This window comes from Zootoca vivipara, chromosome 9 (genome assembly GCF_963506605.1).
Source record: "Zootoca vivipara chromosome 9, rZooViv1.1, whole genome shotgun sequence".
Classification (NCBI taxonomy): Eukaryota; Metazoa; Chordata; class Lepidosauria; order Squamata; family Lacertidae; genus Zootoca; species Zootoca vivipara.
The window spans coordinates 5957896-6094619 of NC_083284.1; the positions used below are offsets into that span (position 1 = coordinate 5957896).

Genomic DNA, 136724 nt, shown 5'->3' on the forward strand with positions numbered 1-136724 from the left:
AACAAATTACAATTCCCATGGTTCTTTAGGGAAAGTCATGCCCTTTATTTATTTATTTATTTATTAACAAATTATGCAAAATACAGTAAAAAGTAAGGAAAAAGAAAAAAATTACAATCAATCATTCATTTCACTATTCAATACAGATGTGTCAGTTCTATTCAGATTATATACATATTCAAATTCAATTAATAAGCTAAACAAAATTAGAAAGGAATAAAAAGAAAGAGAAAAACAAGAAAAGAAAGGAAAAAAGAAAAGAAACATGAAAGAAAGAAAAAAGTAGAAAGGAAAAAAGAAACATTGCAAAACATTAATTCCTAAAAAAACCAACTATAAGAAATGAATGCTGTGTGGACAGGCGGTGGAAGTTTCTTTTAGGAAAGTCATGTCCTTTAGATATTTTTTAAACCTAAGGTGTGGATCTGCCCCCTAGTAGGTCTTTAGCAAGATGTCCAGTCATTCTGTCACATCACTTGTTCACCACAGTTACTTATTTTTTTAAAGAAAACAAAACTTTTGTGTGCTTTATTTTAGAGCCAAGTTGAAGATTGGGGAGCTGGTTTCCACCTTGAGCCACAAAGATGGTGATAAATGTTTGCCTCCCGCAATTCAAGCCAAGAATTCACTGCAACAAGGTATTTCCCCACACACACACTCACAACCCGCCTTGCTCCAGGTTAAGAAAGCAGAGGGTGTAGACTTGGCGCAGCATCTCAGGGTCAAAGGAGTTAACATTCTAGAGATCAAGGAGTGCTTTGACTCAGCGGCTCGTTGCAGAACTAAATTGACACTGCTTATGCATGGAGGCTTCCTGCAGCTGGCACTGTTGGTCATGCATATCCTTTCTGAGGAAATGTGACTTAATGACACCCAGGGTTGTCAATGTCTTCAGCAAATCATTTTGTGCAGTGTAAGCTGCCTAATCAAGCAGCAGGTGGTTGGGTGCTGTAATCCTGTCACCACACCAGCATCACCCTGCAAACAAAAACTAGATTCTTCCAGCTTGCCACTTTCGGCTTGGACTGGTAGGTCCACCTCGGCCCTATAATCATGATCAGACAGCTGTTCCCCCACCCCTAATAAAATCAGTAGCTCAGCAAAAGCCTGAAGGAGAAATAGACCCAACTATAGCTGGCTCAGATACTGTATTTGTTTCCGGTGGAGCTAAAAAAAGCGCAAATTTGGTTGGACCGCCTCCTGTTGCAAGTCACTGGCCAGGGAAGTGACATCATAATGGAAGATCAGAAACTAGAGTACTAGCAAGACAGGTCAGTGGCCTTGCTACTTTACAGCTTGGTCAGTTGCTCTCTCTTGTAGGCAGATGTTTTAGTACTGGAGAAAAAACCAAAGCTCCCCTGTGGTAGGATCTTCAGGCTTAGAGAGAGTCTTCCTCTGAACACCACCAGAGGTTGAGGGCTACCTGGAGATATTAGCCATTGTGGGGAGAAGGATGAAGGACGTTGGAGCTGAGAGGAGTTTGATCTGATCCGAGAGGGCTCCTTGCACGCTTTCCCTCCTCCAGCTTTTCAAGAGAAGGTTGTACGAGTGTATCTGCTTGGGATATTTAAGCTGAGCATCCCACCAGGTGAGGAGGGGGACTTGCAGATGGGTTTAGAATAAAGGTAGCAGGGTGATGAGAGATTCTTTTGAAACAGATGCCCCCCGCTTTAACTTTTTCTTCTTTTGGCAGTGGGGGTGCAAAGTGTGTCTGTGTAACTTGAGCCAATCAGCCACAATAAAAAGGTGGAGAGATTAGGGACATGCGGTAAAGAAAGTTAAATGTTCCACTTCCAGTTATTTCAATCGGAGAATTTTAAGCATGTGCTTTAACTCTCCTGTTGAAATCCATGGGAGCTTTCATTGAGGGCAAGTCCTTTTTTGTTGTTGCTACAGGATTCCAGTCTCTTTCTGTGTTGTTACGCCGGCATGCAAAGACCGCGGGAAATATTGTCAGTCCTTTTCTTTGTTTACCTGTAGATCTCTGCTGACGGATACGAAGTAGAAAACCTGGTCTCAGAAGACCTTGCCAAACGAAACCGAGGCTTCCGCTGCGAATACTTCATCAAGCCCCCAGTCCACGTGACACTCTCTTTCCCCTTCAACATAGAAATCTTCCGGATTAATATAGACGTCTCCTCCGGCGGCTATCAGAACATCACCGGGCTGGATATTTTCACATCTACCTCACCCAGCAAAGCCTCTTGGAGCAACTCGGACTCTCCCTTCTCAGGTCTGGATGCTCAGCCCCCGTTGGACAAGGAAGCTTTCACGCTGGTGGGCAAAGCGGTGCTGAAGAATCAAAGCAAAGTGACCTTCAGCCACCGAGGCTTCCGTCCGAGGCTTCCATTCCATCAGCAGATGGACACTCTCTTCTCCTTCTCTGGCTCGGCGTCTCTGGACCTGTGGAACAAAGGCCCGAGCTCCCTGAGCTGCGTCTCGCACTTGAAGATCTGCATCACCCATGTGGCTGGTGGCGGTCTCCCTTGCATCAAGAAAGTGGAGGTTTGGGGCCAGCCGGCCAAATCCTGCCCCCACGAGGTGGTGGACGACGTGCTGCGGGTCATGCAAGGCTTTGGAGGACAGGCTGCCGGCCTCCCGTCGCCAATGGAGAGCGACCTGGCGCCCTTTGGCAACCCGGACAGCCAGGAGCAGAAGCTGATGGACGCCATCCCGGACATTCCCGAGGAGTTCCTGGACCCGATCACCCTGGAGGTACTGACTCTCCCCATGCTGCTGCCCTCGGGGAAAGTGATCGATCACAGCACGCTGGAGAAGTGCAACCGGAGCGAGGCGTCCTGGGGGAGAGTGCCCAGTGATCCCTTCACAGGGGTGGCCTTCAGCCAGCACTCGCAGCCCCTGCCCCACCCCTCTCTCAAGGCAAGGATAGACCACTTCCTGCTCCAGCACAGCATTCCCAGCACTCGCCTCCTGGGGAGGGCTCAGGCCACGGGGACGGTGGTTGCTTCATCCATAGCCATGTCTTCCCTCAAAAGGAAAATGGACCTCGTAGAGCAGAAGCCGGGCGACCAACGCAGCAGCAGCACGGAGCCCTTCCGTTTCCCCGCGACAAACTTTGTTGCCACGTCTACCTCTGAGTCCCGTGCTAAAAAAATGAAAACAGAGTGCGATGCCAACTCCTCCCAGATGGACTGCTCAACAGGTACTCCTCTGTCTTCTTAATATGCAGAAGGAGCCCGTTGGCAAACAGCCTGGATTGCTGGCGCTGCTTCTTTCAAATCCTCTTTTTCCCTTTTATTTCCTTTTTGTAAAAAAAAAAAGAGAGAGAGCTTTATTTGACTGTTCGGGTCTATACCGTGACTCTTTGAATGGCAAGTGGATGGGGAGCAGAGGTGTGGGGGTGGGGAAAATGAATTTCCTATGCAAACTATATTATTGGATAGTTTGCATGGATGAATTTTCAGTTTGCATCAGGAAATTTTCTGGCTCCTTAGAGCAGCCTTTGTCAACCTGCTGCTTTCCATATGTTTTAAGTCCCACCTGCTCCTGCCAGCACCAAGATTATTCAAAGGGGCGTTGTTGTCCCCAGTGTTGTGCAGGCCTGGCCAGCTTCAACCAGGGAGTCAGGCATGCAGTTTTGCAGGTCTCATATTGCTGTGCAACATTCTTCCCGTTGAGGTTCAGCCGGCCTCCTTGCCTTTTGAGTTTCAAACATCTCTTGAGGACGTTTTTCTGGCAATGGGCCCGTGCAGCTCTTTAAACTGATTAACCAGTCACTTTAATGGTTATTTGCATCGTTTGGGAGGGTGTTTTAAGTTGTTAACGTTGTACACCATTGTGATAAGGCAGCACAGAAATGCTTTTATAAATAAACATCTGGAGGGCAACCAGGTTGGCAAAGACTGCCCTGGAGAGCGATCTGATTTAGCAGATAACAGTTAAAAACCTTGAAGCTGTCCAGCTTGCCTAATGTTGCATTTGCAATTGGCACCCATAGATTATTAACAAAATGGGAACATTTTCAGCACTGGAAAATTAAGCACTGGTGCAGCAGGAATAAGCTACGCCTTTGTCGCTGCAGCTGTAAGATGGTTAGAGTGGCATCATGTCCAGGCCGATTTCACAAGGAGCTGCCTTCTGTTTTGGATGCATCCTTCCTCTTGGCTCTGCTGCATTCTTTTGCTGGTTAATTTTATGACATCCATTACTGTTGGCCTCTTTTTCTGTTTTGTTTGAGTCAAGTCCTTGGTATTTCCAGGCCTGTTTATTCTGCACATCTCCATTGGGCAATAGGGAATTAAAAGTATCTCAGAACCTCTCTAAAAGAGTCTTTAGACCCCATCGTTTCAAAGATAAGAAACAAAACTGGGCAGTGTCCGCTGAATATTTTAGTATTTTTGTCCCCATAGTGGTCAGGAGGTAAAAATGCCATATTCCGCCTCAGGTTTTCTATTGCCCAGCTTTGGCCATCTCTTTCAGCTTGTGGATTGCCTCCTGCCTTTCTGTTTACCATCCCACGGCATTCCCAGACAACCGTGTTTGTTGAGCATTCATCCCAATTAGTTTGCATGGTGGGGAGACGACCTTGCATCAAAATAAACGTCATCTCACACTTTGCAGTTCCTTTCCCTGTTACTTTCCTTACTGCAAAAGGTCCAATTTTGGGGTGGTTTGTTGCCCAAGAGCACTAATTAGGTACAATTGCACGCCCGAAATTTGCTGGCGTGTGATTGGATCACACTCGGAAAGAACAACAGTCTGGAAGTGCCCTCGTCTTTCCAAAATAATACAGTTTCAGACAGTGCTTTTTTCTAGAAAAAATAGGTGCTGGTACATCAAGTTGTTGCAGTAAGTGCTGCACTATTTAACAACAACAAAAAAGGGTTGCTGGTACTGTGCACCCTTGAATACCCCCTGGGAAAAATGCATTGGTTTCAGAGATGAGGTTACAAAATGTGTATCCTCCTTTTTTTTTAAAAAAAAGGAAAAGAAAAAAGATTAGCTTCATTTTCAGAATTTGTTTTTTAAAACATGCATAAATAACTTTGTGATTTTGCCACTAAGCTCATTACAACTTCATGGTCTTCAGGCTTCTTCTTCCTGTTTAAAAACAACAAGACTTGGGTTTGTGCCCATTGCCACCCTCCAACTCAGCTGCAAGGAGGTGTTGAGAAGCTTTCACTTTTCCTTAATGAAAAATTGCTACATTGTCCAGCAAGTTGTGGTCAAACAAGCCAGCATCTTGAACTTCTGTTTGAGGTTGGTTTGTTTCAAGCTAGCCGTAGTTAAGGTCAAGTTAAGGTTGGGTTTGGATGATACAGCAAGCTGCGGTTACTGCTTTTTATTCAACTTCTGGCCTCACGGAAGAAGTCCACCAACCAAAAGCTCACAGCGGCTTGTTAGCTTCGTGATACGCCACAGCCATAGTTTGTTGTCCCATTCAAACAGTGGCAAATCAGAGATGGTTACTTTCTGCCAGATCTATTTACTTCCCCCTCTTCCCTCCACTGCTTCTTGTTTACAAGTGATTGCTCTTTTTGAGTCCATCTCATTCCCAACCCAACCCCCTTATTGCTAGGCTGTGTACAGCCTCCAGACAGAGGTCAGGTAGATCTGCGATTTTCCTTGAGTGGGTCAAGACAGCCTGTATTGACCTGGGGCAGCTCCACCCAGAGTGATCCAGGGCTGTCAAAAGGGGGGATTGGGTGTTGGTCAACCACGTTTCATTAGGAATTAAAACATTAATTGAACATGTGTTTGGAAGGGTGGAGAGGAGGGGATTCAGATGAGAGTCTCTGCCTTGACTCCTCTGCTGCGCAACTCCTTTTATCAGCCCCCTGTGCTAGCAGACAGAGAACATTGGATCCTCTCTCCCCTGGTAAGGAGAAAGGAAGAAGAGCTCTGGAATCCTCCTGTTTTATTTTTTAAACTTGCTTTTTTAATTTTTTAATTTTTATTGCATCACAGGATGAAAGACTGAATTGCCCATTGTTTTGCTGCCTGCTCCCTTTGTAAATCCAGAGTGACTATTTCCTGGTGATGGTGATGGTGATGATGATGATTTTGCAAATCTCTCCGCAGATCTGCTTTCTCACGAACAGAGGCTTTCGGACAGTTTAGATAGCGCCTTGAACTCGGCGCTCAGCTCCATGCCGCTGTTCACAGCTAGCTTGACGAAAGGCCAGCAGCAACCACACACCGGCGGCAGCTGCCCTGACCCGTGGAACGCAAGCAGTGGACACGGTAAAGAGGCAGCACGACACTGCAGGGTTGCTGTCCTGGGGAACGGCGGTTTTTGCCTTCCTCTTTTGGAAAGGGGGTGGTGGGAGGCAAAGTTTGCAAAACGCTCCTAATGCTTGCTGCATGAGGAAGAGCCCTCGGCTGCCCAGCAGCCTAGCAAGACGTAGATTGCACAAGTGGGCAATCTGCAGCCTCAGGTCTAACTTCAAATTCTGCCTGCAAGTGATCGCTTCATAAGAACACAAGGAGAGCCTCCTGGATCAGGCCAGTGGCACCCCTAGTCCAGCATCTGGTCTTCAAAGTGGCCACGCAATTGTTTGTGGAAAACCGGCAAGCAGGATTTGAGCACAAAAGCAGCCCTCTCTCCTTCTGTAGTTTCTAGCAGCTGATATTCAGAAAGCATGGCTGCCTCCAACCTTGGAGGTAGAGCATAGCCATCCTGGCTAGTAGCCATTGGTAGCCCTTCATGAATTTGTCTAATCATTTAAAGCCATCTAAGTTGGTGGCCATCACCCTTGTGGGTGTGAGTTCATCCACGTGCTGCAGGAAGAAGAACTTCCTTTTGCCTGTCCTGAACCTTCCAACATTCTGCTGCACGGGATGTTCTTGACTTCTAGTATTATGAGAGAAGGAGCGAAACCTCTCAAGATTGTGGCCACACCCACATCTTGTGGCCGTGAATTCCACAGCGTTGTGGCATTTCTCCTGCCAAGAGAAGCTGCATCAGAGAGCCATTAGAGGAAGCCCTGGACCTCATCCATCCAGGATATGTGTGCTCTGCAAAATTAGAATGTCTTACAAGTCAGGAACTCCTTCCAACCTAGCAGTTCGAAAGCACGCAGTGCAAGTAGATAAATAGGGACCGCTCCAGCGGGAAGGTAAATGGCTTTTCTATGCACTGCTCTGGTTCGCCAGAAGCGGCTTAGTCATGCTGGCCACATGACCCGGAAGCTGTGCACTGGCTCTCTTAGCCAATAAAACGAGATGAGCGCCGCAACCCCAGAGTCGTCCGCGACTGGATATAATGGTCAGGGGTCCCTTTACCTTTACCTTTACAAGACAGGAAGCAGATTTGACTTATTCACTTGTGTAGATTTGCTGAGCACTTGCAGTCAAATAGCCAGGACCTTAAGTAATGTTTGTATGTTTGTATGTTTAAAAGAAGGTAACCAGAAAACGGTGACCTCGGAGGTGCTCCTCGGTTCAGGGGGTGGGGAAACAATCAATCCTCTGAGTTGTTTGATTATCTAAATATGCATGTCTCAGGAGAGTCAGGCTATACATAGTGTGTAAATAAATAGTAGATTAGCTCTACGATGCTTTAAGCTTCTTGCTGTGTAAGCTAGAAGATTAGTGTGCATAATACCAACTGGTTTATGTCGCTGAGAGCACTGGAGATGAGGGGAGAATGCCCCTATCCAGAGCTGCGCATAGTTCCGGGGGCTTGCAGGCTCACCCCCCAGGACGTTTTTCCAACAGTGAGTGGGAATTCCCATTATTTGGGCTTGTATCGCTGACCAGGAGACCCCATGGGCACTCACGTGTGCTTCTTCTTCCTCTGTTTTTTTTTTTTTTGCAGAGCACAGTAGGAGTGACTCCACCCAAGGGTGCTCTTCCTGCTCCCGGACCTTCTCCGTGTACTTCAAAACGGAGCCCATTTACCAGCTCCCTTGTGGCCACCTGGTGTGCCGCTCTTGCTTGGCCGAGAAGCAGAAGTCCTTATCGATACTGTGCATGAGTTGCAAGAGGCTAGTTGCCACGCACGACATCCTGAGGGTCCACTTCTGACACCGTTCTCACGGCGCTTTCTCTGGAATTTGGATGATCCAACACAAAAAACAAAAGTGAGCTGTTAGGGGGATGGGGGACGACCAAGGAGGAGAGGAGACCCGTGGCTGTTCCACACGCTCCTCCCCATCTCCTTTGAGTCGCGCCAGGATGGGAGACCTTGCAAAAGGAAACTGCGGGGTTCTGAAGAGGACTTTGCTGCCCTTGGAGAGAATCTCGATGCAGCTACAGTGCTGCGCGTTGTGCCAGAGCTAAAGCGATCAAAGGATAATAAAGCCATATGCTTCTCTAATTTAAAAAGGTCATTTGTATAAGTGGTGTGTCCATGTAACTGTGCTCCCATTATTTTGCTACTTTCCAGGTGGCTCAGGCCTTGGCGGCAGCTTGTTCCTCAGGAAGCGGCTGTGTTGCTCACTTCCCCTGCCTTCTGGTCGATAGAGAGAGCTTTTTGGTTATAGAAAGGAAAGGTGGTTAAGGAAAGCCTACCTGATGTGGCGCCTGCCACTTAATTTGACTTCCAACCTTTGGGGGGGGGGGGGAAGCTTGCAGAAAACGTAGGTTGCCTCTTCCAAAAACCAAGTAATTCTCCATATGAGACGCTTGAACGATGACAGTGGCAATTTCATTAGTTGTGCAATCTGTATAAAAAGTCAGCGTGTTTACACACAAACACAAGCACACACACATCTGTTGTCACTCTTGATTTCTGTTGTGCAACTGGAGAGGGTTGGCTATAGCAGCAGGGGAAAATGATAAGCCTTAATAAAAATGATGGTCAGGAGTTGCTGATCTCCTTTGGACTTTCAAATCTCGTGGTTTTTTTTTTTTTTACACAAGGGAAAGTGTTTATTTTATTGCTAATGCACAAACCACCTTTCAGTGGAATTGCCCTCCCAATACAGTGTGCAAAATAAATATGCATTAAAAAAAATAAATTAAAATCTACATCATTCCCCTTCAGTTGAGCAACAAAACGTCATTAAAGACATAATCATAAGCAGATTGAAATGAGGATGTCTTTAGCGTTCTTTTAAAAGTCACTGGTGATGGGGGACCATACTTTCTGGGAGAGGACCTTTCATACATATAGGGCCAACCACTAAAAAGGCCCTGCTGCTAGAACACACCTCTCCCAATGTAAGTACACACCTTATTTAAATCCCTCTTCCCCGCAAACCTAGTTAGATTTTATTTAATATTCTGTTCCACTTTTCCAACAACAAATGTAGAGCTCAAAGTGGCTCATGATAATCACAAAAGCATTAAGAAACAACAAACTTTACAATCACTATGCTATCAAACGCAATAACATATATGAACGTACGAAGGTGCCTTTCAGCGACAGCTAAGGCCACTGGTTCTTGCCCTGTTGTCCTCTCTTAAGACTGGTAGCTGTTGGACAAGATCTGACGCCTTGGTCTTTTCTGGCCAGCTGACTTGTTTTTAATTGGTGATGAGGATGTTGGTGGAACCTGATACCTTCCATAATCAGAGCAGGTGACTCCCTCTGGAGAGGTACACCCCCTTGTACACCCAGCCATTGTAGCTAAAGCACATTTGGAGGAGTGGGCTTCCTAGAGTGGAATTCTCCCAAGCAATCTTCAATAAGGACATTCGTGTTGCTTTTTCATTGCTGCCCTCCATGGCATCCATTAGTTGCGAACGTTCAGTGGGAGAGAGTTTAATGTTGCAACCCTGCCTGCGAATAGATGCTCCCTGTTGTCCTATAAGTGCTCCGCCATACCTCATTTGAGGACGTTTGCCAAACATAGGCAGGCTTTGCTTGGGCCGAGAGTGCTGCCTGATGTCCACCTTAAAACCCAGCCATTTTTCTGCCTTTTCCGCAATGGTCACTTCACTGCTATAGCAAACAGCAAATCCCATTTGTATGGAAGGCCAGGAGCATAGTTTACAACAGGCATCCCCAAACTTCAGCCCTCCAAATGTTTTGGACTACAATTCCCATCATCCCTGACCACTGGTCCTGTTAGCTAGGGATCATGGGAGTTGTAGGCCAAAACATCTGGAGGGCCGCAGTTTGGGGGTGCCTGGTTTATAACATGCACGTACTGTGATACATTTGCATCTCCAAGCCCGAGCTACTCAACCACTGATTGTGTGAACTCTCCTTGAAAAGCAGTGAGTGGCATTAGGACTGGACGAAAGAAAGATTCCTAAACATTAAGAAAGAAAGAAGATTCCACCTTAAACATTAGGAAGAACTTCCTGACAGTAAGAGCTGTTCGGCAGTGGAATTTGCACCAAGGAGTGTGGTGGAGTCGTCTCCTTTGGAGGTCTTTAAGCAGAGGCTTGACAGCCATATGTCAAGAATGCTTTGATGGTGTTTCCTGCTTGGCAGGGGGTTGGACTGGATGGCCCTTGTGGTCTCTTCCAATTCTATGATTCTATCTGGCTTTCAATATAATGATATATCACCAGCTAACCATCACAATACACCGATATATCATGATGTCTGAAATAGAGATGGGAAGGCCTGGGGAGAACCGGAAAAAATGGGGAAGAAACCCAGTTTTTTTCCTCCCCCCCCCAAAGCCGTTTTTTTTCTGGAAAAAATTGGGGGGGGGGGTTGGAATATTCAAACTATATTAAACTGTGTTTTTTCTTCTTCAGTTTTTCCAGGGGGGGAAATGGTTTTTTTGGGGGGAATACTGTCGTCCCCCTCCCCCAATTTTTCCGGGGTTTTTCCAGGCCTTCCCAGCTCTAGTCTGAAATAAGGATGGAATTATTTAGAGGCACTGGCTGGCTTTCCCCCCACACTGTGATTTTTGCATCATGCACACACATCATGATTCACGATATATTGCCAGGTCAAAAATTATGAAACCGATATCACAATGTGGACTTCAAACCTGTTTTGGATGATATATCGCCCAGCCCTAGGTGATTTCCACAGGCTTCTGCAACAGGACTTCCGGTTTCTCTTGGCCCCCTTCAGCTGCCTCTGTGTCCGCCCTCCCCCCCAATGTCAAGGGCTCCCCCCAACTCACCAGAGCAGATTTTGAGGGTGCCTAGAGGACAACAGGAGGAAGAAGAAGCCCAGTTCAGTGGGCCAACAGCCACACATGCTATGGTAGGTCTCACCTAGTATGTTTGAGCTGAGAGGAGGTAATTGGGGAAAGTTATTATTGTTCTTCCTAAAAATTTGTATGCTGCCCTATACCTGTAGATCTCGACTTCCGGTCTGTCGCGGCGGAGAGAAGGACGCAGGGACCTCGCGCGCCGATGTCCCTGGCTTCGCGGGGGGGGGGGGGAAGTCCGCAGAGCGAGCGGATTCCCCGTAAAAACACCGGGTAGAGAGTCCCGGTGACTCACGTGCCCAGCGGTTGCTCCGTTTTTTGCGGATCCCCCGCTGCCCGAGAGCTCAATAGAGCAATCGAGAGCCGGCGGGGTGGAACTGCGGGAGCCATTTTGGGCTATATCTTACCTCCGAGAAGTGAAGCTCCGAGTCCTGACCCGGCAAGCGGCAGATTTTTCCGAACAAATTTAAACTTCCAAAAAGTAAGTGGAATTTGCGATCACGGACTTTAAATTCGTTAATTGGAAAATAGGAGAGGCTTTAAAGAAACGGAAGTCGGTCTCTTCCTAATGGAAAACTGGGAGGCGCTTTAAATAATCTTAAGCTGAGCGACAAAAGGCATCTGGGACTGTGGACCCGAGAGAAAGAAAGACTTTTTTGAACCCTCTCAACTCCCGAGTCCGGCACCCCTTGAGGTACAGCATTATCAAGGGGGAGAGTGCTTTGACAGCTATCAAAAGCTGTCAAGCTGTCAAAAGACCGGGTGGATTTATTGCAATGTTGAAATCAGTAAAAATTGACTGAAAATGTGGTAGAACTATTCAATATTGGAATTAAGAATGGAGTTGTGATTGAGTTAAAAGACAAAGGAAAAGAACAGCCAAAATGGAGTCGACCGTCTGAGGAAGGAATTTTCCAGCACCTCTTTGTTCTCCACCTCCTGTTTGTCTGCGGTCAGGAGAAATATGAAAACAAAGTACTCTCGAGCCTTCCAGGAGGCTGTGCAAAACTATCTACAAATATGGGAGGATATTTACAAGGAACGGCAACATCCCAATTTACCAGCAGTCGAGGATGAAGTCCAAGTCCAGGACTTAGAGGAAAATTTGATTTTGGAGACTGTGGAGATTGAATCTGGATGTCAGGAGAAACAACTAGATGAAAATTTTAAAGAGGACTTGGACTATAAAAAATATGTTCGGGATGAAGCAAAGCATGGACTTCAAAAGGAAGAAAATCAAGCAGAGCAAGAAAACGAGAAGCAAAAGAATTTGAGGATTAATGGACTGGAAGATCCTGGAGGGGTTGAAATGTGGGGTGATGTCAGGGAGGAATGGGAAAGACAGGGGCAAGGGAGGGCAAGGGTCTAGAGACGGATATGGGAAAGAATGGGTGTGGGGTGAATATTTTAGTTAAAAAAAATTTATTTTTAGTTTCTGAAAGACGGTTTTTGAAATTTTGGCCTGTTAACGGAAATGCTAATCCAATTGGGGGGAAAGACTTAGGGAGAGGAGATGGAGTGTAAAAATGAATGGAAAAAGTTGTGTTTTCTGGAGGGAGTTTTAAGAACGGCTTAGGAAAGAATTTAAGTTAATGTAAATTTTTGTAAGTTAAGTTAGGTTTAGGCAGAAAGCTGCCTACTCTCCTTTCCTTACTCTGAGATACTCAGTGGCAGGGAGTGCTCAGAGGGGGGAGGAGGGGATACAATGGAACCTTGGAAATGCTGTGCCCCCCAGTTCCTCTTGTGGCAGGAGGGGGCCTGTGGGAGGGCAGCATGGAAAAGGAGGAGGGTTGAGTTAATAGTATAAGAAAAGGATTTTAAACTGAAATAGAAAACCCGCCATAAACTTTAGATTTTGTTTAAGGAAAACCAGGAGGAAGACTATCGAGGAAGTCACAAGTATAAGGTTAAGGTAATAAGAATTGGGGAGTTAAAACCCTCCCCTATTATTGTTATGTTTGTATTTGTCTAAATATGCTTATGAATGAGCTGGGGGTAACCAATCCTCAGAGCTCCTCCATTCCTGTCCTTTCAGTGGCAGGGGGGGGGATGAGGGGGGAGGAGGGAGGGGGGAGGCCAAACCCAACTTACAATGGACCCCTTTGATTCTCAAAGCACACGGGTTTCACTGGTGGCAGAGGTGAACCAGTGGGTGGAGGGAAAACGAAGGGACAGTGTTATATTATATGTTTGTGTAGTTTGTTTAGTTTTGTTTGTAAAATTAATAAAAATTATTATAAAAAATATATATATACCTGTAGATCTCAGGACACTTCACAACACAAAATTACGTTAAAAACCCACAAAATGCATAACAAAAATAAGTACTAAGACAATCCAATAATCCCCGATTTCCTCAACACATTTAAAAGGGCATTGGATTGTCAAATCAGCCCAAAGCCTGGTTCAAGAAAGACATTTTCCCCTGGAACCTAAAGTTATATAATGAAGGTGCCAGCTGAACTTCCCTGGACGGGGAGCCACTGCAGAAAAGACCCATTTTCGTGTTGCCACCCTCCGGACCTCTCGAGGAGGCGTCACATGAAGAAGGGCCTCAGAGGATGTTCTCAGGGTCTGGATTGGTTCATAGGGGGAGAGAGACGGTCCTTGAGGTATTGCGGTCCTGAGCCGTTTAAGGCTTAATTGGTCAAAACCAGCACTTTGAATTGTGTCCGGAAACTAATTGGTAGCCAGTGCAGTCAGACCAGGATAAATGTAAGATGCTCAAACCGTCTTGCCCCAGTGAGCAACCTGGATGTCGAATTCTGCACCAGCTGACGCTTCCAAACCGCCTTCAGAGGCAGCCCTGCTTTATAATACGTAAAAAGGGCATCTCCCCCCCCCCCATGAATGTCTCACCATTTGCCAGGGTAATGACTCTGCCATACCCTGTCTTTGTTCTTTGGTGGCGCCTCTCTAAGCCAAGCTCCGGCGGAACCTGGCTTGACTTATTTTTTAAGCCTTGTTAAATCCCTTGCTCAAACCCCACTTTGGTTGGTTTCAGAAGTTATGGGGACAAGCTGGCATCCAGCAATTTTAGGGGACCCTTGCTCCCTGCAAACCCATAACAGTTGTTTTTCACCTTCAGCCTTTGAGTTGATTTCATTAAGTGATTCTAGGCTGTGTGCGAGAGAGTCTTCCTTAACTTGGAAAACATTTTCATTAACCTCCCTTGGCTTGAAAGAGTGTAATTGCATTTTAATCTTTCATTCCTACATTATCATTCTGGAGACGGAGTCATTTAAGGGTGGATAATTCCTGCTAATGTAATTTTAAGATACAGTAATCTGAAGTCTGGTCTGGTCTCGCAGTGTGGTTCATTCAGTCTACAAACCACACTTGGGACAGCGGTCAGCTTTTTAAAATAATAATAATAATAACGGAGTCCTTCCTTTCCGTGTGATAATTCACTGATTCACTTGAAAACTTCTGAGGTGGGTTTCAAAAGTGGCAAAGTTTTGAAGGTGATGGGAGATGATCTATGAAGGCACCACCTTGCTTCAAGCTAAGCAGGTCTGGGATTGGGCAATGCCTGGATTGGGGGGGCACAAAGTAATAAATCTCCAGGGATGCCAATGGACAGTTCACACACACATGTGCACACACACATACACACACACCCCATAAGAATCCTAGCCCTTTGATGATGGTGTGAGAAACTCCATTGCTGTCTTGGAAACTAATCCAGAATGTGGCAACTAGACTTGGCGACTGGGAGCAGCCGCCAAGACCAGGCATCCCCAAACTTGGCCCTCCGGATGTTTTGGGACTACAACTCCCATCATCCCTGGCCGCTGGTCCTCTTAGCTAGGGATCATGGGAGTTGTAGGCCAAAACATCTGGAGGGCCGCAGTTTGGGGATGCCTGGCCAAGACCATATAACACCGCTCTTAAATGATCTACATTGGCTCCCAGTACATTTCCAAGCACAATTCAAAGTGTTGGTACTGACCTTTAAAGCCCTAAATGGCTTTGGCTCTGTATACCTGAAAGAGGTGGGGTGGGGGGAGCACTATTTTGGGGAACCAACTAGAGCTCTTTTTTTCCAGCCAGAGCTCACCAAAGCTCAGCTCAGGTGGGTGGCATTGCTATTTTAAGAGAACAAGGGAGAAGTTCATGGAAAACTCTGGCACCTCTCTTTCTAGAAAAATAGCAGTGGAACAAGCCCACCTTCATGCAGCTTTGGGGGCTACAGGAATCTTTTAACTGGAGATGTCAGGGATTGGACCATTGGAGTGACACCTTCATGTAGAGGTGCATTAAGACATCATCCTGAAAAAAGCAGAGCTTGGAAGTCTGACCGCCTTACAAGATGCTGTAAGCTTAAGCAAGAGAGGCTGGTGGACAAGACTCGGGTCACTATGACACTGATTCTCCTCTGTGAGCCTTTTTTTGCTGCCTCCCCGCCTCCCCCCACCCTGGCCAGATGTTAAATTCTTACATGGGTGAAGACTGTATTATGGCCATTTCAGCAAGAGTGCATGTGGCTATTTTATGAAGATGACTTTTCATCCTTCGGCATAAATTGCTGAGCCGTGATTCAAAAGCGTAATGCCCACTCATTTCCCCGTCTCCCTGTTAAGTGACCCTGACAGCCATTTCTCAGGCACGCCTGTCCTCTGCCCTGACTGCCAAATGGACATACAGATGATATAATTGTGTATAGATTTGGCCGCTGCAGGAAAGTGAAGTGGCACCAATTTAAACATCTCCTGTCTCTGTTTGACATGCCCCCCCCCTCCCCGCTTTCTTACAGTCACCCATTAAGCTTGAGGTTTCCTCCTTGCATGCCTGCAAAAAAGCCAAATGATCTGCAATTATTGCAGGGTTGGAGTTTTTGCACCTTTTATATCACAGCACCTTTCTGAGCGATTTGAGATAAGGGTACCTTGGTTCTCAAATGCCTTGGTACTAACTTGGAACCCAAACACTGCAAAACCAGAAGTAAGTGTTCCAGTTTGTGAACTTTTTTCGGAAGCCGAATGTGCTCCATTTTGAGTGTTACGCTTCCGATTTGAGTGCCACACTTCCGTTTTGAGTGTTATGCTGATATCTGTCTGTTTTTGCTATTTATTTTGTGTTTTTGTTTTTGCGGCTCTTTTTTGTTTTGTTTTTGTGACTGTTTGGAACCCAGTTCAGCTACCGATGGATGCATTGATTGTGTGACTGCAGTAAATTGTTTATTGCTTTCATTTTATGGATCAATGGTCTCATTAGATAGTAAAGTTCATGTTAAATTGCTGCTTTAGGGGTTGTTTTTAAAAGTCTGGAACGGATTAATCCATTTTGCATTACTTTCTATGGGAAAGCGCGCCTTGGTTTTGGAACGCTTTGGTTTTGGAACGGACTTCCAGAATGGATTAAGTTTGAGAACCAAGGTGCCACTGTAGTTTGCTTGGTTTCTAAAGAGATTGCAGCTGCAATCCTGTATCATTATCCGATGTTATAGATTGAATCTATCATAGTGTTATAGTTTGGGAGGAAATGCCCCTCCTGAACCCTAGAAATTAATAAATTGTGAGTTTTTTATTACGTGGCATGTGAAGGGAGAAATATTAGCTGCAGAGGAAATCATGGAATGGCCTATGCAAAATGACCTGATCAAGCTCGAGCCATTAAGAAACAATAGAGGAGAGCCAGTGTGGTGTAGTGGTTAAGAGCGGTAGACTCATAATCTGGGGAACCGGGTCCGCGTCTCCGCTCCTCCACATGCAGCTGCTGGGTGACCTTGGGCTAGTCACACTTCTCTGAAGTCTCTCAGCCTCACTCACCTCACAGAGTGTTTGTTGTGGGGGAGGAAGGGAAAGGAGAATGTTAGCCGCTTTGAGACTCCTTAGGGTAGTGATAAAGCGGGATATCAAATCCAAAATCCTCCTCCTCCTCCATTGGGAGCCATGGGCAATGAGACTGTCCTCCTTCTTTGCCCTGAAATGTGTACAGAGACTGGGCGTTAGGGTGTGAGGTGACAGGGAAAGAGAGTTTTGAGCAAGAGTTGCTGAGGAGAAAAAGAAGGGGAAGAAGAAAGACTGGATCCATCTTGGGCAGGAATCAGGCTGGCTGCAGTCTGGCTAGGAGAGATGCCTTGAACTCCAGAGCTGCACTGCTGTGAACGACAAGCCCCTCTTGAAATGACCATGCTGTGAAATCTGGACTCCCTCCATGCAAACTGAAGGTGAAAATAACCATATTTCTTAAACCTACATCTGCCTCTGCCGTGCCTCAATTCTCCGAAGGGACACACAGACCCTGGGTGAGTGCTGGGAACCCCCTGGGATTTTGCCACCACTCAGCAGAGAGATGGGGAGGCGCCCAGCTTTTCTAACAATATTTACATCCCACCCTTCTTCCAATGAACTCAAGGTCCTCTCTCTCACTGTTTTATCCCTACAACAACCCTGCAAGGTAGGTTAGGCTGAGGGACTGTAAGTGGCCTGATGCTACCTAGTGAACTTCATGCCTCGTGGTCCAAGCACTTTGCCACATTGGCTTTTTTTCCTTTCACACTCTCATCCCCCATTAATAAAAACAGTGTGTGTCGCCACCGCCACCGTGCCCCCACCCCCCCGATGGAACAACAGCTTTACATTCCTAAAGATGTATGAGCACCATACCTTCTCACAACACATCTTCTCCCAAATTTATTTGCCGGAAATAAACCTCCTTCCCTTCTCTGCCTACCTGCTATGTACTTCTTCCCCTCCTTCTGCAGCAAGTTGCACACAGCAGGAATTTCGGATGTGATGTTCTGCTAAGCCGTCATTACCCTCGCCCCCTCTGCTCCTCATTTTCTTCTTAATTAAACAATGAACAGCAACCTTTAATAATTGCTGTTGAAAGATGAGAAGAATCTGCCATGCTGATCTGCCCAGGCAGCCACGGGCCCTCTGAGAGGGGTTCGTTGACGCGTTTGCAATTCACAAGATTCCCCCTTGCATATTAATGCCACGTTCCTAAGGTCATTCCCTGCTGGTGTCAGGTCTAGGAAGCGTCTTCCTGTGGGGACCGCACTGCAGGGGTGGCGTGGGGGGCATCCGAGGAGAAGTTGCTCGGAGTTGGGGGGAGTTGTTTGGGCCCACACAAACCACAAGACTGCAAAACAGAGGGAGGAGGGTTGGTGAGGGTCAACTCACCGATGGGCACTACGTTGGCAGTCCCTGAATCAAAACATGGAGGCAGCATTCACAGTTCCTCTGCTCTGTGGATCCATACACACTAGCTATTGGTATATGCAGCAAGGAAAGAGATTCTGTACCTATTAAATTTTACTGGTTGGCTTCTGTCTGTCTTGCCATACAATGGAGCATGTCTCTGCCTTGTTGTTGTTTAGTCGTTTAGTCGTGTCTGACTCTTCGTGACCCCATGGACCATAGCACGCCAGGCACTCCTGTCTTGCACTGCCTCCCGCAGATTGGTCAAACTCATGTTCGTAGCTTCGAGAACACTGTCCAACCATCTCGTCCTCTGTCGTCCCCTTCTCCTTGTGCCCTCAATCTTTCCCAACATCAGGGTCTTTTCCAAGGATTCTTCTCTTCTCATGAGGTGGCCAAAGTATTGGAGCCTCAGCTTCAGGATCTGTCCTTCCAGTGAGTACTCAGGGCTGATTTCCTTAAGAATGGATAGGTTTGATCTTCTTGCAGTCCATGGGACTCTCAAGAGTCTCCTCCAGCACCATAACTCAAAAGCATCAATTCTTCGGTGATCAGCCTTCTTTGTGGTCCAGCTCTCACTTCCATACATCACTACTGGGAAAACCATAGCTTTAACTATACGGACCTTTGTAGGCAATGTGATGTCTCTGCTTTTTAAGATGCTGTCTAGGTTTGTCATTGCTTTTCTCCCAAGAAGCAGGCGTCTTTTAATTTCGTGACTGCTGTCACCATCTGCAGTGATCATGGAACCCAAGAAAGTAAAATCTCTCACTGCCTCCATTTCTTCCCCTTCTATTTGCCAGGAGGTGATGGGACCAGTGGCCATGATCTTGGTTTTTTTGAATACCAAGGCCATGACAAGGCATTGATCCATGAAGGGGTGTCTCTGCCTTAGCGGCACCGAAATGACCTCCCTCAGATGCAAACCTGGGCAGGGTGGATGGAGGTCCTGGGCTGCCCAGATGTCAAGACCCCCTTGCTGATGTGGTCAAAAGGAAAACAGAGCAATAAATTTGGCACCAGCTTAGCAGCAGGCGTTACTCTTACATGGCTCCTGCTTGTTGATACCAATAATTCACTTTCAAAAGCACTTTCCCTGTTACATGGAATAAAGAGCAGGAGTGGTCTGTTTTGTTGGGAAAACTGGACACGAAGGAAGGGTTTAATTTCCTTCATGAGTGTAAATCACCCCAATAATGAGATAAGCCAACAGGCGCATGGTCAGCCAAGCCAGTTGCTATGGCAACAGCCCAATGCCATCAATGTAAGTGATTCTGGCACATAATCTCATTGTGTCCGGGGTCTTGTGCTGCGTGTTGGGGGTCAGTCCTGTGAAGTGAGGGGGTCTGTCCGGACATATTGATTTGGAGTCTGTGTTATGTCTTCAACTGCTGGAGCAGCAGAGATAACTTTCTACTTGTATGTATATATCTGCAAAAGCTGTATGTACAATCATACCTCGGTTTAAGTATGTTTCGGTTTGAGTACTTTCAGTTTAAGTACTCCGCGGACCCGTCTGGAACGGATTAATCCACTTCCCATTACTTTCCATGGCAAAGTTCTCTTCAGGTTAAGTACGCTTCAGGTTAAGTACAGACTTCTGGAACCAATTGTGTACTTAAACCGAGGTACCACTGTATCAACATCTGAAACTGTTTTACTGAAGCCTTATCTTCTGCAACAGTAACCTATTGGGACCTTAGGCTGCCTCTGTGGGGTGAGTGGAACTGGAAGCAACTTCCACTACGTGGGTATCTTACTTCAGATCACCAATACATCTCCCTTCCAGACTTTCCTCCATGTGCAAGGCAAGTTACTCATCCCCCGGAGTAACGTTGCACAGAGAAGCTAGGGTGGCTGAAAATGAGGCAGAATCAGTCCCATCTCCACCCCCCGCAATTAAGACCCAACAGGGAAGTGTGCCTATGTGGATTCAATGCAGCCTAGTGGTTAATCCCCAGTGGGGCTGGATTATACTCTCTGCACATGCATAGAAATATACCACAGTTATGTACTTGGGGAAGTATGTATCCAAGATGAGGTCCTCGGTGTTTTATCTCCCCCTCCCTGTCATCCCCAGGCATAGCTGCCAAGTTCCGGCCTGAGAAATAAGGGACTGGACCGGAAGTAGCAGACTGGAAGTAGCGCTGCCACCATTTTGGAACTGGGCGGAGCATGCTTAGAAGCTACTTTTTATGCTGCTCTGCCCTGTTCCAAAATGGCTGCCACAACAGAAGTCACGCTGCAGCCATTTTGGAACTGGGCAAAGCAGCATCAAAAGTCGCTTCTGAGCATGCTCCGCCCAGTTCCAAAATGGCCACCGCGCCAGAATAAACTGGGGGAAAACAAAAAAAATCTGTTTTTTCGGCTGGGGACAGCTGGAAAAACGGGGGTTTCCCGGGGAATACGGGAGACTTGGCAGCTATGTTCCCAGGACAATCCCAAAATGTGCTCTAGAGATGCCTCCAATCCTCTGGAGCAGCTTTTGAGGGTGAACTGGGGGCTACAAGTAAAAAGAGCAGGGTATTCTACTCAGCAAGCAGAAGTCTGTTGTGTGAGTGGAACAGCAGCACTGGATATAGAATCACAGAATCATTGTGTTGGAAGGGACCCAAGGGCAGGGCTGGCTCTAGGGGTAGGCTGGGTGGTGGGGGGCGCCAGGGCGCCGGTTGGCAGGGGGGCGCCGCGGTGCGGCGTGCAGCGCCCACCCACCAGGGCGAGGGCGCCGGAGCGATCTCCGCACCACAGCACCAGGGCGCCCAACATACTTGAGATGGCCCTGCCCAAGGGGCCCCCATCCCCCTGCAAGGCAGGAATCTCAATGAAAAAAAGAAAATCATATGCAGTGCCGGATTTACGTATCAGCTAAACAAGCTCTATCTTCAATGGATAACAACTACTGGATCAGAAGACATTCAGTGGAAATTAAAGGCAATGTGCCCATGGCTGAGGACAACAGTTTGAACCCTTCCAATGGATTATGGATGGGGGAGGGGGTGGGAAGGGAAAGGAAAGGAAAAATGGTACGGGAAATTAGAAATTGGAAGGAGATAATATAATGTATGTAAAAATTCTAGTACTTTAAAATATATATATATATATATATATATATATATATATATATATATATATATATATAAAAGCTAAACAAGCTATGGCTTGGGGCCCCACATCCCGCTAATGTTTTGACCTGTTTACAATGATTTTGCATATACATTATAAACATTTCCCATTCTTTTTTTAGATTTATTGTCTTCTTGATTCCCGAGCTTCCCAGTTAATTTCGCCATTTCGGCATAGTCCATCAACTTGATTTGCCATTCTTCTCTGGTATGGGGCTGTCTCTTCCGTCCATCTCTGGGCTAGTAACATGCAGGCGGCCGTTGAATAGTTCCCTCTTTTCCTTTGGGATCTCGGTACCTATAATTCCTAATCAAAAAGCTTCTGGGTTTTTTTTAAACAAAAGTTATTTTGAACATTTTTCCCCATTTCATTATATATTATTTCCCAGAATTTTTAAAAATTACATTACAGTTCCACCACATATGATAAAAGGTACCTTCTTTTTCTTTACATTTCCAGCATATATTGGTGCTTGTTCTATACTTTTTTCTGATTTTACTGGGGTCAAATGCACCACCAGTGCATCATTTTCATATAATTTACTTTCAATCAAGAACATGCCCTAAATTTCAAATCTATTTTCCATAGCTTCTCACAGTCTGTCATTTGTATATGATGTCCCATATCTTTCGCCTGGCTGCACATTTTTCAGTCCTGTGCTGTGGCCACAGCGCAGCACCCCAAAATAGGTCCAAAAGGCTCGAAATCTTACTTCGCGCCCGTGCCTGGCCACTCCTCTCCCTCCTTTGGCCATGACTTTCCAGCTGACGTACTTCCAGAAGCTGACACCGCACTTCCGGAAGTGGTGATGGCTTCCGGAAGTATGGCTGTTTGTGGTGGCTGCAATCGTGGCAGAGCAGGAGGATGAAAAGGGAGAGAGGAAGTTGAGGAGGCGGGGCCTGAGTGAAAGGGGGCGGGGTCTGGGTGAGAAGGGCGGGGCCTCTATCAAGGTCATCTGATTTGCCGCACTCTGGTGTTGGAGGGGTTTAAAAGCACATTCAACTCTTTGGCCAACACAGATGGAGACAACGAAGTTTGCCAAATGCAAAGAGCGAAATCTGCAGTGGGCAAGATCCTGGCACTTCTTGCTGCAGCTTTTAAAGGCAGAGAGAAGCCCACCTTGGCTTCTGTGTGCTGGGGTTAGAAGCTGAGCTCTCGCAGTTCGTTTACCTCCCAAACCACAAGGAGAAACCGCAGAAGTCCTTTTGGAGAAGGCCATCGTGGAAGTCGTTCATCCTCACACAGATGGGGATTTTTGTGGGGGATGAGTTTTGGCTGCATGAACCGGGGCTGGACAGCCGCACTGCCATCAGGATGTGGTGTTTGCGTGGGGATGCCATCTGCAGAGAGACTTCCTCTCCAGGATTCTGCTCGGAGCGAGGCGTGGGCAGGGCCCACAAAAAAGGTCATTGGGAATTTGTCGATGAGGTGCCAAGGGTACCATCCCACTTAGTCCTGGCGACAAAGAAATTTTTCAAACTATATATACACGGTTGGTGCAAGTTAGCTGAGGGACTGGCCACCTGTTCTCACCTGGCTTCCTTCCATAGGGTTGCCATATTTCAAAAAGTGAAAATCCGGACAGAAAAGTTGTTGAGCTTTTTTGGACAGAGAAATTGGCCATTTCTGAGGACAAGAAGCTACAGTTAGAACTGGATATGGAACAACTGAGTGGTTCAAAATTGGGAAAGGAGTACGACAAGGTTGTATATTGTCTCCCTGCTTATTTAACTTATATGCAGAATTCATCATGCAAAAGGCTGGACTAGATGAATCCCAAGCAGGAATTAAGATTGCCGGAAGAAATATCAACAACCTCAGATATGCAGATGACACAACCTTGATGGCAGAAAGTGAGGAGGAATTAAAGAACCTTTTAATGAGGGTGAAAGAGGAGAGCGCAAAATATGGTCTGAAGCTCAACATAAAAAAAACCAAGATCATGGCCACTGGTCCCATCACCTCCTGGCAAATAGAAGGGGAAGAAATGGAGGCAGTGAGAGATTTTACTTTCTTGGGCTCCTTGATCACTGCAGATGGTGACAGCAGTCACGAAATTAAAAGACGCCTGCTTCTTGGGAGAAAAGCAATGACAAACCTAGACAGCATCTTAAAAAGCAGAGACATCACATTGCCTACAAAGGTCCGTATAGTTAAAGCTATGGTTTTCCCAGTAGTGATGTATGGAAGTGAGAGCTGGACCATAAAGAAGGCTGATCGCCGAAGAATTGATGCTTTTGAATTATGGTGCTGGAAGAGACTCTTGAGAGTCCCATGGACTGCAAGAAGATCAAACCTATCCATTCTGAAGGAAATCAGCCCTGAGTGCTCACTGGAAGGACAGATCGTGAAGCTGAGGCTCCAATACTTTGGCCACCTCATGAGAAGAGAAGACTCCCTGGAAAAGACCCAGATGCTGGGAAAGATGGAGGGCACTAGGAGAAGGGGACAACAGAGGACGAGATGGTTGGACAGTGTTTTCGAAGCTACGAACATGAGTTTGACCAAACTGCGGGAGGCAGTGGAAGACAGGAGTGCCTGGCGTGCTATGGTCCATGGGGTCACGAAGAGTCAGACACGACTAAACAACTAAACAACAACATGGCAAAAATAACACTACCAACCAACTTAAGGAAATCAGCCCTGAGTGCTCACTGGAAGGACAGATCGTGAAGCTGAGGCTCCAATACTTTGGCCACCTCATGAGAAGAGAAGAATCCTTGGAAAAGTCCCTGATGATGGGAAAGATGGAGGGCACAAGGAGAAGGGGACGACAGAGGACGAGATGGTTGGACAGTGTTCTCAAAGCTACGAACATGAGTTTGAGCAAACTGCGTGAGGCAGTGGAAGACAGGAGTGCCTGGCATGCTATGGTCCATGTGGTCATGAAGAGTCGGACACGACTAAACGACTAAACAACAACAACAAAGCAATAACACTTTCCCAGACTGCTTGCGGCTGCGATATTCCGAATATGTCCGAGGACTTCCAGATGGGTGGCAACCCTACCTTCCAACTTGAGGCATCTAATTCAGCTCCCAATGAAGTTTTTTGAGAAGGGAGAAATGAGTAGCAGAATGGAGGAGTAAGGGATTTTGAAGCAGGATATAAAACTAAGTCAGAAATGCATGGATTAACATTCGCTAGCGGTGTGAGGTGGGCCAACAGTGCAGGAACATGTCCTCGCAACCCCAAGGAAAGATCCTCCACTCATATTTTTTAAACGCTACTGTATACCTAACTCAAAATGCTGTCACAAATACGCGAGGTAGGTCTTTTCTCCAAGCGTGTGTGGGGAACCGCAACTCCCATCATGCCTGGCCACTGGCCATCTTGCTGAGGCCGATGGGAGTTGTAGTCTAGCAACACCTGGAGGTTCCCCACTAGGGTGATGACTTTTTTACAACCTCATTTTCCTGTATCATAATTTGATGAGCTTTCATTAAAAATTAGATAAAATCTTACTTTCAAAGAGATTGATAAAAAAACTCACACACAAAATGATTTTAAAAAAACTATCTATCAGTTTTTTGACCATTTTTGAAGTTACTGTAAGCAGATATAAAATTGAACCCAAGCTTTAGAGTCACATATATACAACATTATATAGGGTCATCAAACACACAAGGAAGCTTTTTTTTAGCTCCAGTAACAGTATAGACGCCGCTAGAGGACAATGTTTTGCTAACTCTCCTGTAGGTTCTTTTCCCAGCATGTCCGGCAGGGTCTGCTGGCTGAGTTTTGAGGTCCCAAAAAGGGGCTTTTACCTTGCGCAGGTGTAGTTACAGGTGTTGGTCTGAGTCGAAGCAAAATAAAAAAAATTCCTTCAGTAGCACCTTAAAGGCCAACTAAGTTTGGCCTTTCGTGCATACCAAAATAAAAACTTAGTTGGCCTTTAAGGTGCTACTGAAGGAATTTTTTTATTTTGCTTGCGCCGACGTGACATTTGTATACCCTAAGTTGCTAAGAACACTCCCCATTGTGGAATGTGGTGTTGTGTCCAAATCTGATACGAAATATATATAGAATTGTTAATACAATTTTATGAAATGGTAAAACGGCATACAAAAAAATTAAAAACGGTTTGTGCGTAACCTTTTTTAAATATTTCAATGGAATATACCTCGTTTTAGTCATTAATAGGCAAAAGTTCATCCATTTGTGCTACAGGAAATAATTTTTGAGGGGGAAAAATGAAAAAGTCACCACCCTACTCCCCACATCTGAGTTAAAAGGTGATCCGTTGCAAAGGAGGATTGGCCTTCTGCAGACCCTCCAAGTGTCCCTATTTTCCAGGGACATCCCTGAATTCAGGATTTTTAGTTGTTCATTCACTTGTCTTTTAATTCATTAAGCCGTTGCATTTAAATAAATTTGTATATTGCTAACACTCCAGATCTTAAATACACACCCCAACCTCCAGTTCTGCTTGGTGCTTGCAGAAAATTGCCTGGCAGAAAGAAAAACAATTAGGTCACTTGGCTTTTTTATTTACTTTATTGTTTAATAATAATAATAATAATAATAATAATAATAATAATAATATCCTGTCCTTCCTCCCTGAGGAGGCAGGGCAGCATGCAGATATACAACTTACAAACAAAAAAATTTGCATGCAGATATACAACTTACAAACAAAACAGTTTGAAACACTGTAGAAATAATTAGTTGAGAACTTTCTAGTACTGTACAATTAAACTGCAATTAAAAACACAGTTCCGTCCAATGTTCTTGAGGTTGCCAGCGACAGTGTCCCTCAACCACTAAATGCCTGGGTAAGTTCTCAAATTCCTCCTGCAAGTTAATAATGATGGAGACGGGCTCACCTCACTTAGGGAGGGTATTCCACAATGGGGAAGTCACCACTGAAAAGGCCCCATCGTGGGTTAGCATCAAACAAGCAGACCATGGGAGGAGAGAAGATTCACCATGCCAGATATGGCCTATAGTGGGATGGCAGTGAGACTCTTGATGGCTCAAGCAGGACCTGCGTGCATAAGGCAAAGGGCCAGATGGCACCCTCACCAAATCCATGCACAAAATTTGGTAGCAAGATGCTTCTTCAACACTGGAGATGGGATGGTGTCTTCTGGTGCATTTGAGGGAAGGAGGCTCCCTTAGGGAGTGTGGGGCAGGCAGCGTAGAAAACACATAGCCCTATCCATCCCCACCCCCACAGAATCTGCCACCTGAAGCTAAGGATGGGGGAGACTTTTCATTCAGGTGGCAATTAAAGGTGAGCCCTAACTAATCCTCACTTTGCAGAACAATATGCAAACCAAAACACAGCCATCCCTTGAAACTTGCCCTTCTTCAAATTTCGCAATGCAGCTCCGCAGCCAAGCAAAGTGCCCCCAAACTACATGTGTTGGGTGTATAAAATATGAGCGGAAATCGCATGCAAAAACTGCACATTGCTTCGCACAAATGTGCATATTAGGCAAAATTGCATACAGATGAGAAATTCTAAAATTCCAATGAATTTTCATGAGGATTTCTTTAAAAACAACAACACCTGAAACCCAATGTGGACTGGAAACATGAGAAACTCTGAGAAACCAATTTTTTTTTTAAAAAAGAATACTTATTTATTTATTTACCGCTTTATATTTTTAATAAAAATCTCAAAGCGGTTACAGCATATTCAAATTAATCAATAACTAAAACATTAGCCAGGCGACGTTCCTCCGGCCTCCTGAGGAGCCTCTTCAGTGGGGCTGGTGAGTGTGGGCACAGCCCCCTAAACCAGGTGGAAAGGCCCTTGACAGATTTGAGCACCCCCTGTTGAATGCAAAGGGCTCAAGCAGCCAAATTATTCCACAAGCCGCAGGGAAGGGTATAAAAGTGAGTGGAATTATGTAGAAATTGTATCCAGAAACTTGTTTTTGATGTCTTCGACACCTGGAAAAAGAAGTACAGTGGTACCTCTGCTTAAGAACTTAATTCGTTCCGGAGGTCCGTTCTTAACCTGAGGTACCACTTTAGCTAATGGGGCCGCCCACTGCTGCCGCGTCACCAGAGCATGATTTCTGTTCTCATCCTGAAGCAAACTTCTTAACCCGAGGTACTATTTCTGGGTTAGCGGAGTCTGTAACCTGAAGCGTTTGTAACCTGAAGCGTTTGTAACCCGAGGTACCACTGTACTGCACACAGAGAAAATCCACCCACTAGGCCTCTCTCCTATTCTCAGGCACACTCCCTCCCCTGTGTCCTCCAGTGCTGCAATCCATCCTACTCAAATTTATTATGATGCACATATTAATAATATTCTTGCACCACTTAAAAATAAAATAAAATAAACAAGAGACAGACACTTTGGGGACCTGAGCTTGGCTCTGCACTGAATTGGTTCAATTATTATGTGATTTCAAGTCCAGCTTGGAGGGGTGGAGAGGTGTGAGTTGTGCGGAGGAGGGTGGGGGCAGAGAAAATAAACATCCTGGCCATGATGATAGAAGTGTTGCGTCGATGTAAATGGGGAGCTACGAAGGGTATAAAGAGGCAGGTGGTCCAGGAAGGAGGCAGATGCAGGAGGCAGAAGCCAGAAGAGGAAGACAGCCTGCGAGCGAGATTTGCATGCCCACCAAGATGCCTGAGACCTCTCTTCCAGTCTATGTCCTCTGCCTACTCACCTTGTCTTCAGCTTGCTACATCCAGAACTGTCCTCGCGGAGGAAAGAGATCAGTCTCAGACACAGAAATCAGACAGGTAGGAGAGAGAGAGAGAGAGAGAGAGAGAGAGAGAGAGAGAGAGAGAGAGAGAGAGAGAGAGAGAGAGAGAGAGAGAGAGAGAGAATCTCAGTTGTCGTACCTGCAAATCCCAATTGATGCACCCAAAGAACTGCTTTTCTGCTTCTTTGCTGGTTATGGGGAAATTGTTCCAAAGGTGTCTTTGTGTGCTTAATCGCTTTTCTGCTTTGCTCTGCCTCCTGGACCTGTTAGCTGCTCTACAGGGATGAAGCACTGCTCCTTATGGAAGAGAGACAGGTGCTGCAACTACTATAGCGAGAGAGTGAAGGAATGTTCACTCAAGGCTGCAGAGACGACCATACCTTTAAAGGATATTTAAAGTGCGTGCACCCCAAATCCTGGGAATGGCAGTCTACCCCTCACAGAGCTACAATTCTCACGACCCTTAACAAACTACAATTCCCAGGATTATGTAGGTGCTTTAAATGTGTTCTGAACACACGGAGTGTGCGCTGCAATAGATTATATGCCTATGTGAGAGGGAGAGAAGACAGTAAGCATCTTAGGAAAGACTTTAATTTGTGTCTTAGATTGTCAAGAAGATGATGCATCTACATTTATTCTGGCACCATTTCAGAAAGACGCAAAGCCTCTACTAGTAATGGTGCGGGGATCTCGAAGCACAGCTTTAAACCTTCCATGCCGACCCATTTCTATTGCCTGTGTTAAGTGCTGCCCTTCTCTTTACTTCTATTCCCTAGAGAAACTTGCAGCGCTAGCAGAGCCAAGTGTGGTTGCTTGGGGTTCAGATTTGGCCCACAGCTTGCCACTAACCCATAGGTTAGATATGTGTCAGTAACCCTGCTTTATTTCTCTGTGAGCTGGACACTGTGAAACCCTCCCTCGAGGGAACCAACGAGGTCATGCTCTGTGCACAGTTCATGTGCTATAAATGTTGCAGATTAGATTTTAGAGGCATTTTCCATACCAGCACTTGTATTGAAGCATTGACTTCCTTTCAATGCTCTTTTCTAAGCGGCAAAGTGAGTACTCCTTTGCAAAGGCCTCTTTGGTGATGTGCATGTAATTAATGCCTCCATAATTAAATGTGAGTGTGGTGCAAGCCTAGACATGGCTACTCAAAAGTAAGCCTTATTGAGTTCAATAGGATTTGCAACAAGGTAAGTAAGTACAGGATTGCAACCTTGATTGCACAAAGCAAGAGTGGGGAAGCTGAGGTCCTCCGGATGTTGTTGGACTTGAACTCCCAGTATCCTCGGGGGCATTTGGCCATGTTCCTTGGGGCTGATATGAGCTGCAATGCAACACCAACTAGAGAGCTACATGTCCCCCATCCCTGACTTTAAGCTTCTAGCCCTACTGATTTTAACCACTTTCTCTGCACACAGACCAGTGCAGTGTTGCCAACTGATAGGAAGAAAAGGGCCAGGTCTGCTCTTGTGCCTTTAACAGCAACTTAAAGTGAGCAGATGGTTTTCCCAGCATGACCGTCTATTATGGGCTAGCATCTGCACATCAGGCAGATGCTAAAGGGGGAGCTGCAGTTGTCAGTGGAAAAGTTGTCAAACTCACTCCAGAAGGTGCGCATACAAAAATATCCCCCCTGGCTTTTAGATACAAATATCCCCCCTGGCTTTTAGATGCTCCGTGTTCTAAGCGATTCTTCCATTGTAGCACAACTTCACGTTAACCCATTTTCTCCAAACAGCTGTTCTATATTAAGTTGTGGTGCTCTTCTGAAGAGACCTCTTACGAATGAATGAGGGCAATTCAAATAAGTAACCATTTATGACTGAGGTGCATCAAAGGCGTTTCATCCCTGTTAAGCAATAATTGAATGATTCTCTTACCCCAGATGTGCCCAGTCAAGGGCTTCAGTCTGTGGGTCTGGAACTGTTACAACTAACCAGCCCTTTAGTGTGGCAACTTTGGAACTCCCTGTCTATTGACATCAGGCCTTTGCTGTACTGTTTTCAGCACCTACTTAAAACACTGTTCATTTCTTTAGATGGTTTTAATACTTTTTGCAAATAGCTTAAAGGCTTCATTACAATAAAGCGGGATATAAAATAAATACTAATTGGAGTAAAAAGAAAGTTCATTTCTGAACCTTGCTAAAAAGAAATGGATTCAGAGTGAGGCATATCACTCTGCCTGGTAGATGTGGTGAGGAATATTAAATATAAAATAATTACCTACTACAATGCCTGTATGAAATGGGGAGGGGGAAAGCAACATGCACCACACTGAACTCCTTTGAGAAAAGGTAGGATATTAACCCTGTCATAATAATGATAATGTACATTAAGTTCAGTGTGTCTACCCTGAGTAGCATTAAGTGGGATGTCACCCATGGTGTTTACACCTAGGAAAATATGCATAGGGCTGAATTAGAGAACTCAATCCTGGGGGGCAGGTCTATGTTAGCCAGCATGGTTAGATGGAACCTCCAGCTTCAGAGGCAGTATACCTCGGATTCCCCTGCTTGTGTGGTACCTGGCAGCACCCGGCTTGTTGCTGCGGGATAAGGAACGTTGGTCTGGATGGATTTTCGTGAGCTTTGATGGTTCAGACCAAACACCCATCTAATTCAGCATACCTGTAGTCACGTTGCAGTAGCCAAATTCAAACTTAGCACCACCCCTCACTCTCTCTCTCTCTCTCTCTCTCTCTCTCTCAGTGCCTCACCTGTGGTCCTGGAAAGAAAGGAAACTGCTTTGGCCCCAGCATCTGCTGCGGAGAAGAATTTGGCTGCTACATTGGCACCCCGGAAACTCTGCGCTGCCTGGAGGAAAATTACCTGCCTTCGCCCTGCGAGGCTGGCGGCAAGCCCTGCAGTGCAGGAGGGAGATGTGCAGCATTGGGCATATGCTGCAATGATGGTAAGGGTATCTGTGCGGGAGATGAAATTCACCAGGGGGGGCGGCATGCTAAAGAGGAGAAAGAGGGGGAATGCGAGTCAGAAAAGTCAAGCCATAGCATACCAGAATTGTAGAGCTGGGAGGAACCCCCAAGGGTCATTTAGTAATGCAGGAATCTCAACTAGATTATACAAGACAGATGGCCATCCAACTCACCATTAAAAACTTCCACTGCCAAGCAGCTCTGACGCTCAGAAAGTTCTTCCTAATGTTTAGTCAGGATCTCCTGTCTTGTATTTGAATCTATTGCTTTGGGTCCATTGGACAGCCCTTCAGATATTTGAAGACGGCTCATATCACCTCTCGGTCTTCTCTTCCCCAGGGTAAACATACCCAACACTCCTTCAACCATTCCTCATATGGCTTGGTTTCCAGACCCTTGGTCACTCTGTACGCCCTCTTCTGAACACATTCCAGCTTGTCAATATCTTTCTTAAACTGTGGTGACCAGAGTTGGACACAATAATCCAGGCTGAGTCTGAGAAAGGCAGATAATCCAATAATCCCGGTTGGGTCTGTTACTTCCTTTGACCTGGACACTAGACTTCTGTTGATGTAGCCTAGAATTGCATTCCCTTTTTTTGCTGCTGCATCAGGCTGTTCTCTCATGAAGCTTGTGGTCTACTAAGACCCCAAGATCCTTTTCACATGTACTACAGTCAAGCCAGGTGTCACCCATCCTATATTTGTGCATCTGGTTATTCCTGCTTATGTGTCAAACCTTACATTTGTCCCTACGGAAATTCATTTCTAAAAAAAGTTTGCTCCCAGTTCTCCAAACTGTGAAGCTCATCTTCAATCCTGATTCTCTGAGGTCTTAGCTACCCCTCCCAGTTTGGTGTCATCTGCAGATTTGATTCATCCCCTCTATGCCTTCACCCAAGTCATGTTGAAGAACAACAGGCCCAGGACAGAACCCTGCAGCACCCCACTTGTCACTTCCTCCCAGGATTGCAAAGAACCATTGGGGAGTCCTTTTTGGGCTCAGTTAGTCAAACAGCTACAAATCCACCTAACAGTTCACATCCTCTAGCCCACATTTTACCAGCTTCACTGCAAGAATACCAGGGGAGACTTTGTGACCGACCCAAAAGGCTTGCCAGAAGATTAAAGCACAGAAAATTTCACTTTTTCCCCCTCCTTTCTTCCACAGAGAGCTGTACCACAGATGCAGCGTGTGTGGATGAAAACAGTGGCAGGAGTCGATTGCCTTCTGAAAGGAACCTGACTGTGCTGGACAGCTCGGCAGGGGATCTCCTCCTCAAATTGATGCACATGGCAAATGCAAACAGGCAGCAACAGGGGAAGCAGCAGTTTTACTGAAGCCCATGGGGAGGCAGCCCCCAGAACATCGGTTCTCCATCTTATATTTCAAAATGCCCTCAGAAAAAGAAGAAACTGAAGAATACCCTAAATAGAGTAAAGAAGACATAAAAATCGGGAGACCAAAATGTAAATACACAACACATAATAAAAGTCTTTTATTGCATTGTGTTGCATGTTTTGTCCTGTGTCATTTATGCAGGGAAATGCTTGATATTTTCAAATACATGGTGGGGATACTTTGGGCCCCTTAACGGTGGTGTTTTATTGCAGCTGTGTTCTGGACACAAATCCACATTGGTAGTGGATTTAGCCTGCTTTAGTTGGTTAGAATAAGAGCATCATGGAATTGTAGAGTTGGAAGGGACCACGTGGGTCATCTAGTTCAACAACACCTGCAATGCACAGGGTTTTTTTTTTTTTGCCCAGGGTGGGAATTGAACCCATGACCCTGAGATTAAGAGTCTCATGCTCTAACAACTGAGCTATGGTTCTATCTGAACACATTGCTGCTGTCTGGAGGGGCTGCAGCGTAACAAAGGCACAGGAAAAAACTAAACTGGAGCATTTGTGGATGAAAAAGTTATGGGATTTCCACAGGTAGTGGCAGGATATGCCCTGATTGGAAATGCAAGGTGGATCTAGACATGGGGGTGGGGGTGGGAGGTGGGAGAGGAGAACCCACTCTAAATAAGTCAGGAATTAGATTGTTATAGCAAAAGGGGGGGGGAATCTGTAGAAAATAATGTTTTAAATTTCCCTGCTCTCTGGTGCCACCTGATGTTGCATGTTTATAGCATATTCAAATCACTGAATTTTTACTAAGGTAGCTGAGTCCCAACTGTGAGTCCACCCCAAAACCTTTGCAGGCACAAACAGCATTGATTGTGGAATGGAGTGTGACCACCCTGATAACATCATGTGCACAATTCATCATTGATTTGCAACAAAAAGGACGTTTGGAGAGAGCCTTTGAACTCTGTCCCAGCAAAACCTCTGTGTTACTGTCATAAAGTACTATGGCAAGGGAGGCCGGCAATGCACCACTGACGTCTTATTTTGGTCTAAGCTTAACGTAATAGGCTCTGAGTCAGACACCTCCAGGGAACATCCATACTACAGATTGAAAACGGGTTTAACCCTCGGAAATGTGGACTGAGGCCCACTGGCTACCCTCACCTGGTTTAGCCGGCCAGTGGAAACCGTTCCCCAGGTGTGGCCGCTGTCACACAGGGACCAAAGGTGTCGCATACTGACAGTTTCTAGGAGCCACAGGTGGGATCTGAGCGCAAGACTGGGACCAAAGGTTGACAAACTACCCCAGAAGGAGCATGATGTGTCACCCACCAAATGTACTAACCCTCCCCTAACACCCCATGCACCCAACCTGAGTATACAGTGGTACCTCGCAAGACGAATCTAATTCGTTCCGCGAGTCAATTCGTTTTGCGAAAAATTCGTCTTGCGAATCGCGGTTTCCCATAGGAATGTGTTGAAATTTCTTTTTTTGCCCATAGGAACGCATTAATTAAATTTCAACGCATTCCTATGGGAAGCCGCGATTTCCAAGATGAATTTTTCGCAAAACGAATTCATCTTGCGAGTCACCATCAGATCGCAAGACGCATTTGTCTTGCGAAAATTCGTCTTGCAGGGCATTCGTCTTGCGAGGTACCACTGTAAGTGGGTAGTAATAAATTCATTCATTCATTTATACATACATACATATACCGTGTTTCCCCTTTTTTAATACGTAGTCAGAAAGTAAGCCATGGCAGCACTTTTTAGCATTAGTGAAACATAAGACACCCCCCGAAAATAAGGCATACCTCCATGCCGTGTAGAACGAGACCGTCGAGCGCCCCAGCCAGCCAGTGGGACCCAGCCAGCCAGAGGGGCCTGGAACCGGCTGCTGCTGCAGCAGCGAACGCCTGGAGCGCCCGCGCCAGCAGCCTGGCCTCTCTTTTTTTTGCCTGCCCGAGGCAGCCTGCCGCCCCGCCACCGGAACCGGCGGCTGCAGAGCAGAGCGCTCCGCAGCGCCGGGCAGAGCGCAGTGGCTTGGCCTCTTTTTTTTCCTTTTTTGCCTGCCGCCCCGCCACCGAAACCGGCAGCTGCAGAGCGGAGCGCTCCGCAGCGCCGAGCGCTCGGAACGCCCTGCAGCGCCAGGCGGAGCGCAGCGGCCTGGCCTCTTTAATCTTTTTTTTTGCCGGCCGCCCCGCCACCGGAACCGGCGGCTGCAGAGCGAAGCGCTCCGCAGCGCCGAGCACTTGGAGCACCCTGCAGCGCTGGAGGGAGCGGAGCGGCCTGGCCTCTTCTTCTTCCTTTTTTTTGCCTGCCACCTCGCCACCGGAACCGGCCTGCTGCCTTGGTGCTTGGAACCGGCTGCTGCAGCAGCACCGCACAGAGTGCCCAGCAGCACCCCGAGCCAGCTGCCTGGCCCCTCCGAGGAGGCCTTAAGGTACAAGACATCCCCTGAAAATAAGACACCGTGGGGTTTTTTGAGTAAAAAAAAGAATAAGACGGTGTCTTAAAAAGGGGGAAACACGGTATACATACATACCCCGCCCATCTGGCTTGGTTTCCCCAACCACTTGGGGCAGCTCCCAGTAGAAGATAAAAAACATGATAAATAACAGATAACTGGACGCTGCCCTTGTTCTCAGAGTCCCGTACATAGCAGCGACACACATCCAAAAGATATGTGCACATGTCACGAGAGTCAGCAAAATCAAGATTGTGCAGGAAATGTAGCATCAAGCATTTTCTTTACAACAAAGAAAACAAAACAAAAGAATCATGGCACCCCGTGAGAGCGCCTTCTCACACAGCTTCTCTGTCTGGAGAGAGAGAATAAAGAGCAGAAGTTGTCGACTTGACTCCACCCACATACACACAGTGGTAAGAAACGTAAACATTGGATCATGTGACCCTTTGCAATAGTTGGTAGTGAAAATACTGACAATGAATACATCAAACATTAAAAACTTCCCTAAACAGGGCTGCCTTTAGATGTCTTCTCAAAGTTGAATAGTTGTTTATTTCCTTCACATATGATGGGAAGGCGGGCGTTCCACAGAATCTGCCATGGTGATCTGCATGGGCAGCAATGGGCCCTCTGAGAGGGGTTCATTGACGCTTTTGCAATTCACAAGATTCCCCCTTGCATATTAATGCCATGTTCCTAAGGTCATTCCCTGCTGGTGTCAGGTATAGGAAGCGTCTTCCTGTGGGGACCGCACTGCAGGGGTGGCGTGGGGGGGCATCTGAGAAGTTGCTCAGAGTTGGGGGGAGCTGTTTGGGCCCCAAACCCTGCAAAACAGAGGGAGGAGGGTTGGTGAGGGTCCACTCACCAATGGGCACTATGTTGGTAGCCCCTGAATTAAAACAGGGAGGTAGCAAACAGCCTTCACACCCAACAGTCTCATGTTAATATCTCCAATGCAGCTGCTGGACATTTTGCAACAGGATGAGAGTTAAGCATCCTCTGCCACTCCTTGCAACTGGGGAGCTAGGCACTGGATCTCCCAAGGGGGTCAGTTGTCAGTCATTCCTCTCTTTTGTGTGTGGCAGGGGATATCCAGGCACGGGTATGTCCCGCTGTCAGGTGCACCTCTTCTTTTCTGCTCTGTAGAACCATACAAATCTGATACGGCAAGCAATTGCTATATGCAGCAAGGAAAGAGATTCTGTACCTGTTAAATTGTACAGGTTCTGCTCTGTGGAACCATACAAATCTGATCTGGACAAGCAATTGCTCTATGCAGCAAGGAAAGAGATTCTGTACCTATTAAATTGTACTGGTTCTGCTCTGTGGAACCACACCAATCTGATCTGGACAAGCAATTGCTCTATGCAACAAGGAAAGAGATTCTGTACCTATTAAATTGTACTGGTTCTGCTCTGTGGAAAAGCTGATACAGACAAGCAATTGCTCTATGCAGCAAGGAAAGAGATTCTGTACCTGTTTAATTTTCCTGGTTCTGCTCTGTGGAACCATACAAATGTGATACGGAGAAGCAATTGCTATATACAGCAAGGAAAGAGATTCTGTACCTATTAAATTTTATTGGTTGGCATCTGCTGTCTTGCGAGACAATGGAGTGTGCCTCTTCCTTAGCAGCACCGAAATTACCTTCCTGGGGTGCAAACCCTGCCCAGATGACAAGACCTCCTCTCAGCCTTCCTGATGTGGTCCAAAGGAAAGCAGAGCAAGGCGTTTGGCACCAGCTTTGCTGCAGGGGTTATTTTTACATGACTGCCTGCTTGTTGATACCAATACATTGGTACCTTGGTTCTCAAACTTCATCTGTTCCGGAGGTCCGTTCCAGATGGCGCGCTTTCCCATAGAAACTAATGCAAAATGGATTAATTAGTTCCAGGCACTTTTAAAAACAACCCCTAAAGCAGCAATTTAAGATGCATTTTACAATTTAACATGAATTTTACGTTCGGCTTCCAAAAAAGATTCCCAAACCAGAACATTTACTTCTGGGTTTGCAGTGTTTGGGTTCCAAGTTGTTTGCGTACCAAGGCGTTTGAGAACCAAGGTAACCACTGTAATTCGTTTTCAAAAGCACTTTCGCTGTTACATGCCAGCAGGAATAAAGAGCAGAGCTGATCAGTTTTGTTGGCAACACTGGGCATGGAGGAAGGGTTTAATTTCCTCCATGAGTGTACACCACCCCAAGAATGAGATAAGCCAACAGGGGCATGGTCAGCCAAGCCAGTTGCTATGGCAACAGCCCAATGCCATCAATATACAGTAAGTGATTCTGGCACATCAGCTCATTGTATCTGGGGTCTTGTGCTGCGTGTTGGGGTCAGTCTTGTGAAGTGAGGGAGTCTTTCCGGAAGCATTGATTTGGAGTCTGTGTTACGTCTTCTGTCAGTGTTTGAAAAAAAGCAAAGGTCGTGATTTCCTTTGTCTCCTCAGCCTGGTCCTCGGACCCTTGTCGGCATAAAAGAGTCCACCAGGAGAGTGTCCTTGCAGAGAATTTTCTGCTTTTATTCTTAAAAGTCTTTATCTGGAACCGACTGACCAACTGTACACACATCAACACTACCGGCTTTCACCAACCAACCCAACCACCACAAACACCCAAACAGATCATTCTATATATACATAAGCATATTGGGGTGAATGGTTGCAGGAGTCATGCAGGCTTTGCCAATTCATTGTAGGCTGTAGACTTAGTTCCTTTTTGAACTTAAGAAACAGCGGCTAATTTTTAAGCCGGAACACCCCTTCTGTTTCTTAGTTACAAAAACCCTCAACAGAGGGACTGGATTATGCTCTCTGCACATGCACAGAAGTATACCACAGGTATGTACTTGGGGAAGCATGTATCCAAGATGAGGTCCTCGGTGTTGTATCTTCCCCTCCCTGTCGTCTCCAGGACAATTGCAAAATGTGCTCTAGGGAGGCCTCCAATCCTCTGGAGCAGATTTTGAGGGTGTGTTGGGGGCTACAGGCAACAAACGCAGGGAAATCCACCAGGGAAGACGACGTCTGTTGTGTGAGTGGAACAGCAGCACTGGAAATAGAATCACAGAATTGTTGAGTTCGAAGGGACCCAAGGGGCCCCCATCCTCTTGCAATGCAGGAATCTCAATGAAAGAAAGATAATCATATGCAGTGACGCATTTACGTATAAGCTAAACAAGCTATAGCTTAGGGCCCCACTCTCTTGGGGGCCCCAAAAAAATTTAAAGGAAAAAAAACTGGATATACATTTCCAAAATATAAGATAAAAAAAACAAATAAAATAAAACCTACATACAGCAGTAGTGTTTTGTGTTGTGTAGGCTCCTATGATGCTAGCCTGCTCCCTAAAATATCACTGGTTTGCTCATTTCTATATATAGGGTGCCTACCTTCTGCACGGACTGGTTGCATTGCAACATGTGCAAGTGGCTTTAGATACCTATTAGATCCATAAATGACCATATAGCATATATTCAACACAAAAAGCAGGGACAATTTGTTGTTGACAAAGGAAAGCTAGACATATAAAGGGCCCCATTACCTTTAGTAGCTGTGGGCTTCATCAAACCTAAATCCGGCCTTGATCAAATGACTCTCGGTTTCCCACCTGCAAGATTAGCCAAAAGAAGAAAACCCCACAACTGTTGGAGCCAGTCCACGGTTCTAATACAAGGGACGTACATGTGGAATATTACCTGAACCAAGGGGTCAAAGCCCATACTGTAAAACTGTCCCATTTGAAGCAGGACATCCCAGATTTACTGAAGCTGCTCCAGCTTCTGATATCAATCCCAGATGCCCCGTTTTGGCTCCTATGTTCTGGCTGCACATTTTCCTTTCCCCCCCAAAATCTATTTAATTGCTTTTCAAAGATATAAGCATACAACATAAAACAGTACAAAAATCCAAATATTGAGATTACTTTGAATCTCCTGACTCCCCCCCCATCCCTTCCATGGGTCCTTTTAAATTCCATTTTCAGCCACATATCAGAACTTCTCCAATTTTTCATCTTCCTAAGTTACTAAGTACGTTCTATTACATTACAAGTGTATTTAAAATCCTGCTAATGTTTTGACCTGTTTACAATGATTTTGTATATACATTATAAACATGTCCCATTCTTCTTTTTAAAATTTATTGTCTTCTTGATTCCTGAGCTTCCGGAAGTATGTCTGTTTTGTGGTGGCTGCAATCATGGCAGAGGAGGAGGACACAAAGAGAGGGAGGGAGTTGAGGGGGCGGGGCCAGAGTGAGAGGGGTGTGGCTCTAGAGAGAGGGCAGGGCCTCCATCGAGGTCATGATGATAGAAATGTTGCATCAATGCAAAGGGGAGCTATGAAGGGTATAAAGAGGCAGGTGGTCCAAGAAGGAGGCAGAAGCCAGGAGAGGAAGACAGCCTGCGAGCGAGATTTGCATGCCCACCAAGATGCCTGAGACCTCTCTTCCAGTCTATGTCCTCTGCCTACTCACCTTGTCTTCAGCTTCCTATGTCCAGAACTGGCAAAGGGAAGGAAAGAGACCTGCCCCAGACATAGAAATCAGACAGGTAGGAGAGAGAGGGAGGGAGAGGAGAAAGAATCTCAGTTTTGCACCTGCAAATCTCAATTGATGCACCTATCTCCGAAAGAAAGTGCTTTTCTCCTCCTTTGCTGGTTATGGGGAAATTGTTCCAAAGGTGTCTTTGTGTGCTTTATGCTTTGCTATGCCTCTTGGACCTGTTAGCTGCTCTACAGGGATGGAGCACTGCTCCTTATGGAAGAGAGACAGGTGCTGCAACCGGGGTGGCCAACTCCGAAGAGACTGCGATCTACTCACAGAGTTAAAAACTGGCAGTGTTCAGGTCAAAGTTGTTAAGCTTTTTTTTAGGGAGGAGGAAAGCCCCGTTTTTTTAGGGGTTCAGGTCAAAGTTATTGAGATTTTTTAGGAAGGAGGAAGCCCCATTTTTTAGGGGTTCAGGTAAGAGTTGTTGAGCTTTTCTGAGGCAGGAAAGCCCTGGGTTTTTTTGGGGGGGGGTGAAGGGCTAAAACGTTGAGCATTTTTTAGGGGAGCCAAAGTTATTGAGCTTCTTTGGGGGGAGCCAGTGATCTACCAGTGATCTACCAGTGATCTACCACAGACATCCAGTGATCTACCAGTAGATCACAGTCTACCTGTTGGCCGTGCCTGTACTATAGCAAAAAAGTGAAGGAATGTTCACTCAAGGCTGCAGAGAGATGACCATACCTTTAAAGGATATTTAAAGTGTGCGCACCCCAAATCCTGGGAATGGCAGTCTACCCCTCACAGAGCTACAATTCTCAGGACCCTTAACAAACTACAATTCCCAATATTATTTAAAATGTGTTCTGAACACATGGTGTGTGTGCTGCCATATAATCTGAGAGGGAGATAAGACAGTAAACATCATCTGAAGAAGTGTGCATGCACACGAAAGCTCATACCAAAATAAAAACTTAGTTGGTCTTTAAGGTGCTACTGAAGGAATTTTTTTTATCTTAGGAAAGACTTTAATTTGTGTCTTAGATTGTCAAGAAGATGATGCATCTACATTTATTCTGGCACAATCTCAGAAAGAGGCAAAGCCTCTACTAGTAATGGTGCGGAGATCTCGAAGCACAGCTTTAAACCTTCCATGCTGAGCCATTTCTATTGCCTGTGTTAAGTGCTGCCCTTCTCTTTACTTCTATTCCCTAGAGAAACTTGCAGCGCTAGCAGAGCCAAGTGTGGTTGCTTGGGGTTCAGATTTGGCCCACAGCTTGCCACTAACCCATAGGTTAGATATGTGTCAGTCGCCCTGCTTTATTTGTCTGTGAGATGGACACTGTGAAACCCTCCCTCGAGGGAACCAACGAGGTCATGCTCTGTGCACAGTTCATGTGCTATAAATGTTGCAGATTAGATTTTAGAGGCATTTTTCATCCCAGCACTTGTACTGAAGCATTTACTTCTTTTCAATGCTCTTTTCCAAGCAGCATAATAAGTACTCTGCCTTCCTGCAAGACCATTCCTTTGCAAAGGCCTCTTTGGTGATGCGCATGCAATTAATGCCTCCATAATTAAATGTGAGTGTGGTGCAAGCCTAGACATGGCTACTCAAAAGTAAGCCTTATTGAGTTCAATAGGACTTGCAACCAGGTAAGTACAGGATTGCCACCTTGATAGCACAAAGCAAGAGTGGGGAAGCTGAGGTCCTCCGGATGCTGTTGGACTTGAACTCCCAGTATCCTCGGGGGCATTTGGCCATGTTCCTTGGGGCTGATGTGAGCTGCAATGCAACACCAACTAGAGAGTCACATGTCCCTGTAACGATGCTGGAGCTTCCTCACGAGTAATCCGCTCCAAACTCTGTAGCTGGTTTTTACAGAGTTTTATTTATATACATATGTACAAGACAGAGCAACAAAAAGCATGATTGTTCTATCCCGAATCAGAATCTGGAAGCACCGCCCTTCGTGACTTCCTCCAACAGAACGCGCTGGGCGTTTGGAATCTCCTCCTCTCTGCACGCCTCTTTTCACCCCTCCGTTGTTGGGGTGATGGGGCTGGTGGAGAACCCTCCCCACTGGAACTGCCCAGCTGGGGGACTGGTACTGTCTCCTCTGGCACCTCCCCTTCCTGGGTGCTCTGGTCTGACCCTCCAAAGCTTCCCTCTGGGAACCTTTCCCGCTCAGCATCCTCGAGGGTCTGCAACACTGTCTGAGGGTCAGTACCACCTTCTGCAGACAGTTCTGAAGCGCTGCCATCCTGGGCTCCTTCTGCATCAGGGAGCCCCTGTTCGCACTTCCTGTACTCTCCGCTGACCCCTGGTTGTCCCCTGACAGTCCCCCATCCCTGACTTTAAGCTTCTAGCCCTACTGCTTTTAACCACCATCTCTGCACACAGACCAGTGCAGTGTTGCCAACAGTTAAGAAGAAAAGGGCCTGGTCTGCTCTTGTGCCTTTAACAGCAACTTAAAGTGAGCAGATGGTTTTCCCAGCATGACCGTCTATTATGGGCTAGCATCTGCACATCAGGCAGATGCTAAAGGGGGAGCTGCAGTTGTCTGTGGAAAAGTTGTCAAACTCACTCCAGAAGGTGCGCATACAAAAAAAGGAATATTCCCCCTGGCTTTTAGATGCTCCGTGTTCAAAGTGATTCTTCCATTGTAGCACAACTTCACGTTAACCCATTTTCTCCAAACAGCTGTTCTATATTAAGTTGTGGTGCTCTTCTGAAGAGACCTCTTACGAATGAATGAGGGCAATTCAAAAGAAGTAACCGTTTATGACTGAGGCGCATCAAAGGCATTTCATCCGTGTTAAGCAATAATTGACCCCAGATGTGCCCAGTCAACGACTTCAATCTGTGGGACTGGCACTGTTACAAGCAATCAGCCTTTTGAAATCAGGCAGTTCCCTTTGCTTCATTACAATCAAGCGGGATATAAAATTTATTAAAGAAGTACATATTAATTGGTGAGGATCAGTTTGTTGAGTTAAACGTCCACATTTGCACTCAGTTCAAATTAAGATTCCTGGTATAATTGGAGTAAAAAGAAAGTCCATTTCTAAACCTTGCTTTTAAAAAAACGGATTCAGAGAGAGGCATATCACTTTGCCTGGTAGGTGGTGAGGGATAATAAATATGAAATGATTAACTAATACAATGCCTGTATGAAATGGAGAGGGGGGGAGCAACATTCACCACCCTGAACTCCTTTGAGAAAAGGTAGGATATAAACCCTGTCATAATAATGATAATGTGCATTAAATTCAGTGTGTCTACCCTGAGTAACATTCAGTGTGTCTACCCTGAGTAACATTAAGTGGGATGTCACCTAGGGAAATATGCATAGGACTGAATTAAAGAACTCAATCCTGGGGGACAGGTCTATGTTAGCCAGCATGGTTAGATGGAACCTCCAGCTTCAGGGGCAGTATACCTCGGAATACCGGTAGCCAAGGCAGGGACAGGGATTCCCCTGCTTGTGGGGTACCTGGCAGCACCCGGCTTGCTGCTGTGGGACAGGGAACGTTGGTCTGGATGGATTTTCGTGAGATTTGCTTGATCAGACCAAACACCCATCTAGTTCAGCATACCTGTAGTCACCTTGCTGTAGCCAAACTCAAACTCGGCACCACCTCTCTCTCTCTCTCTCTCTCTCTCTCTCTCTCTCTCTCTCTCTCACTCTCAGTGCCTCACCTGTGGTCCTGAAAAGAGAGGACGCTGCTTTGCCCCCAAAATCTGCTGCGGGGAGGAATTTGGCTGCCACTATGGCACCCCGGGAACTAAGAGCTGCCAGGAGGAGAATGAGCTGCCTGACCCCTGCATGTCCGGCTGGAAGTGGTGCGGTAAAGAAGGGAGATGTGCACTCTCGGGCATGTGCTGCGATATCGGTAAGGGTATCCGTGTGCGGGAGATGAAGTTCACCAAGATGGGGTGCTGGAGAGAGGAGGAGGGGGGATGCGAGTCAGAAAAGTCAAGTGGAAAACCACCCCCAAGGCCATCAATCACCTCCTGGCCATCAATCACCTCAGGAGGCGCTGCCAGAAAAGCGTAGCTATCTCGCCATAAGCTTCCCATAACCTTTTGTAGTATGTTTGTGGGTCATAAATCCTTTGACCCACGGAGTCTGCTGCCCGGCACTGTAATTAGCTCAATTTACGATCTGGTCCGATGTTTATGGCTACCCTGCATGCTTCCTCAGCGGCTCAGCCACACTTCTCTCTTGTCGGACGTTGCAGAGTTCAAAACGCAGCAAGAAATGGCTGCTGTCTGTGTCTTAGTAGTGTCTCAAATAAGCAGCTCGACACCAGTGCTTCTTAATCTAACAGAAGTCTTTATTTCTTTAGCATAAATGAACAGAAAATCCTACAGAATCAAGCTGCATGGCTGCAGTGCTTTTCTCTGTCCCTCTCTCACCAAAACTGAAACCAATTAACACAGAACAAAGGAGAAATGCCTGGATAATCTGGGCAGGCACCCAGTGAATAAGAACGCCTCCTGGAGTGTTAACTCTATACTGTCCAGAATCCCAACACCCCCTCTCGTTCCCATTGACCTGGGTGTGAATCCAACATACAGTTTTAACCCACGTTTAACCCTTCACGGAACTCTTTATGTTTTCCAAAGCTCAAGGGCTTTGTAAAACCGTCAGCAAGGTTTTCTTGGCTAGGACTTAGTTTGATCACATTTGTCCTAACACTCTCACACACGTTTTTGAACCGTATGTCCAAATGCTTGGTCTGTGTTTAAATTGGCCTGATTCTGCCAATTTCATGCAGGTTTGATTGTCCATCCACACTGTTATGGGAAGGCAACAATCTTCACATATCTCCTGGACCAGACATGTTTTAAAATTCCAGCTCTCTGCATACTCCTAAAAGAGCACTGAATTCTGCCTCAGTCAACGACAGAGCAATGAGGCTTTGTTTTTTGGAACACCTGCCAATTACAGATCCTCCTAACATTACAATCATTCCGGAGATTGATTTTCTGTCTGAGGTGTTGGCCCAATCTGTGTCAGCCCAGCATTGAAGCTGTGCATCGACCTGAGCTGACAATTTGAGGCTAAACTCCTTGGTCTCTTGCAAATTCCTAAGGACCCTTTTTACGCCATTCCAGGCCATCATGCTGGGTTTTGCAGCCTCTCGGCTCAGGAGATTGACAGCAAACGCTATGTTGGGTCTGCTCCATTGAGATAGATATAGCAGACTCCCCAGAGCAGATTGAAACACCTCCAGGTTCTCGAACTCTGGCTTTACCTCAGACTGGGTGTCTTTAAGAAAACACTTCTCCATCGGTGTTCTGACACCTTTGCAACCTGCCATTTTAAACTTTTGCAGCAATTGCTCTATCTTTGCTCTCTGATTTAGCAAAAAACTGCCATCTTCTTCTCTGTGAATCTGAACCCCCAGGTACATACTCACAGGACCCAATTCTTTGAGTTTGAAGTGCTGCTTCAGCTTCCTTGCAAACTCCAGCACCTGTTTGCTTGTTCTGGCAACTAATACAATGTCATCAATGAAAACAAGAGCTAGTTCCTCGGCTGGCCTGCCCCCTTCAGGTCCAGGCAGCCAGACTCTTCTGAAACCCTAGCTTGTTCAGAGTTTCGCCAAGACATAAATTCCAGTTTCTGGCTGATTGTTTCAAGCCATAAATGGAATGGTACCGTCTCCATACCAGTCCTGGCCTATCGCCCTCAAACCCTGGTGGAGGTAACATGTAAATCTCCTCCTGCAGCGGTGAGTTTAAATAGGAAACATCGATGTCAAAATGAGCAACCTCATACCCTCTTTGCGCTGCTACCGCTAAAAGCAATCTCATGGTCTCATTTCTGGCTGTGGGCGCGTACACCTGAGAGTAGTGTAGCCCCGGTCGCTGGCTGAAACCTCCTGCCACCAATCTGGCTTTATATTGTGGCTCTCCACTTGTGGTGGGTTTTAACCTGTACACCCAGTGGCAACTCACTGCCTGCTGACCAGCTGGCAGAGTTGTGAGCATGAAGACTCCTAGAGACTTCATGGCACTAAGCTCCTTTTCCATGGCTTGCTGCCACTTGCTGGATTCTGCCTGAGGTAGCTTCTGCACCTCAGCAAAGCTTTCTGGCTCGCACTGAGCAAACCCGGCACACACATTTGCCACTGTGAAATGGTCAGGAGGTTTTGCCTTTGTGGTGCGCTTAGACCGTCTTGTTCGCCCTCTTCTGAACACATTCCAGCTTGTCAATATCTTTCTTAAACTGTGGTGACCAGAGTTGGACACAATAATCCAGACTGAGTCTGAGCAAGGCAGATAATCCAATAACCCCAGTTGGATCTGTTACTTCCTTTGACCTGGACACTAGACTTCTGTTGATGCAGCCTAGAATAGCATTCACTTTTTTTGCAGCTGCATCACGCTGTTCTCTCATGAAGCTTGTGGTCTACTAAGACCCCAAGATCCTTTTCACATGTACTACAGTCAAGCAAGGTGTCACCCCATCCTATATTTGTGCATCTGGTTATTCCTGCTTATGTGTCAAACCTTACATTTGTACCTACGGAAATTCATTTTTAAAAAAGGTCTGGGCCCAGTACTCTAATCTGTGAAGCTCATCTTCAATCCTGATTCTCTGAGGTCTTAGCTACCCCTCCCAGTTTGGTGTCATCTGCAGATTTGACGATCATCCCCTCTATGCCTTCACCCAAGTCATGTTGAAGAACTACGGGCCCAGGACAGAACCCTGCAGCACCCCACTTGTCACTTTCTCCCAGGATTGCGAAGAACCATTGGGGAGTCCTTTAGAGGCTCAGTTAGTCAACCAGCTACAAATCCACCTAACAGTTCACATCCTCTAGCCCACATTTTACCAGCTTCACTGCAATAATATCAGGTCAGACTTTGTAACCAACCCAAAAGGCTTCCCAGAAGATTAAAGCACATAAAATTTCATTTCTTACTCCTTTCCTCCACAGAGAGCTGCGTCACAGATCCGGAGTGCTTGCTTGACTGAAGCCCCCATAACATCGGTTCTATAATTTATATTTAAGAATGCCCTCAGAAAAAGAAGAAACTGAAGAATATCCCAAATAGCATAAAGAAGACATAAAAATCGGGAGACCAAAATGTAAAAACACATGCAGAGAAATGCTTGATGTTTTCAAATACATGGTGGGGATACTTTGGGCCCCTTAACACTGGTGTTTTATTGCAGCTGTGTTCTGGACACAAATCCACATTGGTAGTGGATTTAGCCTGCTTTAGTTGGCTAGAATAATAGAATCATGGAATTGTAGAGTTGGAAGGGACCACGTGGGTCATCTAGTTCAACAACACATGCAATGCAGAGTTTTTTGGCCCAGGGTGGGGATCGAACCCATGACCCTGAGATTAAGAGTCTCATGCTCTAACAACTGAACTATGGTTCTATCTGAACACATTGCTGCTGTCCAGAGGGGCTGCAGCGTAACAACAGCACATTAAAAAAATAAACCGGAGCATTTGTGGATGAAAAAGTTATGGGATATCCACTGGTAGTGGCAGGATATGCCCTGATTGGAAATGCAAGGGTGTATCTAGACACGGGGGTGGGGGTGGGAGGTGGGAGAGGAGAACCCGATATAAATAAGTCAGGAATTAGATTGTTATAGCAAAAGCGGGGAAAGAGCTGTAGAAAATAATGTTTTAAATTTCCCTGCTCTCTGGCGCCATTGATGTTGCATGTTTATAGCACATTCAAATCACTGATTTTTTTACTAAGGTAGCTGAGTCCCAACTGTGAGTCCACCCCAAAACCTTTGCAGGCACAAACAGCATTGATAGTGGAATGGAGTGTGACCACCCTGATAACATCATGTGCACAATTCATCATACATGTGCAATAAAACCAAGCTTTGAACTCTGTCCCAGCAAAACCTCTGTGTTACTGTCATAAAGTACTATGGCAAGGGAGGCCGGCAATGCACCACTGGCATCTTATTTTGGTCTGAGCTTAACGTAATAGGCTCTGAGTCAGACACCTCCAGGGAACATCCATACTACAGATTGAAAACGGGTTTAACCCTGGAGCATGTGGGTTGAGGCCCATTGGCTACCCTCACCTGGTTTAGCCGGCCAGTGGAAACCGTACCCTGGGTGTGGCCGCTGTCGCATACTGACAGTTTCTAGGAGCCACAGGTGGGAGCTGAGCGCAGGATGGGGACCAAAGGTGGACAAGCTACCCCAGAAGGAGCAGGATGTGTCACCCACCAGATGAACTAACCCTCCCCTAACACACCATGCACCCAACCTGAGTATAAGTGGGTATTAATAATAATATTTTTTTCATTCATTCATTCATTCATTCATTCTTTTCTTCTTCTTTTAAGTTTTATTGTAATATTCATAGTACACGCTTATATACATCATATACATTTTGGTATACGTATACAATATTCCATTTCAAACATTGAAAAATAAATATTATTACAAACTCAAAAATTCATCTTGTTATTGTTATTGGGGTTTTTTTAATTCCAAATAAATTGCTATGTTTCAAATCTTTATACTGCATTAAGGTTAAAAAGGGGGGGGAATATACGAAAAAAGGAAAAAAAATAAAAGAGCAGAAAAAATTGTATATGTATAAAAATAAGAGTAAAAACAAATAAAATAAAATGAAATAAAAAATAAAGATTGACTTCCCGTCTGGACTTGAAGTGCATCATATTGGCATTGACGATATACCTGCTTTTCTCATCGTATTCTTACTTTCATTTTTGTACATCCATATCAGGTCATACCTTCATTTTCCTACGTACTTTATGTTACATTATACATGAGTCATTCTAACGCTTCCATGGAAATCACATCATTATTATTATTTCCTTGTAGGTACCTCTTAACCATTCATTCATTCATTCATTCATTCATTCCCCCCCCCCAAATCTGGCTGGGTTTCCCCAACCACTTTGGGCAGCTCCCAGTAGAAGATAAAAAACATGATAAATAACAGATCACTGGACGCTGCCCTTGTTCTCAGAGTCCCCTACATAGCAGCGACACACATCCGAAAGATATGTGCACACGTTAGGAGAGTCAGAAAAATCAAGATTGTGCAGGAAATGTAGCATCAAGCATTTTATTTACAACAAAGAAAACAAAACAAAAGAATCATGGCATGATGGGAGAGCGCCTTCTCACACAGCCTCTCTGCCTGGAGAGAGAGAATAAAGAGCTGAAGTTGTCGACTTGACTCCACCCACATACACACAGTGGTAAGAAACGTAAACATTGGATCCTGTGACCCTTTGCAATAGTTGGCAGTGAAAATACATCAAACATTAAAAACTTCCCTAAACGGGGCTGCCTTTAGATGTCTTCTCAAAGTTGGATAGTTGTTTATTTCCTTGACATCTGACGGGAAGGCGTTCCACAGAATTTGCCATGCTGATCTGCCCAGGCAGCAATGGGCCCTCTGAGAGGGGTTCATTGACGCTTTTGCAATTCACAAGATTCCCCCTTGCATATTAATGCCATGTTCCTAAGGTCATTCCCTGCTGGTGTCAGATCTGGGAAGCATCTTCCTTTGGGAACTGCACTGCAGGGGTGGCGTGGGGGGCATCCGAGGAAAAGTTGCTTGGAGTTGGGGGGAGTTGTTTGGGCCCAAACAAACCACAACACTGCAAAACAGAGGGAGGGGGGTTGGTGAGGGTCCACTCACCAATGGGCACTATGTTGGTAGCCCCTGAATTAAAACATGGAGGTAGCAAACAGCCTTCACACCCAAGAGGCTCGTGTTAACGTCTCCAATGCAGCTCTTGGACATTTTGCAACAGGATGAGAGTTAAGCATCCCCCTTCATGGATCAATGCCTTGTCGTGGCGAAGGGGCTTGAATAACTCAGAGAAGCTATGAGCTATGCCATGCAGGGCCACCCAAGATGGACAGGTCATAGTGGAGAGTTTTGACTAAACGTGATCCACCTGGAGAAGGAACTGGCAAGCCACTCCAGTATCCCTGCCAAGAAAACTCCATGGACAAAGACAACAGGCATATAAAAGTTATGACGCTGGAAGATGAGCCCCTCAGGTCGGAAGGCGTCCAACATGCTACTGAGGAAGAGCGGAGGACAAGTACAAGTAGATTCAGAGCTGATGAAGCGGCTGGGCCAAAGCCGAAAGGACGCTCAGTTGCGGATATGCCTGGAAGCGAAAGGAAAGTCCGATGCTGTAAAGAAAAATATTGCATAGGAACCTGGAATGTAAGATCCATGAATGGAGGTAAGCTGGATGTGGTCAAAAATGAGATGACAAGAATAAATATCGACATCCTGGGCATCAGTGAACTAAAATGGAAGGGAATGGGCGAATTCAGTTCGGGTGACTATCATATCTACTACTGTGGGCATGAATCCCGTAGAAGAAATGGAGTGGCCCTCTGTGACAAATTGAAGCACTTTTAAAATGTTTATTCCTGCCCGGCTGGCAAAGAGTTAACCCACCTCCAGCCTGACTGGCATAGAACTCTGATGGGGGCGGGACTGTGCCCGGTTTTAAAAAAGGAGGGAGAGTCGGTTTGGTCAGTTAGGAGGGAGAGGGAGGAAGGTGTGGTGTGATGTTATGTGGTGGCTTGTATGAAGACAGTTAAGAGGCTAGGAAAACTTAAAGTTAAATGTTTGACTGAGTTTATTTTGTACAACTGGAACAAAGCTAATTAATAAATGACAAGTTAAAGAATCACTTATGTTTTTAACACAATAAAACTTCATCTCTGTTTTTGCCAACAAGAGGTCCGTTTGTATTTTTCCAGCGAGGTACCAGGACTCACAGCCGTGGTGACTCAAGAGAGGGCCAAACTCACCTCAGGCAGGGAGGTGGTGGTTTGTGTCCTGAAGTTACACGGAGGAGGCTTAGAAGGGTAACCTGAGGTGCCAAGAAGTTGCCAGAGTGCCTAGGGCAAACTTCTACAGTGGGGGAATCCAACTGAGGGAGACCCTTTACAGGAGGCAAGAGGTTATTCCTGGGGGACAGCCTAGAGTTTCTTAAGGTACCAGGCCACGTAGGCTGGAAGGCTCTCCTTACTTAGAAACCCATTAGGAAAAGGGGTTTATTTTTGAGGCGGCAGGAGAAGAGGGTGGGTGTTTTCCCCTCTGGATTCCTGTGTCGCAGTGATAGTAAGGTAGAGTGGGACCCGGGTCGTCACATTTTTGGTGGCAGCGTCATGATCGAAATTAAAAGCTCACGCGCCTAGTTTGGTTTGAGTCTGTCAGGATTTTCCTGTGAGGAAAATGACTCACGTAAGAAAACCCAGAGAGGCAAAAGGAGATGAAAGAACGGAAGGGGCTGAGGGAAGCCCAGGTTCTGAGGTAGAACTGATGAAACTACGAATTGAGATGGCCCGAATTGAAGCTGAGAGGGAAAAGATAGCAGCTGAAAGTGAGAGGGAAAAAGCCAGAATTGAAAGTGAGAGAGAAAAAGCCAGAATTGAAGCTGAGAGGGAAAAGATAGCATCTGAAAGTGAGAGGGAAAAAGCTAGAATTGATAGTGAGAGGGAAAAAGCTAGAATTGAAGCTGAGGAGAGAATGCAGTCCGAGAGGTTAAGGGTTCAATTAGAACAGGACAGAATGAAGCTTGAAGAGATACGTTTGCGATCAGAATTAACTAGTAGCCCAGTTAATAATGATAGTATCGCAATTAATTTAAAAAGGTTCCCCAAATTTGGAAAAGACGATAATGTCGAATCGTTTCTATTTACCTTCGAACGCGTTTGTGTGGAATTTCAAATACCTGAGGAGAACTGGATGCTTTATTTAAGACCTCAAATTTGTGGGATACTAAGTGAAATTTATGCTGACCTGAGGGAAGAAGAGCTGTCAAGTTACCAAGTATTTAAGCAAAGGGTCAGGGTTCGATGTGGACTCACGGCTGAACAAAGCAGAAAGGCTTTTCGTGAGGCAAAAAAGGAACATAAAGAGACTTATGCCCAACTAGCTAGCCGCTTAGATAAATTACTTGACAGATGGATTCAAGGGAGTGGAGTGAAGAACTTTGATGAGTTAAAACAATTAATTTGTTTAGAACAATTTTTTAAGCAAATCCCTAGCAATTTACGTTGGTTCTTGAGGGATAAAAAACTGAAAACTGTGGCAGGGGTTGCTGAGGTCTTAGACGAACTACAAGGAGATTTCAATGAAATAGCATTCCCAAAACACTCACAGAAGGGTAATCCATGGAGAAACAGAGAAAATAAAGACAGGCAAGAAAATTTTCCTGTCAGGGAATCAGTTACTGACAAGACAGGGTCTAAGAAAATCACTTGTTTTTTCTGTAATCGTGAGGGCCATGTACGTGCCAGGTGCCCCCTGCTGGTTAAGTCGCAAACTACACCTACTGCAGCTAAACAAGTAAAACTGGTAATGCAGTCACAGGAAAATAGCTCGCCTCAGACAGAAGGCTCAGAGAAAACAGACAGTCCAGCTGAGACTACTTCTAAGGTCTTACAGGTCTGGAGGGCTGAGCAGGAGTGCAACCAAGATTACATGGAGCCAATTGAATTAAATGGTCAGTCTTGTTTAGGTTTGAGGGACACAGGAGCAGAAGTCTCACTTGTCAAATCACAATTTGTTCCAAAGGAGCAGTACCTCAAGGGTCAGTCCTATAGTTTAAAAGGCATATGGGGCCCACATTTTGAAGTACCATTAGCTGAAGTTGATATTACCTACAAAGGATTTTGTGGCAAGTGGAGAGTAGGAATCCTAAATGAATTGGAGGTACCCTTTTTAATAGGGAATGACCTAGCTAGTCAGAAGCACCGTATTCAAGTGATAACTAGGTCACAGTCTCAAGTCACTGAGAGTAATCCTCCTGCAGTTATAGAGACACCCATAGAACCTGGTGAGGATGAAGGGCTGATTAGCGTGCCAGTGGTCCAGGAGCACGGTGCCCAATTCTTGAGTGATCAAAAAGAGGATGAAACTATAAAAGAGCTGTGGGGTAAAGCACAAAGTCCTAATGCCGAAGTAACTGTGGAGAACCCCTGCTTATTTACCACCATTGAGGGAAGACTGTATAGAATTTCTAGGAGGAGGAAAACTGCTGCTGTTTGGGAAAGGAAGAAACAGTTAGTGTTGCCAAGAGCTTACCGGTTGCAAGTGCTACAAATGGCACACGACGCACCCTCAGCAGCGCATCTAGGCATTAGAAAGACTAGTGATAGAATCCAAGCAAGATTTTACTGGCCTGGGATGGGCAAGGACATCAAAGAGTATTGCAAGTCCTGTGTGATCTGCCAAAAAGCAGGCAAAAGAGCGGACAAAACGCGAGGCTTGTTACAGTCTATTCCCGTAATTACTGAGCCCTTTTCCAGAGTAGGAGTGGACATCCTCGGGCCTATCTCCAGAGTTACAAAAAGGGGGAATAAGTTTATTTTATGCCTAGTGGATTATGCTACGCGCTATCCAGAAGCAATACCTCTGAAGGACATTGACTCAAAGACTGTAGCAAAAGCCCTCATGTCGGTGTTCTTAAGGCTTGGATTCCCCAAAGAAATTATAACAGATTTAGGGACATCCTTCACATCCAAGACCATGGAAGAGCTTTTAACTCTTTGTGGAATTAAGCATGTTAAAACTACGGCTTATCATCCACAGTCGAATGGCTTGACGGAGAAATTTAATTCGACCCTGAGCCGGATGCTAAAAACCTATTCCATCAATCATCCTAACGACTGGGATGAGAGGCTGCAACACTTCCTATTTGGTTATCGCGAAGTGCCGCAGGAGAGCACAGGGTTCAGTCCTTTTGAACTCCTATTTGGACGACAGCCACGAGGACCCCTAGACTTGATGAAAGCAGCGTGGTCAGGGGAGGAGCAGATCGACAGCCCTGATGTTGTGACGTATCTACAGGAGCTGCAGAGCGACCTTCAAGAGCTACGGGAGCAAGCTGCTCACAACTTGCAACAGGCACAGCGTCGACAGAAGCAGTGGTATGATGCACACGCAAGAGACAGAACTTTCCAGCCTGGTGACAGTGTGCTCGTGTTAAGAACAAGACGTCGAAAGAAGTTGGAGATGTCGTGGGACGGTCCCTTCAAAGTGGTCGAGAGGATATCAGCGGTGAACTATTTGGTAGAGTTAGATGGGGAAGGGAACCGATGTAAAAACTTTCATGTAAATTTACTTAAGCCTTATTTTGACAGAAATAAGTTGGTGTTGCAAGTGAAGGGGAAGGTGACCCAAGGAATTCATTTAACTGGGTGGGGAGAGCTGAGTAAGGGCACAACTCTAGCAGAGGTGTCATTCGATGAAAGTCTGACCCCAGAGCAAAAGGAGCAGTTAAAATTAGTCCTTGCTCAGTTTGCTCAGATCTTCTCAAACATCCCAGGGAGGACCAACCTAGCAACTCATAAAATAGATACGGGGGAAGCAAGACCCATAGCTACCCCCCCTTACAGGGTGACGGGAGAGCACGCCGACTTGGTCTCTACAGAGATCAGGGAGATGCTTGCACTGGGATTGATTGAGCCCTCTTACAGCCCCTGGTCATCGCCCCTGCTCTTGGTCAGGAAGCCAGACAAGACCTTTCGTCCCTGTGTAGACTTCAGAAAGTTGAACCAGGTGACCGTGCCGGACGTTTACCCCATGCCACGGGTGGACGACTTGGTTGAGACCATAGGAAAAGCGAATTATATATCTACACTTGACTTAACAAAAGGGTACTGGCAAGTGGAAATGGATCCCTTAGATAAGCCCAAAACCGCTTTCATCACTAGAGATGGGTTGTTTGAATTTAAAGTGTTGCCTTTTGGGTTAAAGAACGCGGCAGCCACGTTCCAGCGACTCATCGATAGGATGCTAAGGGGTCTGAAAACGTTCGCCCTTGCTTACATTGACGACATAGCGGTGTTTAGCCCATCGTGGAGAGATCACTTACAACACCTAAGTGTGGTTTTCCAGAGGATAAAAGCGGCAGGTTTAACTGTAAAAGCGGCTAAGTGTCAGATGGGGAAAAGACAGGTTAAATACTTAGGCCATGTTCTCGGAGGGGGAGTGATCAGGCCAGATACTAACAAAGTGGAAGCCATCAGAAGCTGGCCGGCTCCCAAAACTAAGAAGCAGGTGCGTGCCTTTATAGGAGCTATAGGTTATTATAGGCGTTTTATCCCCCAGTTCAGCACTCACGCGGCTGTGTTGAGTGACTGCACGAAGAAAAGCCGCCCGGACAAGATTATCTGGACATCACAGTGTCAACAAGCTTTTGAACTTTTAAAGGCTGCTCTGATGACAGAGCCCATTTTAAAAGCACCTGATTTCTTTTGCCCTTTTAATTTAATGACGGACGCATCAGGTGTTGGTTTAGGTGCAGTACTGGCACAGGAGGGAGAAGGAGGTTTTTTACACCCGGTGTTATATATCAGCCGGAAGCTATTGGAGAGGGAAAAGCACCTCTCTACCATAGAACTCGAATGCCTAGCGATTTTGTGGTCCGTAGGTAAACTGAAGCCTTACCTGTGGGGCCGAAAGTTTACCCTATATACCGATCACTCACCGCTGAAATGGCTAAACCAAATGAAGGGTAACAACAGCAAGTTAATCAGGTGGAGCATGCAGTTACAGGATTACACATTTGATGTCAAGCACATAAGTGGGAAGGAAAACATCATAGCGGACGCTTTATCCAGGTATTTTTGAGAGGTATAGAATGGTGCGAATTATTATATGAAATGGTGGGAACCCTAGCAAGACATTTGTGCTAAGGAGTTATAATCTAACACATGCCAAACATGATTTATCTGTGTACAAGTTTATGAGATGTGAATTTAGTTGACTTTGTAGTATGAATGTTATAGAATGCATTGATGTATTTTTAACCCCAAGCCCATTGCTTTGGCATTGCTCTAGTTAATTAAGAGCAAGCCGACGCAATGTCTTTGTGGTGGGGGTAGATATGTGACAAATTGAAGCACTTTTAAAATCTTTATTCCTGCCCGGCTGGCAAAGAGTTAACCCACCTCCAGCCTGACTGGCATAGAACTCTGATGGGGGCGGGACTGTGCCCGGTTTTAAAAAAGGAGGGAGAGTCGGTTTGGTCAGTTAGGAGGGAGAGGGAGGAAGGTGTGGTGTGATGTTATGTGGTGGCTTGTATGAAGACAGTTAAGAGGCTAGGAAAACTTAAAGTTAAATGTTTGACTGAGTTTATTTTGTACAACTGGAACAAAGCTAATTAATAAATGACAAGTTAAAGAATCACTTATGTTTTTAACACAATAAAACTTCATCTCTGTTTTTGCCAACAAGAGGTCCGTTTGTATTTTTCCAGCGAGGTACCAGGACTCACGGCCGTGGTGACTCAAGAGAGGGCCAAACTCACCTCAGGCAGGGAGGTGGTGGTTTGTGTCCTGAAGTTACACGGAGGAGGCTTAGAAGGGTAACCTGAGGTGCCAAGAAGTTGCCAGAGTGCCTAGGGCAAACTTCTACAGTGGGGGAATCCAACTGAGGGAGACCCTTTACAGGAGGCAAGAGGTTATTCCTGGGGGACAGCCTAGAGTTTCTTAAGGTACCAGGCCACGTAGGCTGGAAGGCTCTCCTTACTTAGAAACCCATTAGGAAAAGGGGTTTATTTTTGAGGCGGCAGGAGAAGAGGGTGGGTGTTTTCCCCTCTGGATTCCTGTGTCGCAGTGATAGTAAGGTAGAGTGGGACCCGGGTCGTCACACCCTCATAGTCAACAAAAGAGTGGCAAAAGCTGTAATGGGATGCAATCTCAAAAATGACAGAATGATCTCGATACGAATCCAAGGCAGACCTTTTAACATCACGGTAATCCAAGTTTATGCACCAACTACCGGTGCTGAAGAAAGTGAAATTGACCGATTCTATGAAGACCTACAACACCTTCTAGAAATGACACCAAAGAAGGATGTTCTTCTCATTACAGGGGATTGGAATGCTAAAGTAGGGAATCAAGAGATAAAAGGAACAACTGGCAAGTTTGGCCTTGGAGTTCAAAATGAAGCAGGGCAAAGGCTAATAGAGTTCTGTCAAGAGAACAAGCTGGTCATCACAAACACTCTCTTCCAACAACACAAGAGACGACTCTACACATGGATATCACCAAATGGGCAGCATCGAAATCAGATTGATTATATTCTCTGCAGCCAAAGATGGAGAAGCTCTATACAGTCAGCGAAAACAAGACCTGGAGCTGACTGTAACTCAGATCATCAGCTTCTTATAGCAAAATTCCAGCTTAAACTGAAGAAAGTAGGAGAAACCACTGGGCCAGTAAGATACAATCTGAATCAAATCCCTTATGAATACACAGTGGAAGTGAGGAACAGGTTTAAGGATTTAGATTTGGTGGACAGAGTGCCTGAAGAACTATGGATGGAGGCTCGTAACATTATACAGGAGGCAGCAACGAAAACCATCCCAAGGAAAAGGAAATGCAAGAAAGCAAAATGGCTGTCCAACGAGGCCTTACAAATAGCGGAGGAGAGGAGGCAAGCAAAATGCAAGGGAGATAGGGAAAGATACAGGAAACTGAATGCAGATTTCCAAAAAACAGCAAGGAGAGACAAGAGGGTCTTCTTAAATGAACAATGCAAAGAAATAGAGGAAAACAATAGAATGGGGAAAACCAGAGATCTGTTCAAGAAAATTGGAGATATGAAAGGAACATTTCATACAAAGATTACCATAATCAAGGACAAAAGTGGTAAGGACCTAACAGAAGCAGAAGACATCAAGAAGAGGTGGCAAGAATACACAGAGGAATTATACCAGAAAGATATGGAGATCTCGTACACCCCAGGTAGTGTGGCTGCTGACCTTGAGCCAGACATCTTGGAGAGTGAAGTCAAATGGGCCTTAGAAAGCACTGCTAATAACAAGGCCAGTGGAAGTGATGATATTCCAGCTGAACTATTTAAAATTTTAAAAGATGATGCTGTTAAGGTGCTACACCCAATATGCCAGCAAGTTTGGAAAACTCAGCAATGGCCAGAGGATTGGAGAATATCAGTCTACATCCCAATTCCAAAGAAGGGCAGTGCCAAAGAATGCTCCAACTACCGCACAATGGCGCTCATTTCACACGCTAGCAAGGTTATGCTTAAAATTCTACAAGGCAGGCTTAGGCAGTATGTGGACCGAGAACTCCCAGAAGTGCAAGCTTGATTTCGAAAGGGCAGAGGAACCAGAGACCAAATAGCAAACATGCGCTGGATTATGGAGAAAGCTAGAGAGTTCCAGAAAAACGTCTACTTCTGCTTCATTGACTATGCAAAAGCCTTTGACTGTGTCGACCACAGCAAACTATGGCAAGTTCTTAAAGAAATGGGAGTGCCTGGTCACCTCATCTGTCTCCTGAGAAATCTCTATGTGGGACAAGAAGCTACAGTTAGAACTGGATATGAACAACTGATTGGTTCAAAATTGGGAAAGGAGTACGACAAGGTTGTATATTGTCTCCCTGCTTATTTAACTTATATGCAGAATTCATCATGCGAAAGGCTGGACTAGATTAATCCCAAGCAGGAATTAAGATTGCCGGAAGAAATATCAACAACCTCAGATATGCAGATGACACAACCTTGATGGCAGAAAGCGAGGAGGAATTAAAGAACCTTTTAATGAGGGTGAAAGAGGAGAGCGCAAAATATGGTCTGAAGCTCAACATCAAAAAAACCAAGATCATGGCCACTGGTCCCATCACCTCCTGGCAAATAGAAGAGGAAGAAATGGAAGCAGTGAGAGATTTTACTTTCTTGGGCTCCTTGATCACTGCAGATGGTGACAGCAGTCACGAAATTAAAAGACGCCTGCTTCTTGGGAGAAAAGCAATGACAAACCTAGACAGCATCTTAAAAAGCAGAGACATCACCTTGCCGACAAAGGTCCGTATAGTTAAAGCTATGGTTTTCCCAGTAGAGATGTATGGAAGTGAGAGCTGGACCATAAAGAAGGCTGATCGCTGAAGAATGGATGCTTTTGAATTATGGTGCTGGAGGAGACTCTTGAGAGTCCCATGGACTGCAAGAAGATCAAACCTATCCATTCTTAAGGAAATCAGCCCTGAGTGCTCACTGGAAGGACAGATCGTGAAGCTGAGGCTCCAATACTTTGGCCACCTCATGAGAAGAGAAGAATCCTTGGAAAAGACCCTGATGTTGGGAAAGATTGAGGGCACTAGGAGAAGGGGACGACAGAGGACGAGATGGTTGGACAGTGTTCTCGAAGCTACGAACATGAGTTTGACCAAACTGCGGGAGGCAGTGCAAGACAGGAGTGCCTGGCGTGCTATGGTCCATGGGGTCACGAAGAGTCGGACATGACTAAACGACTAAACAACAACAACAACAGCAAACAGCCTTCACACCCAACAGTCTCATGTTAATGTCTCCAACGCTGCTGTTGGACATTTTGCAACAGGATGAGAGTTAAGCATCCTCTGCCACTACCTTGCAACTGGGGAGCTAGGCACTGGAACTCCCAAGGGGGTCAGTTGTCAGTCATCCCTCTCTTTTGTGTGTGGCAGGAAGGCCACAGGGGATATCCAGGCACAGGTATGTTCCACTGTGAGGTACACCTCCTCTTTTCTGCTCTGTGGAACCATACAAATCTGATACAGACAAGCAATTGCTATATGCAGCAAGGAAAGAGATTCTGTACCTGTTAAATTGTACTGGTTCTGCTCTGTGGAACCGTACAAATCTGATCTGGACAAGCAATTGCTATATGCAACAAGGAAAGAGATTCTGTACCTATTAAATTTTACTGCTCTGTGGAACCGTACAAATCTGATCTGGACAAGCAATTGCTATATGCAGCAAGAAAAGAGATTCTGTACCTATTAAATTTTATTAGTTGGCATCTGCTGTCTTGCGAGGCAATGGAGTGTGCCTCTTCCTTAGCAGCACCGAAATTACCTTCCTGGGGTGCAAACCCTTCCCAGATGACAAAACCCCCTCTCAGCCTTGCTGATATGGTCCAGAGGAAAGCAGAGCAAGGCATTTGACACCAGCTTTGCTGCAGGGGTTATTTTTACATAACTGCCTGCTTGTTGATACCAATACATTGGTGCCTTGGTTCTCAAATTTAATCCGTTCTGGAAGTCCGTTCCAGATGGTGTGCTTTCCCATAGAAACTAATGCAAAATGGATTAATTCGTTCCAGGCATTTTTAAAAACAACCCTAAAACAGCTATTTAACATGAATTTTATTATCTAATGAGACCATTGATCCATAAAATAAAAGCAGTAAACAATTTACTGCAGTCACACAATCAATCAATCAATCAATCAATCAATCAGTAGCTGAACTGGGTTCCACACAGGCACAAAAACAAAACAAAAAAGAGCCGCAAAAGCAAAAACGCAAAATAAATAGCAAAAACAGGCATATATCAGTGTACACTCAAAATGGAATTGTGGCACTCAAATCAGAAGCATAACACTCAAAACGGAGCACGTTCGGCTTCCAAAAAAGATTTGCAAACTAGAACATTTACTTCTGGGTTTGCAGTGTTTGGGTTCCAAGTTGTTTGCGTATCAAGGCGTTTGAGAACCAAGGTACCACTGTAATTCATTTTCAAAAGCATTTTCCCTGTTACATGCCAGCAGGAATAAAGAGCAGAGCTGGTCTGTTTTTGTTCGAAAAACTAAGCACGGAGGAAGGGTTTAATTTCCTCCATGAGTGTACATCACCCCAAGAATGAGATAAGCCAATGGGCGCATGGTCAGCCAAGCCAGTTGCTATGGCAACAGCCCAATGCCATCAATATACAGTAAGTGATTCTGGCTCATGAGCTCATTGTGTCTGGGGTCTTGTGCTGCGTGTTGGGGTCAGTCTTGTGAAGCGAGGGAGTCTGTCCGGAAGCATTGATTTGGAGTCTGTGTTACGTCTTCTGTCAGTGTTTGAAAAAAAGCAAAGGTTGTGACTTCCTTAGTCTCCTCAGCCTGGTCCTCGGACCCTTGTCGGCATAAAAGAGTCCACCAGGAGAGTGTCCTTGCAGAGTATTTTCTGCTTTTATTCTTAAAAGTCTTTATCTGGAAACGACCAACCTGTACACAACCAACTGTACACACATCAACACTCACTACCGGCTTTCACCAACCAACCCAACCACCACAAACACCCAAACTGATCATTCTATATATACATAAGCATATTTGGGTGAATGGTTGCAGGAGTCATGCAGGCTTTGCCAATTCATTGTAGGCAGTAGACTTAGTTCCTTTTTGAACTTAAGAAACAGCGGCTAATTTTTAAGCCGGAACACCCCTTCTGTTTCTTAGTTACAAAAACCCTCAACAGAGGGACTGGATTATGCTCTCTGCACATGCATAGAAGTATACCACAGGTATGTACTTGGGGAAGCATGTATCCAAAATGAGGTCCTGTTGTCCCCAGGACAATCCTTATGAGGAACGATGCCTTATGAGGAACGGCTTAGGGAGCTGGGTATGTTTAGCCTGGAGAAGAGAAGGTTAAGGGGTGATATATAAAAGGATGTCATATAGAGGAGGGAGAAAGGTTGTTTTCTGCTGCTCCAGAGAAGCGGACACGGGGCAATGGATTCAAGCTACAAGAAAGAAGATTCCACCTAAACATTAGGAAGAACTTCCTGACAGTAAGAGCTGTTCGGCAGTGGAATTTGCTACCAAGGAGTGTGGTGGAGTCTCCTTCTTTGGAGGTCTTTAAGCAGAGGCTTGACGGGCATATGTCAAGAATGCTTTGATGGTGTTTCCTGCTTGGCAGGGGGTTGGACTGGATGGCTCTTGTGGTCTCTTCCAACTCTATGATTCTATGAATCCCAAAATGTACTCTAGAGAAGCCTCCAATCCTCTGGAGCAGATTTTGAGGGTGAACTGGGGGTTACAAGTAAAAAGAGCAGGGAATTCTACCCGCAAGCAGAAGTCTGTTGTGTGAGTGGAACAGCAGCATTGGCTATAGAATCACAGAATCATTGAGTTGGAAGGGACCCAAGGGGCCCCCATCCTCCTGCAAGGCAGGAATCTCAATAAAAGAAAGATAATTATATGCAGTGATGGATTTATGTATAAGCTAGCCCTTATTTTAAAGGGGAAAAAACTGGATGTACATTTCCAAAATATAAGATAAAACACAAACAAAAAAACAAAACAAAACATACAGCAACAGTGTTTTGTGTTGTGTAGGCTCCTATGATGCTAGCCTGCTCCCTAAAATATCACTGGTTTGCTCATTTCTATATATAGGGTGCCTACCTTCTGCACGGAGTGGTTGCATGGCAACATGTGCAAGTGGCTTTAGATACCTATTAGGTCCATAAATTGCCATATAGCATATATTCAACACGAAAAACGGGGACAATTTGTTGTTGACAAAGGACAGCTGGACATATAAAGGGCCCCATTACCTTCAGTAGCTGTGGGTCTCATCAAACCTAAATCCGGCCTTGATCAAATGATTCTCGGTTTCCCACCTGCAAGATTAGCCAAAAGAAGAAAACCCCACAACTGTTGGAGCCAGTCCACAGTTCTAATACAAGGGACGTACATGTGGAATATTACCTGAACCAAGGGGTCAAAGCCCATACTGTACAACTGTCCCATGTGAAGCGGGACACCCAGATTTACTGAAGCTGCTCTGGCTTCTGATACCAATCCCAGATGCCCTGTTTTGGCTCCTATGTTCTGGCTGCACATTTTCCTTTATTTCTTTCCTTTAAAAAAAATTTTCATTGATTTTCGAAGATATAAACATACAACATAAAACAGTACAAAATCCAAATATCAAGATTACTCTGAATCTCCTGACTCCCCCCCCCCCGATCCCTTTTAAATTCAATTTTCAGCCACATATCAGAACTTATCCAATTTTTCATCTTCCTAAGTTATCTATACGTTCACAAGTGTATTTAAAATCCTGCTAATGTTTTGACCTGCTTACAATGAATTTGTATATACATTATAAATATTTCCCCTTTAAAAAAAAAATTGTCTTCTTGATTCCTGAGCTTCTGGAAGTATGTCTGTTTTGTAGTGGCTGCAATAGTGGCAGAGGAGGAGGACGCAAAGGGAGGGAGGGAGTTGAGGGGGCGGGGCCAGAGTGAGAGGGCGGGGTCTCCATCGAGGTCATGATGATAGACGTGTTGTGTCAATGCAAAGGGGAGCTACAAAGGGTATAAAGAGGCAGGTGGTCCAGGAAGGAGGCAGATGCAGGAGGCAGAAGCCAGGAGGGGAAGACAGCCTGCGAGCGAGATTTGCATGCCCACCAAGATGCCTGAGACCTCTCTTCCAGTCTATATCCTCTGCCTACTCACCTTGTCTTCAGCTTCCTACGTCCAGAACTGGTATTCAGAAGGAAAGAGACCTGACCCAGACAAAGAAATCAGACAGGTGTGTGTGTATGAGCGAGAGAGAGAGAGAGAGAGAGAGAATCTCAGTTGATGCACCTGCAAATCTCAATTGATCTCTGAAAGAAACTGCTTTTCTGCTCCTTTGCTGGTTATGGGGAAATTGTTCCAAAGGAAATTGTTCTACAGGGATGGAGCCCTGCTCCTTATGGAAGAGAGACAGGTGCTGCAACTACTATAGCGAAAGAGTGAAGGAATGTTCACTCAAGGCTGCAGAGATGACCATACCTTTAAAGCAGACATCCCCAAACTTCGGCCCTCCAGATGTTTTGGACTACAATCCCCATAGTCCCTGACCACTGGTCCTGTTAGCTAGGGATCGTGGGAGTTGTAGGCCAAAACATCTGGAGGGCTGCTGCCTGCTTTAAAGGATATTTAAAGTGTGCGCACCCCAAATCCTGGGAATGGCAGTCTACCCCTCACAGAGCTACAATTCTCAGGACCCTTAACAAACTACAATTCCCAGGATTATTTAGGTGCTTTAAAATGTGTTCTGAACACACGGGGTGTGCGCTGCCATAGATTATATGTCTATATGAGAGGGAGATAAGACAGTAAGCATCTTAGGAAAGACTTTAATTTGTGTCTTAGATTGTCAAGAAGATGATGCATCTACATTTATTCGGGCACAATCTCAGAAAGAGGCAAAGCCTCTACTAGTAATGGTGCGGGGATCTCGAAGCACAGCTTTAAACCTTCCATATTCTATATTAAGTTGTGGTGCTCTTCGGAAGAGACCTCCTACGAATGAATGAGGGCAATTCAAAAGAAGTAACCGTTTATGACTGAGGTGCATCAAAGGCATTTCATCCGTGTTAAGCAATAATTGACCCCAAATGTGCCCAGTCAACGACTTCAATCTGTGGGACTGGCACTGTTACAAGCAATCAGCCTTTTAGTGTGGCAACACACAAACTTGGGAACTCCCTGCCTATTGAAATCAGGCAGTTCCCTTTGCTTCATTACAATCAAGCGGGATATAAAATTTGTCAAAGAAGTAAATATTAATTGGTGAGGATCAGCTTGTTGAGCTAAACGTCCACATTTGCACTTGGTTCAAATTAAGATTCCTAGTATAATTGGAGTAAACAGAAAGTCCATTTCTGAACCTTGCTAAAAAAAAAAACGATTCAGAGAGAGGCATATCACTGTGCCTGGTAGATGTGGTGAGGGATATTAAAAAATAAAATGATTAACCAATACAATGTCTGTATGAAATGGGGAGGGGGAGAGCAACATGCACCACCCTGAACTCCTTTGAGAAAAGGTAGGATATAAACCCTGTCATAATAATGATAATGTGCACTAAATTCAGTGTGTCCACCCTGAGTAACATTAAGTGGGATGTCACCCATGGTGTTTACACTTAGGAAAATATGCATAGGACTGTAGCCTCAAATGGTTTTGAAAGGGGAATCAGAGAACTCAATCCTGGGGGACAGGTCTATGTTAGCCAGCATGGTTAGATGGAACCTCCAGCTTCAGAAGCAGTATACCTCTGATACGCAAGGCAGGGACAGGGATTCCCCTGCTTGTGGGATACCTGGCAGCACCTGGCTTGTTGCTAGAGAATGTTGGTCTGGATGGATTTCCGTGAGCTCTGCTGGATCAGACCAAACACCCACCTAGTTCAGCATACCTGTAGTCACCTTGTCGTAGCCAAACTCAAACTCGGCACCACCTCTCTCTCTCTCTCTCTCTCTCTCTCTCTCTCTCTCTCTCTCTCTCTCTCTCTCTCAGTGCCTCGCCTGTGGTCCTGAAAAGAGTGGACACTGCTTTGCTCCCAATATCTGCTGCGGGGAGGAATTTGGCTGCCACTTTGGCACCTCGGCAACCCAGAGCTGCCAGGAGGAGGATAAGCTGCCTGACCCCTGCATGTCCGGCTGGAAGTGGTGCGGTGAAGAAGGGAGATGTGCACTCTCGCGCATGTGCTGCGGTATCGGTAAGGGTATCTGTGTGCGGGAGATGAAGTTCACCAAGATGGGGTGCTGGAGAGAGGAGGAGGGGGGATGCGAGTCAGAAAAGTCAAGTGGAAAACCACCCCCAAGGCCATCAATCACCTCCTGGCCATCAATCACCTCAGGACGCGCTGCCAGAAAAGCATAGCTATCTCGCCATAAGCTTCCCATAACCTGTTGTAGTATGTTTGTGGGTCATAAATCCTTTGACCCACAGAGTCTGCCGCCCTTCACGCTTCCTCAGCGGCTCAGCCACACTTCTCTCTTGTCGGACGTTGCAGAGTTCAAAACGCAGCAAGAAATGGCAGCTGTCTGTGTCTTAGTGGTGTCTCAAATAAACAGCTCGACACCAGTGCTTCTTAATCTAACAGAAGTCTTTATTTCTTTAGCATAAATGAACAGAAAATCCTACAGAATCAAGCTGCATGGCTGCAGTGCTTTTCTCTGTCTCTCTCTCAAAAAAACCAAAACCAACTAACACAGAACAAAGGAGAAATGCCCGGATAATCTGGGCAGGCACCCAGTGAATAAGAACGCCTCCTGGAGTGTTAACTCTATACTGTCCAGAATCCCAACACCCCCTCTCGTTCCCATTGACCTGGGTGTGAATCCAACATACAGTTTTATTTTTTTATATAATAATTTTTTATTAATTTTTGTAAAGACAAAACATACGAAACATACAAAATAAGCTCAGTCCCTTCATTTTCCCTCCACCCACAAGACCACTTCTGCCACCAGTGATACCCATGGGCATTGGGAAACAAAGGGATCCATTTTAAGCTGGGTTTGACTTCCCCCCTCCCTCCTCCCCCCTCATCCCCCCCCCTGCCACTGAGAGGACAGGGGCGGAGGATCTCTGAGGTTTGGTTTATCCCCCAGCTAATTCTTCAATGTATCACTTTAATTAACAACAAAACAACAGATAGAAAAAAAAGAAAAAACAAGAAAAAAGGAAAAGGAAAAGGAAAAAATATAAATTCCGTATCTTATTCTCATAACAGTTTGTTTGCGGCTTCCCCGGTTCTCTTCCTCCTGGATTTCCTAACTTCTTCAATTGATTATGGCGGGTTTTCTATTCTAATTCAAAATCTTATTCTTATCATATTAACTTAATCCTCCTCCTTCTTCATGCTGCCCCCCTCCGAGTCCCCTCCTGCCACTAGGGTAACCCGAGGGGTTCAGCAGTCAAAAGGTTCCATTTTTATGTCTGGGTTTCCTTCCACCCCTCCCTCTCCCCTCAAAACACCCCCTGCCACTGGGTGCAAAGAGTAAAGAGAGGGAGCCAGGCAGTTCTCTACCCAAACATCTGTCTGGTCACCAAAAATATTAAACACAAACTCTAACATATTTCCTCAGCCATTCTTCTGCTCCCTCCAGAAAACTCTTAACCCTAAACTTTTAAAATTCTCTCCTTCCCCCCCTCCCAATGTCCCTTCCCCCAATTGGATCAGCATATCCTTTAACAGGCCAAGATCAGAAACCGTCATTCATCCACCAGAAAAGTAACCTTAAACTAAAGTTTTCACCCCACACCAGTTCTTTCCCACTTCCACTTCCAGGCCTTTGCTCCCCCCTCTTCCTGCCTATCCCCCCCCTCACTAACTCCACTCCACATTTCAATCCCTCCAGGATTTTCATTTCCATCAATCTTCTCTTCACTTTGCTTCTCCTTGTCGGCCTCGTCTCCTTGTTCAAATCTTTGTTTTTCATCATCCAACACATATTTTTTTTGGTCCCAATCAGTCTCCAAATTATCAAATTGTTGCTCCTCACACACAGTCTCAGTCTCAAAATTGTCCTCTAAATCTTGATCTTGCACCTCATTCTCCATTGCTGTTGGATTCAAACATTGCCGTTCCTTGTAAATATCTTCCCATATTTGTAGATAGTTCAGCACAGCCTCCTGGAAGGCTCAAGAAAACTTTATTTTCATACTTCACTTAACCACAGGCAGACCAGAGATAAGGGCCAAAGGGTACTGGAAAGTTCCTCTCTACCACGTTGTCGGCTCCATCTTGGCTGATCTTCTCCTTTGTCTTTAGCTTCATCACAGTTCAAATTTAAATTCCCATTAAATTACTTCTGAATCCTCTTCAATCAGTTTTTATAATCCACAACAATAAAATCGATTTTCTTACTCCTTTTAGCAATTTGACAGCTTTTGACAGCTGTCAAAACGTCTTCCCCCTTGTTACTGCTGAACCTCAAGGGGTATCAACACCGGGGGCTGGGAAGGTTTTGAAAAGTCTTTCTTTCTCTCGGGTCCACAATCTAGAAAAAACTTTTCTCCCTTCGGCTTGAGGATATTTAATGCGCCTCCCGATTGACCATTTGGAAGAGATCGGCTTCCGTTGTTTTGAAATCTCTTCCTATCTTCAAAATTGAAAATTTTAAAATCCAAATAAAGATTTGACTTACTTTGTAAAAGTCTTTTATTTTCTTGGAAGAATCCGCCGCTTGCAGGCTGAGGACTCGGAGCTTCACTTCAAGGAGGTAAGATGAGACCCAAAAATGGCTCCCGCGACTCCACTCCGCTGGCTCTCGATCGCTCTACGGAGCTCTCGGGCAGCAGAGGAATCGCGTCTGGAGCAGGCAGCTGGGTGCTATGTCACCGGGACTCTCTACCCGGTGTTTTTTCGGGGAGTCCGCTTGCTCTGCGGACTCCCCCCCCCCTCCACGAAGCCAGGGACTTCGGAGCGCGAAGTCCCTGCGTCGTACTTCACCAGCGTGACGGACCGGAAGCCCCAACATACAGTTTTAACCCATGTTTAACCCTTCCACAGAACTCTTTGTTTTCCAAAGCTCAAGGGCTTTGTAAAACCGTCAGCAAGGTTTTCTTGGCTAGGACTTAGTTTGATCACATTTGTCCTAACACTCTCACACATGTTTTTGAACCGTATGTCCAAATGCTTGGTCTGTGTTTAAATTGGCCTGATTTTGCCAATTTCAGGCAGGTTTGATTGCCCTCCCACACTGTTATGGGTAGGCAACAATCTTCACATATCTCCTGGACCAGACATGTTTAAAATTCCAGCTCTCTGCATACTCCTGAAAGAGCGCTGAATTCTGCCTCAGTCGACGACGGAGCAATGAGGCTTTGTTTTTTGGAACGCCAGCCAATTACAGAACCTCCAAACATTACAATCATTCCGGGGATTGATTTTCTGTCTGAGGTGTTGGCCCAATCTGCGTCAGCCCAGCATTGAAGCTGTGCATCACCCTGAGCTGACAATTTGAGGCTAAACTCCTTGGTCTCTTGCAGATTCCTAAGGACCCTTTTTACGCCATTCCAGGCCATCATGCTGGGTTTTGCAGCCTCTCGGCTCAGGAGATTGACAGAAAATGCTATGTTGGGCCTGCTCCATTGAGATAGATATAGCAGACTCCCCAGAGCAGATTGAAACACCTCCAGGTTCTCGAACTCTGGCTTTGCCTCGGACTGGGTGTCTTTAAGAAAACACGTCTCCATCGGTGTTTTGACACCTTTGCAATCTGCCATTTTAAACTTTTGCAGCAAGTGCTCTATCTTTGCTCTCTGATTTAGCAAAAAACTGCCATCTTCTTCTCTGTGAATCTGAACCCCCAGGTACATACTCACAGGACCCAATTCTTTGAGTTTGAAGTGCTGCTTCAGCTTCCTTGCAAACTCCAGCACCTGTTTGCTTGTCCTGGCAACTAATACAATGTCATCAATGAAAACAAGAGCTAGTTCCTCGGCTGGCCTGCCCCCTTCAGGTACAGGCAGCCAGACTCTTCTGAAACCCTAGCTTGTTCAGAGTTTCGTCGAGACATGAATTCCAGTTTCTGGCTGATTGTTTCAAGCCATAAATGGAACGGTACCGTCTCCATACCAGTCCTGGCCTATCGCCCTAAAACCCTGGTGGAGGTAACATGTAAATCTCCTCCTGCAGCGGTGAGTTTAAATAGGCAACATCAATGTCAAAATGAGCGACCTCATAACCTCTTTGCGCTGCTACCGCTAAAAGCAATCTCATGGTCTCATTTCTGGCTGTGGGCGTGTACACCTGAGAGTAGTGTAGCCCCAGTCACTGGCTGAAACCTCTTGCCATTATTCTGGCTTTATATTGTGGCTCTCCACTTGTGGTGGGTTTTAACCTGTACACCCAGCGGCAACTCACTGCCTGCTGGCCAGCTGGCAGAGTTGTGAGCATGAAGACTCCTAGAGACTTCATGGCACTAAGCTCCTTTTCCATGGCTTGCTGCCACTTGCTGGATTCTGCCTGAGGTAGTTTCTGCACCTCAGCAAAGCTTTCTGGTTCACACTGAACAAACCCAGCGCACACATTTGCCACTGTGAAACGGTCAGGAGGTTTTGCCTTTGTGGTGCGCTTAGACCGTCTTGTTCGCCCTCTTCTGAACACATTCCAGCTTGTCAATATCTTTCTTAAACTGTGGTGACCAGAGTTGGACACAATTATCCAGGCTGGGTCTGAGCAAGGCAGATAATCCAATAACCCCAGTTGGATCTGTTACTTCCTTTGACCTGGACACTAGACTTCTGTTGATGTAGTCTAGATTGGCATTCACTTTTTTTGCTGCTGCATCAGGCTGTTCTCTCATGGAGCTTGTGGTCTACTAAGACACCAAGATCCTTTTCACATGTACTACAGTCAAGCCAGGTGTCACCCATCCTATATTTGTGCACCTGGTTATTCCTTCTTATGTGTCAAACCTTACATTTGTACCGGAAGATTAAAGCACAGAAGATTAAGCTTGCCAGAAGATTAAAGCACAAAAAAATTCATTTCCCCTCTCCTTTCTTCCACAGAGGGCTGCACCGATGATGCGGAGTGCAAGCGTCCACCGAAGCCCACAGAAAAATAAGAGTCCGAAGAATACCCTAAATAGTGTAAAGAAGACATAAAAATTGGGAGACCAAAATGTAAACACACAACACATAATAAAAGTATTTTATTGCATTGTGTTGCATGTTTTGTCCTGTGTCATTTATGCAGAGAAACACTTGATATTTTCAAATACATGGTGGGGATACTCTGGGCCCCTTAACACTGGTGTTTTATTGCAGCTGTGTTCTGGACACAAATCCACATTGGTAGTGGGTTTCACCTGCTTTAGTTGCTTAGAATAATAGAATCATGGAATTGTAGAGTTGGAAGGGACCACGTGGGTCATCTAGTTCAACAACCCCCTGCATTGCTCATAGTTCAACAACCCCCTGCATTGCAGAGGTTTTTTTGCCCAGGGTGGGAATCTAACCCATGACCCTGAGATTAAGAGTCTCTAGCTCTAACAGCTGACCAATGGTTCTATCTGAACACATTGCTGCTGTCTAGAGGGGCTGCAGCGTAACAACAGCACTGTAAAAAAATAAACCGGAGCATTTGTGGATGAAAAAGTTATGGGATATCCACAGGTAGTAGTGGCAGGACATGCCCTGATTGGAAATGCAAGGGTGGATCTAGACACAGGGGTGGGGGTGGGAGAGGAGAACCCCCCACTCTAAATAAGTCAGGAATTAGATTGTTATAGCAAAAGGGGGGGAATCTGTAGAAATCTGCTCTCTGGCGCCATCTGATGCTGCATGTTTATAGCACATTCAAATCACTGATGTTTAACTAAGGTAGCTGAGTCCCAACTGTGAGTCCACCCCAAAACATTTGCAGGCACAAACAGCATTGATAGTGGAATGGAGTGTGACCACCCTGATAACATCATGTGCACAATTCATCATACATGTGCAATAAAACCAACCTTTGAACTCTGTCTCAGCAAAACCTCTGTGTTACTGTCATAAAGTACTATGGCAAGGGAGGCCGGCAATGCACCACTAGCGTCTTATTTTGGCCTGAGCTTAACGTAATAGGCTCTGAGTCGGACCCCTCCAAGGAACATCCGTACTACAGATTGAAAACGGGTTTAACCCTGGAGCATGTGGGTTGAGGCCCATTGGCTACCCTCACCTGGTTTAGCCGGCCAGTGGAAACCGTACCCTGGGTGTGGCCGCTGTCGCATACTGACAGTTTCTAGGAGCCACAGGTGGGAGCTGAGCGCAGGATGGGGACCAAAGGTGGACAAGCTACCCCAGAAGGAGCATGATGTGTCACCCACCAGATGAACTAACCCTCCCCTAACACACCATGCACCCAACCTGAGTATAAGTGGGTATTAATAATAATATTTTTTTCATTCATTCATTCATTCTTTTCTTCTTTTTTAAGTTTTATTGTAATATTCATAGTACACTCTTATATACATCATATACATTTTGGTATACGTATACAATATTCCATTTCAAACATTGAAAAATAAATATTATTACAAACTCAAAAATTCATCTTGTTATTGTTATTGGTTTTTTTAAATTCCAAATAATTTGCTATGTTTCAAATCTTTATAGTGCATTAAGCTTAAAAAAGGGGGGGAAATATACGGGGGGGGGGAGAAAAAAAATGAAAGAACAGAAAAATTTGTATATGTATAAAAATAAGAGTAAAAAATAAGAGTAAAAATAAATAAAAAATAAAAAATAAAATGAAATAAAAAATAAAGATTGACTTCCCGTCTGGACTTTAAGTGCATCATATTGGCCTTGACGATATACCTGCTTTTCTCATTGTATTCTTACTTTCATTTTTGTACATCCATATCAGGTCATACCTTCATTTTCCTACGTACTTTATGTTACATTATACATGAGTCATTCTAGCGATTCCATGGAAATCACATCATTATTATTATTTCCTTGTACCACTTTGGGCAGCTCCCAGTAGAAGATAAAAAACATGATAAATAACAGATCACTGGACGCTGCCCTTGTTCTCGGAGTCCCGTACATAGCAGCGACACACATCCGAAAGATATGTGCACACGTTAGCAGAGTCAGAAAAATCAAGATTGTGCAGGAAATGTAGCATCAAGCATTTTATTTACAACAAAGAAAACAAAACAAAAGAATCATGGCATGATGGGAGAGCGCCTTCTCACACAGCCTCTCTGTCTGGGGAGAGCGAATAAAGAGCAGAAGTTGTCGACTTGACTCCACCCACATACACACAGTGGTAAGAAACGTAAACATTGGATCATGTGACCCTTTGCAATAGTTGGCAGTGAAAATACATCAAACATTAAAAACTTCCCTAAACGGGGCTGCCTTCAGATGTCTTCTCAAAGTTGGATAGTTGTTTATTTCCTTGACATCTGACGGGAAGGCATTCCACAGAATCTGCCATGCTGATCTGCCCAGGCAGCAATGGGCCCTCTGAGAGGGGTTCATTGACGCTTTTGCAATTCACATGTTCCTAAAGTCATTCCCTGCTGGTGTCAGGTCTAGGAAGCGTCTTCCTGTGGGGATCGCACTGCAGGGGTGGCGTGGGGGGGGCATCTGAGAAGTTGCTCGGAGTTGGGGGGAGTTGTTTGGGCCCCAAACCCCCAAACACTGCAAAACAGTGGGAGGAGGTTTGGTGAGGGTCCACTCACCAATGGGCACTACGTTGGTAGCCCCTGAATTAAAACATGGAGGTAGCAAACAGCCTTCACACCCAAGAGGCTCGTGTTAACGTCTCCAATGCAGCTCTTGGACATTTTGCAACAGGATGAGAGTGAAGCATCCTCTGCCACTCCTTGCAACTGGGGAGCTAGGCACTGCATCTCCCAAGGGGGTCAATTGTCAGTCATTCCTCTCTTTTGTGTGTGGCAGGAAGGCCACAGGGGATATCCAGGCACGGGTATGTCCCGCTGTCAGGTACACCTCTTCTTTTCTGCTCTGTGGAACCATACAAATCCGATACAGACAAGCAATTGCTATATGCAGCAAGGAAAGAGATTCTGTACCTATTAAATTTTACTGGTTCTGCTCTGTGGAACCACACCAATCTGATATGGACAAGCAATTGCTATATGCAGCAAGGAAAGAGATTCTGTACCTATTAAATTTTACTGGTTCTGCTCTGTGGAACCATACAAATCTGATATGGAGAAGCAATTGCTATATGCAGCAAGAAAAGAGATTCTGTACCTATTAAATTTTATTGGTTGGCATCTGCTGTCTTGCGAGACAATGGAGTGTGCCTCTTCCTTAGCAGCACCGAAATTACCTCCCTGGGGTGCAAACCCTGCCCAGATGACAAGACCCCCTCTCAGTCTTCCTGATGTGGTCCAAAGGAAAGCAGAGCAAGGCGTTTGGCACTAACATTGCTGCATGACTGCCTGCTTGTTGGTACCAATACATTGGTACCTTGGTTCTCAAACTTCATCTGTTGCGGAGGTCCGTTCCAGATGGCGCGCTTTCCCATAGAAACTAATGCAAAATGGATTAATTTGTTCCAGGCACTTTTAAAAACAACCCCCAAAACAGCAACTTAAGATGAATTTTACAATTTAACATGAATTTTACGTTCGGCTTCCAAAAAATATTCCCAAACCAGAACATTTACTTCTGGGTTTGCAGTGTTTGGGTTCCAAGTTGTTTGCGTACCAAGGCGTTTGAGAACCAAGGTACCACTGTAATTCGTTTTCAAAAGCACTTTCGCTGTTACATGCCAGCAGGAATAAAGAGCAGAGCTGGTCTGTTTTTGTTGGAAAAACTGGGCCCGGAGGAAGGGTTTAATTTCCTTCATGAGTGTACATCACCCCAAGAATGAGATAAGCCAACAGGCGCATGGTCAGCTAAGCCAGTTGCTATGGTAACAGCCCAATGCCATCAATATACAGTAAGTGATTCTGGCTCATCAGCTCATTGTGTCTGGGGTCTTGTGCTGCGTGTTGGGGTCAGTCTTGTGAAGTGAGGGAGTCTGTCCGGAAGCATTGATTTGGAGTCTGTGTTACGTCTTCTGTCAGTGTTTGAAAAAAAACAAAGGTCGTGACTTCCTTTGTCTCCTCAGCCTGGTCCTCGGACCCTTGTTGGCATAAAAGAGTCCACCAGGAGAGTGTCCTTGCAGAGTATTTTCTGCTTTTATTCTTAAAAGTCTTTATCTGGAACCGACCGACCAACTGTACACACATCAACACTACCGGCTTTCACCAACCAACCCAACCACCACAAACACCCAAACTGATCATTCTATATATACATAAGCATATTTGGGTGAATGGTTGCAGGAGTCATGCAGGCTTTGCCAATTCATTGTAGGCTGTTGACTTAGTTCCTTTTTGAATAAAAGAAACAGCAGCTAATTTTTAAGCCGTGACACCCCTTCTGTTTCTTAATTACAAAAACCCTCAATAGACAGACTGGATTATGCTCTCTGCACATGCACAGAACAGGCATCCCCAAACATGCATAGAACAGGCATCCCCTCCAGATGTTTTGGCCTACAACTCCCATGATCCCAACTAAGAGGGCCAGTGGTCAGGGATGATGGGAATTGTAGTCCAAAACATCTGGAAGGCCAAAGTTTGGGGATGCCTGGCATAGAGGTATACCACAGGTATGTACTTGGGGAAGCATGTATCCAAGATGAGGTCCTCGGTGTTGATCTCCCCCTCCCTATCGTCCCCAGGACAATCCCAAAATGTGCTCTAGAGAGGCCTCCAATCCTCTGGAGCATGTTTTGAGGGTGTGCTGGGGGCTAAAAATAAGAAGAGCAGAGAATTCCACAGGCAAGAAGAAGTCTGTTGTGTGAGTGAAACAGCAGCATTGGCTATAGAATCGCAGAATCATTGAGTTGGAAGGGACCCAAGGGGCCCCCATCCTCCTGCAAGGCAGGAATCTCAATAAAAGAAAGATAATCATATGCAGTGCCAGATTTACGTATAAGCTAAACAAGCTATAGCTTAGGGCCCCACTCTCTTGGGGGCCTCAAAAAAATTGAAAGGGGAAAAAACTGGATGAAAATTTTGTTTCAACCAGGTAAGTAAGGGTGGGGAAGGTGAAGTCCTCCAGATGTTGTTGGACTTGAACTCCCAGTATCCTCCGGGGCATATGGCCATGTTCCTTGGGGCTGATGTGAGCTGCAATGCAGCACCAGCTAGAGAGCCGCATGTCCCCCATCTCTGACTTCTAGCCATACTGCTTTTAACCACTTTCTCTGCACACAGACCAGTACAGCGTTGCCAACTGATAAGAAGAAAAGGACCTGGTCTGCTCTTGTGCTCTTAACAGCAACTTAAATTGAGCAGGTGGTTTTCCCAGCATGACCGTCTATTATGGGCTAGCATCTGCACATCACGCAGATGCTAAAGGGGGAACTGCACTTGTCAGTGGAAAAGTTGTCAAACTCACTCCAGAAGGTGTGCGTACAAAAATGGAATCTTCCCCCCTGGCTTTTAGATGCTCCGTGTTCAAAGCGATTCTTCCATTGTAGCACAACTTCAAGATAACCCATTTTCTCCAGTTACAGGTAGGTAGCCGTGTTGGTCTGAGTCGAAGCAAAATAAAAAAATTCCTTCAGTAGCACCTTAAAGACCAACTAAGTTTATATTTTGGTATGAGCTTTCATGTGCATGCACACTTCTTCAGGTATATGACGTAATTTGTCTTCAAGAGACACACATAAACAAAAAACACCTGAGGGTATTAAAAAATGAAAAACTAGGAATGGAATTCGTTACGGCAGATGCAAAAAAGAAAAGGGGCGTGGTATTGTATGTTAAAAAGAAATGGGAACCAGAATTATTATGGACAGATAATGAAGGCAGAATAGTAATGATAAAAACGACTATTGAGGGCGAGCAATGGATCTGGGTGGGCATTTATGCCCCAAATGGGAGTAAAACAGCCTTCCTAGAAAAATTAGAATCCCAGGTAATGAAGTATGCTCAAAATAAGATCATATTAATGGGGGACACAAATGGAATAATTGACCCAGAATTTGACAAAAGTGTCACCCATCCTATATTTGTGCATCTGGTTGTTCCTGCTTATGTGTCAAACCTTACATTTGTCCCTACGGAAATTCATTTTTTAAAAAACGTTTGCTTCCAGTTCTTCAATCTGTGAAGCTCATCTTCAATCCTGATTCTCTGAGGTCTTAGCTACCCCTCCCAGTTTGGTGTCATCTGCCGATTTGATGATCATCCCCTCTATGCCTTCACCCAAGTCATGTTGAAGAACAACGGGCCCAGGACAGAACCCTGCAGCACCCCACTTGTCACTTTCTCCCAGGATTGTGAAGAACCATTGGGGAGTCCTTTAGAGGCTCAGTTAGTCAACCAGCTACAAATCCACCTAACAGTTCACATCTTTAGCCCACATTTTTCAGTGGTGCCTCGCAACACGAATTTAATTCATTCCAGGAGTCAATTCGTTTTGCAAAAAAATCGTCTTGTGAATCACGGTTTCCCATAGGAATGCATTGAAATTTCTTTTTTTGCCCACGAGAACGCATTAATTAAATTTCAATGCATTCCTATGTGAAACCGCAATTTCGTCTTGCGAGTCACCATCAAATCGCAAGATGCATTCGTCTTGTGAAAAATTCGTCTTGCCTGACATTCGTCTTGCGAGGTACCACTGTACCAGCTTCCCTGCAAGAATACCAGGGGAGACTTTGTGACCAACCCAAAAGGCTTGCCAGAAGATTAAAGCACAGAAAATTTCATTTTTTCCCTCCTTTCTTCCACAGAGAGCTGCATCGAAGATGCGGAGTGTGTGCGTCCCTGAAGCCCACGGGTAGGCAGCCCCCAGAACATCAGCTCTCCAACTTTTATTTCAGAACACCCTCAGAAAAAGAAGAATCCAAAGAACAGGGGTCCGCAAGGTTTACCTTGCCTGGACCGGTTCACTCCAACAGAGGTCTCTCCTTGGGCCAGTTCTTGGGCACGCGTTATGGCGCCCTCAGAAAAAAGGAGAAGAGTCTGAAGAATATCCTAAATAGCGTAAAGAAGGCATAAAAATTGGGAGACCAAATGTAAATACACAGCAAATAATAAAAGTCTTTTATTGCGTTGTGTTGCATGTTTTGTCCTGTGTCATTTCTGCAGAGAAATGCTTGATATTTTCAAATACATGGTGGGGATACTTTGGGCCCCTTAACGCTGGTGTTTTATTGCAGCTGTGTTCTGGACACAAATCCACATTGGTAGTGGATTTAGCCTGCTTTAGTTGCTTAGAATAATAGAATCATGGAATTGTAGAGTTGGAAGGGACCACTTGGATCATTAAGCAAACGGTCTGTGAGCACCTAGAAAGAAACGCTGTGATCACTAAAAGTCAGCATGGGTTTCTGAAAAATAAGTCATGTCAGACTAATCTGATCTCATTTTTTGACAGAATTACAAGCTTGGTAGATGAAGGGAATGCTGTGGTGCCCCAGGATATTCTTGTAAAGAAGCTGGTAAAATGCAGGCTAGACAATGCTACCATTCAGTGGATTTCTAACTGGATGATTGACCGAACCCAAAGGGTGCTCATCAATGGCTCCTCCTCATCCTGGAGAGTAGTGACTAGTGGGGTGCCACAGGGTTCTGTCTTGGGCCCAGTCTTATTCAACATCTTTATCAATGACTTGGATGAGGTGCTTGAGGGCATCCTGAGCAAGTTTGCAGGTGACACCAAATTGGGAGGGGTGGCTAATACCCCAGAGGATAGGATCACACTTCAAAATGACCTTAACAGATTAGACCAGGCATCCCCAAACTTCGGCCCTCCAGATGTTTTGGCCTACAACTCCCATGATCCCTAGCTAACAGGACCAGTGGTTGGGGAAGATGGGAATTGTAGTCCAAAACATCTGGAAGGCCAAAGTTTGGGGATGCCTGGATTAGACAACTGGGCCAAAGCAAACAAGATGAATTTTAACAAGGAGAAATGTAAAGTACTACACTTGGGCAAAAAAAATGAAAGGCACAAATACAGGATAGGAGACACCTGGCTTGAGAGCAGTACATGTGAAAAGGATCTAGGAGTCTTGGTAGACCACAAACTTGACATGAGTCAACAGTGTGATGCAAAAATCATGTTTTAATTTTCCCTGCTCTCTCGCGCCATCTGGTGTCAGTATTTTCATCCTTCCCATTGCAAGGATCACATGATCCTATTGTTTACTTTCCATACCGTGGGAATGGTAGAGACGGAAGCCAATCTGTCAGACTCCTGTTACTGTTACTTTTGTATCTCTTTGTTCTGTCTTGCGACAAGACAGGATGTCTGTATGAGAGCTGCTCCTTTCGTACATGTTTGTTATGTTCTTTTATTTGGCTAATTAGTAGAAATAAATTAGGTGTACTACAAAACCTCCACAGCTTCGCTTCTGTTTGACTCTGCTGAGTTTGGGTGCTCACATGGGCAGCTGTGAGTCCATAGCACCAAGACCCGCTCCTCAGGAATGCTGTGCTGGTGTTCCCGTTACCAGAGGAGTCTTCTGAGGGTCGGAGGAGTTGCTGCTATTGACCAGCTCAGAGAGAGGGTGCCAACATCTGGTGTTGCATGTTTATAGCACATTCAAATCACTGTTTTTTTTACTAATGTAGCTGAGTCCCAAAGTGGAGCTTTTTAAACTGAATTCCATAGACTTTGCAGCTGTGGGACAGCAAAGGTTGGTTAAATACTTGGTCTACATGCTCTTGCCACCTTTGCATACCTGAAATCTTGACCATGCACAATCTCTCATTCTGAGGCAGTACAGATGTCTAATGATTCTAGGGACACTTTCCCTTGCTTTCAGACTATTTCCGTCTCCAATTAATCTTTGGATCATGCAAACTTTGAAGAACTACTATCTTGGGACAGGTCAGTAGGCATGTTCCTGATCAGTATCTGAAACTGGCTTTAGCTGCTGGCTAAAAGTGAAAGAGGTTTATCAGTTCCCATATTCTGCACATATTTTATGATTGATTGCCTTTAAATATTCTTGCAAGCTGCCTTGGTAGAAAAGTAGGCTAGGCATTTGTGGTGTGTGTGCATTACTCATAGGCACCCCAAAACAGAGGTGTGGGGCAGCTCTCTCCCAACCCAGGGGAGGATGTCTTCATCCTTGTTGTTGTTGTTTAGTCATTTAGTCGTGTCCGACTCTTCGTGACCCCATGGACCATAGCACGCCAGGCACTCCTGTCTTGCACTGCCTCCCGCAGTTTGGTCAAACTCATGTTCGTAGCTTCAAGAACACTGTCCAACCATCTCGTCCTCTGTCGTCCCCTTCTCCTAGTGCCCTCCATCTTTCCCAACATCAGGGTCTTTCCCAAGGATTCTTCTCTTCTCATGAGGTGGCCGAAGTATTGGAGCCTCAGCTTCAGGATCTGTCCTTCCAGTGAGCACTCAGGGCTGATTTCCTTCAGAATGGATAGGTTTGATCTTCTTGCAGTCCATGGGACTCTCAAGAGTCTCCTCCAGCACCATAATTCAAAAGCATCAATTCTTCGGCGATCAGCCTTCTTTATGGTCCAGCTCTCACTTCCATACATCACTACTGGGAAAACCATAGCTTTAACTATACGGACCTTTGTAGGCAAGGTGATGTCTCTGCTTTTTAAGATGCTGTCTAGGTTTGTCATTGCTTTTCTCCCAAGAAGCAGGCGTCTTTTAATTTTGTGACTGCTGTCACCATCTGCAGTGATCAAGGAGCCCAAGAAAGTAAAATCTCTCACTGCCTCCATTTCTTCCCCTTCTATTTGCCATGAGATGATGGGACCAGTGGCCATGATCTTGGTTTTTTTGATGTTGAGCTTCAGACAATATTTTGCGCTCTCCTCTTTCACCCTCATTAAAAGGTTCTTTAATTCCTCCTCACTTTCTGCCATCAAGGTTGTGTCATCTGCATATCTGAGGTTGTTGATATTTCTTCCGGCAATCTTAATTCCTGCTTGGGATTCATCTAGTCCAGCCTTTCGCATGACGAATTTTGCATATAAGTTAAATAAGCAGGGAGACAATATACAACCTTGTCGTACTCCTTTCCCAATTTTGAACCAATCAGTTGTTCCATATCCAGTTCTAACTGTAGCTTCTTGTCCCACATAGAGATTTCTCAGGAGACAGATCAGGCACTCCCATTTCGGTGGTCGACACAGTCAAAGGCTTTTGCATAGTCAATGAAGCAGAAGTAGACGTTTTTCTGGAACTCTCTAGCTTTCTCCATAATCCAGCGCATGTTTGCTATTTGGTCTCTGGTTCCTCTGCCCCTTCGAAATCCAGCTTGCACTTCTGGGAGTTCTCAGTCCACATACTGCCTAAGCCTGCCTTGTAGAATTTTAAGCATAACCTTGCTAGCGTGTGAAATGAGCGCAATTGTGCAGTAGTTGGAGCATTCTTTGGCACCGCACTTCTTTGGAATTGGGATGTAGACTGATCTTCTCCAATCCTCTGGCCATTGCTGAGTTTTCCAAACTTGCTGGCATATTGGGTGTAGCACCTTAACAGCATCATCTTTTAAAATTTTAAATAGTTCAGCTGGAATATCATGACTTCCACTGGCCTTGTTATTAGCAATGCTTTCTAAGGCCCATTTGACTTCACTCTCCAAGATGTCTGGCTCAAGGTCAGCAACCACACTACCTGGGGTGTACGAGACCTCCATATCTTTCTGGTATAATTCCTCTGTGTATTCTTGCCACCTCTTCTTGATGTCTTCTGCTTCTGTTAGGTCCTTTCCACTTTTGTCCTTTATTATGGTAATCTTTGTACGAAATGTTCCTTTCATATCTCCAATTTTCTTGAACAGATCTCTGGTTTTCCCCATTCTATTGTTTTCCTCTATTTCTTTGCATTGCTCATTTAAGAAGACCCTCTTGTCTCTCCTTGCTATTTTTTGGTCATCTGCATTCAGTTTCCTGTATCTTTCCCTATCTCCCTTGCATTTTGCTTGCCTCCTCTCCTCCGCTATTTGTAAGGCCTCGTTGGACAGCCATTTTGCTTTCTTGCACTTCCTTTTCCTTGGGATGGTTTTCGTTGCTGCCTCCTGTATGATGTTACGAGCCTCCATCCATAGTTCTTCAGGCACTCTGTCCACCAAATCTAAATCCTTAAACCTGTTCCTCACTTCCACTGTGTATTCATAAGGGATTTGATTTAGATTGTATCTTACTGGCCCAGTGGTTTTTCCTACTTTCTTCAGTTTAAGCTGGAATTTTGCTATAAGAAGCTGATGGTCTGAGTTACAGTCAGCTCCAGGTCTTGTTTTTGCTGACTGTATAGAGCTTCTCCATCTTTGGCTGCAGAGAATATAATCAATCTGATTTCGATGCTGCCCATTTGGTGATATCCATGTGTAGAGTCGTCTCTTGTGTTGTTGGAAAAGAGTGTTTGTGATGACCAGCTTGTTCTCTTGACAGAACTCTATTAGCCTTTGCCCTGCTTCATTTTGAACTCCAAGGCCAAACTTGCCAGTTGTTCCTTTTATCTCTTGATTCCCTACTTTAGCATTCCAGTCCCCTGTAATGAGAAGAACATCCTTCTTTGGTGTCATTTCTAGAAGGTGTTGTAAGTCTTCATAGAATTGGTCAATTTCACTTTCTTCAGCACCGGTAGTTGGTGCGTAAACTTGGATTACTGTGATGTTAAAAGGTCTGCCTTGAATTCGTATCGAGATCATTCTGTCATTTTTGAGATTGCATCCCATTACAGCTTTTGCCACTCTTTTGTTGACTATGAGGGCCACTCCATTTCTTCTACGGGATTCTTGCCCACAGTAGTAGATATGATAGTCATCCGAACTGAATTCGCCCATTCCCTTCCATTTTAGTTCACTGATGCCCAGGATGTCGATATTTATTCTTGTCATCTCCTTTTTGACCAAATCCAGCTTACCTCCATCCATGGTTCTTACATTCCAGGTTCCTATGCAATATTCTTCTTTGCAGCATCGGACTTTCCTTTCTCTTCCAGGCATATCCGCAACTGAACGACCTTTCGGCTTTGGCCCAGCCACTTCATCAGCTCTGAATCTACTTGTACTTGTCCTCCGCTCTTCCTCAGTAGCATGTTGGACGCCTTCCGACCTGAGGGGCTCATCTTCCAGCGTCATAACTTTTATATGCCTGTTGTCTTTGTCCATGGAGTTTTCTTGGCAGGGATACTGGAGTGGCTTGCCAGTTCCTTCTCCAGGTGGATCACGTTTAGTCAAAACTCTCCACTCTGACCTGTCCATCTTGGGTGTCCCTGCATGGCATAGCTCATAGCTTCTCTGAGTTATTCAAGCCCCTTTGCCACGACAAGGCATTGATCCATGAAGGGGGTCTTCATCCTTAACAGCTGCATAATCAAGAGGCCGGAAATTAGACACTCCTTTCTTGGAGGTTTTTAAACAGAGGTTGGATGGCCATCTGTCATGGAAGCTTTGGCTGAGATTAGATGACCCTTGGGCAGTGGCGAACGGTGCCGCTTGACTGCCCGGGACGGCACCCCCTGGGGCAGGGTGTCACTCCACAGCGCGCATGCGTCCTGACGCATGCGTCCTGACGTCACAACGCGCACGCCAGGACGGACTGCGCTTGTCCGCACAGGCACAGTCTGTCCGGGTTGGCACTGCTGCTCTGCTCAGGTGGCGGCCCTTGGGCAGCGGCGCTTGGCCGGTGCTCTGCTTCTTCCTGCTCGAATGGAGGAGGCCAGGGGCAGGCCAGGGGCCGGGGCTCTGCCTCCGCACGCTGCCCCAGGCAGAGTGGAGCTAGGGGCGGCCTGCCCCCTTCACCCCTCCCTTGCTACGTGCCTGCCCTTGGGGTCCCTTCCAACTCTACGATTCTATGAGAGGCTGCATTCAGCAAGCCCTGATTCCTCCAGACATCCACTTTCTCTCAAGCAGAGTGATGACAAACTAGTGCAAATATTCTTAATTTTTGTGGTCTCATTGTGTCATCTACTTAAGCATATCTGAACTAATGTGAATACAGTGGTACCTCGGGTTACGAACTTAATTCGTTCCGGAGGACCGTTCTTAACCCGAAACCATTCTTAACCTGTGGCGCACCTTCGCTAATGGGGCCTCCTGCTGACACCTTGCCATTGGCACATGATTTCCGTTCTCATCCTGGGGCAAACTTCGTAACCTGAGGTACTACTTCTGGGTTAGCGGAGTTTGTAACCAGAAGCGTCGTAACCTGATGTGTTATTAACCCGAGGTACCACTGTACAGTGATACCTCGGTTTTCGAACATAATCCATTCCGGAAGACCGTATGAGTTCCGAAACGTTTGAAAACTGAAAACTCAATACGGAAGCCACATGGCATATTTGACTTCCGAGGCATGTTTGAAAACCAAAGCATTTACTTCTGGGTTTATGGTGTTTGAAAACCGAAATGTTCGTCAAGTGAGACATTAGAATACTGAGGCATCACTGTATATGTTTACCCAACTAAGGTAGAAGTGGAATCAAAGTACACACCATTAATCATTCAGCTTTTCTCCCTGTTTAGTGAACTTTAACTCTGGAAAAAGCTATCCCCCATCTCCAGCCTTTAAGCTAGACAGGAGCAGACAAGGGAAGGAGAAGGAGAAGGAGAAGGAGAAGGAGAAGGAGAAGGAGAAGGAGAAGGAGAAGGAGAAGGAGAAGGGAGGCATAGGACAACATGGTGCAAATGAGCCAAGAGATCCTGTGCAAATGAGCCAATGCCCTCCTAATGTGATTAATCTGATTGAGATTTTGCTCCCCTAGGAGAGATCATTACAGCCTGTGAGGTTGCTGCCCCAACCACTGCCTTGGTAACACTAATATCTCTCAATATATTCTTATTCTCATCATAACTGATTTATTAATCACCTACTAAGCTGCTGCCTCCGAAGATAATTAAAAACAGTTAACGACACAAAGATCGTGAAGCTGAGGCTCCAATACTTTGGCCACCTCATGAGAAGAGAAGACTCCCAGGAAAAGACCCTGATGTTGGGAAAGATTGAGGGCACAAGGAGAAGGGGACGACAGAGGATGAGATGGTTGGACAGTGTTCTCGAAGCTACGAACATGAGTCTGACCAAACTGCGGGAGGCAGTGCAAGACAGGAGTGCCTGGCGTGCTCTGGTCCATGGGGTCACGAAGAGTCGGACACGACTAAACGACTAAACAACAACAACAAAGATGCAAAGAAGCAACTAATGCATTTGAAACAAGGCTGAAACCCCAACAAGTTGACACTCTTGGTAAAAATCCATTTACCCAGCCAGGAAAGCCTGTTTCCAGAGAGGGCAGGTGGTAGCTGTCTGTCCTATCATGACAGGACTGCTATTCTGCAGAACAGGGGCAGCCACAGTACAAGCCCTGATCTGAGTTACTCGGGAGAGGGGCTCTGAGATCTTGGGAACTTGCAGGAGAAACTGCCCTGTGGACCACAGCCTTCTGCTGGGTGTTCAAGGGATAAGCCTGTATATACATATGTTTAAGACAATAAACAGCAGCAGCAACAGCAGCAGCGTCAAATTTAGTGGTGGGTTGCATGCGATCATTGCTAGGCACCAAATTCACCCGGCAACTCTGAAGGCAAGTGATTGTATTGCAGGCCTTTGGGGAGGAGGAACAGAGAATGTATCGTGGACAGATTTCATACCCTCCAACATTTCCCCAATGAAAATAGGGGCATCAATAATAATAATAATAATAAAATAATAATAATAATAATAATAATAATAATAATAATAAATGTTATTATTTATACCCTGCCCATCTGACTGGGCTTCCCCAGCCACTCTGGGTGGCTTCCAACATATATAAAAACATAATAAAACATTAAACAATTTTTAAAATCTTCCCTATCCAGGGCTGCCGTCAGATGCCTTCTAAAGGTTGAAGAGTTACTTATCTCCTTGGCTTGGGGGGGGGGGTCACATAACTCCATACCTCCAATATTTCTCCGATGAAAATGGGAACGTCCTAAGGAAAAGTGGGACATTCTGGGATCAAATCAGAAACTGGGAAGGCTTCTATAAATCCAGGACTGTTCCTAGAAAACAGGGGTACTTGGAGGATCTGAGCTTTTGCCCCTACCAAAACGAGATCTCCAAATGAAGCATAATTTTGTATCCCATGCTCTGTTAAATCTGTTCTGGGCTTCCTCCAACCGTCCAGGGTAGGTCTGGGGTAAGTGCAGGGGGTGGGCAGAGGTGGAGAAAGGGGGGTGGCATTTCTATTGTGCACAGAACAAGGGCACTAAACATTTCTCATTGGTCCTAAGTATAGGGCAATGACAGGACTACTGCATCTTTAATAATGCTAAATATTAAGGTGCCAAGCCCCGCCTTCTTTTGCAGCTGACTACTCTGTCCGAATGGCCGATTAATCTGGATGAAGAGCAGGTCTGAAAAGCAGAGTGTGGTCCAATCTGCAGGCCAGCTTGTCTTTTTTTAACAACATTCCACCAGCTCTGCTTTCCCTTAAGTTGATTTTCTTCTTCAAGCCCAGCAAGAGGGAAACACTAATTTGGTATGTTGTTCTGGTCGTAACAACCTGGGCTTAAAGGCAGCTGTTAGGTAAGGAAGAAGATCGATTTTCCAGACTGCATTAGGGCAATTACTGAAAAAGCAGGTGCATTAGAGAGAGCGGCAATCATGCAAGACCTTTTATTCCTGACTCAGAAGAGAATAAAGGAGACGTTGGTCAGAATGGCTGGTGCTTGGAGGTTGTCTCCATGCTATAGCCCTTTTGTGGTGTTTTTCTACAGTCATCTGAAAGTGGAATTCAAGTTGACTTTCTGTACAACACTATATAGAATGCTATATTATCAGGCATTGCCCATTCCCAAAGCCAACCTCATTCTATTACATTTACTGTACTCAGAAGGAATTCTGTTCAGCAGCGTTCCCCTGCAATCTGAATTAGAAGTTTCCTTCTTGTGACTTCTGCTTCTAATTGCTTCCTAATTGCAGGCTTCTGCTTCCAATGTGCCTCTAATTTTATCTTAATTGCATAGGGCAGCTGAAGGATTACATACAAATTGAGCCATACCTCTTCCCTGAAAGTGGGAGTAACTTTTCATTACTGGCTTCCTCTCATCATGTTTTTTTCTTCTTCCCTCTACAGCAAAATAATTGCACTGCAAGAACAGGAATGAATTAGTTATGAGGCAATTGGCCAATACCAGGTCACTCTTAACAGAAAGCACTTAGAGGCAGGGGAAACTAACTATTTCTTCCGGAGGAGGAAGCTTCTAATTAAGGTCACAGTAGTCCTTGCAAGCCTGAATACCGGACAGAGCAGTCCTGTAATTGTGTTTCAACTGGGCAAAATCTCTGCACCTTCTGCTTCATGCCTCTCCTGGTTCTCCTGCTGGGGAATTTTATCTTTTGAAAAGGGGTCCAAGGCAGGAGTTGGTGATGGGCCCTGCAGGCACCCTGGCAGCTGCCCATGGATGCCATCATAATGTCACACCTAGAGCAGGGCAATCTTCATCTCCCTAGGTGAGAGATGGGGACATGACTGAGAGAGGAGACCTAGGTGTGACTGGGAGGGAGGGAGGGAAAGCCGCCGCAGGTGAGAGGTGTGATTACCACTTTTGAAGTTGACCCAGAAACTACAATTAATCTGGGAGTGGCCGCTGAGACCATATAAAATTGGTCCTGAAAGACCTACATTGGCTTCTAGTACGTTTCCGAGCACAATTCAAAGTGTTGGTGCTGACCTTTAAAGCCCTAAACTGCCTCAGCCCAGTATACCTGAAGGAGAGTCTCCACCCCCATCGTCCAGCTCTGAGGGCCTTCTGGCATTTCCCTCACTGCGAGATGCAAGGTTACAGGGAACCAGTCAGAGGGCCTTCTTGGTAGTGGCACCCACCCTGTAGAATGCCCTCCCATCAGATGTCAAGGAAATAAACAACTATCCAACTTTTAGAAGACATCTGAAGGCAGCCCTGTTTAGGGGAGTTTTTAATGTTTGATGTATTCATCACATTTTAAATATTCTATTGGGAGCTGCCCAGAGTGGCTGGGAAAACCCAGCCAGATTGGGGTGTGTGTGTGTGGATGAATGAATGAATGAATGAAAAAATATTATTATTAATACCCACTTATACTCAGGTTGGGTGCATGGGGTGTTAGGGGAGGGTTAGTACACCTGGTGGGTGACACATCATGCTCCTTCTGGGGTAGCTTGTCCACCTCTGGTCCCCATCCTGCGCTCAGCTCCCACCTGTGGCTCCTAGAAACTGTCAGTATGCGACAGCGGCCACAACCAGGGTACGGTTTCCACTGGCCGGCTAAACCAGGTGAGGGTAGCCAATGGGCCTCAACCCACATGTTCCAGGGTTAAACCCGTTTTCAATCTGTAGTATGGATGTTCCCTGGAGGTGTCTGACTCAGAGCCTATTACATTAAGCTCAGACCAAAATAAGACGTCAGTGGTGCATTGCCGGCCTCCCTTGCCATAGTACTTTATGACAGTAACACAGAGGTTTTGCTGGGACAGAGTTCAAAGGCTCTCTCCAAACGTTCATTTTATTGCACATGTATGATGAATTGTGCACATGATGTTATCAGGGTGGTCACACTCCATTCCACTATCAATGCTGTTTGTGCCTGCAAGAGGTTTGGGGGGGGGGGACACGCAGTTGGGACTCAGATACATTACACGCAACATCAGATAGCGCCAGAGAGCAGGAAAATTTAAAACATTATTTTCTACAGATTTCCCCCCCTTTTTGCTATAACGATCTAATTCCTGACTTATTTATAGCGGGTTCTCCTCTCCCACCCCCCACCCCCACCACCGTGTCTAGATCCACCCTTGCATTTCCAATCAGGGCATATCCTGCCACTACCTGCGGATTTCCCATAACTTTTTCATCCATAAAAAGTGGGTGTTATGGTGCAGCCCCTTCAGACAGCAGCAATGTATTCAGATAGAACCATTGGTCAGTTGTTAGAGCTAGAGACTCTTAATCTCAGGGTCATGGGTTCGATTCCCACCCTGGGCAAAAAAACTCTGCATTGCAAAAGGTTCTTGAAATAGATGACCCACATGGTCCCTTCCAACTCTACAATTCCATGATGCTCTTATTCTAACCAACTAAAGCAGGCTAAATCCACTACCAATGTGGATTTGTGTCCAGAACACAGCTGCAATAAAACACCACCGTTAAGGGGCCCAAAGTATCCCCACCATGTATTTGAAAATATCAAGCGTTTCTCTGCATAAATGACACAGGACAAAACATGCAACACAACGCAATAAAAGACTTTTATTATGTGCTGTGTGTTTACATTTTGGTCTCCCAATTTTTATGTCTTCTTTACGCTATTTAGGCTATTCTTTAGTTTCTTCTTTTTCTGAGGGCGCCAGAACGCGTGCTCAAGAACTGGCCGGAGAAGAGAACAATATTAATTTTTCTGCTTTTTCTGCTTTTTCTTCACGGCTGGAGCAATTTGCATCATCGGTGCAGCTCTCTGTGGAAGAAAGGAGGGGGGAAAGGAAATTTTCTGTGCTTTAATCTTCTGGCAAGCCTTTTGGGTCGGTCACAAAGTCTCCCCTGATATTCTTGCAGGGAAGCTGGTAAAATGTGGGCTAGAGGATGTGAACTGTTAGGTGGATTTGTAGCTGTTTGAATAACTGAGCCCCAAAAGGACTCCCCAATGGTTCTTCGCAATCCTGGGAGAAAGTGACAAGTGGGGTGCTGCAGAGGTTCTGTCCTGGGCCCGTTGATCTTCAACATGACTTTGGTGAAGGCATAGAGGGGATGATCATCAAATCTGCAGATGACACTAAACTGGGAGGGGTAGCTAAGACCTCAGAGAATCAGGATTGAAAAAGAGCTTCACAGATTGGAGAACTGGGAGCAAACTTTTTTAAAAAATGAATTTCTGTAGGGACAAATGTAAGGTTTGACACATAAGCAGGAATAACCAGATGCACAAATATAGGATGGGTGACACCTGGCTTGACTGTAGTACATGTGAAAAGGATCTTGGGGTCTTAGTAGACCACAAGCTTCATGAGAGAACAGCCTGATGCAGCAGAAAAAAAAGGGAATGCTATTCTAGGCTACATCAACAGAAGTCTAGTGTCCAGGTCAAAGGAAGTAACAGACCCAACCGGGATTATTGGATTATCTGCCTTGCTCAGACCCAGCCTGGATCATTGTGTCCAACTCTGGTCACCACATCTGAAGAGGTGTGCATGCTCACGAAAGCTTATACCAATGACAAACTTAGTGCTACTGGAAGGAATTTTTTTATTTTGTTTCTGGTTACCACAGTTTAAGAAAGATCTTGAGAAGCTGGAATGTGTTTAGAAGAGGGCGAACAGAGTGACCAAGGGTCTGGAAACCAAGCCTTATGAGGAACGGTTGAAGGAGTGTTGGGTATGTTTACCCTGGGGAAGAGAAGATTGAGAGGTGATATGATCCACCTTCTAATATCTGAAGGGCTGCCCAATGGATCCAAAACAATAGATTCAAATACAAGACAGGAGATCCTGACTAAACATTAGGAAGAACTTTCTGAGCGTCAGAGGAGCTAGGCACTGGAACTTTTTAATGGTAAATCGGATGGCCATCTGTCTTGTATGATCTAGTTGAGATTCCTGCATTACTAAATGACCCTTGGGGGTTCTTCCCAGCTCTACAGTTCTGTTATGCTATGGTCATGACTTGTGTCTTTGCCTTGGGGGTGGTTTTCCACTTGACTTTCCTGACTCGCATCCCCCCCCTCTTCCTCTCACCAACACCCCCTCTGGGTGAACTTCATCTCCCACACACAGATACCCTTACCGAGACCGCAGCATTTGCCTAGGACTGCACAACTCCTTTCTTCACCGCACAACTTCCAGCCAGAGAGGCAGGGGTCAGGGAGGTCATTTTCCTCCAGGCAGCGTGCGGTTTCTGGGGTGTCAATGAGGCAGCCAAATTCTTCTCCACAGCAGATTCTGGGGCCAAAGCAGTTTCCTTTCATTTCAGGACCGCAGGTGATGCACTGAGAGAGAGAGAGACAGAGACAGAGACAGAGAGTGAGGGGTGGTGCCGAGTTTGAGTTTGGCTACGGCAAGGTGAGTACAGGTATGCTGAACTAGATGGCTGTTTGGTCTGAACCAGCAAATCTCACGAAAATCCATCCAGACCAACGTTCCCTGTCCCACAGCAACAAGCCGGGTGCTGCCAGGTAGCCCACAAGCAGGGGAAACCCTGTGCCTGCCTTGGCTGCTGGTATTCCGAGGTATACTGCCCCTGAAGCTGGAGGTTTCATCCAACCATGCTGGCTAACACAGTCCTCTCCCCCAGGATTGATTTCTCTAATTGCCCTTTCAAAACTATTTGAGGCTACAATCCTATGCATATTTTCCTATGTATAAACACCATGGGTGACATCCCACTTAATCTTACTCAGGGTAGACACACTGAACTTAATGCACATTATTATTCCATAAGGAGCAGTGCTCCTCCCTGTAGAGCAGCTAACAGGTCCGAGAGGCAGAAAAGGGATTAAGCACACAAAGACACCGTTGGAACAATTTCCCCATAACCAGCAAAGAAGCAGAAAACCAGTTTCTTTTGGAGAAAGGTGCATCAATTGAGATCCTCTTTCTATGTCTCTCTGTCTCTTACGTCTCTGACTTCTTCGCCTGAGACGGGATGACAGTTGTGCAAGTAGCAAGCTGAAGACAAGGTGAGTAGGCAGAGGAAAAAGACTGGAAGAGAGGTCCCAGGCATCTTGGTGGGCATGCAAATCTCGCTCGCAGGCTGTCTTCCTCTTCTGGCTTCTGGCTTCTGGCTTCTGCCTCCTGCATCTACCTCCTTCTTGGACCAACTGCCTCCTTATACCCTTCGTAGCTCCCCATTTCCATCAACACAACACTTCTATCATCATGACCTCAATGGAGGCCCCGCCCTCTCACTCTTTCCTCGCCCCTCTCACTCTGGCCCCGCCCCCTCAACTCCCTCCCTCCCTTTGCGTCCTCCTCCTCCTCTGCCACTATTGCAGCCACCACAAAACAGACATACTTCTGGAAGCTCAGGAATCAAGAAGACAAGAAATTTAAAAAAGAAGGGGAAATGTTTATAATATATATACCAGGCACCCCCCAACTCAACCCTCCAGATGTTTTGGGACTACAATTCCCATCATCCCTGAATGCTGGTCCTATTAGCTAGGGATGATGGGAGTTGTAGTCCCAAAACATCTGGAGGGCAGAGTTTGGGGGTGCCTGGTATATACAAAATCGGTGTTTCCCGTTTGCCTGCAAAGGGAAATGGCGGTGAGGAGTGGATCGTCTGACTAACAGACAACCGCTGCCGGGCTTTCTGAGTGTGGGGGTGCTTGCCAGGGTTAGGCAACCCCCCCAATCCTCACGGAACAGTGGGGAGTCAAGGGGATCAGCCGGGTAAGGAAGAGACTTGCTGCGCTCACGAAGCCTCATCGCTGCATCGACAGCGAGTTGGGGGGGGCGAGAGAAGCGGCTTGAGTCTCCCCTTGGCCCTAGCGCAGCACAGAATAGCTGAAACCATGATCCACCACCTGAAGCAGCAGACTTTCTAAACAAAGTATTTATTGCCAAGCTTGGTGGATTTTAAAGTTAAAGATTTTGGATGAAATTTAATTGGGCAAAGATGGAAACTAAAAAGGAAGCCAACTTCCATCTTCTGAAGGATAGATTCTACAGTACAGACTTGTGAATGAGATTAGAGACATTTGGAAACACATTGGTCCTTTTGTTGCTTTGAAAGCTGCACTTAACTACTAATTAACAATCCATCTCTTTGTTGGAAAAAGAAAGAAATTGTTGTTCATTGAACTTCTAAAGGGGAACATCAGAAGGAATTGTAGTAACCTCAGTTTTTTTATGAATGGTGAAGCTGTCTTTATGAATGAAAGTATCTAAAGGATTGAAAAAAAAATTAAATAAAATTGAAAGGACCCTGGATCTTGGAAAATCCTACTAAAGCTCAACAGGGGAACACTTCTCCATAACTTTTAAATACATTGGCTTTTAATACCGGTAGTCTGGATTGCAAATATAAAGTACATTGGATTTTAATATTTTGGACTATAAAATATAAAGTAGAATACATTGGACTTTAACACTTTGAACTACGGTACAAGATACAGTGTGGATTCCACTATCAATGCTGTTTGTGCCTGCAAGAGGTTTGGGGGGGGGGGGACACGCAGTTGGGACTCAGATACATAGCACGCAACATCAGATAGCGCCAGAGAACAGGAAAATTTAAAACATTATTTTCTACAGATTTCCCCCCCCTTTTTGCTATAACGATCTAATTCCTGACTTATTTATAGCGGGTTCTCTTCTCCCACCCCCCACCCCCACCACCGTGTCTAGATCCACCCTTGCATTTCCAATCAGGGCATATCCTGCCACTACCTGCGGATTTCCCATAACTTTTTCATCCATAAAAAGTGGGTGTTATGGTGCAGCCCCTTCAGACAGCAGCAATGTATTCAGATAGAACCATTGGTCAGTTGTTAGAGCTAGAGACTCTTAATCTCAGGGTCATGGGTTCGATTCCCACCCTGGGCAAAAAAACTCTGCATTGCAAAAGGTTCTTGAAATAGATGACCCACATGGTCCCTTCCAACTCTACAATTCCATGATGCTCTTATTCTAACCAACTAAAGCAGGCTAAATCCACTACCAATGTGGATTTGTGTCCAGAACACAGCTGCAATAAAACACCACCGTTAAGGGGCCCAAAGTATCCCCACCATGTATTTGAAAATATCAAGCGTTTCTCTGCATAAATGACACAGGACAAAACATGCAACACAACGCAATAAAAGACTTTTATTATGTGCTGTGTGTTTACATTTTGGTCTCCCAATTTTTATGTCTTCTTTACGCTATTTAGGCTATTCTTTAGTTTCTTCTTTTTCTGAGGGCGCCAGAACGCGTGCTCAAGAACTGGCCGGAGAAGAGAACAATATTAATTTTTCTGCTTTTTCTGCTTTTTCTTCACGGCTGGAGCAATTTGCATCATCGGTGCAGTTCTCTGTGGAAGAAAGGAGGGGGGAAAGGAAATTTTCTGTGCTTTAATCTTCTGGCAAGCCTTTTGGGTCGGTCACAAAGTCTCCCCTGATATTCTTGCAGGGAAGCTGGTAAAATGTGGGCTAGAGGATGTGAACTGTTAGGTGGATTTGTAGCTGTTTGAATAACTGAGCCCCAAAAGGACTCCCCAATGGTTCTTCGCAATCCTGGGAGAAAGTGACAAGTGGGGTGCTGCAGAGGTTCTGTCCTGGGCCCGTTGATCTTCAACATGACTTTGGTGAAGGCATAGAGGGGATGATCATCAAATCTGCAGATGACACTAAACTGGGAGGGGTAGCTAAGACCTCAGAGAATCAGGATTGAAAAAGAGCTTCACAGATTGGAGAACTGGGAGCAAACTTTTTTTAGAAATGAATTTCCGTAGGGACAAATGTAAGGTTTGACACATAAGCAGGAATAACCAGATGCACAAATATAGGATGGGTGACACCTGGCTTGACTGTAGTACATGTGAAAAGGATCTTGGGGTCTTAGTAGACCACAAGCTTCATGAGAGAACAGCCTGATGCAGCAGCAAAAAAAGGGAATGCTATTCTAGGCTACATCAACAGAAGTCTAGTGTCCAGGTCAAAGGAAGTAACAGACCCAACCGGGATTATTGGATTATCTGCCTTGCTCAGACCCAGCCTGGATCATTGTGTCCAACTCTGGTCACCACATCTGAAGAGGTGTGCATGCTCACGAAAGCTTATACCAATGACAAACTTAGTGCTACTGGAAGGAATTTTTTTATTTTGTTTCTGGTTACCACAGTTTAAGAAAGATATTGACAAGCTGGAATGTGTTTAGAAGAGGGCGAACAGAGTGACCAAGGGTCTGGAAACCAAGCCTTATGAGGAACGGTTGAAGGAGTGTTGGGTATGTTTACCCTGGGGAAGAGAAGATTGAGAGGTGATATGATCCACCTTCTAATATCTGAAGGGCTGCCCAATGGATCCAAAACAATAGATTCAAATACAAGACAGGAGATCCTGACTAAACATTAGGAAGAACTTTCTGAGCGTCAGAGTAGCTAGGCACTGGAACTTTTTAATGGTAAATCGGATGGCCATCTGTCTTGTATGATCTAGTTGAGATTCCTGCATTACTAAATGACCCTTGGGGGTTCTTCCCAGCTCTACAGTTCTGTTATGCTATGGTCATGACTTGTGTCTTTGCCTTGGGGGTGGTTTTCCACTTGACTTTCCTGACTCGCATTCCCCCCCTCTTCCTCTCACCAACACCCCCTCTGGGTGAACTTCATCTCCCACACACAGATACCCTTACCGAGACCGCAGCATTTGTCTAGGACTGCACAACTCCTTTCTTCACCGCACAACTTCCAGCCAGAGAGGCAGGGGTCAGGGAGGTCATTTTCCTCCAGGCAGCGTGCGGTTTCTGGGGTGTCAATGAGGCAGCCAAATTCTTCTCCACAGCAGATTCTGGGGCCAAAGCAGTTTCCTTTCATTTCAGGACCGCAGGTGATGCACTGAGAGAGAGAGAGACAGAGACAGAGACAGAGAGTGAGGGGTGGTGCCGAGTTTGAGTTTGGCTACGGCAAGGTGAGTACAGGTATGCTGAACTAGATGGCTGTTTGGTCTGAACCAGCAAATCTCACGAAAATCCATCCAGACCAACGTTCCCTGTCCCACAGCAACAAGCCGGGTGCTGCCAGGTAGCCCACAAGCAGGGGAAACCCTGTGCCTGCCTTGGCTGCTGGTATTCCGAGGTATACTGCCCCTGAAGCTGGAGGTTTCATCCAACCATGCTGGCTAACACAGTCCTCTCCCCCAGGATTGATTTCTCTAATTGCCCTTTCAAAACTATTTGAGGCTACAATCCTATGCATATTTTCCTATGTATAAACACCATGGGTGACATCCCACTTAATCTTACTCAGGGTAGACACACTGAACTTAATGCACATTATTATTCCATAAGGAGCAGTGCTCCTCCCTGTAGAGCAGCTAACAGGTCCGAGAGGCAGAAAAGGGATTAAGCACACAAAGACACCGTTGGAACAATTTCCCCATAACCAGCAAAGAAGCAGAAAACCAGTTTCTTTTGGAGAAAGGTGCATCAATTGAGATCCTCTTTCTATGTCTCTCTGTCTCTTACGTCTCTGACTTCTTCGCCTGAGACGGGATGACAGTTGTGCAAGTAGCAAGCTGAAGACAAGGTGAGTAGGCAGAGGAAAAAGACTGGAAGAGAGGTCCCAGGCATCTTGGTGGGCATGCAAATCTCGCTCGCAGGCTGTCTTCCTCTTCTGGCTTCTGGCTTCTGGCTTCTGCCTCCTGCATCTACCTCCTTCTTGGACCAACTGCCTCCTTATACCCTTCGTAGCTCCCCATTTCCATCAACACAACACTTCTATCATCATGACCTCAATGGAGGCCCCGCCCTCTCACTCTTTCCTCGCCCCTCTCACTCTGGCCCCGCCCCCTCAACTCCCTCCCTCCCTTTGCGTCCTCCTCCTCTGCCACTATTGCAGCCACCACAAAACAGACATACTTCTGGAAGCTCAGGAATCAAGAAGACAAGAAATTTAAAAAAGAAGGGGAAATGTTTATAATATATATACCAGGCACCCCCCAACTCAACCCTCCAGATGTTTTGGGACTACAATTCCCATCATCCCTGAATGCTGGTCCTATTAGCTAGGGATGATGGGAGTTGTAGTCCCAAAACATCTGGAGGGCAGAGTTTGGGGGTGCCTGGTATATACAAAATCGGTGTTTCCCGTTTGCCTGCAAAGGGAAATGGCGGTGAGGAGTGGATCGTCTGACTAACAGACAACCGCTGCCGGGCTTTCTGAGTGTGGGGGTGCTTGCCAGGGTTAGGCAACCCCCCCAATCCTCACGGAACAGTGGGGAGTCAAGGGGATCAGCCGGGTAAGGAAGAGACTCGCTGCGCTCACGAAGCCTCATCGCTGCATCGACAGCGAGTTGGGGGGCGAGAGAAGCGGCTTGAGTCTCCCCTTGGCCCTAGCGCAGCACAGAATAGCTGAAACCATGATCCACCACCTGAAGCAGCAGACTTTCTAAACAAGGTTTTTTTGCCAAGCTTGGTGGACATAAAGTTAAAGATTTTGGATGAAATTTAATTAGGCAAAGATGGAAACTAAAAAGGAAGCCAACTTCCATCTTCTGAAGGATAGATTCTACAGTACAGACTTGTGAATGAGATTAGAGACATTTGGAAACACATTGGTCCTTTTGTTGCTTTGAAAGCTGCACTTAACTACTAATTAACAATCCATCTCTTTGTTGGAAAAAGAAATTGTTGTTCATTGAGCTTCTAAAGGGGAACATCTGAAGGAATTGTAGTAACCTCAGTTTTTTATGAATGGTGAAGCTGTCTTTATGAATGAAAGTATCTAAAGGATTGAAAAATAAATAAATAAAATTGAAAGGACCCTGGATCTTGGAAAATCCTACTAAAGCTCAAAAGGGGAACACTTCTCCATAACTGGGAGCAATCTCAGGGAGGGGAAATGCCTGGGAGAGTGGGAGTAGGAAAGAAAAAAAGAATTTTGAGAGAGCAGGGCCATGCATTGGAATAAAAACTGAGGAGCATATTACATACTGGATTAGAAATCGCATCTGGATTACAAATACCATTGGATTTTTTTAAAAAATACATTGACTTTTAATAGTCTGGATTACAAATATAAAGTACATTGGATTTTAATATTTTGGACTATAAAATATGAAGTAGAATACATTGGACTTTAACACTTTGAACTACAGTACAAGATACAGTGTGGATTATAAGAAGCGACTAGAGACTCTGAAACTACCAAACTACCACCAAGGGGACACTGGCTCCCTCGGCCTATAGAACGAGATGAGCGCCGCAACCCCAGAGCCGGACATGACTGCACCTGATAGTCAGGGGCCCCTTTACCTTTACCACAAAGGGAACAACGTAACACTATTTGTGGACTGTGAAAATAACCAGGTTGCTTTTTTGTTAAATTGTATATATATGTGTGGTCTTTTTCCCCTCCATTTTGGATTGCTGAGATACATTAGTATAAAGTTGTGCTGTGATAGGATTGGTGGGGGAATACTTCAAGGGTGAGAAAGAGATAAAGAGGCTTAACACAAAAAGTCCGTGGCTCAAGTTCCTCTGTCACTGCTTTCCCTTACTTTCAGAAGAAGGGAGCCACCTCCGTAAATTAAGCTCCCAATCCATAGCCAAATTAATCCAAATCTTCAAACCAATTCAAATACTCAATTATTCACGGATTTCTTTGATCAATATTAACTGTTTTACGCAGAATTGACCACTAGCACCATCTGGACAATGAAGCTTTGCGCTCTTGAAAGAAGCATTGAACCGATGCATCACGGCTCCAAACCTCTCGCTCACTGGGCTCAAAACAGAGCTTACCGGGGAGACAGGAGCTCACTCAAGATGAATGCCAGGTCGCCAAGTCCCCAAAAAGCTCTATTTGGGGTTTCTTGAGGGATCCGCAGCGCTTTTGCGGTTTCCCCCCACCTTCAATGCGCTAAGGTTTCCTCAGCCAAGGGAACCTCCGTCCAAGATGACCGGCGATCAACCGGAAGTCTCCCAGGGAGGTGATTTTGGTGCTGCTAAGGCAGAGGCACACTCCATTGTCTCACAAGACAGACAGATGCCAACCAATAAAATTTAATAGGTACAGAATCTCTTTCCTTGCTGCATATAGCAATTGCTTGTGCGTGTCAGATTTCCCACAGAACAGAGCCAGTAAAATTTAATAGGTACAGAATCTCTTTCCTTGCTGCATATAGCAATTGCTTGTCCGTATCAGATTGGTATGGTTCCACAGAGCAGAACTAGTACATTTTATAAGGTACATATTCTCTTTCCTTCCTGCATATAGCAATTGCTTGTCCATATCAGATTGGTGTGGTTCCACAGAGCAGAACTAGTAGAATTTAATAGGTACAGAATCTCTTTCCTTGCTGCATATAGCAATTGCTTGTCTGTATCGGATTTGTATGGTTCCACAGAGCAGAAAAGAAGAGGTGTACCTGACAGCAGGACATACCCATTCCTGGATATCCCCTGTGGCCTTCCTGCCACACACAAAAGAGAGGAATGACTGACAATTGACCCCCTTAGGAGATGCAGTGCCTAGCTCCCCAGTTGCAAGGTAGTGGCAGAGGATGCTTAACTCTCATCCTGTTGCAAAATGTCCAAGAGCTGCATTGGAGACGTTAACACGAGCCTCTTGGGTGTGAAGGCTGTTTGCTACCTCCATGTTTTAATTCAGGGGCTTCCAAGTGCACATTGGTGAGTGGACCCTCACCAACCCTCCTCCCTCTGTTTTGCAGTGTTGTGGTTTGTTTGGGCCCAAACAACTCCCCCCAACTCCAAACAACTTTTCCTCGGATGCCCCCCACGCCACCCCTGCAGTGCAGTTCCCAAAGGAAGATGCTTCCCAGATCTGACACCAGTAGGGAATGACCTTAGGAACATGGCATTAATATGCAAGGGGGAATCTTGTGAATTGCAAAAGCGTCAATGAACCCCTCTCAGAGGGCCCATTGCTGCCTGGGCAGATCAGCATGGCAGATTCTGTGGAACGCCTTCCCATCAGATGTCAAGGAAATAAACAACTATCCAACTTTGAGAAGACATCTGAAGGCAGCCCTGTTTAGGGAAGTTTTTAATGTTTGGTGTGTTTATCGTGTTTTTAATATTCTATTGGGAGCTGCCCAGAGTGGCTGGGGAAACCCAGCCAAATGGGTGGGGTATAAATAAATAAATAAATAAATAAACAATGTGAAGACAAAATGGCCAGACTCCGAAAACATGGGAAGAAGCGTATATCACATTAATTCCCAAACAAGGAACAGATTTAATGAATGCAAAGATTGATTTTAAATCAGGCTTTCTTCCTGGTTGCCAATTGAAAGACAATATGAGAAACATAGTTGATGATTTTCTACAGATTCCCCCCCCCCTTTGCTATAATGATCTAATTCCTGACTTATTTATATCGGGTTCTCCCCCCACCCCCATGTCTAGATCCACCCTTGCATTTCCAATCAGGGCATATCCTGCCACTGCCAGCGGAAATCCCATAACTATTCATCCACAAATGCTCCGGTTTATTTTTTTTACTGTGCCTTTGTTACACTGCAGCCCCTCCGGACAGCAGCAATGTGTTCAGATAGAACCATTGGTCAGTTGTTAGAGCTAGAGACTCTTAATCTCAGGGTCATGGGTTCGATTCCCACCCTGGGCAAAAAAAAACTCTGCATTGCAAAAGGTTCTTGAACTAGATGACCCACATGGTCCCTTCCAACTCTACAATTCCATGATGCTATTATTCTAACCAACTAAAGCAGGCTAAATCCACTACTAATGTGGATTTGTGTCCAGGACAAAACATGCAACACAACGCAATAAAAGACTTGTATTATGTGCTGTGTTTTTACATTTTGGTCTCCCAATTTTTATTTCTTCTTTACACTATTTAGGATATTCTTCAGTTTCTTCTTTTTCTGAGGGCGCCAGAAATCGTGGGCATGCGCGCTCATGAACCGGCCCAAGGAGAGACCTCTGCTGGATTGAACCGGTGCAGGCAAGGTAAACCTTGCCAACCCCTGTTCTTCGGATTCTTCTTTTTCTGAGGGCGTTCTGAAATAAAAGTTGGAAAACCGATGTTCTGGGGGCTGCCTACTCATGGGTTTCAGGGCGGAAGCAAATTGCAGCATCGGTGCAGTTCTCTGTGGAAGAAAGGAGGGGGGAAATGAAATTTTCTGTGCTTTAATCTTCTGGGAAGCCTTTTGGGTCGGTCACAAAGTCTCCCCTGAAATTCTTGCAGGGAAGCTGGTAAAATGTGGGCTAGAGGATGTGTACTGTTAGGTGGATTTGTAGCTGTTTGACTAACTCAGCCCAAAAAGGACTCCCCAATGGTTCTTTGCAATCCTGGGAGAAAGTGACAAGTGGGGTGCTGCAGGGTTGTGTCCTGGGCCCGTTGTTCTTCAACATGACTTGGGTGAAGGCATAGAGGGAATGATCATCAAATCTGCAGATGACACTAAACTGGGAGGGGTAGCTAAGACCTCAGAGAATCAGGATTGAAGAAGAGCTTCACAGATTGGAGAACTGGGAGCAAACTTTTTTGAAAAAATGAATTTCCGTAGGGACAAATGTAAGGTTTGACACATAAGAAGGAATAACCAGATGCACAAATATAGGATGGGTGACACCTGGCTTGACTGTAGTACATGTGAAAAGGATCTTGGGGTCTTAGTAGACCACAAGCTTCATGAGAGAACAGCCTGATGCAGCAGCAAAAAAAGGGAATGCTATTCTAGGCTACATCAACAGAAGTCTAGTGTCCAGGTCAAAGGAAGTAACAGACCCAACCGGGATTATTGGATTATCTGCCTTGCTCAGACCCAGCCTGGATTATTGTGTCCAACTCTGGTCACCACATCTGAAGAAGTGTGCATGCTCATGAAAACTTATACCAATGACAAACTTAGGGCTACTGGAAGGAATTTTTTTATTTTCTGGTCACCACAGTTTAAGAAAGATATTGACAAGCTGGAATGTGTTTAGAAGAGGGCGAACAGAGTGACCAAGGGTCTGGAAACCAAGCCTTATGAGGAATGGTTGAAGGAGTGTTGGGTATGTTTAGCCTGGGGAAGAGAAGACTGAGAGGTGATATGAGCCACCTTCTAATATCTGAAGGGCTGTCCCATGGACCCAAAACAATAGATTCAAATACAAGACAGGAGATCCTGACTAAACATTAGGAAGAACTTTCTGAGCGTCAGAGCTGCTTGGCAGTGGAACTTTTTAATGGTAAGTTGGATGGCCATCTGTTGAGATTGCTGCATTACTAAATGACCCTTGGGGGTTCCTCCCAGCTCTACAGTTCTGTTATGCTATGATCATGACGTGTGTCTTTGCCTTGGGGGTGGTTTTCCACTTGACTTTTCTGACTCGCATTCCCCCTCATCCTCTCACTAGAACCCCCTCTGGGTGAACTTCATCTCCCACACACGGATACCCTTACCGAGACCGCAGCATTTGCCTTGAATTGCACAACTCCCATCTCCGCACCACACCGGGCCGCCCACGCAGGGGTCAGGCAGGTCATTTTCCTCCAGGCAGCGTGCGGTTTCTGGGGTGTCAATGAGGCAGCCAAATTCTTCTCCGCAGCAGATGCTGGGGCCAAAGCAACGTCCTTTCATTTCAGGACCGCAGGTGATGCACTGAGAGAGAGAGAGACAGAGACAGAGAGTGAGGGGTGGTGCCGAGTTTGAGTTTGGCTACGGCAAGGTGACTACAGGTATGCTGAACTAGATGGCTGTTTGGTCTGAACCAGCAAATCTCACGAAAATCCATCCAGACCAACGTTCCCTGTCCCACAGCAACAAGCCGGGTGCTGCCAGGTAGCCCACAAGCAGGGGAAACCCTGTGCCTGCCTTGGCTGCTGGTATTCCGAGGTATACTGCCCCTGAAGCTGGAGGTTTCATCCAACCATGCTGGCTAACACAGTCCTCTCCCCCAGGATTGATTTCTCTAATTCCCCTTTCAAAACTATTTGAGGCTACAGTCCTATGCATATTTTCCTAGGTATAAACACCATGGGTGACATCCCACTTAATGTTACTCAGGGTAGACACACTGAACTTAATGCACATTATTATTCCATAAGGAGCAGTGCTCCTCCCTGTAGAGCAGCTAACAGGTCCGAGAGGCAGAAAAGGGATTAAGCACACAAAGACACCGTTGGAACAATTTCCCCATAACCAGCAAAGAAGCAGAAAACCAGTTTCTTTTGGAGAAAGGTGCATCAATTGAGATCCTCTCTCTGTGTCTCTCTGTCTCTTACGTCTCTGACTTCTATGCCTGCGCCTGGAATCTTTCCTCCCCAATCACATTTCAGGAAGTAGCAAGCTGAAGACAAGGTGAGTAGGCAGAGGACAAAGACTGGAAGAGAGGTCCCAGGCATCTTGGTGGGCACGTCTTCCTCTTCTGGCTTCTGTCCCCTGCATCTGCCTCCTTCTTGGACCACCTGCCTCTTTATACCCTTCATAGCTCCCCATTTCCATCAACGCAACACTTCTAACATCATGACCTCAATGGAGGCCCCGCCCTCTCACTCTTTCCCCGCCCCTCTCACTCTGGCCCCGCCCCCTCAACTCCCTCCCTCCCTTTGCGTCCTCCTCCTCCTCTGCCACTATTGCAGCCACCACAAAACAGACATACTTCTGGAAGTTCAGGAATCAAGAAGACAAGAAATTTAAAAAAGAAGGGTAAATGTTTATAATGTATATACCAGGCACCCCCCAACTCAACCCTCCAGATGTTTTGGGACTACAATTCCCATCATCCCTGAACGCTGGTCCTGTTAGCTAGGGATGATGGGAGTTGTAGTCCCAAAACATCTGGAGGGCAGAGTTTGGGGGTGCCTGGTATATACAAAATCGGTGTTTCCCGTTTGCCTGCAAAGGGAAATGGCGGTGAGGAGTGGATCGTCTGACTAACAGAGGACCGCTGCTGGGCTTTCTGAGTGTGGGGGTGCTTGCCAGGGTTAGGCACCCCCCCCAATCCTCACGGAACAGTGGGGAGTCAAGGGGATCAGCCGGGTAAGGAAGAGACTCGCTGCGCTCACGAAGCCTCATCGCTGCATCGACAGTGAGTTGGGGGGCGAGAGAAGCGGCTTGAGTCTCCCCTTGGCCCTAGCGCAGCACAGAATAGCTGAAACCATGATCCACCACCTGAAGCAGCAGACTTTCTAAACAAGGTATTTATTGCCAAGCTTGGTGGACTTTAAAATTAAAGATTTTGGATGAAATTTAATTGGGCAAAGATGGAAACTAAAAAGGAAGCCAACTTCCATCTTCTGAAGGATAGATTCTACAGTACAGACTTGTGAATGAGATTAGAGACATTTGGAAACACATTGGTCCTTTTCTTGCTTTGAAAGCTGCACTTAACTACTAATTAACAATCCATCTCTTTGTTGGAAAAAGAAAGAAATTGTTGTTCATTGAACTTCTACAGGGGAACATCTGAAGGAATTGTAGTAACCTCAGTTTTTTATAAATGGTGAAGCTGTCTTTATGAATGAAAGTATCTAAAGGATTGAAAAAAAATAAAATAAAATTGAAAGGACCCTGGATCTTGGAAAATCCTACTAAAGCTCAACAGGGGAACACTTCTCCATAACTTTTAAATACATTGGCTTTTAATAGTCTGGATTACAAATATAAAGTACATTGGATTTTAATATTTTGGACTATAAAATATAAAGTAGAATACATTGGACTTTAACACTTTGAACTACGGTACAAGATACAGTGTGGATTATAAGAAGTGACTAGAGACTCTGAAACTACCAAACTACCACCAAGGGGACACTGGCTCCCTCGGACCATAGAGCGAGATGAGCGCCGCAACCCCAGAGTCGGACACGACTGCACCTGATAGTCAGGGGGCCCTTTACCCTTACCACCAAGGGGACAACGTAACACTATTTGTGGACTGTGAAAATAACCAGGTTGCTTGTTTGTTAAATTGTGTATATATGTGTGGTCTTTTTTCCCTCCATTTTGGATTGCTGAGATACATTAGTATAAAGTTGTGGTGTGATAGGATCGGCGGGGGAATACTTCAAGGGTGAGAAAGAGATAAAGAGGCTTAACACAAAATGTCTGTGGCTGCAGTTCCTCCATCACTGCTTTCCCTTACTTCCAAAAGAAGGGAGCGACCTCCGTAAATCAAGGTCCAATCCATAGCCAAATTAATCCAAATCTTAAACCAATTCAAATACTCAATTATTCACAGATTTCTTTGATCAATCTTAAATGTTTTACATAGAATTGACCACTATCACCATCCGGACAGTGAAGCTTTGTGCTCTTGAAAGAAGCATTAGAACCGATGCACCACGGCTCCAACCCTCTCGCTCACTGGGTTCAAAACAGAGCTTACCGGGGAGACAGGAGCTCCCTCAAGGTGAATGCCAGGTCGCCAAGTCCCCAAAAAGCTCTATTTGGGGTTTCTTCAGGGATCCGCAGCGCTTTTGCGGTTTCCCCCTACCTTCAATGCGCTAAGGTTTCCTCAGCCAAGGGAACCCCCGTCCAAGATGACCGGCGATCATCCAGTCTCCCAGGGAGGTGATTTTGGTGCTGCTAAGGCAGAGGCACACTCCATTGTCTCACAAGACAGACAGATGCCAACCAATAAAATTTAATAGGTATAGAATCTCTTTCCTTGCTGCATATAGCAATTGCTTGTGCGTATCAGATTTTCCACAGAGCAGAACTAGTACATTTTAATAGGTACAGAATCTCTTTCCTTGCTGCATATAGCAATTGCTTGTCCATATCAGATTGGTGTGGTTCCACAGAACAGAACCAGTAAAATTTAATAGGTACAGAATCTCTTTCCTCGCTGCATATAGCAATTGCTTGTCCATATCAGATTGGTGTGGTTCCACAGAGCAGAACCAGTAGAATTTAATAGGTACAGAATCTCTTTCCTTGCTGCATATAGAAATTGCTTGTCTGTATCGGATTTGTATGGTTCCACAGAGCAGAAAAGAAGAGGTGTACCTGACAGCGGGACATACCCGTGCCTGGATATCCCCTGTGGCCTTCCTGCCACACACAAAAGAGAGGAATGACTGACAACTGACCCTCTTGGGAGATCCAGTGCCTAGCTCCCCAGTTGCAAGGTAGTGGCAGAGGATGCTTAACTCTCATCCTGTTGCAAAATGTCCAAGAGCTGCATTGGAGACGTTAACACGAGCCTCTTGGGTGTGAAGGCTGTTTCCTACCTCCATGTTTTAATTCAGGGGCTACCAACATAGTGCCCATTGGTGAGTGGACCCTCACCAACCCCCCCTCCCTCTGTTTTGCAGTGTTGTGGTTTGTTTGGGCCCAAACAACTCCCCCCAACTCCAAGCAACTTTTCCTCGGATGCCCCCCACGCCACCCCTGCAGTGCAGTTCCCAAAGGAAGATGCTTCCCAGATCTGACACCAGCAGGGAATGACCTTAGGAACATGGCATTAATATGCAAGGGGGAATCTTGTGAATTGCAAAAGCGTCAATGAACCCCTCTCAGAGGGCCCATTGCTGCCTGGGCAGAGCAGCATGGCAGATTCTGTGGAACGCCTTCCCATCAGATGTCAAGGAAATAAACAACTATCCAACTTTGAGAAGACATCTGAAGGCAGCCCTGTTTAGGGAAGTTTTTAAAGTTTGGTGTGTTTATCGTGTTTTTAATATTCTATTGGGAGCTGCCCAGAGTGGCTGGGGAAACCCAGCCAAATGGGTGGGGTATAAATAAATAAATAATGCAAAGACAAAATGGCCAGACTCCGAAAACATGGGAAGAAGCGTATATCACATTAATTCCCAAACAAGGAACAGATTTAATGAATGCAAAGAATTATACACCTTCGTTGTTAAATAATGATTATAAACTTTTTGCCAATATTCTAGCAAATAGATTTAAGTTGATTTTAAATCAGGGCTTTCTTCCTGGTTGCCAATTGAAAGACAATATGAGAAACATAGTTGATGTAATCTAAGATTTGGAGACGAGGAATGACAAGCAATCCGCATTGATTTTCATAGACACAAAAAAGGCATTTGACAATGCCTTGGTACTTTATGAAGAAAAATTGGGAACTGATGGGTTTCGGGAGTGGGTTTTTGATAGGGATAGAAGCAACTTATTCAGAACAAAAAGCGATGCTAATCTTATTAATATATAAATGTAGGCATTGCGCGCACAGATGTAACAGCCTTTCACCGTAACCGTTGAACCGAATTGCATCAAATTAGAGCAAAGCATACCTTTGCCTACCAAGGAGGGATCTGGCGTAAAAATTATTTCAACAAACCACACCTTTCACACCTAAAATAATAATTAAGCATTCAAAAAAGTGGCGCCCAAATTAGACATCACCAGCAGAAGGTGTGAAGACTCCAGCAGCATCCAATAGAAAGGCAGATCGCGCGCTGTCACCAGCAGAATCTCTGAAGGGCGGCGCCAAATAATGACATCATCAACCGAGCAACTGAAACCATCAAGGCGGCCATTACCAGACAACCCACAGAGTCAGGCCAGGGCCAAGGAATGGAGATACAGGGTGGAGGCCTCGGCTCACATTTAAATACTACCCCAAGCCAAGGCCGACATACTCGGCCTCGCCTCCCGGCGGCTGCATTAATAAATGCCTGGCAGCATTAGGCAGTCATTAATCATTTCACCTAACACACACTTGGGGGCACAGCGAGGGGTTTTTGTTTTTTAAATTAGTGGGCATTGTCTCACATGCGAGGCTCCGGTGGCCATTTTAAGTCATAGCTGCCAAGTTTTCCCTTTTCTCACGAGGAAGCCTATTCAGCATGAGGGAAAATCCCTTTAAAAAAGGGATAACTTGGCAGCTATGTTTTAAGTAAGGGCAGTTGTGCCCCTTTTAACCTAGGCTTTATACTATGACTGATTGCCAGCCTCTGCATCTTTAAAACAACAACAACCATGCACTTTCTCTCCCCAGTTTAAGTCCTCGGATATTTGCAGTGGCCAACCCCCCCCTCGATTTAAATGACAACCCCAACTAGAGAAATAAAACATCGCAAACAGCACAATAAAAAAAAAACCAACACCACATCCTACATTCAAAACACCTACTCCAAAATTAGAAAATTCAAATAAGAAAAAAACCATCACCAACGCCCAAATCATACAATACCCACCAAAATAAATGACAACCCCAAAAATAAAATTAAACAATAATAACTTCTGCTGCTCATGTTCTTATTTCAAAAAAAAATTAATCCAAATATATAAAACTGTTCACGATGCGTGCGCAGGGGCCAATGTATGGAGATACAGGGGGGAGGGAGCAACAATCCACGGGGACAACAGAGGGCTTAGACAAAAGTGCATGCTGGGAAACAGAACCCAGAAGCTGACAGTTCCTTCTCCAAGGGTGGGGGCCAATGTAGGAAGATACTGGGGGAGGGGCCAACACTCCCCAGGGACAACAGAGGGCTCAGACAAAAGTGCAGGCTGGGAAGAAGCTGACAGTTCCTTTTCCAAGGGTGGGGACCAAGGTATGGAGATACATGGGGAGCCAACACTCCCTGGGGACTGTAACGGATTAGCCCCAGGATGGAAGATTTATTACACCCTGGATTAGAAAGAGTTAATCCACCTCCAGCTTAACTGACAGTGCATCTTTAGGAGGCAGTATCGTGCCCGGTTTAAAAAGGAGGGAATAACCATTTTGGCAGTTGGAAGAGGGGGAGTGTGGTGACGAAGAGGGAAGAAGAATGGTGTGGGGCCAGGATAGTGGTGGTTTAGGTTAGGCTTAGGATAACTTGAAGTTAAAGTCAGACAGAGTAAATGTATAACTGTAACTAAGCTTGTAAACTTATGCATCGTTAAGAAAAGACAAACCTATGTTCTCAAGTAAATAAAATTCATCTTCTTTTTGTGCCAAAGAGTAACGTCTCGGTTATTCCAGCAGCGTATTAAAACACACAGAGGTGGAGACTCAGAAAAGGGCAAAACTTACCTAAGGAAAAGGGGATAGTTTGTGTCTTGGAGTCACACAGGAAGGGCAGTATGGTGAAAACCTAGAGTGCCACAAGTTTGCCAGGGTGATATGGCAGACTGATACAGTTGGGATCTGAGTTGAGGGAGTCCCTGTTCTGTAGGCAAGAGGTTGTTCATTCAAATAGCCCTGAGTGTTTGTGAGATCAGGCCACGAAAGCTGGAATTAGACTCTCTTTACTGAGAAGCCCAGAACTGAGGGATTTATTTTAAGGCATACGGAATTGAGTGGGGATTGCTTTACCCCTGTACCCTTTCGTCTCATGATCTATTGGCAGCGTCAGCGAGGAGGGTTCGTTGCAGGGACAAGAGAGGGAAGGGTATCCTACCGAAACACAGGGATGAGCTGAGGGGAACACTGTCCAACCATCTCATCCTCTGTCGTCCCCTTCTCCTAGTGCCCTCCATCTTTCCCAACATGAGGGTCTTGTCCAGGGAGTCTTCTCTTCTCATGCGGTGGCCATTGGAGCCTCAGCTTCAGGATCTGTCCTTCCAGTGAGCACTCGGGGCTGATTTCTTTTTTTTTTTTAATTATATTTTATTGATTTTATACAAAACAAAAACAAAAACGAAAGATACTACATTACATGTTTACCACTGGCTTCCACCCACCCTCCCAGGGCCCTCTTCTCCCACCAGAGGGACCCCCGAAAGGCAGGCAGCCGGCAGTGTTTCCTTTTATGGCTGGGTTTCTCCCCCACCCCTCCCTCCCCCCCCAGAATCCCCCCTGCCACCGGGAGACTCCAAGAGAGGGAACGAAGAGGAGGGCATCCGTCCAGCCAATTTCCAAACAGAAAAAAGAAAAACAAAAGAAAGAAGAAAAAAAAGGAAAAATGAAAGAAAAATGACTTCCCCAACCTCCCCCCTATCCCGATTTCCGTTTTCAATTCTTATTTAACAGTATTCTTATTCTTATTCCCATTCTATTTCTACAAAAAAAAAACTAACCTTATATTATAAAAAACTGTCCCACTTTTTAAATCCTCTTTAATCAAACTAGCTTGATCTTTCTAAATCTTTTTCATAAACAAATCTGCTCATTACTTTTATTTTTGACCTGCCTATTTTTTATCCTCCAAAGCTCCTCTTTATTATTCTTATTTGCACAGATTAAAAATCATAATTTTCCCCCTCCCCGCCCCGATCACGGCCTTTCCCTTCCAGTCCAGTAAGTTCCAAAGTCGTCAGTCCAGTTGTCAGTCCTTTTTATCTGTCCTCAATAATTAATATTCAGTCTTCCTTCAACCCACCCCCTTCCTAACCTGTTTCAAAAACCAACCCCCTCTGTCTCCCCCTCCCCAGTCTTCTTTTCTTCTTTGCTGGCCATTTTCCTCATGGGTGTTCTGTCTCTCCTGTAGCTCTTGCATTATTGACTCCTGTGATCCATCTTTGTTCTTTAAATTTTCCTTTTTCCCATCGCTCAGTTCATACAGCCACTCGTCGTCTTGTGCCTTTTTTTCGGTTGAAACCTTTTCCTGTAATTCTTGTGTTCCTTCTTTAACCAAGTCCTCTTTTTGCAAATCTTGCTCCTTTTCCTCTGGTAAGTCCCGTTCTCTGAGCTCCTGTAGATCTTGATTTATTTCCAACAATTGTTGCTGAGTCTTGTACGTTTCTATTCTAAATTCCCATAAGAGTTTTATCACTTTGTCCTTGAACGCAGATGTGCAGTCTTTTGTTGCCATTGTTCCAGCTTGCTGAGGATGGCTTGAGGCTTGAGAGCCAGGGGGTGTTTACAAAAGAGATATATTATTGCAAATCCAAACTGGAAACTGTATATTGTCCGTAGTATCTAACTTCAACTTTAAATTTGTTTCAAACATTCAATCAAAAAGTTTTTAAGTATCAAATCCTTATTGACATCCATCTTCACAGTCAGCTTACCGTCCTCTCCGGGCTGCCGATTTCAGGGCAGGGAGAAGCTCTCCCTTTCCTAAGGTGCAGGGGATATCAGCTTTAAAATAAGTCTCTCTCCTTCACCCTGCCACCGGAGGTAATTCTTTACATTTAGTCTCTGAAGGAGTTCATATAATAAGCTGCTTTTCGCTGAGACTGGTCATCATTTCAATTGCACTGCTTCTTGCATCAGTCAGTGGGAGAAGGTGACTTCCGTTCTTTTCCCCTTACTCCCGTTACCGAATTACAGTCCAATATTATATATTCAAACTTTACTCACGGGTTTTTCCAAATCCAAAATTTAGAAGAATCTGCCGCTCACCACCACCGGACTCGAAGCTTCACTTCGCTGAGGTAACGCTGTTCTCCAAAATGGCCCCCGCGACTGCAACCCTTTCTCTCCGGGACTCTTATTAGAGCTCACCAGAGGATCGGGGAATCGCTAAAAAATGGGGCACCGCCGGAGCTTTGTTTCCAGAACTCTCGATCTGGAACTCTTTTGGGGCGCTGCGGCGCTTTCGCAGCCTTCCCCCCCCCCTCAGCGAAGCCGGGCTGTCTCGGAGCTCGAGACAAACCCCGCCGGCCAGATCGGGCGACAAACCGGAAGCGGGCTGATTTCCTTAAGAATGAATAGGTTTGATCTTCTTGCAGTCCATGGGACTCTCAAGAATCTTCTCTAGCACCATGATTCAAAAGCATCAATTCTTCGGAGATCAGCCTTCTTTATGTTCCAGCTCTCATTTCCATACATCACTACTGGGAAAACCATAGCTTTAACTATACGGACCTTTGTTGGCAAGGTGATGTCTCTGCTTTTTAAGATGCTGTCTAGGTTTGTCATTGCTTTTCTCCCAAGAAGCAGGCGTCTTTTAATTTTGTGACTGCTGTCACCATCTGCAGTGACCCAAGAAAGTAAAATCTCTCACTGCCTCCATTTCTTCCCCTTCTATTTGCCAGGAGGTGATGGAACCAGTGGCCATGATCTTGGTTTTTTTGATGTTGAGCTTCAGACCATATTTTGCGCTCTCCTCTTTCACCCTCATTAAAAGGTTATTTAATTCCTCCTCACTTTCTGCCATCAAGGTTGTTTCATCAGCATATCTGAGGTTGTTGATATTTATTCTGGCGATCTTAATTCCAGCTTGGGATTCATCTAGTCCAGCCTTTTGCATGATGAATTCTGCATATAAGTTAAATAAGCAGGGAGACAATATACAGCCTTGTCGTACTCCTTTCCCAATTTTGAACCAATCAGTTATTCTATATCCACTTCTAACTGTAGCTTCTTGTCCCACATAGAGATTTCTCAGGAGACAGATGAGGTGATCAGGCACTCCCATTTCTTTAAGAGCTTGCCATAGTTTGCTGTGGTCAACACAGTCAAATGCTTGCGTGCCAAGACCCTCAGAAAATTCCCCACCAATAACTCAGACAGACACATTAATTTTGGTTTTGGTTTTGGCATAATTTTGGCCACAACTTTATTTAAAATTACAAATTTATTTGAGTGTTGGCCTTAGGCTTTGGTTAATCTTCTGCCCCACAGTGGGACAGGACCAGCTCTGACTTCCTACAGTAGGAAAGTCAAGTAAACACCCCATGGTGGAGGAGATAGCTGCGTCCAGGCAGTCTCCCCCACCAGAAATGTTCCCCAAGGCTCGTGCTCTGTATTGGCCCCAGCCCCGCACCATTGCGGGGGTGTAAGGACTAGAGCCCCGGAGCCCCGGGATTCCTTTAACGGAATACCTCTATAAGAGCAACACTGAGGGGCATGCACCTCCATGCGATGCCCCTCCCAAACTCATCAACCGCCTAACCCGCCACAGAAGCCACAGGCTCCCGCCAACACTCATAGGCCTAATCAACTTTTTAAACCCCAAGCCACAGCCCCCAACCACAAATCACTCCCAGCGGGGGACAGGTGGACACCATCTTCACGATATAGGGAGGTGGCGTTAGATTTAATTTCAGAGTGCACGATTAGCGACCCCCCAATTCTACAATCTTTTTAGAAACTGTGCTGTTGATACGCTTCCTCATGCGTTCAAATGCGGCGTGACTAGCAGGGCCAGTGCTGCCACGCCAGACTCTGCGCTGCAGCAGTTGTGACCAGAAGAGATGCACCTCAGGCAACCAATTCTGCAATTCAATCAAATCATTTTGAATGGCCAAGCGGAGTGAAAGGCAATCCCATTCATGAAAATCATTTTCTCCCAACTGAATGACCAACACGTGAGGGGGGCCCTCCCGAAGAACCCTGTTTCGCAACAAAGGGAGTAGTTCTCCCCAACGCATCCCGTGCTGGCCCATCCAGGAAACCTGCACATGCTGGGGGAGACCAAGATGACGCCCGAAGTCGGTTTCATCGGCCCTGATGCCGGCCCAGTAAACAATAGAGTGGCCCGCCAGCCAGATGCGCACAGGTGCAGGTCCTGGATAAAAAACAGTAAGACAAAACAAAAGAATTAGCGGCGCTGGCGCACATATAACTTATAAGCCTCAGATTTCCAGCGACCCAAGTCTTTTATCCGGTCAGCAGATAGGCCCCAATGAGCGGCGGTAGTAGCCGCCCCAATCCTGAAGGAGTGAGGAGCGTAATCAACAGCCTTACAACTGCAAGCCGCTATTACCTTCCTCATCACCCTGGCAAATTGCTGCCTAGTCAAAGGCGACCCATCATGATGCTTCAAGAATGGGCCATCCCCCGGGGGCCTGCCTGCTAAATACTTATTAACATCCTTGAAGGGACAGGGGCCCTTCTCCCCGGTGGCCGGGAGGCGCATGACAGCGCCCCAACCCGACTGATCTGTCTTGGAACTCCTAATTGTAAGTTGCAATTCGGATGACGAGATACGCACATCCTGCAAAAGTAGACCTCTAGAAGTCCCAGCTCGTGATTCCTCAAAAACCACCTCTCCAATCCGCAGGGCCCCGAAAAAGGCCACCGCGAAAGCCGCGGAGAAAAGCCTTGCCTCATATTTTGACCAGCACACAACCCGCAACTGCCGGCGCATGCTGCTCAAACAGCATCACTGCTGCTGTGAGTACTGGAAGGACTGCTCCCCCTGAAGCCCACTTCCACCTTGGGCTTGGGGCGGGTCCCCCACTCCACCACAGCTTTTGAGGCTCCTGGGAGGCCTGGAACATCAGTGCTGCTGTGAGTACTGGAAGGACTGCTCCCCCTGAGGCCCACTTCCACCTTGGGCTTGGGGCGGGTCCCCCACTCCACCACAGCTTTTAAGGCTCCTGGGAGGCCTGGAACATTGCTGCTGCTGCTCTGCCAGGGAGTGTTTGGGAGGACTGCTCCCCCTGAAGCCCACTTCCACCTGGGGCTTGGGGCAGGTCCCCCACTCCACCACAGCTTTTGAGGCTCCTGGGAGGCCTGGAACATCACTGCTGCTGTGAGTACTGGAAGGACTGCTCCCCCTGAAGCCCACTTCCACCTTGGGCCCGGGGGCGGGACCCATACTCTACCACAGCTTTAAGGCTCCTAGGAGGCCTGAAACAGTGCCGCCGCTGCTTTTCTTGTAATTCTGATGTGTTTGTAACTTTTATTGTTTTTGGTTTTTGTTTATCGTTTAGTCTGTTAGTTTGTTTTCTGTATTGGTTTTAAATTCGATTTTAAGGGGAGGGGTTAATTTTAGTTTGTAATTTTGTCTTTGTTTGTATTGTTTTATTGTATTAGTTTGTTTTCTGTATTGGTTTTAAATTTGATTTTAAGGGGAGGGGTCAATTTTAGTTTGTAATTTTCTGTCTTTGTATTGTTTTACTGTATTTTTTTATTTACATAGGTTTTAGGGAGGGATTTTTAGTCGGGTGTGGGAATCTGTTAAATTTTAGTGTATTTGTAATTTTTATTGTTTTTGGTTTTATTGTGTTTTTTGTGTTTTTCTTTTGTTCTGTTCTTTGCTGTTTTTTACAGAGGTTTTATTTTGTTTTTGTTTTTTTTATAATAATTTTTATTGATTTTATACAAACAAAACAAACAAAACAAACATACAATATAAAACTGTCCCTTTGTTTTCCCTCCACCCACCGGTCCACCTCTGCCACCAGTGGTACCCGTGAGCTTTAAGAATCAAAGGGGTCCTTTGTAAGGTTTTATTTTGTTTTTAAGGGGAGGGATCAGGGCTGCCCGGGAGGGGGTCCCAGCAAGCAAAATGGCTGGGGCAGATTCCACAGGGGGTGATGCACTGGGACAACCGATCTCAGTGGTCACGGGTAGGAGGAGGAGTTACGCTAAGACCAGACCATGTCATTACCGAGGAGGCAGACTTAGTCGTTGTCTGAGGACTATCCCTGCCTCCGGGTCTGGTCCTGACCGGACGGATATTGGAATCAGCAAGGGGTACCCACATGACCTGAAGGTGCTGCTGTGCAATGCCAGGTCGATGATGAATAAGACCACTGCCATTCACGACCTGATTGTGGATGGAGGATTTGACCTGGCATGTGTGACAGAGACCTGGTTGGATGAAGCCGATGGGCCCGTTCTTGGCGCTGCTTGTCCACCAGGTTTCTCTTATGCACAGCAACCCAGGCCATCTGGGCGGGGAGGGGGGGTTGCAGTGATTTTTAGGAAGTCATTAGTTTGCACCAGGCGTCCTATTGGTAAGACGGAGTTTTCTGAGTGCATGTTCTGGAAGTTGGGCAATAGGGGCAGTACAGGATTCCTTTTGGTGTACCGACCTCCCCGCTGCACCAAGGATTCCCTGCCCGAGCTGCTTCAGGTCGTGTCGGATGTGCTCCTGGAGACACCTAGCTTGGTTGTCTTAGGGGATTTTAACATCCATGCCGACACGACCTTACAAGGAGCCGCTCGGGACTTCGTGGAAAGCATGGCCACCATGGGGCTGTCCCTGAATAAGTCTGGCCCAACTCATAGCCGCGGACATGCCTTGGACTTGGTGTTTACCTCTATGGATGTTGGTGATCTGACATTAAGTAAAAGCGAAACAAAAGAAGTGCCATGGTCAGATCACTTTCTGGTGCAACTGGACTTCTCCGCAACCCTTCCCCTCTGCAGGGAGGTGGGACCGATTCGGATGGTCCGCCCCCACTACTTAATGGATCCAATTGGCTTCCAGAGAGTGGTAGGGGATGTTTTATCCCATGTCGATGGCCTTTCAACTGATTCCCTGGTGGCCCGCTGGAATGCAGAGTTAACCAGCGCTATTGACTGTCTGGCTCCGAAGCGCCCTCTCAGATTGCATGGAGCCCGGACAGCCCCGTGGTTTTCCCAGGCGCTGAGGGCGATGAAACAGTCGTTGAGACGGCTAGAGCGCCGGTGGCGGAAAACTCATTTTGAATCAGACCGGACACGGGCTAGAGCTCAACTTCGAGCCTACCAAGTGGCAATGGCGACGGCGAAGAGGACCTTCTTCGCCGTCTCCATCGCATCTGCAGAAAACAGCAGCAGGAGACTCTTCCAGGTGGTTCACAATTTAGCGGAACCACCTGCTCCATCCGGGCCCAGTACGGGCCACATGATCTCCTGCAATGATTTTGCAAAGTTTTTTGCAGATAAAGTCGCTCAGATTCGGGAAGAGGTAGACTCCACCGTGGGAGCAGGGCCGGGGCGGGGGAGTGCTAGAGTCCTGTCTAGTCAAGTTTTGTGGGATCAATTTCAATCTGTTACCTCCGAGGATGTGGACAGGCTGCTTGGACGAGTGAAACCAACCACCTGTCTCCTTGATCCTTGCCCATCCTGGCTTATAAAAGCTAGCCAGGAAGGGCTGGGCGATGGGCTTCGCGGGTTGGTAAATGCTTCTCTCCATGAAGGAGCCTTCCCAGACCCGCTGAAAGAGGCGGTTATTAAACCGCTTCTTAAAAAACCATCTTTAGATCCGGCCAATATGGCCAACTATCGCCCAGTCTCAAATCTTCCATTCTTGGGCAAGGTGATTGAGCGAGTGGTTGCTGAACAACTCCAGGCACGCCTGGAAGAAGCGGACCATTTGGATCCCTTCCAGTCAGGATTCAGGCCTCATCATGGGACTGAAACTGCCTTGGTCGCACTGGTCGATGATCTCCGGCGGGCTAGGGACAAAGGTGAGAGCTGTTTCCTTGTTCTGCTGGATCTCTCAGCGGCTTTTGACACCATCGACCATAACATCCTTCTGGACCGTCTAGAGGGCTTGGGAGCTGGGGGCACTGTCATGCAGTGGTTCCGCTCCTTCCTCCTGGGCCGTGTTCAGAAAGTGGTGGTGGGGGATGAGTGTTCAGACCCCTGGGCTCTCACTTGTGGGGTGCCTCAGGGTTCTGTCCTCTCCCCCATGCTTTTTAACATCTATATGCAGCCGCTGGGAGAGATCATCAGGGGGTTTGGGCTGGGTGTCCATCAGTATGCTGATGATACCCAGCTCTACCTCTCTTTTAAATCAGAACCAGTGAAGGCGGTGAAGGTCCTGTGTGAGTGCTTGGAGGCGGTTGGAGGATGGATGGCGGCTAACAGATTGAGATTGAATCCTGACAAGACAGAAGTACTGTTTGTGGGGGACAGGAGGCGGGCGGGTGTGGAGGACTCCCTGGTCCTGAATGGGGTAACTGTGCCCCTGAAAGACCAGGTGCACAGCCTGGGAGTCATCTTAGACTCACAGCTGTCCATGGAGGCACAGGTCAACTCTGTGTCCAAGACAGCTGTTTATCAGCTCCATCTGGTACGCAGGCTGAGTCCCTACCTGCCCACTGACTGTCTCTCCAGAGTGGTGCATGCTCTAGTTATCTCTCGCTTGGACTACTGCAATGCGCTCTACGTGGGGCTACCTTTGAAGGTGACCCGGAAACTACAACTAATCCAGAATGCGGCCGCTAGACTGGTGACTGGGAGCGGCCGCCGAGACCACATAACACCGGTCATGAAAGACCTACATTGGCTCCCAGTACGTTTCCGAGCACAATTCAAAGTGTTGGTGTTGACCTTTAAAGCCCTAAACGGCCTCGGTCCGGTATACCTGAAGGAGCGTCTCCACCCCCATCGTTCTGCCCGGACACTGAGGTCCAGCTCCGAGGGCCTTCTGGCGGTTCCCGAGACCGGGCTGCAAAAAAGGGGGCTATAATAACCTCTCCAATTAATGGGAAATAGGGGGGGGATGGAGAAGGAAAGGGAGGGAGGGAGGCAGGGGAGAGCAAGAGGAACAAACAATTAAAGGGGATAACTAAGCGAATATCAACAATTGAACAACTGGGTAAACAAGTGAGAAAGCCCCCAGGAAATCATACGAACGTAAGAAGTTCCAGCAGAGAAAGAACAGCGAAAAGCAGTTGCCTTGCCGATTCAAATCACTAGCCGGAATGAGGCTAAAACAAACACGCTGAGTATTTATGCACTCCCCCTGTCAATCAAAGCATAGATACATGCTATTTACCCCAGCAACACTCAGCCCTCCAATTATCTTCCAACTTAAGGCTTAGACCCACCCCCTAACACACACACACAGTCTTTTCTTTGGATCTGGTCGCAACCCCCGTTAGTCCCTATGGGTTAATGGGCTTTTTGCATAGTCAATGAAGCAGAAGCAGATGTTTTTCTGGAACTCTCTAGCTTTCTCCATAATCCAGTGCATGTTTGCAATTTGGTCTCTAGTTCCTCTGCCCTTTCGAAATCCAGCTTGCACTTCTGGGAGTTCTCGGTCCACATACTGCCTAAGCCTGCCTTGTAGAATTTTAAGCATAACCTTGCTAGCGTGTGAAATGAGCGCAATTGTGCGGTAGTTGGAGCATTCTTTGGCACGCCCTTCTTTGGGATTGGGACGAAGACTGATCTTCTCCAGTCCTCTGGCCACTGCTGAGTTTTCCAAATGCTATATTACCAGGCATTGCCCATTCCCAAAGCCAACCTCATTCTATTACATTTACTGTACTCAGAAGGAATTCTGTTCAGCAGCGTTCCCCTGCAATCTGAATTAGAAGTTTCCTTCTTGTGACTTCTGCTTCTAATTGCTTCCTAATTGCAGGCTTCTGCTTCCAATGTGCCTCTAATTTTATCTTAATTGCATAGGGCAGCTGAAGCATTACATACAAATTATCTCAGAATTGAGCCATACCTCTTCCCTGAAAGGGGGAGTAACTTTTAATTACTGGCTTCCTCTCATCATGGTTTTTTTTTTCTTCCCTCTACAGCAAAATAATTGCACTGCAAGAACAGGAATGAATTAATTATGAGGCAATTGGCCAATAATACCAGGTCACTCTTAGGGGTAGCTTGTCCACCTTTGGTCCCCATCCTGCGCTCAGATCCCACCTGTGGCTCCTAGAAACTGTCAATGTGTGGCCGTCTAAACCAGGTGAGGGCAGCCAGTGGGCCTCAGTCCACATTTCCGAGGGTTAAACCCGTTTTCAATCTGTAGTATGGATGTTCCCTGGAGGGGTCCGACTCAGAGCCTATTACGTTAAGCTCAGACCAAAATAAGACGCCAGTGGTGCATTGCCGGCCTCCCTTGCCATAGTACTTTAAGACAGTAACACAGAGGTTTTGCTGGGACAGAGTTCAAAGGTTGGTTTTATTGCACATGTATGATGAATTGTGCACATGAGGTTGTGGAGCCAGGATAGTGGTGGTTTAGGTTAGGCTTAGGACTGTGAGCTGAGAGGGTTAATGGCTCAGCAGTCATCCTGTATCACGTGGGGACTGTTCTCATGTAAACAGGAAGTATTGGTGATGTGGCATGTAAACAGGAAACAGGAACTGTGTGTAATCCCTGTTACTGTTGGTTTCTGTTATATGAGAACGTTATGTGTACTGTTTGTCAGTCTGCCGTTTGCAGTCTGGTCTGTTGTTTTGCTGTTCGTTGCAGCTGCAGCATCATGGAGCTGACTTCTCCTGGTTGAAGCTGTCCTAACTTAATAAATATTCTCTGTTTTAATGAACAAGGGAGTGAAAGTGATTTATTTTTCTCAGGGGAAGAAATGGAGGCAGTGAGAGATTTTACTTTCTTGGGCTCCTTGATCACTGCAGATGGTGACAGCAGTCACGAAATTAAAAGACGCCTGCTTCTTGGGAGAAAAGCAATGACAAACCTAGACAGCATCTTAAAAAGCAGAGACATCACCTTGCCGACAAAGGTCCGTATAGTTAAAGCTATGGTTTTCCCAGTAGTGATGTATGGAAGTGAGAGCTGGACCATAAAGAAGGCTGATCGCCAAAGAATTGATGCTTTTGAATTATGGTGCTGGAGGAGACTCTTGAGAGTCCCATGGACTGCTAGAAGATCAAACCTATCCATTCTTAAGGAAATCAGCCCTGAGTGCTCCCTGGAAGGACAGATCGTGAAGCTGAGGCTCCAATACTTTGGCCACCTCATGAGAAGAGAAGAATCCTTGGAAAAGACCCTGATGTTGGGAAAGATTGAGGGCACTAGGAGAAGGGGACGACAGAGGACAAGATGGTTGGACAGTGTTCTCGAAGCTACGAACATGAGTTTGACCAAACTACGGGAGGCAGTGCAAGACAGGAGTGCCTGGCGTGCTATGGTCCATGGGGTCACGAAGAGTCGGACACGACTAAACGACTAAACAACAACAACAACAACATGATGAATTGTGCACATGATGTTATCAGGGTGGTCACACTCCATTCCGCTATCAATGCTGTTTGTGCCTGCAAAAGTTTTGTGGTGGACACGCGGTTGGGACTCAGATACATTACACGCAACACCAGATAGCGCCAGAGAGCAGGAAAATGTAAAACATGATTTTCTGCAGATTTTTTCCCCTTTTGCTATTATGATCTAATTCCTGACTTATTTATATCGGGTTCTCCCCCCACCCCCATGTCTAGATCCACCAGGGCATATCCTGCCACTACCTGCGGAAATCTCATAACCATTCATCCACAAATGCTCCGGTTTATTTTTTTTACTGTGCCTTTGTTACACTGCAGCCCCTCTGGACAGCAGCAATGTGTTCAGATAGAACCATAGCTCAGTTGTTAGAGCATGAGACTCTTAATCTCAGGGTCATGGGTTCGATTCCCACCCTGGGCAAAAAAACTCTGCATTGCAAAAGGTTCTTGAACTAGATGACCCACATGGTCCCTTCCAACTTGATGCTATTATTCTAACCAACTAAAGCAGGCTAAATCCACTACCAATGTAGATTTGTGTCCAGAACACAGCTGCAATAAAACACCAGCGTTAAGGGGCCCAAAGTATCCCCACCATGTATTTGAAAATATCAAGCATTTCTCTGCATAAATGACACAGGACAAAACATGCAACACAACGCAATAAAAGAGTTGTATTATGTGCTGTGTTTTTACATTTTGGTCTCCCAATTTTTATGTCTGCTTTATGCTATTTAGGGTATTATTCAGACTCTTCTTTTTCTGAGGGCGCCAGAAATCGTGGGCACGCGCGCTCACGAACTGGCCCAAGGAGAGATCTCTGCTGGAGTGAACCGGTCCAGGCAAGGTAAACCTTGCCAACCCCTGTTGCGACGAAAGTCCCTCTCACTTTCAGTCTTATAACTCTGACCTCTCAATTATTAAAAGCACTAATAGGGATTTCTGAGGTAAATCAAACCTCCCACTTTACCCCTCTAGCCTTTCTTTAAACTCTCTGCACTTGTGGGTTTTCAAAAATAAAAGAGAGTCCTCTTCCAGCCTAAACGTGACCAGGTACCTATATAGACTTGGGGCTATAAATAAGACTGTTCCTATGTGCACTCAGATAAGGGTTTCCCTTCACTAGAACCCCCCTTCCTTGGTGCACTCTCAGCCACAAACTCACCTATCTCCTCTAAGAGGCAGTTTTGACAGTTTAAAAGAGTTCCCCACCACCTGGCTTCCTGGATACCTTAGCTGGAAAATGAAATAGACGATTACTAATGTGACACTTTAAAGATGGATATTTATTGGCTTGAATCTTAATGGTTGCTTTTTGGTAACATTGGTACAAACTTAATTTCACAGGTAACGTTCTTGGTAATCAAATAACAGAATACCTATCCACTACTTCATCAGTTTCAAATTCGCCACACCTGTTCTTCGGATTCTTCTTTTTCTGAGGGCGTTCTGAAATAAAAGTTGGAAAGCCGATGTTCTGGGGGCTGCCTACGCATGGGCTTCAGGGAAGCAAGCACTCTGCATCATCGGTGCAGCTCTCTGTGGAAGAAAGGAGGGCGAAAATGAAATTTTCTGTGCTTTAATCTTCTGGCAAGCCTTTTGGGTCGGTCACAAAGTCTCCCCTGATATTCTTGCAGGGAAGCTGGTAAAATGTGGGCTAGAGGAATAACCAGATTCACAAACATAGGATGGGTGACACCTGGCTTGACTGTAGTACATGTGAAAAGGATCTTGGCGTCTTAGTAGACCACAAGCTTCATGAGAGAACAGCCTGATGCAGCAGCAAAAAAAGGGAATGCTATTCTAGGCTGCATCAACAGAAGTCTCGTATCCAAGTTAAAGGAAGTAACAGACCCAACCGGGATTATTGGATTATCTGCCTTCCTCAGACCCAACCTGGATTATTGTGTCCAACTCTGGTCACCACATCTGAAGAAGTGTGCATGCTCACAAAAGCTTATACCAATGACAAACTTTGTGCTTCTGGAAGGGATTTTTTTTTATTCTGTTTCTGGTCACCACAGTTTAAGAAAGATATTGACAAGATGGAATGTGTTTAGAAGAGGGCAAACAGAGTGACCCAGAGGGTCTGGAAACCAAGCCTTATGAGGAACGGTTGAACGAGTGTTGGGTATGTTTACCCTGGGGAAGAGAAGATTGAGATGTGATATGAGCCAAGATTGAGGGCACTAGGAGAAGGGGACGACAGAGGACAAGATGGTTGGACAGTGTTCTCGAAGCTACGAACATGAGTTTGACCAAACTGCGGGAGGCAGTGCAAGACAGGAGTGCCTGGCGTGCTATGGTCCATGGGGTCACGAAGAGTCGGACACGACTAAACGACTAAACAACAACAAATGAGCCACCTTCTAATATCTGAAGGGCTTTCCCATGGACCCAAAGCAATAGATTCAAATACAAGACAGGAGAACCTGACTAAACATTAGGAAGAACTTTCTGAGCATCAGAGCTGCTTGGCAGTGGAACATTTTAATGGTAAGTTGGATGGCCATCTGTCGAGATTGCTGCATTACTAAATGACCCTTGGGGGTTCCTCCCAGCTCTACAATTCTGTTATGCTATGGTTACGACTTGTGTCTTTTCCTTGGGGGTGGTTTTCCAATTGACTTTCCTGACTCGCATTCCCCCCCCCTCTTCCTCTCACCAGCACCCCCTCTGGGTGAACTTCATCTCCCACACACGGATACCCTTACCGACACCGCAGCATGTGCCTTGGACTGCACATCTTCCTTCATCTCCGCACCACTTCCAGCCGGACGCGCAGGGGTCAGGCAGGTCATTTTCCTCCAGGCAGCGTGCTGTTTCTGGGGTGTCAAAGAGGCAGCCAAATTCTTCTCCGCAGCAGATGCTGGGGCCAAAGCAGCGTCCTGTCATTTCAGGACCGCAGGTGATGCACTGAGAGAGAGAGACAGAGACAGAGAGTGAGGGGTGGTGCTGAGTTTGAGTTTGGCTACGGCAAGGTGACTACAGGTATGCTGAATTAGATGGGTGTTTGGTCTGAACCAGCAAAACTCACAAAAATCCATCTAGACGAACGTTCCATGTCCCACAGCAACAAGCCGGGTGCTGCCAGGTAGCCCACAAGCAGTGCTGAAAACTGAGGTATACAGCCTCTGAAGCTGGAGGTTTCATCAAACCATGCTGGCTAACATAGACCTGTCCCCCAGGATTGATTTCTCTAATTCCCCTTTCAAAACTATTTGAGGCTACATTCATATGCATATTTTCCGAGGTGTAAACACCATGGGTGACATCCCATTTAATGTTACTCAGGGTAGACACACTGAACTTAATGCACATTACAGAGGTGCCTCGCAAGACAAATTTAATTCATTGCAGGACTCAATTCGTCCTACGAAAAATCCGTCTTGCGAGTCGCGGTTTCCCAGAGGAATGCATTGAAACTTAATCAATGCATTCCTATGGGCTCCGGGAGACTGGTGGTGGCAGCGGCGTTTGATCTCTTGGCTTGGGGAAGGCAGGCAGGCAGTTCCTATCGGCTCCGGGGCTGTTCCCGCCTGCCTGCCTGCCTTCCTCGAGCCAAGAGAGCAAGCGCCGCTGCCGCCGCCAGTCCGCCAGAGCCCATAGGAACGCATTAATTAAGTTTCAATGCATTCCTATTGGAAACCCCGTCCAATGTCTGCTGTGTGCGAGGCAGGGGGGGGGGAGAAGCGGAGAATAAGGATCCTTATTCTCCACTTCCCCCGCCGCGGACACCTGGCTCCGGGCGCTGCTTGCCGGGAATGCCGCCGCCTGGCTTCCCCGAGGGGAAGACAGGCCGTGGCAGCCCCCGCACCGCCGTGCTTCAGCTCCATCCCCTGGGGACAGAGCCAAAGCGTGGCAGGCACCACTTGCCGGGGCTACCACCACCTGGCTTCCCCGAGGGGAAGACAGGCCATGGCAGCCCCCGAAGCGCGGTGGCCACTGCTCGCCGGGGCTGCTGCCACCAGCTGTAGCACGGGAAGAAGGCAAAGGAAGATCAATTGAGATTCTCTCTCTCTCTGTGTGTGTGTGTCTCTCTCTCTCTCCTACCTGTCTGATTTCTATGTCAGAGACTGATCTCTTTCCTCCCCGAGGACAGTTCTTGAAGTAGCAAGCTGAAGACATGGTGACTAGGCAGAGGATATAGACTGGAAGAGAGGTCTTAGGCATCTTGGTGGGCATGCAAATCTCGCTCGCAGGCTGTCTGCCTCTTCTGGCTTCTGTCTCCTGCATCTGCCTCCTTCTTGGACCACCTGCCTCTTTATACCCTTCGTAGCTCCCCATTTGCATCAACGCAACACTTCTATCATAATGACCTCAATGGAGGCCCCACCCTCTCACTCTTACCCTACCCATCTCACTCTGGCCCCGCCCCCTCAACTCCTTCCCTCACTTTGCATCCTCCTCCTTTGCCAGTATTGCAGCCACCACAAAACAGACATACTTCCGGAAGTTCAGGAATCAAGAAGACAATAATTTTCAAAAAGGGGAAATGTTTATAATCTATATACAAAATCAGTGTTTCTGGTTTGCCTGCAAAGGGAAATGGCAGTGAGGAGTGGATCGGCAGTGAGGAGTAACAGACGACCGCTGCCGGGCTTTCTGAGCGTTGGGGTGCTTGCCAGGGTTAGGCAACCCCCCCCCCCAAGAATCCTCATGGAACAGTAGGGAGTCGAGGGGAACCAGCCAGGCAAGGGAGAGACTCGCTGCGCTCACGAAGCCTCATCTCTGCATTGACAGCAAGTTGGGGCGCAAGAAAAGCGGCTTGAGTCTGCCCGTGGTGTAGCGCAGCTCAGAATAGCTGAAACCACAATCCACCACCTGAAGCAGCAGACTTTCTAAACAAGGTTTTTTTGCCAAGCTTGGTGGACTTTAAAGTTAAAGATTTTGGATGAAATTTAATTAGGCAAAGATGGAAACTAAAAAGGAAGCCGACTTCCATCTTCTGAAGGATAGATTTTGCAGTACAGACTTGTGAATGAGATTAGAGACATTTCGAAACATATCAGTCCTTTTGTTACTTAACTAAACTACTTAACTACTAATTAACAATCCATAAGAGATAAAGAGGCTTAACACAAAAAGTCTATAGCTGTACTTCCTCTGTCACTGTTTCCCTTACTTCCAGAAGAAGGGAGCGACCTCCGTAAATTAAGCTCCCAATCCATAGCCTAATTAATCCAAATCTTCAAACCAATTCAAATACTCAATTACTCGTGGATTTCTTTGATCAATCTTAACTGTTTTACGCAGAATTGACCACTAGCACCACCCGGACAATGAAGCTTTACGCTCTTGAAGGAAGCATTAGAACCGATGCACCGCAGCTCCAACCCTCTCGCTCACTGGACTCAAAACAGAGATTACCAGGGAGAGGGGAGCTCGTTCAAGGTGACTGCCAGGTCGCCAAGTCCCCAAAAACCTCTATTTGGGGTTTCTTCAGGGGTCCGCAGTGCTTTTGCGGTTTCACCCCACCTTCACTGTGCTGAGGTTTCCTCAGCCAAGGGAACCTCTGTCCAAGATGACCGGCGGTCAACCGGAAGTCTCCCAGGGAGGTGATTTTGGTTTTGCTAAGGCAGAGGCACACTCCATTGTCTCACAAGACAGACAGATGCCAACCAATAAAATTTATTAGGTACAGAATCTCTTTCCTTGCTGCATATAGCAATTGCTTGTCCTTATCACATTTGTATGGTTCCATAGAGCAGAACCAGGAAAATTTAACGGTACATAATCTCTTTCCTTGTTGCATATAGCAATTGCTTGTCCGTATCAGATTTGTACGGTTCCAGAGCAGTAAAATTTAATAGGTACAGAATCTCTTTCCTTGCTGCATATAGCAATTGCTGATCCGTATCAGATTGGTATGGTTCCACAGAGCAGAACTAGTACATTTTAATAGGTACAGAATCTCTTTCCTTGTTGTATATAGCAATTGCTTGTCCGAATCAGATTGGTATGGTTCCACAGAGCAGAAAAGAAGAGGTGTACCTCACAGTGGAACATACCCGTGCCTGGATATCCCCTGTGGCCTTCCTGCCACACACAAAAGAGAGGAATGACTGACAACTGACCCCCTTGGGAGATCCAGTGCCTAGCTCCCCAGTTACAAGGTAGTGGCAGAGGATGCTTAAATCTCATCCTGTTGCAAAATGTCCAACAGCTGCATTGGAGACGTTAACACGAGCCACTTGGGTGTGAAGGCTGTTTAGTACCTCCATGTTTTAATTCAGGGGCTACCAACATAGTGCCCATTGGTGAGTGGACCCTCACCAACCCTCCTCCCTCTGTTTTGCAGTGTTGTGGTTTGTTTGGGCCCAAACAACTCCCCCCAACTCTGAGCAACTTCTCCTCAGATGCCCCCCACGCCACCCCTGCAGTGCAGTCCCCAAAGGAAGATGCTTCCCAGATCCGACACCAGTAGGGAATGACCTTAGGAACATGGCATTAATATGCAAGGGGGAATCTTGTGAATTGCAAAAGCGTCAATTAACACCTCTCAGAGGGCCCATTGCTGCCTGGGCACATCAGCATGGCAGATTCTGTAGAACGCCTTCCCATCAGATGTCAAGGAAATAAACAACTATCCAACTTTGAGAAGACATCTGAAGGCAGCACTGTTTAGGGAAGTTTTTAATGTTTTGTGTGTTTATCGTGTTTTTAATATTCTATTGGGAGCCGCCCAGAGTGGCTGGGGAAACCCAGCCAAATGGGTGGGGTATTAATAAATAAATAAATAAATAATGCAAAGACAAAATGGCCAGACTCCGAAAACATGGGAAGAAGCGTATATCACATTAATTCCCAAACAAGGAACAGATTCAATGAATGCAAAGAATTATACACTAATTTCGTTGTTAAATAATGAATCTAAACTTTTTGCCAATATTCTAGCAAATAGATTTATGTTGATTTTAAATCAGGGCTTTCTTCCTGGTTGCTAATTGAAAGAAAATATGAGAAACATAGTTGATGTAATCTAAGATTTGGAGACGAGGAATGACAAGCAATCCGCATTGATTTTCATAGACACAAAAAAGGCATTTGACAATGCCTTGGTACTTTATGAAGAAAAATTGGGAACTGGTGGGTTTCGGGAGTGGGTTTTTGATAGGGATAGAAGCAACTTATTCAGAACAAAAAGCGATGCTAATCTTATTAATATATAAATGTAGGCATTGCACGCACAGATGTAACAGCCTTTCTCCATAACCGCTGAACCGAATTGCATCAAATCAGGGCAAAGCGTACCTTGCCTACCAGGGAGGGATTTGGCGTAAAAATTATTTCAACAAACCACACCTTTCACACCTAAAATAATGATTAAACATTCAAAAAAGTGGCGCCCAAATTAGACATCACCAGCAGAAGGTGTGAAGACTCCAGCAGCATCCAATAGAAAGGCAGATCGCGCGCTGTCACCAGCAGAATCTCTGAAGGGCGGCGCCAAATAATGACATCATCAACCGAGCAACTGAAACCATCAAGGCGGCCATTACCAGACAACCCACAGAGTCAGGCCAGGGCCAAGGAATGGAGATACAGGGTGGAGGCCTCGGCTCACATTTAAATACTAGCCCAAGCCAAGGCCGACAGACTCGGCCTCGCCTCCCGGCGGCTGCATTAATAAATGCCTGGCAGCATTAGGCAGTTGTTAATCATTTCCCCTAACACGCACTTGGGGGCATGGCGAAGGGTTTTTGCTTTTTAAATTAGTGGGCATTGTGTCACATGCAAGGCTCTGGCGGCCATTTTAAGTAAGGGCAGTCGTGCCCCTTTTAACCTAGGCTTTATACTATGACTGATTGCCAGCCTCTGCATCTTTAAAACAACAACAACCATGCACTTTCTCTCCCCAGTTTAAGTCATCGGATATTTGCAGTGGCCAATCCCCCCCCCCCCGATTTAAATGACAACCCCAACTAGAGAAATAAAATAAAACTACCACCAACGCCCAAATCATACAATACCCACCAAAATAAATGACAACCCAAAAAATAAAATTAAACAATAATAACTTCTGCTGCTCATGTTCTTATTTCAAATTTCTTTAATCCAAATATATAAAAATGTTCACGATGCGTGCGCAGGGGCCAATGTATGGAGATACAGGGGGAGGGAGCAACAATCCACGGGGACAACAGAGGGCTTAGACAAAAGTGCACGCTGGGAAACAGAACCCAGAAGCTGACAGTTCCTTCTCCAAGGGTGAGGGCCAATGTAGGAAGATACTGGGGGAGGGGCCAACACTCCCCAGGGACAACAGAGGGCTCAGACAAAAGTGAATGCTGGGAAGAAGCTGACAGTTTCTTTTCCAAGGGTGGGGGCCAAGGTATGGAGATACATGGGGAGCCAACACTCCCTGGGGACTGTAACGGATTAGCCCCAGGATGGAAGATTTATTACACCCTGGATTAGAAAAAGTTAATCCACCTCCACCTTAACTGACAGCGCATCTTTAGGAGGCAGGATGGTGCCCGGTTTAAAAAGGAGGGAATAACCGTTTTGGCAGTTGGAAGAGGGGGAGTGTGGTGACGAAGAGGAAAGAAGAAGGTTGTGGAGCCAGGATAGTGGTGGTTTAGGTTAGGCTTAGGACTGTGAGCTGAGAGGGTTAATGGCTCAGCAGTCATCCTGTATCACGTGGGGACTGTTCTCATGTAAACAGGAAGTATTGGTGATGTGGCATGTAAACAGGAAACAGGAACTGTGTGTAATCCCTGTTACTGTTGGTTTCTGTTATATGAGAACGTTATGTGTACTGTTTGTCAGTCTGCCGTTTGCAGTCTGGTCTGTTGTTTTGCTGTTCGTTGCAGCTGCAGCATCATGGAGCTGACTTCTCCTGGTTGAAGCTGTCCTAACTTAATAAATATTCTCTGTTTTAATGAACAAGGGAGTGAAAGTGATTTATTTTTCTCAGGCACACAAGGGCACCGAAAGCTGGATAAGACTTTCACTGCTACAGACTGTTATCTGAACTTCAGAGGAAAATTCCTGGACAGTTTTGAAACGAGGCTTGACTTTTGGAAGGAAGCGTGCTAGGCAAGGAGTCTTTGCTACGCTTCTACAACACAGCTAATAGTTGTGTTTATAGTTGTTTACCAGTTGGCATAACTGGACAACAAACATTTTCACAAGGACAGGCATCCCCAAACTGTGGCCCTCCAGACGTTTTGGCCTACAACTCCCATGATCCCTAGCTAAGAGGACCAGTGGTCAGGGATGATGGGAATTGTAGTCCAAAACATCTGGAGGGCCAAAGTTTGGGGATGCCTGGCTTCGGATAACTTGAAGTTAAAGTCAGACAGAGTTAATGTATAACTGTAACTAAGCTTGTAAACTTATGCATCGTTAAGAAAAGACAAACCTATGTTCTCAAGTAAATAAAATTCATCTTCTTTTTGTGCCAAAGAGTATCGTCTCGGTTATTCCAGCAGTGTATTAAAACACACAGAGGTGGAGACTCAGAAAAGGGCAAAATTTACATAAGGAAAAGGGGATAGTTTGTGTCTTGGATTCACACAGGAAGGGTAGTATGGTGAAAACCTAGAGTGCCACAAGTTTGCCAGGGTGATATGGCAGACTGATACAGTTGGGATCTGAGTTGAAGGAGTCCCTGTTCTGTAGGCAAGAGGTTGTTCATTCATATAGCCCTGAGTGTTTGTGAGATGAGGCCACGAAAGCTGGAATTAGACTCTCTTTACTGAGAAGCCCAGAACTGAGGGATTTATTTTAAGGCGTACGGAATTGAGTGGGGATTGCTTTACCCCTGTACCCTTTCGTCTCATGATCTATTGGCAGCGTCAGCGAGGAGGGTTCGTTGCAGGGACAAGAGAGGGAAGGGTGTTTTTTTCGATTTAAAAATACCTTTATTTCAAATAAAAATTTAAAAATTATTTACATCAGGTCTTTACAAATGTAAACAAATAAAATAAATAACAAAATACATCAAACCAAATTCTCCAAACCGAAATTATACATATCAAAATCATGTCTCGAGATGTATTCCATTTCCACAAATAAACAAAGCTTCCAACCCTTCTCCATCATATCTGGTTTCTTTTCTTTTCTTTTTTTATTGTTGTTTCCCACAGGTTAGTTTGTGTCGGCTTTACGCTAGAATTTTTCCTTTCTATTCTTGATTTCATTTTTTATATTTTACAGATATCGTTCAAGTTCTGCCAGTAGAATGCTGTTGTTGTTATATGTTTTTAGATACTCTCTGAAAATTTTCCATTCTTTGATACCTTTTGATATTCTACGTCCTGCACCCAGCCCGTTAATCTTGCTACTGTAAATATTCAATCAGCAGAGCTTGCCACTCTGTTATGGTAGGGGGCAGTTTGTCTTTCAATTTCCTTGCAATCAGGATTCTAGCGGCTGTCAGGCTGTACATCATAAGCGTTCTGTCTTCCCTTTTAAAGTTATCGGGTAAAATGCCTAGGAGGAATATTACGGGTTGTTTCTTAAAGGTTGTCTTGAATAGTTTTTTGATTTCATTATAGATTTTATCCCAATAATCTTTAATTAGATCGCATGTCCACCACATGTGGAAGTACGATCCAGATTCTTTCCCGCACCTCCAACATTCAGGACTCCTCCCTTTATACATCTTTGCTAACTTCTGTGGGGAGAGGTGCCACCTATATAGCATTTTCATGCTATGTTCTCTCAATGAATAGCACGCCGTGAATTTCAGATCTTTGGTCCACAGCCGTTCCCATTGCTCCGTTGTTATATTATGTCCACAGTCCTGCGCCCATTTAATCATGACCGTTTTGGTCAATTCCTCTTTAGTCTCCCACTCTAATAGGAGATCATATATCCCTGAAATATTTTTCTTTCTCTTTATTAATAGTTCTTTTTCAAATCTCAATGTTTCTTTAGCCAATCCATTTCTAATGTCTACAGCTAATTTTTGGCACAGCTGAAAGTACTGGAGCCAGTCCGTCATCTTTCCTTTAATGTCCTCATAATTTTTTATAGTTATTTCTCCATTCTCTATTTCCATAACCTCTCTATATGAGGGCCAGCTCCAATCCATGTTCTTTCATTTGACAGCAATGGCCTCTGTTGGGCAGGCCCATAATGGAATTTTAGGTTCTAAAATTCCTCTGAACTTAGTCCAAATGTTATAGAGGGATTTCCTTATGGTATGGTCTAGAAATCCTCTGTGTGATTTTATTTTCCCATATAACAGATATGCGTGCCATCCAAATCTTGTATTGTGGCCTTCTAAATCCAGTAATTCTCTTTCTTGCAAAACTATCCATTCTTTTATCCATACCAGCCCAGCAGCCGCATGATAGAGTTCCAGATCGGGAAGTGCAAAGCCTCCCCTTTCTCTCTTGTCTATCAACAATTGATGTTTTATCCTTGGTTTTTTCCCGTTCCAGACAAACCTCGCTAGATCTTTCCTCCACTCCTTAAAACAGTTTTTCCCTCCTAGTATGGGTATTGTCTGGAACAGGAACATCAATTTCGGTAAGATGTTCATTTTTACCGCGGAGATTCGGCCCCAAAGAGATAAGTGGAATTTATTCCACATTTCCATATTTTTCTTTATTTCTCTCCAGGTTTTACTATAATTATCTTCCATCAGATTTAAATTATTGTTTGAAATCCAAATTCCTAAATACTTTACTTTCTTTTTTATTTCCAATTTGGTTATGTCCTCTAATTTCTCTTTTTCCTCTTTGTTTAAGTTTTTTGTCAACATTTTTGTTTTTTTGATAATTTATTCTTAAACCCATCGAGTCTCCAAATTGTCTGATTGCGTCTAGGGCTGCTGGTATTCCTACCTCGGGGTCCTGTGTTGTAACAATTAGGTCATCGGCGAACGCCCTGACCTTATAGGAGTTTCTCCCGAGCCTAATTCCTTTTATATTTTCCTCAGACCTGATGTGCTGAAGTAGCGGTTCTAATGCTAGGATGAATAGAAGTGGGGAAAGGGGGCACCCCTGTCTAGTTCCTTTATTTATTTTGATTTCCTCTGTCAAGCTCCCCTTAATTAAGAGTCTAGCTTTTTGCTGTTCATAAATAGCCTCTAATCCTCTCCTAAACTGCATCCCCAGCTCCATCATTTCCCATTGTTTTTTCAAAAATTTCCAAGAAACATTATCGAACACTTTCTCAGCGTCGATAAGTAGGAGCGCGGCTTTTTTGTCGGAATTTGCCTCCAGGTACTCTATAATGTCTATAATATTCCTCGTATTGTTGGAGATCTGTCTCCCTGGGAGGAAGCCCGACTGGTTCGGATGTATAATATCTTTTATGGTTTCCTTCAATCTTGTAGCCAATATGTTTGTGAAGATTTTATAGTCACAATTTAGGAGTGAGATAGGTCTATAGTTTGTCATCTTTTCAGGGTCTCCCCCTTGCTTGGGTATGAGGGTTATATAAGCATCCCTCCAAGAATCCGGGATTTTGCCTGTTTTCATTACCTGATTCATAATTTCCACCAGTGGGTTGATTATTATTTCCTCCATTTTTATATAATATTCCGTAGGGAGACCATCGGGGCCAGGGGTTTTACCTATTTTCATCTTTTTTATTGCTTTCCTAGCTTCTGTTTCTGTAATTGGGGTATTTAGCTTTTTTATTTCCTCTTTAGAAATGCATGGGATCTTGTGTTTAGCTAGATATTTTTCTGCTTCTTCTCCTATTTTCGAATCTTCCTTATATAATTCTCTATAGAAGTTAACAAATTCTTTTATTATCCTCTTAGGTTTCTCTATGACTTCTTTATTTACTGTAATTTTATTTATCTGTTTTTCGCTATTTCTTTTTTTTAATTTCCATGCCAAATATTTCCCTGGTTTGTTTGCGAATTCAAAATTATCCTGTTTATACATTCTCCAATTTTTATCCATTTCTTGATCTATCTTACATGAATATTCTGTTTGCAGTAATTTTACTTCCTTTTTGATTTTCTCATTGGTAGGTTGTTTATTTAGTTCTTTTTCTTTTTTTTCTTATTTCCTCATAAAGCTTCTTTTTTTTGTTCTCACTGATTTTCCTCTGTATTGAGTCTTGTTTTATGAAATACCCTCTGATTACTGCTTTTTTGGCTTCCCAAATTGTTTGAATATCTGTTTGTTTTCCCGAATTTAGTTCAAAATAATCCTTCAATGTTTTTTTGGCCCCTTCTATAATTTTCTCATCTTTTAGTAGGGCTACATTTAATTTCCATCTTCTTAACCCCGTTGACCAGTTTGCCTTGATCTTAACCTGGACCGGATTATGGTCTGAAATTATCCTTGGTAGGATTATCGCTTCTTCAACCCTTCCCAATAAATCCTTTGATGTCCATATGGCGTCTATTCTGCTTGCTGACTTTTTCACTTCTGAGAAATATGTGTATTCTTTGGTGTTTGTATGTTTAAACCTCCAGGCGTCTCCCAAATCTAAACTTTCACTTAAATCTATAAATGTTTGTGGCAATTTCCCCCTGTTTTTCTTTCCTCCCGATCTGTCTAATTGTGGCTCTAGTACCCCATTCAGGTCTCCCATTAGAATTATTTTCTTTCCTACATATTCTATTAATTTTTCCTCTAGATTTTTAAATAATATGGTTTTTTGATCATTTGGGGCATAAACTCCTACTATTATAATTTCTTCCCCTTTGTCCACCAACTTCAATATAACCACTCTTCCTCCTGGGTCTGAATATAACAATTTAGGTTCCAGAACTGGCTTAACATATACAACTACTCCCTTCTTTTTTACCTGGTCCGCCGCTATGAATTCCTGACCGATCTTTGAATTAATCAAAACTCTTTTGTGTTCTTGCGTAACATGCGTCTCTTTTAAGCACACTACATCGTTCTTTTGTTTAATCAGCATATGTGCTATCTTATTTCTTTTCCCTTTCTCATTCATTCCATTTACATTCCATGACAAAATTTTCAAAACCATCTTTATTTATTAAAATCTGGCATGTATCAATGTCTGTTAACTATGTTCACAATCTTCCTTACTTAACAATACTACTTTGGAGTTACTTGGTTGGTGTTATTTAGTTGTTTTCTGTGCTGTTCTCACCTTAATTTAAGTTTTTAAATTTCACATTTTTTGGGCTGGTGTCTCTTTCTGAAGTTCTTTTTCACCCCCTAACTCATTTTTGTATGACCTGAAGAACTTGTCTGCGTCGTCTACATTATCAAATCTTCTCCTTCCTTTAAAATTGAAGGAAAGTCCCTCAGGGTATTCCCATTTAAAGAAGATTGACTTTGCTTTTAGGGTTTTTGTGAGGAAATCACATTTTTCCCTCTTTTTCAACAGTCGAGGGGGAATTTCTTTCAGAATTATAATTGTTTCTCCATTTATTTTTAGGGGCCTTTTCCTTCTTAGTTGGAGTATTGTTTTTCTCAGCTTATTACACAGTAGTGAGATTATACAATCTCCAGGCCACCTGTTCTCCTTGGCTTTTTTTGAGTTCACTCTGAATGCAGTGTCAATGTTTTCCCATATTTCTTCCTCTTTCACTCCTAACCATTTTGCTAGTTCTATTGCAATAACTTTTTGTATGTTTTCCTCTGGACTTTCTGGTATCCCTCTCAATCTCAATATATTTTCTTTGCATTGCATTTGTAAAATAGATAGAGCATCCCATGTGGCCTCTTGTTTGATTTTAAATTTCTCATTATCTTTCCTGACCTTCTCACACTCTTTCTTGTTTTCTCTTGCTTCCTTTAATGCTTTCTTCGCTATATCCTCTAATTGTTGCATTTATGATTTCAATTCACTGACTTCTTTTTTTAGTTCCACATTTTCTTCCACTATATTTCTTATTTGAGGTTCCATTTCTGCTAATGCTTTCTCATTATGCTCCATTTTTGCTCCCAACCCCTCCAATTTCTCTTCTAATCCCTTCACTCTATCATTCACTTCATTTTTCATATCAGCAAATTCTCTTCTCATCTCCCCTATATCTCCTCTTAGGCTTAAGATCAACTCCCTTAAATCCATATCTTGATCTTGCCCTGAATTCTTTCTTCCAGGAGTATATTTCTTATTGTTTGTCATCTTGAAACCACTTTAAGAGATATAGTCAAACTTCACTTTAGGGGTCTAATTTGAGTATGTGCACTTTTTTACACCCCCTTTCCAATTTATCACTGTTTCTTTCTTCTTTATAATGATCCCTGGAGCTCCCTTTCAAAATGATCAGAATTATGGTCTCTAGGTGGGACCTGCTAGGTTCCTCTTATCCCCCAAAATAGATACTCTGTTGCAAATTATTGTCTGAAAGGGAGAGAAGGGTTTTTTGATGTTGAGCTTCAGACCATATTTTGCACTCTCCTCTTTCACCCTCATTAAAAGATTCTTTCATTCCTCCTCACTTTCTGCCATCAAGGTTGTTTCATCAGCATATCTGAGGTTGTTGATATTTCTTCTGGCGATCTTAATTCTGGCTTGGGAGTCATCCATTCCAGCCTTTTGCATGATGAATTCTGCATATAAGTTAAATAAGCAGGGAGACAATATACAGCCTTGTCGTACTCCTTTCCCAATTTTGAACCAATCAGTTATTCCATATCCAGTTCTAACTGTAGCTTCTTGTCCCACATAGAGATTTCTCAGGAGACAGATGAGGTGATCAGGCACTCCCATTTCTTTAAGAGCTTGCCATAGTTTGCTGTGGTCAACACAGTCAAATGCTTTTGCATAGTCAATGAAGCAGAAGCAGATGTTTTTCTGGAACTCTCTAGCTTTCTCCATAATCCAGCGCATGTTTGCAATTTGGTCTCTAGTTCCTCTGCCCCGTCGAAATCCAGCTTGCACTTCTGGGAGTTCTCGGTCCACATACTGCCTAAGCCTGCCTTGTAGAATTTTAAGCATAACCGTGCTAGCGTGTGAAATGAGCGCAATTGTGCGGTAGTTGGAGCATTCTTTGGCACTGCCCTTCTTTGGGATTGGGACGAAGACTGATCTTCTCCAGTCCTCTGGCCACTGCTGAGTTTTCCAAATGCTATATTACCAGGCATTGCCCATTCCCAAAGCCAAGCTCATTCTATTACATTAACTGTACTCAGAAGGAATTCTGTTCAGCAGCGTTCCCCTGCAATCTGAATTAGAAGTTTCCTTCTTGTGACTTCTGCTTCTAATTGCTTCCTAATTGCAGGCTTCTGCTTCCAATGTGCCTCTAATTTTATCTTAATTGCATAGGGCAGCTGAAGCATTACATACAAATTATCTCAGAATTGAGCCATACCTCTTCCCTGAAAGGGGGAGTAACTTTTAATTACTGGCTTCCTCTCATCATGGTTTTTTTTCTTCCCTCTACAGCAAAATAATTGCACTGCAAGAACAGGAATGAATTAATTATGAGGCAATTGGCCAATAATACCAGGTCACTCTTAGGGGTAGCTTGTCCACCTTTGGTCCCCATCCTGCGCTCAGATCCCACCTGTGGCTCCTAGAAACTGTCAATGTGTGGCCATCTAAACCAGGTGAGGGCAGCCAGTGGGCCTCAGTCCACATTTCCCAGGGTTAAACCCGTTTTCAATCTGTAGTATGGATGTTCCCTGGAGGGGTCCAACTCAGAGCCTATTACGTTAAGCTCAGACCAAAATAAGACGCCAGTGGTGCATTGCCGGCCTCCCTTGCCATAGTACTTTAAGACAGTAACACAGAGGTTTTGCTGGCACAGAGTTCAAAGGTTGGTTTTATTGCACATGTATGATGAATTGTCCCCTTCATGGATCAATGCCTTGTCGTGGCGAAGGGGCTTGAATAACTCAGAGAAGCTATGAGCTATGCCATGCAGGGCCACCCAAGATGGACAGGTCATAGTGGAGAGTTTTGACTAAACGTGATCCACCTGGAGAAGGAACTGGCAAGCCACTCCAGTATCCCTGCCAAGAAAACTCCATGGACAAAGACAACAGGCATATAAAAGTTATGACGCTGGAAGATGAGCCCCTCAGGTTGGAAGGCGTCCAACATGCTACTGAGGAAGAGCGGAGGACAAGTACAAGTAGATTCAGAGCTGATGAAGCGGCTGGGCCAAAGCCGAAAGGACGCTCAGTTGCGGATATGCCTGGAAGCGAAAGGAAAGTCCGATGCTGTAAAGAAAAATATTGCATAGGAACCTGGAATGTAAGAACCATGAATAGAGGTAAGCTGGATGTGGTCAAAAATGAGATGACAAGAATAAATATCGACATCCTGGGCATCAGTGAACTAAAATGGAAGAGAATGGGTGAATTCAGTTCGGGTGACTATCATATCTACTACTGTGGGCAAGAATCCTGTAGAAGAAATGGAGTGGCCCTCATAGTCAACAAAAGAGTGGCAAAAGCTGTAATGGGATGCAATCTCAAAAATGACAGAATGATCTCGATACGAATCCAAGGCAGACCTTTTAACATCACAGTAATCCAAGTTTATGCACCAACTACCGGTGCTGAAGAAAGTGAAATTGACCAATTCTATGAAGACCTACAACACCTTCTAGAAATGACACCAAAGAAGGATGTTCTTCTCATTACAGGGGATTGGAATGCTAAAGTAGGGAATCAAGAGATAAAAGGAACAACTGGCAAGTTTGGCCTTGGAGTTCAAAATGAAGCAGGGCAAAGGCTAATAGAGTTCTGTCAAGAGAACAAGCTGGTCATCACAAACACTCTCTTCCAACAACACAAGAGACGACTCTACACATGGATATCACCAAATGGGCAGCATCGAAATCAGATTGATTATATTCTCTGCAGCCAAAGATGGAGAAGCTCTATACAGTCAGCAAAAACAAGACCTGGAGCTGACTGTAACTCAGATCATCAGCTTCTTATAGCAAAATTCCAGCTTAAACTGAAGAAAGTAGGAAAAACCACTGGGCCAGTAAGATACAATCTGAATCAAATCCCTTATGAATACACAGTGGAAGTGAGGAACAGGTTTAAGGATTTAGATTTGGTGGACAGAGTGCCTGAAGAACTATGGATGGAGGCTCGTAACATTATACAGGAGGCAGCAACGAAAACCATCCCAAGGAAAAGGAAATGCAAGAAGGCAAAATGGCTGTCCAACGAGGCCTTACGAATAGCGGAGGAGAGGAGGCAAGCAAAATGCAAGGGAGATAGGGAAAGATACAGGAAACTGAATGCAGATTTCCAAAAAACAGCAAGGAGAGATAAGAGGGTCTTCTTAAATGAGCAATGCAAAGAAATAGAGGAAAACAATAGAATGGGGAAAACCAGAGATCTGTTCAAGAAAATTGGAGATATGAAAGGAACATTTCGTACAAAGATTACCATAATCAAGGACAAAAGTGGTAAGGACCTAACAGAAGCAGAAGACATCAAGAAGAGGTGGCAAGAATACACATAGG

General features: G+C 45.4%; 3 protein-coding genes across 3 annotated transcripts; all 3 read left to right on the forward strand.

Annotated features, from left to right (window-relative positions):
* The first annotated feature begins 536 nt into the window (after window positions 1-536).
* Window positions 537-12344, forward strand: UBOX5 (U-box domain containing 5). The gene is made up of 4 exons (XM_035101172.2): window positions 537-638; window positions 1981-3163; window positions 6043-6204; window positions 7781-12344. Exons 1-4 carry the CDS (start codon window positions 585-587, stop codon window positions 7987-7989), a joined length of 1608 nt encoding a protein of 535 aa, XP_034957063.1. The 5' UTR covers window positions 537-584; the 3' UTR covers window positions 7990-12344.
* A 15512-nt stretch (window positions 12345-27856) lies between these two features.
* LOC118077547 (vasotocin-neurophysin VT-like) lies at window positions 27857-32252 on the forward strand. Its single transcript, XM_035101181.2, has 3 exons — window positions 27857-28006; window positions 30689-30890; window positions 32083-32252. The coding sequence occupies exons 1-3, from the start codon at window positions 27875-27877 to the stop codon at window positions 32250-32252; spliced, it is 504 nt and encodes a 167-aa protein (XP_034957072.2). The 5' UTR covers window positions 27857-27874.
* A 30160-nt stretch (window positions 32253-62412) lies between these two features.
* On the forward strand, window positions 62413-69464 carry LOC132592674 (oxytocin-neurophysin 1-like). Its single transcript, XM_060279127.1, has 3 exons — window positions 62413-62561; window positions 64319-64520; window positions 69329-69464. The coding sequence occupies exons 1-3, from the start codon at window positions 62430-62432 to the stop codon at window positions 69382-69384; spliced, it is 390 nt and encodes a 129-aa protein (XP_060135110.1). The 5' UTR covers window positions 62413-62429; the 3' UTR covers window positions 69385-69464.
* Window positions 69465-136724: the final 67260 nt, after the last annotated feature.

What these genes read in the sequence shown, in the direction of transcription:
- LOC132592674 (XM_060279127.1), top strand. Translation starts at nt 62,430, where the DNA reads ATGCCCACCAAGATGCCTGAGACCTCTCTTCCAGTCTATATCCTCTGC. An exon ending in CAGACAAAGAAATCAGACAG is followed by an intron (nt 62,562 to 64,318) that starts GTGTGTGTGTAT and finishes TCTCTCTCTCAG; the next exon opens with TGCCTCGCCTGTGGTCCTGA. An exon ending in GCGCATGTGCTGCGGTATCG is followed by an intron (nt 64,521 to 69,328) that starts GTAAGGGTATCT and finishes TTTCTTCCACAG; the next exon opens with AGGGCTGCACCGATGATGCG.
- UBOX5 (XM_035101172.2), top strand. Translation starts at nt 585, where the DNA reads ATGGTGATAAATGTTTGCCTCCCGCAATTCAAGCCAAGAATTCACTGC. An exon ending in CCAGATGGACTGCTCAACAG is followed by an intron (nt 3,164 to 6,042) that starts GTACTCCTCTGT and finishes ATCTCTCCGCAG; the next exon opens with ATCTGCTTTCTCACGAACAG. An exon ending in GAACGCAAGCAGTGGACACG is followed by an intron (nt 6,205 to 7,780) that starts GTAAAGAGGCAG and finishes TTTTTTTTGCAG; the next exon opens with AGCACAGTAGGAGTGACTCC.
- LOC118077547 (XM_035101181.2), top strand. Translation starts at nt 27,875, where the DNA reads ATGCCCACCAAGATGCCTGAGACCTCTCTTCCAGTCTATGTCCTCTGC. An exon ending in CAGACACAGAAATCAGACAG is followed by an intron (nt 28,007 to 30,688) that starts GTAGGAGAGAGA and finishes TCTCTCTCTCAG; the next exon opens with TGCCTCACCTGTGGTCCTGG. An exon ending in GGGCATATGCTGCAATGATG is followed by an intron (nt 30,891 to 32,082) that starts GTAAGGGTATCT and finishes TTTCTTCCACAG; the next exon opens with AGAGCTGTACCACAGATGCA.